Genomic DNA, 110,568 nt, shown 5'->3' on the forward strand with positions numbered 1-110,568 from the left:
CCCCCCCCCCCCCCCCCCCCCCCCCCCCCGGGCAACGTGGGGCTTGAACTCACAACCCTGAGATCAAGAGTCACATGCTCTACCAACTGAGCCAGCCAGGTGCCCTAGGGCTTAGAGGTTTTGAAAGACTTTGGGACTAGAGGGAGCTGGGACACCACTGGAGGGTCTGAGTGGAGGAGCCATGGAGTGGCTTTTGTGCTCATAGGACCACCTGACTGCTGGGTTGGGAAGAGAGTGTAGGGGCAAGGTCACAGGAGGGCCTTTGCAGAGGCCACTGCTCCAGTCAAGGCGAGAGCAATTAAGCTTGTAGCAGGTGGACAGCGCTGGAAGTGGGAGAAGCAGTCAGGGCCTGGTGTGTATCGAAGGTAGAACCAATAGGCCTTGCTGGTGGACTGGGTGTAGGATGTGAGGGAAAGAGAAGAGTAAAATACCTTTCAAGGTTTTTTGTTTGTTTTTTAAAGATTTTATTTATAGGGGCGCCTGGGTGGCTCAGATGGTTGGGCGTCTGCCTTTGGCTCGGGTCGTGATCCCAGGGTCCTGGGATTGAGCCCCATATCAGGCTCCTGGCTCGGCGGGGAGCCTGCTTCTCCCTCTCCCTCTGCCTCTCCCCCTGCTCGTGCTCTCTCTCTCTCTCTCTCTCGGTGTCTCAAGTGAATAAATAAAATCTTAAAAAAAAAAAAGATTTTATTTATTTATTTGAGAGCGAGAGAGAGAGCATGAGGTGGGGGGGTAGGGTGGGCAGAGGAAGAGGGAGAAGCAGTCTTCCCACTGAGTAAGGAGCCCAACCTGGGGCTGGATCCCAGGACCCTGGGATCATGACCTGAGTCGAAGGCAGACGCTTAACCAACTGAGCCACACAGGTGCCCCCCTTTCAAGGTTTTTAGCTTGTGCTACGGGAAAAGTGGAGAGTCTTCAACGGAGACACAGGCAACTTTGGAAGGCGCAAGATGAGGGCGGGGCTGGGGAAGATCAGGAATTCGGTTTTGACTATGTCAGGTTTAAGATGTCTTTTGTACGTTCACATAGAGATGTGGAGTGATCAGAGTCTGGAACTCAGCAGGGAGAAGTCCAGGCAGGAGACACAAATTTCAGCGCAGCCAGCGTGTGATGGTATTTCAAGCTGGACGATACTGCAGAGGAATGTAGGTAGACTGGCATGAATGAATCTTTCAGCTGGCACCCTATTCCTCGGTCAGAAAATCTGCTTGCTAGGGGCGCCTGGCTGGCTCTCTGAAAAGCATGTGACTCTTGATCTCAGGGTCATGAGTTCCAGCCCCACATTGGGTGTAGAGATTACTAAAAACTAGAAAGAAAGAGAAAGGAAGAAAAAAAGAAAGAGAAAGGGAGAGAGGGAAGGAAGGAAAGGAAAGGAAAAGGAAAAGGAAAAACCTGCTTGCTAGTAGTCTGGGGACCAGAAGAGGGAGCTAAGGGTGGGAGGAGGGTGGAAAAGGTGGGAAGAGGGGGACGTGTGAACTTGCCCTTGAAGGAGGAGGAGGCAAGGAGATTCCAGGGGGAGGGAACAGTATTTGCAGAGCCAGGGAAGCATGAAGGAGTGGGCCAGGGTGTTTACAGAGGGAGGAGGGGCAAGGTGGGAATCGGGCTCAACCCCCACTCCAGAGCAGTCCCCACCCTGTTTCGGCTTCCCTTGTCTCCTTACCCACTTTGAACTTCAAGGTCAGCTGTTTTGGGGAACAGATACCTGCCATCACGATTGCCTTGTGCCCTGTCTCTTCTACCACTCCTCACTCTTGGGTCTGCCCTCTCCCTGGCTGCTGGAATTTGCTGGACACCTGACAAAGCCTGGGAGGTGAGCCCAGAAGTCCCTTGGGCAGGTGACATCATCTGGGCCCCTGAGAGGCCTGAGAAGGGCCAATGCCCTATCCCTGCCCTACATCAGTATCCTTCCCCCTGATTATGGGCTCTTCTTTGCTAGGGGCTTCCTTGGTTCCCTTTGGGGGTGGACTGAGCCTGCTTTGGAGTCAGACCAGCCTGGGTTTAAACTCTCTCTTGGCTACATAGGAGCTTTGTGACTTTAGGTCAAGTGCCTCAAGAATAAGAGACTCAGGTTCCTTATTTCTACAGTGAGACGACCCACAGCAATCATTTTCCTCACAGTCTCATGTTCTCCCAGGCAGGTTGGGAGAATTATAGGAGATCAAATGAGATGGGCTGCAGGAAGGCACCTGGCATGGCCTGGGGCAGGAGAAAGGAATTCCCTCGCGAGGTACAGAAGTTCATCTCCCCACCCCATTTCTACCCCTTCCTGCCTCCCCTCCCTGACAAACCTCTGCCCCTTTAGACCAGGATGTCTACACAGTCTCATAAGCCACTCCCGGGCAACTTTCCCGCTCTCCTCTCACACGCCTCTGCACAGGGCCACTGTCTGCTCCCCTCTCCCAGGCCCTGCACCCCTCCTGCCTGCGTCCAGGACCCTTCTTTCTCCAGGTCCTCCCAAGACAGCCACTCCCCGAAACACTGTGCTTTGCCCTCCCCTTGCCCTATGGCCCTCAACTGCTCCCAACTAATTAATTATTCGTTTGCCCAATGGAGGCAAGGAGATTGCATGTGCTCTGTGTTGCCTTCTGTACTAGGGAACAGTCTCTCGGGAGACAACACCAGGGGCCGCTGGGTCACAGCACAGCTGGGCGAGGCCAACTTTATAGAGTGTCATCAGCTGGTAGGGGAGAGTCCCTGGATTTCCCAAAAAGAATCTGAATGTGCCTCCACCCTCCCCTTCCTGCCACCTGGGGAGCTGAGCCTCCTGCAGGGCCAGACCTCCCTGGGCCTCATCCCCTCAGGGTCCCTCCCTTCCCTCCCCCAGCCTTCCTCATCCAGCTCTCTCCTGCCTTCAGGATGCTCTCCCTACTCAAAAACCTTTGGAAAAAATGTCCTCCCTTATCTCTATCTTCTTGCTTCTCACACTGCTCCCTCCTCAAGGCCCTTCCTTAGCAGGTAGCCTTCTATTCCTGCTGCCCCCCAGAAGCCTCTCCCCGATGCTTCCAGCAGTTTGCCAATGGACAGGCCTCGGTCCCTATCTTTCTGGACCTCCCTGCAACATCTGTTATTCCCTTCTTCTTCCTTGAAATACCGTTCTTTCCTTGGCCTTTGTGATACCACGCAGCCCCCCGTTTCTAAAATGGACATCTGGGGGCGCCTGGGTGGTTCAGTGGTTAGGTGTCTGCCTTCGGCTCAGGTCATGGTCCCAGGGTCCTGGGATCGAGCCCCACATTGGGCTACCTGCTCCGCGGGAGGCCTGCTTCTCCCTCTCCCACTCCCCCTGCTTGTGTTCCTTCTCTCGCTGTGTCTCTCTCTCTGTCAAATAAATAAATAAAATCTTTAAAAAAATAAAATAAAATAAAATGCACACCTGGTCAGGCCAGTGAAGCATTCTGAGGTCCCAGCCTCCATTAGGGGTTTCAGGGGGCTGCATGTTTGGCCCCTGCCCACCTGGCCGGGGTCCCCTCTCCTTGCCAAGACTCTGGCCCTGCTGTTCCCTTCACCAGAAACCATCTTTGGTCCTCACCCCTAGGGTCCTAGCTTAGCTATTGGAAGCCTTCTCTCACTCTTACTGGCATAGCCTGGGCACCCTTCCTTGGGGGTCTCCCCACGCCTGTTCTCCTTCTCACAGCATCGGGGCCCCTCGCGGTCACCAGCTCCCCCCTAAGACCGTGGGTTTCCTGTAGCTAGGGGCTGCGCTTCTCTCTTCCACCCCATTACGGTTGCCAAACACAATATGGGGGATAAACTTCAACTCACTATCTGAGATTCAGATTTCCCTGGGTGGCCCGTATTTTTGTATACTGCATTTGGCAACCCTAACTGCTGTACCCCTAGGGCCCAGCTTGGTGCTCAGGGGTAACGGCGGCAGTGAACGTAGTGGGCTCAGGTGACGGGGGGCACAAAGGAAAGGCAGCAGGCTCCCTGGGGTGACACCCGAGCCAAAGCACATGGCAACAGTAGGTCATGGCCTCAACCAGCCCCTCCACAGAGATGCCTCCTGTAATGGGTTGAATAGTGTCCCCCAAAATACATGGTTTTTTTAAAGATTTTATTTATCTGAGAGAGAGAGAGAGAGCACGAGGGGGGGAGGGTTAGAGGGAGAAGCAGACTCCCCAGTGAGCAGGGGAGCCCGATGCGGGACTCGATCCCAGGACCCTGGGATCATGACCTGAGCCGAAGGCAGACGCTTAACAGACTGAGTTACACAGGCACCCCCAAAAGATATGTTTAAGCCAACGCCTGGTACCTGTGCATGTGACCTTATTTGGAAATAGGGTCGTTGCAGATGTAATTAGGTTAGGGGCCTCAGAATGAGGTCATCCTGGATTTAGGGTTGGCTCTAAATCCAATGACTGGTATCCTTTTTTTTTTAAAGATTGTATTTATTTATTTGAGAGAGAGAGAGAGAACACTAGAGAGAGTAAGCACAAGTAGGGGACAGAGGGAGAGGGAGAAGCAGGCTCCCCGCTGAGCAGGGAGCCCGATGCGGGGCTCAATCCCAGGACCCTGGGATCATGACCTGAGTCGAAGGTAGATGCTCAACTGACTGGGCCACCCAGGTGCCCAAATGACTGGATCCTTATATGAGGAAGGAGAGAGAGGTTTGAGACACACACCGGGTAGGTGGTCATATGAAGATAGGCAGGCAGAGATTGTAATGATGTGGCTACAAGCCAAGGAATGCCCAGGATTTCCAGGAGCCATCATGGAAAGGATGCAACCTCATAGCCTCTAAAAGGAATCATCCCTCCCAACACCTTGTCTTTGGACTTCCGGCCTCCAGAGCTGTGAGAAAATTAATTTGCTATTATTTTAAGCCATCCAGTTTGGGGTACTTTGTTCGAACAATCCTGGGAAACGAATATGCTCCTTGGACTCCATCTTTCCCGAGCTCCCTCTGTCAGACTTTTCATGACTCTTGCCCCCAGAACCCTCTACGATACCAGAGTTCTTGTCCAGCCCGTGGCAGCCCGCTAGCAAAATGGCCCCAGTGATCCTTACCTCCTGGCCTTTATGCCCTTATCCAGTCCCTTCCCACAGTAACGAAGGCTGACTTATGTGACAATAAAATACTGTAGAAGTGACGGCGTGGAATTCCCAAGACTAGGTGATGAAACTTGAGACCAAACTTCTGCGGGAGTCTCTAGGATTGCTCCCTCAGGGCAGGGGCTGGGCACAGGGTTGGGGAGGATGGGGTGGGAAGCCAGCTGCCATGCTTTCACGAGGCACAGGCAGCACCATGGAGAAGTCCCTATGGGGGAGAACTGGGGTTTTTCACCAACAGCTGGCCCCAACTTGCTAACCAAGTGAGTGAGCCATTTTGGAAGATGGTTGTCCCACACTAGTCAAGACTTCAGATGACTGAAGCCCCCACCAACATCTTGATGGCAAACCCATGAGAGACGCCAAGGCAGAATCACCCAATGAAATCACTCCTGAGATTCTGACTCACAGAAGCTTTGGCATTCCTCATGTTCACATGGCATTCTCCTTATATGGCTTTCTGTGTCCAGATGTCCCCTTCTTACAAGAACATCAGTCATATTGAACTAAGACCCACCCTAAGGACCACACTTTAATTTGATTGCTTCTGTAAAGACCCTATCTCCAAATAAGGTCGCATTCTGAGGTACTAGGGATTAGGACTTCAACACATGAATTTTTGGGAAGGCACAATTCAGTCTATAACACACCAGGACCCTGTATTTAGGGCCAAGGTCTTTCTGCCCGTAATTCACTCTGTTTCCTAGCATCTTTCCTTCTCTCTGCCTCCCCCCACCCCCCACCCATTTTGTGCTCAAGGCAGACATTACTAATCCCTCTTGGCATCCTTTCTGCTGAAGCACAGGATGCCGAGTCTCCTCATCAGCCATCTCCAGGCAGCCTGCCCACCAATACAGACTTCGAGGAGGAGGAGACAATGGCCAATAAACACTTGTTGAATGAATGACTGGATACATCTAACTACAACAGTTCATAAACCACCACTTGTCTGCCTGTTCCAGGCTATCTGTCCCCGCAGACTCACCATTGGGCCCCATGAGCCTGCTTTCCCTCAGGAGCCACAGCCCTCTTTGGTGGTTCTCATCTTAGGAAAGGTGGGTACCTGGGGGCCATGACTTCAGGTCCAGAGGCCATGTTTGCCAGGACAGAAAATCTGCCCCCCTTCCTTTTGCTTGGAGTTCAGCCAACATATTTGAACGCTGTAATAGAGAGGGTGATGTGTCAGGGGGACGGGGTAGGCAGCAGGCGTAGGATGGGGTGGAGATTGCCTCTCTACTCAACAGCCACGCCGCCTCCTCCCTTGTTAACAGAGCCCCAACTCTGCTCAGGTAATGGGTGGAGACCCCTGGATGTCATGGCATTTTTGCTGGAGCACAAACATGATCGGTCTAATCCAAGCATTGGAATCCTTTGCCAGGGATTGGTTTAAGAAGCATGGGCCTGCTCAGGGATCCCTGGAAAAGGGTTTTCTCCCTGATAAAGATGCCAAGGAGAAAACGCTGGCCCTGTGACCGTCCTACTCTGGAAATTGTCCTCCAAGGGTGGGATGCTCGGAGCAACTGCAGCTGCCAGTGATCATGAGGGGAAACCTGATGCATGGACGAGGCAGAGCCGAGAGATGAGAAGCACCTGGGGCTTGATGACCATGAAGCTGTTAGTGGCGACCACCAACCTCCACACCACCATTAAAAGGCTATTCCTCCTTTACAGGAGAAACAGGCACACGCATCTTAACTGAAAGGATGTGGACACAGGGATATGAAAACAGGGCCCTGGCACCCGCTGGCTTGAGGTCAGTCCCAGCTCTGGGACTTGCAAGTTTCGTGATCTTAGGCAGGGCGTCTTCGGAAGCCTCAGTTCCTCACCTGTAAAATGAAGATTTCTAGGGGTGCCTGGGTGGCTCAGTCGGTTGGGCATCTGCCTTTGGCTCGGGTCATGATCCCAGGGTCCTGGGATTAAGCCCCCACTCGGGGTCCTTGCTTAGTGGGGAGCCTGCTTCTCCTTCTCCCTCTGCCTGCCGCTCACCCTGCTTGTGCTCTCTCTGTGTCAAATAAATAAATAAAGTCTTTAAAAAAAAATGAGGATTACTAGAATACCTACCTCATGGGGCTACTGTGGGGGAACGTGAGAAAAACTAGGTAAGGCATTTCGCACACAGGGGCTGGTACCTATAAGCATCCATTTGTTTATTCATTTGCTAATTTATTCAACCAATAGTTGTCGAGCATCTACTACGCACTTTTTTTTTTTTTTTTTTAAGATTCTATCCATTTATTTGACAGAGAGACACAGCGAGAGAGGGAACACAAGCAGGGGGAGTGGGAGAGGGAGAAGCAGGCTTCCTGCTGAGCAGGCAGCCCGATGCGGGGCTCCATTCCAGGACCCTGGGACCATGACCTGAGCCGAAGGCAGACGCCCGACGACTGAGCCACCCGGGCGTCCTACGCACTTGTATTAATCTAGGATCTGGGCACGTAGCTGTGAACAAATAACGGGTAATCAAAGAAGTTGGCTGTTGTATTATTATAAGAAGTTGGCTCTTGCTCCTATTGCTTTGTAAGTCTTTGCCTACGAGGAGCTCCCAACACAGCAGCAAAATCAGGGGAGATTTGGCAGAAGTGATTTCCCAGGACCTGTGGAGTGAGAGGGGCTGCGGCAGTCAGGAGGGCTCCCCTGAGGAAGCAGTGCTTGGGAGACCTGAGCTGGTTCCCTGAGCAGCTTTTGGCAGTGTGCTGGCTGGCGTGGAGCTGTGTGAGGAGCTGGGGATGCGCGGGTGAGTAAGACAGATGCCCCGTCCTCTCTGAGCTCACAGCCTCGGGGAGAGAACAGACAGGTAAGCGGGTAGGTGGTGACATTAGCGAGCTATCAGTATTGAGATGGGGAGGAGGCAGATGTCCTTGACAAGGTGATATCTGAACTTCACTTTGCTCAAACTGAGAGAATTGGTCAACAAGGAAAAGGAGAGCTGCATGTCAGGTATGAGGAACCACATGTATGAAGACTCCAAAAGAATTGCAGGTCGTTGAACACGACTAAAGCATAAGTTCCAGTGGGCTAGTGTTGACAGATGTGCTGTTTCAGAGGCTCTGGATGCAAGTGACAGAAAACTGAAACCAGCCAGGCTCGATCAAGAGAATGTATTGACTCGTATGACTAAAACTTCAGAGGTTCGGTGGCTTCAGGTGAGTTGATCCAGCAGCTCAACGATGTCACTGAGAAATCAGGTTTTTTCCCCCTCTCTTCGTGGTGGCTTCCCTCCACAGTGTTGGCTTCCCTTGGTGATCAAAGATGGCAGCCAACACTCCTGGCTCAGCTTCCTGGCCTTTGTCCCATATTTGCAATGTGCTAATTGGGCTGCTAGTCCCCTTTCTCAATCAATCATGGTGTCCAGGGCCTTGGGAAAGGCTGACATTGGGGATCAACAGCACCGTATGGATCCTCAAAAGAGAAAGGCAAAGTGGGAATGGATGTCAGCAGGTCAGATTTTTCTTTTTTTAATATTTTATCTTTAAGTAATCTCTACACCCAACGTGGGACTCGAACTTACAACCCCGAGATTAAGAGTTGCACGCTCCACCGACTGAGCCAGCCAGGGGCCCCAGGAGGTCAGATTTTGAAGGAGATACATCATGCTCAGGAGCTGGAACTTAAGCCAAGGGTAACGGAGAGGCAGAGGACTGACTTGATAAGATTGGATTTGAGAAAGATCACCTTGGCTGTTGAATAAAGAGTAGATTAGAGGGGAGCAGGAGAGGAGGCAAGGAGGCCAGCTGGGAGGCTGGTTCAGTGACGGGGTGGGGGCGTGGCCGTGGGGGAGGGGATTGAGAGAAATTGGAGCCGGTTGGACTTGGAAGTGAAGCAGAGAGAGGCTTGCAGGGCAACTTCTCTGTTTCTACTTTGGGTAAGGGTGGGAAAGGGAAGTGGGAGGGGGCCGACAATGCAAATGGCTGGTCAAGAGGGTGAGATCTGTTTTGGACAGGATGAGCACGAGGTGCGTGAGATAACTGACGGCAGATGTCCAGAAGGCAGTTGGTTGGATACGGCAGTCCAGAGCCTGGGAAGGGGGTCTGGGCTAGAGATGGAGGCTGGAGAGTCCATAGCCCGGAAGTTAAGGATGTGGACTGCGCCTGAAGCATCAACAGTGAGGGTTAGGAGGCAGGCAGGAGGGGAGCCCGCGGGGAGCTCATGTCCAGAGTGGGATGGCCCTCTCTGTCCAGTCCTGCTTAGACAGGGAGGGAGACCGTGCCTGCCAAAGGTCCTTTGCGTTTAGAGATAACAGCCCTGGTGACCTTGGCAAGAACAGTCTCTGCAGAGTGGCGGGGGGTGAATCGGCACTGCAGTGGGTTGGGGAGTGAGTGGGAGGTGAAGACAAGGATAAAGGCTGTGAACAACTCTTTTAAGATGCCCAGCTTTAAGAGAGAGAGAGAGAGAGAAGGCAGCGGTGGCTTAGCTGAAAGGGGCAGCCGAAGGTAAACATGAGATGGAGGGGTGCGTGTTGTTGGTGTGCTGGTGTATGTGGGGGGTGGGAGGTCTTAGGAATGAAGGACTTAAGTAGGTTGACATTCAGAGGGACAAGACAGTAGTGAGGGAGGAGAGGTACCTGAGGATCAAGGACTCAGGAGGGCCTGTGCGCACATTAGTGGAGGGGGAGTGGCCGGAGCCTGGGAGTGAGTTGGCCTTGAAGAGAGAAGGTGCAGGTACATCTGGGAGAGGGAAAGAACTGAAGCTCTGGGTGTGGGGGCAGGCCTTGGAGAGGGCTCCTCCCAGGTGGCCTTAATTCTTTCTGGAAGTGGGAGGCGAGGTCGTGTGCTAAGAGCCATGCAGCAGATGGGGTGGTGGAGGAGGAGCATGATGGAGGGGCAGGAAGGGTGCTGGCTGCCAGGTCAGGGGCCCTACATGTGCCGGGTCAGAGCCAACTTGCTTGCAGGAGCCAGCGGTCTCAAGGGAAGGGCCGGGCTTAGGGCATGCAAATAGGTGGGCTGGGCCAGCATTTGCAAGGTGGATGGGGCACCTGGGGCACCAGATAGGGCTCAGCAGATGGTGAGCAGACCTGCTTGGCTGGATCAGAAACAAGCTAGAAGGCTCTTGAGTCCTGGACTGGGAGAGAGGTTCCAACTTTGCCTGGAAGGCAACTGGGAACCATGGAAGGTTATTGAGCAGGAGTGGGCCATGATGCGAACAGAAGTTAAGAATCTGTATCCAGAGGGGTACCTGGCCAGCTCAGTTGGAAGAGCATGGGACTCTTGATCTTGGGGTTGTGGGTTCGAGCCCCACTTTGGGTGTAGAGATTACTTAAAAATAAAAAAAATCTTGGGGCGCCTGGGTGGCTCAGTCGGTTAAGCATCCCACTCTTGATTTTGGCTTGGGTCACTATCTTGGGGTTGTGAGATTGAGCCCCGTGTCGGGCTCCACTCTGGCTATGGCGCCTGCGTAAGATTCTCTCTCTCCCTCTGCCCCTCACCCCACTCTTTCTAAAAAAAATAAAATAAAATAAAAATAATTTAAAATCTTAAAAATAAAATCTGTATCCAGCTGTGTGTGCATGAATTAGATCAGACTGAAGGCAGGAATCTGGAGTGGTTGGTGGAGGAGTCTGAAGGGAGGATGTCAGGTGTCAGAGGTCACAGAGGAAGAGTTTTTAGCTCTAGAGGTCAGATCCAGGAGCCCTGGGGGGCAATGGCCTTCAGGCAGTCCACAGAGCAGGGGCCCCTTCAGAGAGCAGAGTGGGGATTTCCAGTCCTGCTGGAGGGGTGCTCGAGAGGACCCTTACTTCCGAGGGAAACCAGCATTGATGGAGGCTCTAATTACAGTCCGTCTGTAATCATCTGAGATGATGTTAGATCCTCCCAATAATCAGATACCAGAATTATTGTTCTCTTTGAGAGATGGACGTGTGGTGCCTGGGGGCTCAGAGGGGCCAATCATCTCCCCTCAGGCCACACAGCAAGTGAGAAGCAGAGCCAGGGCTCACCCCAGATCTGCACTGGGTAGCCTGCACTGCTCCTGCACTTTGCCTGTCCTTTTTTTTTTTGAAGATTTTATTTATTCATTTGAAACAGAGATTCAAAGAGAAAGAGACATGAGCAGGGGAGAGGCAGAGGGAGAGGGAGAAGCAGACCGATGTGGGGCTCGGTCCCAGGACCCCAGGTTCATGACCTGAGCCGAAGGCATATGAGCCACCCAGGTGCCCCACTTTCCCTGTTCTTGTCTCCTCTGCCATTTCTCTAAGGGTTTCTGCTCCACCTGACTGTTCTGGGAGATTGTGGTGGCTCTGGGCCAAGGAGCCTTGCTGGGGATTGGATCTAAAGCTCAGTAACTCCAAATGGCCCGCAGCGGGGGTGGGGGGGCTTGATCCCATACACTTAGCCCAGGAGAATGGGCTTCTCGGGGTGCCTTCCTGGGGGGACATTTGTGGCCAGGCTGAGGTGGGACCCCTTGGTCCATGCTGTCACCGCCAGAGGGCGCCGGCTGTTGCCCAGGTGAGGGCAAGGGGAGGCCCCCTTCCTGGCTTCCGGAGAAACGGAGCTGGCTCCCGGGTCTGGAAGCCGCCCCCTTGAGGGTCCAGGGAGCTCCTGTCGCCTTCTCGTGTCTCTCTGAATGAAGGTCTTGCTGACCCTTCCTCCCTAGTTCCTGCTTTGCTCAGGGCGTCAGATTTCCTCGGCGTGGGTGTCAGGAAGCCTGGGGTCTCCTTGCTGACCTCCTGCCTCGTTGCACTCTGCCCTCCCCCAGCGCCACTCCAGATGCGTCGGCCTCACCTCCTTTACCTGCCTCCTCTCGCGGCCACGGTGCAAAGACGGTGCCAAGCACCAGATTGTCACCTCTGTCACCTTCTCTCAGCTCTTCACAACCCTGGGTGGGAGTGTGTGGGCCAGACTCCCAGAGTGAACTGGGCCCAGACAGGGGGAGGCCAGCACCCTGGGCCCCAGGGGGCTTAGGGAGCCAGAGGAATGGGATTCCTGTCTGGGCAGGATTGAGGGGAAGGAGCCCCCCAAGCTCCTTCCATGCTGTAGGCCATCTTTTCCATTTCCCCAACTCCATCTCCCCCTCTCCGCCCCCCCCCCACCCCCCAGGCCTCCAGTCCAGGGAAGCCCCTCCCCCTCAGCTCCCCCAACACCTCAGCCAGGTTTCAGCTTAGATTCTGCCAACCTCCCTCCCCCACCCCAGGGCCCGCCCGCCTGCCTTCCTCCTTCCCCGAGCTTAGCCCCTTGGCTGTGGCCACCGAGGGCCTGGCCAGGGTCCCAGGCACCACACCACAGCGGCCAGCCTTGCTGGGCCAGGGCTCGGGACAGTCCCAGTCTGTCTGGCAGGGCGGCGGGTTCAGGATTGGCTGGAGCTGCCCCCGCCTTTGGGAGGAGGGAGACGCGAGAGGAGGCCTGGTGGCTCTCTCAAGGTCACCCTCCTTTTCTCTCCCAGCATCCCTGTTCAACCTTTGTCCCTTCTGCCTCACCTTGAGGAGGGAGGGGGCAAGATGCCCAACCGGCAGAGGACCGAGGAGCCCAGGGAAGAGGACGCTTTTGGGGGGCTCCTGGCACTTATTCATTCAGCAAATATTGAGTGCCTACTGTATGCGAGGCGCTGAGGACACAGTGAGCACAGTGGACAGAATCCCTGCCCACAGCCCAGCAGGGAGACAGACAGGAAATAAACAATCACACAAATAATGTAAACTTGTGTCCCTCAGCAGTGTGGCAGAAGCACCAAGCTGGGATTCAGTCTGGCTTCCCTGCGGATCTCAGGGGTGAGGAGTCTTATCTGGCCTAGGAGTGGAAGGCAGGCTTCAGACAGGGCGGATGGCTTTTCGGAGGCCCGTGGGGCGGGGGTGGGGGGGCCGGGGCTGAGCGAGGCCTCAGTTTCTCCAACTGGGAAATGCAGGAAATAAAGGTGCCCCGATCATGGGGTCGCTGCGCGGCAATGGGCTGCGTCCTGGCCTTCAGCCCTCAAAAAGAGGCGCTGTCCTCCTTCCCGAGGAAGGGTGAGTGGGAGCTCATCAGTGAAGATGGCGGGGAGGTGATTCCCACAGACCAGCGGCTCTCACGAAGCTCAGAGGTGGCCTCAGGGAGGTGAGGGACCCCAGTTCTAGGGCCGCGCTACCGAGCTTTGCCTGCCCCTCCGCCGCCTAAGGGCTGGAGGAGAGGAGGGGCTGGTCCCCCGGCTGCCTCTCCGTCCCTCCCCTCCCACACCCCCAGGTTCCGGGCCACGTGGCACCTCTGCGGCCTGGGCCTGGGGTGGGGGGAGGATGATTCCTGACCTGGAGGCTGGGGGAGCGGGGGGCGGGGGGAAGCGGGTGGGATTTGGGGTTCCACGGAGATCAGGTCCTGTGGAGCAGCGGCTCCAGCCCGCCCCGCAGCCCCCAGGCGGCAGGGAGGGGGTGCTGTCTCTTTAAGAGCCCTCAGGCGGCTGGGAGCAGATGGCCAGGCCGGCCGGGGCCCCTTGTCCTTTGTGTGGCTTTGCACAAAAGAGGGGGCCAGCTGGGGAGGGGGCAGAGGCAGCAGGTGGGAGGGTGGGGCCTTGCCCCTCCCCCTCTTAACCCTGCGCCATTGCCCCTTGGGGAGGGAGGTGCTCACTAGGACCACGCCTCCTCTCTGGACGCTGTGGTCCCCACAGTTGCCCCCAAACTCCTCGGATACCTCTCCCTTGTCATGTCCCACCTCCTAGGCGGAGGCTTCATCGCACCAGGGCCTAGAGACTTCCCCCCCCTCCAAACTCCACGGAATAAACCTCCCCTCCTTGCCCCTAACCTCCAGAGCAGAATCTTTCTCTGGTCATGAGCTCCAGGCTCTAGGGAGAAGTGGGAGCAGAGATTCTTACAGGGGTGGGGGCGGGGAGGGGGGCTTGAGAGGAGGGACGCCAGTGGCTGGGGGTACCTGGGGCAACCCTAGAGGAAGGAGGCCAAAATAAGCATGATGCTGAGGCCTGGGGGTGAGGGCCTGGGCCCTGTACCCTAGCTAGGTATTAGCCCATAAGGAAGGCAAACGTTGGGGGGGTGCGGATAGGGGGCCCAACTGAGGCCCTGCCTAACTGGGGGTCCGGTGTGGGCAAGATGGAAGACTCCATCATATGAGAGGGCTGTGCACAGGGCTGGCTGCCTGCCAGCCAGGAGAGTGGAGGTGCTAGGCACTGCGAGGTGGCACCTTGCCACTCAGGAGGGGTCAGGCTGGGAGCCTCTTTTCATCTTGTAGCAGACCCCCTTAGGTCAGACCTGCCCTTGGCCCATTCATTCTCCTCCTTTGTCCAGAGCTCCCCACCCTGGGGCTTGGTGCCCAATCCATGATTTAAGAGGAGGAAAACGGCTCCGTAGGTCTGGCCCGAGGTGTGGCGGGCAACGTGGCCGCGGGCTGGGTGGCCCCATGTGGCCCGACAGCACCGCAGTCGGGTGGGGTCGTGCCTGACTTGCCCGGCCGCCCACAGGAGCCCCCAGGACCAGGCGGCCCCCAGCCGGGTCGTGGCCCGACCGCAGGACCCCGGCCGGCTGGCCGCAGGCAGCGGGTGGGGGCGGGGATCCCTGGCTGGGCCCCGGGTTGCTTCTAAATTTAGGAATCTGATTACAGAGTGGCCGAGGAAGGGAAGGGAGAGGAGGGTGCTAGCGCAGGCTCGGCTCGGTCTGGGCACAGCGGGGTGTGCCCGGGTGGAGGTGTGTCTAGGAATCTGGGGCTCCGGGTGGGAGGGGCGGCGGGCGGGGGCTCCGGCCTGTGTGCGCCGCAGCACGTGCCCCGGGCGGCGGGGACCGGCACGGGCGCAGCTCGCAGGCTCAGAGCCGCCGCCGGTGTGTGCGCTGGCTCTTTGTGTGCCTGGCAGGGTGGCTGGGTCTGGCTTTGAAAGTCTCTGCCCACCCCCTCCCCCATCTCCGTCTGTGCCGCTCTACCCGCTTCCCGGTCTGTCACTCTGCCCGCGCTTGTCCTGGGGGAGGGGGATGCTGCTCCCAGCTGGGGTGACAGTGAACCCAGTGGGGAGGAGACCCGGCTCCTCCCACTCCCTGCAGTCCAGACCTTCCCCTACACCTCCCACTCCCCAACCCTCAGCCCCTTATGCTACTGTTTTGGGGTGCATTCTGCAGCAGTTAAAGGGAACTGAGGTGACCCCTGGGAACCCACAGATGCAGCAGAAGCTAGGCTTGGGCCCAGTAGCTAGCTCTTGGAGGAATTCATTCCTCGCCTGTCCGGCCTCCCATCCGCTCTGGCCCCCAAGGGCGCAAGAGGGAGGGGGTCCCCCTTGCGGAAGGGGGGGCGGGGAGTTCCTTGGCAGGAAGGGAAATGGAAGGAAAAGCTGGGCTCCACCCGGGCGGGCGGGCAGGCGGCCTCAGGGCCCCCGGGGCAGGCGGCAGTAACCCGAGCCCACTGGTGTGCGAGGCTGGTGTGCGCGTGGGTGGAGCTGACCCCCGACTACTCCTTGGGGGCAGCGGGGGTCTCCCCCCGGGGGCAAGTCACGGAGCCCCGGGGGCCCGCAGAGGGAAGCGCTCTCCACCCTGGTCCTGACCCCACCCCCTGGAGGTCTAGCCCCGGCCCCCAGGCCCCGCCCCCCGGGCCCTCCCTCCCACCCCAGGGCCAGATGTTCAGCTGGCGGAGGCATCGGCTGGGGGAGGGGTGCTGAGGCCGCAGCCGGCACTACTTCCCTGCCAGCAGCTTCATTGTGTGCGCGAGGAGCGAGCGGCGGCGGAGAGCGGGCGAGCGAGCAGCAGCCCGAGCGCGGCGGGGAGAGCGAGCGCGCCGGGGAGGGTGCGAGGCGGCGCCCGCGGCTGCGCTCCGCCCGCCTCCCGGCAACTCTGCCCTGCGCGACGCGCCGTGCGCGCCGTCCCGCCGCCGCCGCCGCCGCCGCCACCGCCGGGGCCCCCGCCTGCCGTCGCAGGCAGGGGTCTGGTCGGGACAGGGGTCCCCGCCCGGGGACTGGGGCATCCCGGTGCAGCCGAGAGGCGTGCAGCCCGCGGGGGGCGCCATTTGCGCCGCAGCGCCCGCCCGCTCAACTGCGTGGGCGGGAGGGCGTTGGGGCTCCGGGGCGCCCCGAAGGCAGGGTGCCCCGACTTCTCCGGGGGAGCCCCAATCCCGTGGAGCGTCCAGAGCGAGCGCGCCCCAGCCGCACCGGACCTTGCGCTCATCCCCCGCGTACCCCACTTCTGCACAAACTTTTCTGACGCCCTCACCCGTGGGGGTCGCGGAGAGCGCTGAGCTGTCCGCAGGGCTCCCGCCCCGCCGGACCCTGGCCACGCTGACCTCCTGCCTCTCGTAGCCTCAGTGGCGACCTCTCCAGGCCGGGCCGGGCACGGCACCCGAGGCGAGCGCGGCAATCACCGCGGCTCTCCGAAGGCTCCCGCGCCCCCCGGGGCAGCTGGGCGGGGTAATGCCCTCGGTGATGGAGAAGCCGAGCGCGGGCTCCGGGATCCTGTCCCGCAGCCGGGCCAAGACGGCGCCCAACGGCGGACAGCCCCACTCGGAGGATGACAGCAGCGAGGAGGAGCACTCGCACGGTGAGCCCGGCGGCCTAGGGTTAAAGGTGCACCGGCAGCGGGGACGCGAGTGGGGCGGGGGGGAGAGTAGCCGACTACGGGCGTTTTAGACTCGTGGTTCCTGCCCCCTAGGACTGGAGCCTCTGGCTTGTTTCTTCCCCAAGCTTGGGGGCTGCCGGCACGGGGAATCTGGAACCTGGGCCCCTAGCTGCCGAGGAGGCGGTCCTGCCCACCCCCGCCCTGCCCTGCCCTGCCCTGCCCTGCCCTCAGTCTCTGAGGGACTCAGGCGGCCCTCCTTGCCACAGTTTGGGCTCCATACCTTGCCACCTTGCAGGGGACTGAGGTCTGGCTGGGGCAGGGGCTGGAAAGACACTTCCACACCGAGCTGTGAGGCTCATGTGGTGGGGAGGAGCCTTGGATTCCCTGCAGGGCTATGGTCCAGGTCTAGGGGCAGCACCCCCCTCCCCCCAGCCAGAACAAAGGGCTCTGCTTGGCCTGGGCTCTAAACTGGCCCCTTGTCCTTGCCATCACCCCGCCCCCCCCCCACCCCCTCCACTATGGGCTATGACTAGGCAGGGTCTCATCTTCCAGTTTCTTCTGTGGCTGAGGGTAACTGAGGGGAAGATCAGGGAAAAGTGAGCCTTCTGGAAGGTGAGGGCGCTGGGTGGTCAGGAAGGAGAACCCCAGGCCAGCCACCTCCCCCGCCACATCCTCCTATCCACCCCCCCCTCCCCCCCGAGCCCTGACTGCCTCCCCTGGCTCCACAGACAGCATGATCCGCGTTGGAACCAATTACCAGGCCGTCATTCCGGAGTGCAAGCCTGGTGAGTGGCAGGACAGGCTGCGAAGGGAGGGGAGCGGAGGGCCCATGGCTTGGCCCTGAGCCCCACCTGGGGGAGCCCTGGGCGGGCGGGGGTGGGTGGCCCGTGGCATTGGTTAGCTTTCCTGCTCTGCCTTCCTGTCTGGGTCTCTGCCCCTCCTTCCCTTCTGGGCCTCACCTCACAAGCCCCACTTCTCTGCCACCCGCTGGCCATGAGTCCACGCCAGCGCCACCAGGCTGATCTGAATGTCTTCCCTTTTCTGCTCTTGTCTTTCAGAGAGTCCTGCCCGCTACAGTAACAAGGAGCTGAAGGGGATGCTGGTGTGGTCGCCCAACCACTGTGTGTCAGATGCCAAGCGTGAGTGGGGCAGGATCCCGGTTTGGTCACATCCCTGGGAGCTGGGGGTTTGGGTTCATGCCACTTGGTGACCAGCTCTTCTCAGAAGTGGGCTGGAGGCTGAGGTGTGTGGGTTTAGCCCCTGCGCTGGGGCTCAGGCTTGGGGTGGGGGGTGGGGTGGGCGCTAGCCCCTGGGGGCCTACTTCTGTCTGGGCAGGCTCGGGTCAGGGGTCGTAACCCCTTCTCCAATACCGGCCCCCTCCCATTCCCGCAGTTGACAAGTACATTGCGATGGCCAAGGAGAAGCATGGCTACAACATTGAGCAGGTGAGCCTTGGCCCCGTAGGGATTTGGGATGGGGACAGGACAGTGCTGGGGGCAGCTGAGCCCGAGTTGTTCTCTCTCTCGGGCCAGGCGCTGGGCATGCTTTTGTGGCATAAGCATGATGTGGAGAAGTCCTTGGCCGACTTGGCCAACTTCACCCCGTTCCCCGACGAGTGGACCGTGGAGGACAAGGTGCTGTTTGAACAGGCTTTTGGCTTCCATGGCAAATGCTTCCAGCGGATCCAGCAGATGGTAAAGCCTCTTCATCCCTGCCAGCGCTCCTGAGCCCCTCCCATTCTGATGAGCCTGCCCGGGGGCGGAGGGTCTTGGGTGGGCCCCAGCCTCTGGCATTGCCCTTCCAGCTGCCTGACAAGCTGATCCCCAGCCTGGTAAAGTATTACTACTCGTGGAAGAAGACCCGCAGCCGAACCAGCGTGATGGACAGACAGGCTCGGCGGCTGGGGGGCCGAAAGGACAAAGAAGACAGGTAGGGGCCTTGGGGGCCCAGGGGCAGGGCACGCTGAGCTCTGGGGGGCCCTGGCCTCTGCCTCACTGCCTTCCTGGCCCCTGTGTCAACAGCGATGAGCTTGAAGAGGGCCGGGGAGCCGTGAGTGAGGGAGAGCCGGATGCTGGAGACCCCAAGAGAGAGGTGAGGTCTGGCCCTGCCTACCCGCCTGCCCTGGCCCTGGGCTCCGCACCACCCACCCCTCTCCTTTCCCTGGCAGCCTCTGCCCTCTCGGCCCCTGAATACCCGGCCAGGCCCCGGGAAGAAGGAGGCCCAGGGGTCTCAGTACCGCCACCACCCGCTGCGAACCCGGCGTCGCCCACCCAAGGGCATGTACCTGAGCCCTGAGGGCCTCACGGCTGTGTCAGGAAGCCCGGACCTTGCCAACCTCACGCTTCGAGGCCTTGACTCGCAGCTCATCTCCCTCAAGCGCCAGGTGGGGGCCTGAGAAAAGGGGCCGTGTGGGAGGGGGCAGCGGGCAGCCCAGGAACTACATTTCGGGGACAGCCGAGGTATAAGGGGAGTGGTGCAGGTGCCCAAACTGCTTCTGCCTCATCCTTTAGGCTTCTGGGTAACTTGGTCTTCTTTTCTGGGCCTTTTGAAGAAACCCGTCTGGCCTGCAAGATGGGGAGAAGCCCAGTTGGGAGGGAGGAGTGAGCTGGGTGGTGGGTGGCCACAAGCCGTGTTGGTGGTGAGAGTTGGTCTTGGTGGCCTCTCTGGCAGGAGAGTTTGATGGGTCGTTTCTCTGGCCTTTTCAGGTGCAAAGCATGAAGCAGACCAATAGCAGCCTCCGCCAGGCGCTGGAGGGGGGCATCGATCCACTGCGTCCCCCTGAGGTAAGGTGGCTTCAGGTGTGGGTGCAGGAGGGGCTTCCCCCCTCCCCCCTGCCAGGGGAGCCAAAAGGGTAGTTCTGCTTGGGGGGAGGGGCAAGGCCCTCCATTTCCGAATTTTTGAGTCTAAAAGGATAAATTCTCTGCTCTCCAGGCCAACACCAAGTTCAACTCCCGCTGGACCACGGATGAGCAGCTTTTGGCCGTACAAGGTGGGTTAGACTGGGGGGGAGCATGGAGAGCCCCAGGAATCTTTCCCCACTCTCCAAGGAGCTGGGGCAGAAGGGAAGGGCCAGGGAAGGAACTAGTTCTAAGGGGTATTCACATTTTGCTGCCCTTTTGATCCTTGCAGCCATCCGTAGGTATGGCAAAGACTTTGGGGCTATTGCAGAGGTGATTGGGAACAAGACTCTGACCCAGGTGAAGACCTTCTTTGTGAGCTACCGGCGCCGCTTCAATCTGGAGGAGGTGCTGCAGGAATGGGAGGCCGAGCAGGATGGGGCCCCCGGAGCCCCGGTCCCCATGGAGGAGGCCAGGAGAGGGGCCGCCTTGCCAGCCCCGGCCCTAGAGGAAGACGATGAGGTGAGAAGGGGTGAGAGAAGCCCTTCTGAGAAGTGAGGAGCTGAGCCGCCTCCATTCTTCGGTGGGGGCGCGGATGGGCTTGAGCCTGGTTTCCCTCCTCTCTCCTGTCAGGTACAGATCACCTCCGTCTCGACATCTGTGCCCCGATCGCTACCCCCTGTGCCGCCGCCGCCTCCGCCTCCCACCTCGCTGTCCCAGCCACCCCCGCTGCTGAGGCCACCTCTGCCCACCGCGCCCACCCTGCTCCGCCAGCCGCCCCCACTCCAGCAGGGCCGCTTCCTCCAGCCCCGGCTGGCCCCCAACCAGCCCCCACCACCTCTCATCCGCCCCGCCCTGGCTGCCTCCCGCCACAGTGCCCGCCCTGGCCCTCAGCCCCCACCCACCCTGATTGGGGCCCCTCTGGAGCCTCCAGCACCTTCACTCTGAGCCCTGAGGCCCTCCACCAACCGGAGGCTGCAGAACCACGTTGCTGGCCGTCCGTGGACACCTCTGGCTTCACCGAGGACAGAAGGGACTAGAGCTCTTGGCCAGGTCTTTCGAAAACCCGGAGCTGCCAGTGGGCAGTCTGGACCTATGGGCTCTGCACATTTCTGGCAGCTGAGTCTCTCGGCCCCCACCCCAGCCAGGGGCTGGGGCTCAGGGGCCTTCTGAGCTGACCTGAGGGTACTTTCTCTTCCTGGCTGGGGCTGGAATGGCTGCCTCCTGGTCTGCTGGGGCTTGGCCTTTGGGTCTGGCCCTTTGTGTAGAGGGGGTAGTGACCTTAGCTCGGGGGATGGGGGAGAGGACAGCCTTGGTTGTTCTTCCTCTTTCCTTTCTTTTAGCAATAAGTTGGGGTGAGGTGGGGAGGGGGCTGGAGGGGGGAGGTGGGCAGAGAGGTTCCTTCGGGGCCTGAGTGGCAGAACTGGATGGGCAGCTCTCCTGTCTTCTGGAGCCTGCTGTGAAGTGCTGAGGAGTTCTGGGGGTGCCCACTGTACCCACGGCCCGAAAGCTTAGAGAAAGGAGGGCTGGGAACATATGCAGACATGGGTTTATTTTTCAATGTTTTTAAAAAATAAAATCTTCCACGTTCGCTGAGTGTTCTCTCTTTTGGTGTGGAGGGCCCTGGGCTTGGCTTCCTGTCTGTGCCCTGAGGATGGGAGGGAGCAGCCACCCAGTACTGGCCTCCCCCAGGCCCCAGACAGGAATCCATTCTCTCCTGCAAGGCTGGCGGGCTGAGCCACATCTTGCCCACGGGGGACTGGGTCCCTGCCCGGCTGGGAGAAGAAACAGGAGGAGGCAGCTCAGATTCCAAACATTCTCTTTATTACGTGTTTGATCCAGAGGAGAAACTAAGTGCGGGTGTGGGGGGGAGGGGGGTGGGTGGGGAGGGGCCACCTTGCCTGGGAGCCCCCCCAAGAGCCACCACCCCCTCTGGGAGCCAAGCCATGCCCTCCTGGCCCCTCAGAGCACCCGGGCTGTTCCACTGGGCAGGAGGGGTGGGGAGGGAGGAGGAGAGAAAGGGAGGGAGGGAGGAAGAGCCCTTGGTCGGAGCCGAGCCCAGAGCCTGGAGCCCTGCAGTTGGGGCTTGGGGCAGGAGGGCTGAGGTTGGCTAGGCCCCTTCCTGGGACCCAAGGGATCGACTTGCCACGGAGCCTGGGCTGGGAGTGGGGGGTGATGAGTAGGGGTGGAGTCATCATAAATCAAAAAAAAAAAAAATAAAATAATAAAATAAAAAATAAAACCCATCACAAAAAAATGTACAACTCGGGTGAGGGCAGGGGCAGCCTCTGTGCAGGGCCCCCCTCCCCCAACTTCTCAGGAACAGAAACAGCAGAGAAATAAATTAAGGGATGCAGCGGCCGCCACCAGCCAAGCGCCCATAACCAGCCACTCCCACACTGGCCGAGGAGGTTAGCAAGCCGGGAGTCACTAGGCCTTATCTGTCCCCCCACCCCCTGGGAGGGCAGACGCTCCCGGCCCCCTGCTGCCCTATCCAGCCTCCCGCCAGGCGGCCCGTGGAGGCCCTGGGCAGTGTCTCCTGAGAGGAGGGGCGACAGTGTCAGGAAGAAAAGGCAAGGCCGGGAGATGAGTGGTGAGGGGAGTCACTGCTATGGAACTAGCTGGTGCCCAGATTAATGCCAATGAAGGGGGCAGGGGAGAGGAATGGCGAGGGGCTGTGCTTTCAGACAAAGGCTCTCCCATAACGGAGAGTGCCCAGCATCCCTGTTCCGGAGACTAGCAGCCCAGGCGGCCCCCTGGGGGCCGAGGAGCCTATCTGCCCTGCAGTCCCCTCCCCTCTCCCAGCCCGGGGGTCAGCCCCGCCTTCTCCCCAGGAGGGGTGGGAGAAGATGGCACAGACTTTTGAGGAGGGGAACAAAAGTTCCCACAGCAGCTTGTGGAAGGAAATGCCCAGCTCTGGGGAAGGAGGGGCAGAGGATACAGTGTGGAGGGGGCCGGAGCCCCGAGCCTCGCCTGCCAGCCCGGGGCAGCCGCCAGCGCCCCCCTTCCCCCCCACCCCCCACCCAGGGCTGCGCAGCGCCCTGCCCCCAGCCCCTGGCCCGGCCATCCAGGCCTCCAACCCCGGGGCCTGAGGTCAGGGCAAGGCCACCTCTGGTGGTTTGCTTGGAGGGGAGGGAGGGAAGGAGAGGGGAGAAGCCCAAAGTGGGCCTGGCGGAGGGCCTGACAGGGAACTCCACCACTCTTGCCTGAGAGTGTTCCAGCCCTGAGCCACCCTCCCGGGAAACCCCACAGATCCAGTCTTGACTGTCCCAATGGGGCAGGGAGGAAAGGTGGCCGCTGGGATTTTTTTTTTCTTTTTTCTTTTTGGTAATAAAAAATTTCTTGGTTTAGGCGAAATACTCTGTGCAACCGCAGTACCGAGGGGGAGCCCTGCCCCCCCACCCCTCCCTCCCCTTCCTTTGCCTCCTGTAGGGGAGAGGGGGGAAGGGGGACTTTCTGGGCAGGGGTAAATGTCGGGGGAGGGGGAAGAACCATCTCCCATCCCCCCCAAACTTGGAAGAAAAAACCGAGAAGGGCGGGAGGGGAGAAGTGCCAGCAGGGGGAGACACACCAATCCATCTCCGCAGTCTCGCCCAGGTGGCTTGGAGCCCGGCCCCAGCAGCTAAGTCCAGCTGGCCCGCCTCCGTCGCCCCCCCGCTCCTGGCAGCCTGTTAAAGCTTGAGCTCGTTGGCTATTTTGGAGGCAATGTTTTTGAAGGCCATGGAGGTGCCCGATATCCGCTTAAATCGGACACCGTTGAGGGACAGCCGCGGCAGCTTGCACACCTCCATCTCCCACTGCACGAAGTTCTCGTGGCCCGGTGTGCCGTGCATGCACAGCAGCATGTACTTCTCGTGCAGCTCGCTCTGGCAGCTGTTCGCGTCCAGCACCTTGCGGATCTCCCGCATCATCTCGTTGGGCTCCATGGAGCTGGTGGTCTTCATACTCCACGTGAAGCGTAGGGAGCGCGGCTTGGCCTCCCGAAACTCCTCCTTGTCCTTGTCGTTGCCTCCACCGCCCACCACGTGAGGTCTGCGGAGAGGGCAGAGTCCGGGGGGGGGGGGGGGTGTCAGGGCGGGGCCTGGGGCACCCCACCCCCGGGAGAGCCACCCTGGCAGAGGGCCCCCCCGGAGACCAGAGAGGAGAGCGGGAGGGTGCCCCGGAGGCAACAGTGCTGGAGGAGGGAGCAGAGGGAGGGTGAGAGGGGCGGGCAGTTTTGTGACCTCCCTCAGGGAGGGCAAAGGGGAGGAGAAGCCAGGCCCTGGCAGGGGGCGGGAGGGTGACAGTTCCATGCTTCTCTTTGACGAGGGGAGGGTCAGGGAGAAAAGGGGAGCACGTGCTCAACAGCCCTGAGCAGTTCACAGACTGGACGAAAAGCAGTGGCTGAGGTACAGAAAGGTGGGCTGGGCGGTGGGTAGGAATCTGTAGCCCCAACCGCCCAGCCTAGGGCTCCTGCTTCCCGAAGGCACTCGAGCTGAGGAGAAGGGCCCACACCTACTGCAGCTGGGGCGTGGGGCTTCTCTGAGGAAAGGGAGGCCCCGAGTGGGTGGGGACAGGGCCGAACCACCGGAGGAGGAGCCAGCTGGCAGAAGGAAGAGAGCAGGAGGCTCGTGGCGAGCCCGGTGGCCTGGGCAGGGCCGATGCTGGCTCCAGCCCTCTCACCTGAGCGTCTCCACTCGGTCTTTGCTTTCGGGTTCATTCAGGTTCCTCAAAAAACAGAGCGAGGGAGAGTTTAGTGCTGGGACCTCTCGCTCCGTCCACCGCCGCAGACCCAGGTGAGGGTGGGTCTGGTGAGGCGCCCCTGGCGGGTGAGCAGGACCCAAGCTCTAAGGCCCCATGCTCGGCACCTGGCAGGCCAACACGGCTCTGCGGCGCCTCACACTGGCCCCTGGCAGCGGGGAGCCCAGCACATGGGGCCGTCCCTCGCCCCGCTCCCCAAGATGTGTGCGGGGGAGAAGGAGCCTCTGGCGTGGGGGCGGGGGGGGGGGGGGGGATGTGTGGATGTGCAGGCACGCGCATGGAGCACACAGCCACAGCATGAGGCAGCTCCCCCCCCAGCCCCCAGCCAGGGCCTCATGCTGTGAATGGGTCTTCCACACCAGCATCCCGGGCCCCAGAGCCGCAGTCCTCTTGAAGGGAAGGGGCTGGGCTGGGGGGCGCGGTGTGTGTGTGTGCGGGGGGCAGACAGAAGCCTCTCTCACGAGGCTCAAAGGGCCAAGAGCTGGAACTGTGAGCACCTGGGGATGGGTGCCTGGAGATGGGGGGGGAACCTGAGAAGGGACCTGAGGCTGTCCATGGACAAGCCCGCCTCCCCCATTCTTTTAGAACTCCCCTGCCTGCCAGGCTGCTAGGCCATCTGCTTGTACAGAAGGGAGGACAGAGGGCAGGGCAGGGCCAGCACCTTGGGAGGGTGGGTGGGGAAGAGGTCTGGCCCCGCTGAGCGGCTTCTCCAGCTCCTGGCTGGAAGATGGGTGCCTGGAGCCGGGGAACTGGGGACTACAGAGGAGGGCAGGGACGTGAGGAGGACAAAGAGCGGCAGCAGCACGTGGAAAAGGAACACGAAGACACAACAGACACACGAATGCACACAAGCGCACTGCGAGCAGGGAGCCCGGGCTGTGCAGGGGAGGGAGCCTGCTGCTCTCCCCAGCCCCACCTGGTCCCTGCCCTGTGGGTGGAGGCGCCCTGTCGGGCAGGCCCCCACCAGGGCCTGTGAGTCAACAGCCAGCCATGCAGTGAAGAGCTGGGTGGGGAGCAGTGGGTGGAAAGGGGAAAGCCTAAGGACCCTGGCTTGGCCATTAGTCAGCTGGGTCACCGTGTCCGCCAGGTGTCCTAGCCCCAGCACAAGGCCTGGGCTGACCGCCCTGGGGAAGCAGTGCTCCCAACCCGGCCCTTGGTCTTCAGCTTGGCATACGGCCCACCCAGCCTTCCAGAGAGGATGAGGATAGAGCCAGGGGGTGGATCTGGCCTAGGAAGGGAGATGCCTGTGTGTGTGTGTGTGTGGGGGGGGGATCTTCCACTGTTCTGCCAGGGCAAAGAGGTAGATGGCCCCAGCCTTAGAACATCCCGGCCCCTTGCCCTTTGGAAGCCACAGTCCCCATCCAGAGAACACGGGCCCAGAGAAGAGGCGTGGCTTAATTCGTCCAGATCCCGCTGGAGGCAGGAGGTGTGCTGGGTGGGGGTGCAGTGGGCCTAGTTCTGCAGGAGCTGCCAGAAGGGGATGCTGTGCCCACTTGTGAGGCAAAGGCTCCTTGGGCCTGGAAGCGTCAGACTGAAGCCTTGGGACCCCATCGTCCCTGTGGTACCCCCAAAGTCCTGCTATCCACAGGACAGGGGCAAGAGGTCACATGGCCCTGAAGTTCAGGGGACCAGAGAAGGGAAAGACCCAGAGATCCAGAATGAGATCCCATCCCAGATGCACTTGCAACCCTCATGGAGCTTCTTCACAGCGCATGCACAGACAGGGGAAAGGGCCAGGGAAGGAACCCAGTGCTTGCAACCAAAACCCAAACCTGGGGTAGGGGTGAGGAGACAATCTTAAAGGGAGAATTCCCTGAGAAGATCCCCCGTGCCTGGGGACAAGCCGTCTGCCCTGAGTGGCCGTCCAGTCAAAGGCAGTCTTCATCCCTTTAAGATGGCAGAGGGGCCACACAGACGTGGTTAGCAGACGGAGGCGGTAGCAAGAGCCAGAAAAGGGGAGTTAATGATGGAGGCAGGACACAGGACACAGACACACACACACAGACACACACACACACACACACACAGAGCGGGCTGAACGCCTACCTTCTGGCAAACCTGAAAGACAGATTTCTAAAAAAACAAACAAAAAAAGACAAAATAAAAAAAGAAATAAAAAAAACCCAACAAGACAGTATGTGGATAAGCAGGTGGGGAGTGGGCTTTACAGGTTCAAGGGTCACCCCATGTGTGGAAGAGCCGCTCAGCGAGACTAGAGTCCCAGACATCCTGACCTGCCCCTGCCCCGCCCCGCCCCACAGCCCCGTACTCCGGGCCTGGAAAGGGGCATGGCTCTCGGCTCCTCCAGCTGAGTGAAGTGCAGCAGGAAGGGCGGCAAGCCTGCTGCTGCTTCCCGAGCTACGCCGAGGCAGGAGAGGAAACCGTGGGATGGAGACACGGAGCATCCCACCAGGCACGATGGCTTAGGTGCACTGTAAGCTGTCTCTTTGGGGTGGCCAGGGGCCAGGTGTGAGAAACCTCATGAAGAGAATCCCCACCCTGCTTGCCACCTCGGAAAGCATCAACCCACTGGGCTGCGAGGGAGGAGGCCAGCTCGGCCCCCACCAGCTACTTAATTTATGGCCTTCATCAAAGCGAGCCCCGGGTAGGAGGACGCGGCTGAGGCCGAGGGAGCGACTGCAGCCGGACCCAACCAACTGGGTGGGGGGAAAGGAGGTCAGAGGGGGCGAGACAGAGGACCAGGAAAAACTCTCCTTGCCGGCCCAGCCTGGCTCAGGCCTCATGACTTTGCAGCTGCGTCACCAAATATAAGTTTCCATGGGAACCCAGGAGAGAAGAGGGGGGCTTTTATTTTAGCATCTGAGTTCACACTCTCCTAGAGAGGAGGCGGCATTGGCCATCTGCTCTCGGGGCCAGAGAACGAGGGCTGTGTACAGGAGCTGGGGAGAGCCTGGGAGGGACGGACAGGTCTGGGATCGTGAGGTGCTGACAAAGACCCAATTCCTTAGGCTTCCCAAGGCCTCTTCTAACCCCAAGACCCAAGCCTAGTGCCGGGAGTCCTCATCCCCCGCCACCCAGGCAGGTAGGAATGCCGGGCCTCATTCTCTCTGCCACCCTAAGCCCCCTACTCACCTGCGTACAAACTTGGAAGTGAATTTGCTGAAGATGCTCCCTGAGGCCCCCCGCCGGCCCTGGCTGTTGCCAGAGGGAGAGGCTGGGGTCACACCGTAGGGCAAATTCTGCTGGTCCCGCACCTGCCGGAGCTGTCCAGCGTGGAAGGTGCTTCGACTGGACACACCCCGGGGGAAATTAGTTCGGTCTGGGGCTCCACCACTGCTGCTGATGTTGTGGGCGGAGGGGGAGGCGACAGGGACACGCTGGGGGGCTGTGCTGTGGGAGAAGAGGTGGGGCGGAGGAAACGCATCAGGGCATAAGCACGCCATCAGCACCAAGCACCTGCAGCACCCCGGGCTGGGAAGAGGGAAGGGGATGCTAGGGCAGAGGCAGCCATCACAGAGGACACAGAAGGAAGGGGTGTGACCACTGAGGACACGGGAAAGGAGAACATCTAGGTGGAGGTGGAAGGAGATGGTCTGGGGGAGGGGGGGAGGCGAGGGAGGACACGTGTGTGGCCAGCAGTACAGGCCGGAGAGAAGTGGCTCCTTGGAGCTAGGCACACTGGAACCTCAAGGGGACAATGTTGACCAACCCTCAAGGATTGAGTCCCTTTGGTGCTGACTGTCCCTGGGGTCCTAAGGAAGTCCAGGAAGGCTCAGAACAAAAAGGCTTCCTTCTGGAGCCTCGGGATGGCTTCTGAGAGGGAGAACTGGAGGAAAAGAGGGGCATTAAGCTATTTTTCTGTTCTCTCTACTTCCTGACTATAGGGGACAGAGCCATTTCTTGTGGCTAAGATGCCAAGAACAGAGCAGGACCCCCGGGTCGGGGGGGGGGGGAGCGGGGGGGGCGGGGGGGGGGGCAGGCTGAGGGCACCCGGTGCGCCAGCTGCCCCAGCACACTTGCCTGGGCCGCGGCACCTCACAGTTACTGTCCGTGGGGGGCAGCCCAGTGGCCTTGTTGGGGTGCACGGAGGCCGACATGGATTTCTGGTGCTGGCGGGGCCGGGCCGCAGAGACCGCGGCGGAAGCAGAAGCCGTGGAGGCCCGGGACCCTGGCATGGTTAGGCTAGGAGACAAAAGCAGCGAAGAGGCCTGGGTTAGGGGTGGGTGGGGGCAGGAGGCTCAGGTTAGGAAGCAAGGGCAGGGCAGAAGGGCCAGAGACGGGCGGGGGGGGGGGGATGCGGGGCGGGGGAAGCCTTGGCAGGATGCAGGTCAGGTCGGGGGAGCAGTGATGGGACTCCAGTCAGAGCCGAGGAAGGCGGGGCTGGGAAGTGGAGGGTGGGTGAGGAAAGTGAGGCAGGCCAAAACCTGGGGGAGGAAACCAAAAGTGCAGGAAAGCCGACAGGAGGTAACTGCCTCCGGGTAGCGCTGGTCTCCTAGGAATTCTAAGAACAAGGATGTTTTGTCGACAGAAAGAGCAGGGTGTTGCTAAGGGGAATTTTCATTAAGCTCAGAAGAGGAGGAGCTAGGAAGGCAACACACCAAGAGATGCTGGCGGTCAAGGCTAAGGGGGGATCTGTTCTCCCAGGCACAGCTGGGGTCACCCTCAACATGTACACCCCTCCGGTGGGCAGCTCTGGGCTCTGCTCTGAGCTGGGGTCCCCCAAATAAAGCCTCAGGCGCTGATGCCGAGAGGAGCATGGTTGCCATGCCCTGGCTGCAGTCAAGAAGCAAGAAGGCAGGGGCGCCGGGCTGGCTCAGTCAGAAGAGGTGTGACTCTTGATCTTGGGGTCGTGAGTTTTTTTTTTTTGTTTTTTTTTTTTAAGATTTATTTATTTATTTGAGAGAGCGAGAATGAGAGAATGAGAGAGAGAGAGAGTACATGAGAGGGGGGAGGGTTAGAGGGAGAAGCAGGCTCCTCGCCAAGCAGGGACCCCGATGAGGGACTCGATCCCGGGACTCCAGGATCATGACCTGAGCCGAAGGCAGTTGCTCAACCAACTGAGCCACCCAGGCGCCCCTTGGGGTCGTGAGTTTGAGCCCCACATTGGGTGTGGACATTGTTTAAATAAATAAATAACTAAAAAAAAAAGAAGAAGAAGAAGCCAGAAGGCAGCTGAGATGACCCTGGAGTCTCCCTCGGTCTGCCCACTGCAAGGAGCAGTCCCAGGAGCACAGGGGAGAGGAGACTGGGGGTGGGGGGGTGAGCAGGGGGAGGTGCTGGTGTGTGGACAAGCTGGACCGGACAGAGCCAGGACGGAACTCCAGGGAGCAGGGAGGGGAGGTGGGGCTGCCGACAGACGTCACTGCTGTGAGAGATGGTTCTGGGGCAGCGTGGTGGGCAGGGCCTGGGTCGGCTCACCTGTCTTTGCCGTTTTGGATGGAGGCCTGGCCAAGGCTGGCCCTCTCCAAAAGTGGGGAATTCCTGCTTCGATTTGTGCTGGTGGAGAGGACGCTGTTCTGTGGGGAATAAAGGGCAGAGCTGTATCACAGAAAACCAAAGAGTTCTTCTGTTCACAGAACTGGCTTTCCCTCTGCCTTCCGGCAGGAGCAGACAGGGGTAGAGAAAAGAAAGGATTCTGCTTTTCCTCTTGGGGGGAGGCTTTCTACAGTAAGCCAAAGTGGCCTGGGAGGTAAGATACAGTGGGCGGTGGGTGGCCAGAGGGAGCTGCCTGGAGGGGGCTGGCTCCACTGCAGAAGGGGAGCTAGGTGGTGGGGAAGTAGGAGTGGGGCTGGCTGGTGGGGGACCCGGAGGGATGCTCACCGTGGAGGGGGTGGGGGTGGTCTTCTTCCTCTCCAGCCCGGGCAGGGGGCTGGCAGGCACTTTGGCTGTGCTGCTGGCCTTCCGCCCTGACTCCCGGTCTTCCTCAGGCCGCTTATTCTCTGCGTTGTTACTCTGCGTCTTCTTAGAGTAGGAATTAGACGTGGGAATGGCAGGACCAGCTGCTGGGCCAGAGGGACGGTGGGAATGGGTAAGGGTGAGGGGCCCACCGAGTGCCTGAGACACACACACACACACACACACACACACTCTCTCTCTCTCTCTCTCTCTCTCTCTCTCTGCTCTCCTACAGTCTTGCCAGCAACTTGGCAAACCCCATGTCACAGAGGGTGAAGGGAGTTAAGTGGCTTGGCCTAAGGCTAGTAAGTGGCTGAACTGGGACTGAAACTCGGCAGTGTCATCCTAAGCCCCCAGAACCTGTGTCCTTTCAGGAGAGGAGTGAGTCCCCACCTGCAACCCCCACCCCCCAAGCACTCACCTTGGTCACTGAAGCGTCGCTGCTTGGGGTTGGCCGAGACACTGCGCTGTACCTTGTGGGAGGGGGAGGGGGCACTGCTATTGGTCAGATCAGCTGAAGGCCGGGGCTTCAAGGTGATGGTGTCGCCCTCCAGCTGCAAGCAGAGAAAAACCGGGGCAGAAGTCATTGGAGATGTGTACAGATGGACCCACGTAATTACACACAGTCCCGCCTGACAGGAAGCCACCCCAGACTCACATGAGACATACTCCTGCAGGATCCAGGTGTACCTAAACACTCCTTGAGACACACATGCCCCAGCAAAGATCCTGACAGAGCCAAAGACACCCCCCGCCCCGGCCCCCAGCACACCAAAGACTCCCTGCCCCCAGAGAGGGATATACATGCCCTGAAGAACACACATTCAGACTGAGAGACCACACCCTCCTGCTCCCAACTAGATATACTTCCTGAGCAGGCTAAGGTGAGAACCGAGAGAGGGAGCCCAACACTACCAGGGGGAGAGCAGGGAGGCCAGGAGTGCATGTAGGGACATGCAGATGGTGAGCAAGACCCCACTCCCACACAAACCCACGGACTCACACACAGACATGGTTACCCAGACGGGGACAAGAACAAACACGAGAACTCCAGATGAATAGACAGGAGGATGGACATAACACGCACACAGATACCCACAGCCAGACATAAGCACTAGGCAGAAACAACACAAAGACTCAAGACTCCTACTAGAAAGGCACAGAGACCCACATACCCAAACACCCAGAGGTGGACACTTCCAGATGCAGAGGGACACAAACACATGGAAACAGACACAAAGATTTCTAGATCAACAAAGAACTGATCCTGGGACGCCTGAGTGGCTTAGTCAGTTAGGTGTCTGCCTTCAGCTCAGGTCATGATCCCAAGGTCCTGGGATTGAGCCCCATGTCTGGTTCCCTGCTCAGCGGGGAGTCTGCTTCTCCCTCTCCCTCTGCCCCTCTCTCCCCACACTCGTGCTCTCTCTAATAAAATCTTTAAAAACAAAACAAAACCAAAAAAAGACAAAGAACTGATCCAGCCTTATCAGCACAGAAGGGACCAGATCTACTCACCCACATGGAAACCCAGGCCCAGGCCTAGACCCCACTAGCTTTCCTATCCATTCCATGAAAGAGACCAGTGAAAGCAAAGGCCAGAGAGCCTTACCCACCAGTGCTGAGGCTTAAAATTTGTCAGCAGAGAGCATACCTACTCAGAGAGGAGCTTCTGCCCTCAACTGGTACCAGAACGGGGGTGCTAGGGACAGCAAAGCTGGCTGGCAGGGGAAAGAGGAGGGGGCACACACCTCAGAGCTCTTGTAGCCCAGGAGCAGATAGGTGGCCATCACCTCGTTGTACCTCTGGCCCACCAGTGAGTCCTGGATCTCTTCCCGTGTGTAACCCATGGACACCATCAATTCTGCACAGGGGGGACATATAGTTAAGGCTGGTCCTGAGTCCTAGGGAGTTCAAGCTCATAACTCAGCAGAGCCTCACCTGTCCGCCGGGGGTCCTTGTAGTCAGGGAGTGGCTCCACATAAGGCTTTAATTCATCATCTTCGTGACCCACATTCATCCATCGATCTTTCATGATTTGCTGGGGAGCAAAAGGAAGGGTATGGGCAGGGAGGAAGGAGACTCAGCTTGGAGGTGTCCCTGGGAACCCTGGACTTTCCAGCCAGCTGGGCTCCAGGCTGCTCACCTCTAAAGTGCCTCTCTTGCTGGGGTTGAGAATGAGAAATTTCTTAAGCAGGTTTTCACAGTCCGTGGACATGTAGAACGGAATGCGGTATTTTCCCCTCAGTACCCGTTCCCGTAGCTCCTGAGGTAGGAGGCAAATTTATTTTATTATTATTTTTTTTTAAGTAAGCTCTACGCCCAACGTGGGTCCTGAACTCACGACCCTGAGACCAATGGTCGCCTGCTCTACCAACTGAGCCAGCCAGGTGCCCCAGTAGGAGGGAAATTTAAATCACCCCAAGGCCCAGGGAAGAAACCTAATACAAAACCTTCAGCTCCTGAGAGCGAAAGACTGACCAGGCAGACACACATGAAACATGGCAGGAGGAAGAGAGCCTGAGACAAGGCACCCCACTAGAGAGGCACTGAGGTCAACACCCTATGCCCATTAGCTTGACCAGCCTGAGGCCTGCCATCCCAAGCACCTTGGAGGGGTGAACGGATATACAATCTATCCTATCCCTTGAGGAAAGAATGGAGGTCATTACACTGGGCACAGAAGACCCCGTGTCCGCTGCTACCCTTAGCAAGCCCGTCTCCGAATCTCTGGCTTGGGGAAAATGTAGAGGTGGCAAGTGTGAGAGAGGTCAGGGGTAAGACCAGAAGCCAAGAGTGGAAAGGAGAGGCAATAAAAATGATCTAAGCCTCAGGCGCCTGGCTACCTCAGTCGGCAGTGTGCGATTCTTGATCTTGGGGTTGTGAGTTTAAGGCCCATGTTCGATGTAGAGATTACTTCAAAATAAAATTTGAAAAAAACAAACAACTAAGTCTTCGATTCACTCCACCTTGAGGTTCTGTCCATCAAAAGGCAGGGATCCACTGACCAGTGTATACAGGATAACTCCCAGGCTCCATACATCCACCTCGGGTCCATCGTATTTTTTGCCCTGGAAGAGCTCTGGGGCAGCATAGGGGGGACTGCCACAGAAGGTATCCAGCTTGTTCCCAAAGGTGAATTCGTTGCTGAAGCCAAAGTCTGCAATCTTAATGTTCATATCAGCATCCAAGAGCAGGTTTTCTGCCTGGGAGGTAAGATGGAAAATGTCAGGACCACGCGGACCAGAGTAAGCCACTGAACAGGAAGGAGCTGGGGGGGATGGGAGCACAGACAGGAAGCCATCCTCAGTCTCAGGACTTTCTCCACCAACGCCAGGACAGGCCTTCAGTCAGTGTGAAGAGGCTGGGCTGGAGGAGGGCAGCGCAGGTCCCCTCACACAGGCAGCCACAGGCGGGGGGCGGGGAAGGGGGTTCTGGGGGCTCTGCCATGTCAGGCTCGGGTTAATCGCAGTCATGTCTGCCAGGACTCGGGGGCCAGGAACCTCCGAGGTAGTCTACTCTCTAACATCTCAGGGAAAGAGCTGAGCGAGTGCGCACCCGCGAAGAGCTGTGGGTCAGTCAACATTCTGCCCTCGGTCAGCGGCCAGGCTGCCTGAAGGTGCAGAACCTGCAGTGCTCCCGCCACGCCTGGCAGCCCTGGAAGACGATGTGCCCAGTGACGAGACCCTCTGTTCGCTGGCTGGAATGAGATCTAAGTCCAGTCGTGAGGCCTGTGTCAGAAGCAGCCCTAGGGGCTTCCTCATCATCTCCAAAAAATTAAAAACTGGAGTTTCCTTGAACACTCAGGGCCTGATGGTTATGGCATTGGTGACAGAGGGTGAACGACCCAGCCCCAACTCAGACACAGGGCACAAGAGCGTGCCTTACCTTTAAGTCTCTATGAACAATAAACTTCTGGTGGCAGTACTGCACAGCAGACACTATCTGAAAGGAAGGAAGAAGGGTTAGCCCAGTGGCATCTGAAGGTGGGCCATGGGGCTCGCGGACCTGTGATCCCGTGACCTAGTTCTAAGCTGCCACAGCGACAGGCAAAGCCCAAAGGACCCTCCACAGGCCACTTAGAGAGAGGCAGCTCCTTCTTATATGCCAAATCCCAAGAGGCAGAGGTTGGGCCCATACTCTGCAAAGGGAGCCACACCCACCTGGCGGAATTTGGCTCGAGCCTCTTTTTCTTTCATCCTGCCATGAGCCACCAGGTAGTCAAACACCTCTCCTGCAAGACACAGGGGTGGGGTCTAGGTCGGAGCTTACTGGGGCTGGGGGACAGGGGGGCACACAGAAGAGGCAGTCCCACACCTACCTCCACTGGCGTACTCCATGACAAGGTACAGAGTTTTCTCAGTCTCGATCACTTCAAATAACTTAACTACAAAAGAAAAGGCCAAGTCACCAGTCAGAGAAGTAGTAGAGGCCACACTCTGAGGCCCAACCTGAGCAGAGGCATCCTGGGGACAAAAGCCCCCTCCCCTCCTCCACGAGGGCGAGTTCCTCTCATGACAGCCACACTACTCAGGATAGCCCAGTGTGCCAGAGGCAGAGGTGGATTTTGAGCTGGGCTTCCCCAGAGGCATTCTCAAGGACTCCAGACTCTAGCAAACAGCATGCCTCGGGGAGGAATACAGGCTGGGAAGTGGAGCCGTGCTGTGGGGGAAGAAGGAAGGAACGACATCTGGTTCTCACCTATGTTGGGATGATTCAAAACCTTCATTATTCTTACTTCGCGGAATAGCTAGAAAAGAAAATACCAAGGGTCATGGTTGCTTAACTTGCTCCCCTCAGGTCCCCTCCAAACAGAGCCACTGCTTGGATTCTTCTCCCCAGAGAGAAAACAGGCAAAGAAATAGGGCAGCTGTCCAGGTCACCCAGACCTGTCACTGATGGCTTAGAAGTGGGTGAGGGGGAATGAGAGCAGAAGCATCAGCAGGAGGAAAGCTGGGTTCCAGCGACTTGTACCCTTGGGTTCAGCATCTGGATAGACCAGCCACGTGCCCTCTGTTGCAGTGTCCCCAAATCCAAGCCCCAAACAGCAGACGGGTTTGGCTGGGTGCCTCTGAAGGCGGGAGTGTGAGCCCATGTACATGAATATTCAGAACCAGGGCTGCTGCTAAAGTTCAGTGACAAAACAGACTCCAGCTTGGTGTGTGTGTGTGTGTGTGCTGGGTGGGGCAGATCTGAAGGGGGCCCCCATCATCTTCTGGTATATAGTGTGTGTGTGTGTGTGCGCGCGCGCGCACTGGGGGGGATCTGAAGGGGGCCCCCATCATCTTCTGGTTTACAGAAGTTAGAGGGCTCTGCACTAGTGGGCAGGCCCTTCTCTCCTGGGCCTCTGGGGCGGTGACAGAAGAAGCCGCTCCTATATATAGTTGATGCCAATTTTAATCAAACCCACCTCCACACACTCACGCTCTCTTTGTGAAACAAAATCAGGGACTCCAAACCATGGATTTCCATAAAGAAAGATGACAGAAATGAACTCCATCCCCTCTGCGGGGGCCAGAGAACTGGAGGTGGGGTTTTGGTAACTTCCAGGCCTCACCATTTGCACAAAGAGCAGAACTAGTTGTTTATGTTTTTTTTTTTTTTTTTTTGCGGGGGGCGGCACGGAGGAGAGGTCTTAAGACCTAATTCAGGATAGAGTTTATGGAATCAAGTGAGCACGGTTTTTCCCCTTAATGAGATCCGAGAGCTTCTGTGAGCTGGAAAGGAAAAGAAGAGACAGGCTTTCCAATCTTCGGGAATCTGATTCTGAACTTGGCTCCCTTTTCTTGTTAGAGCCCAGGTTTCTCTTGCCTTCTTCCCTGGTCCAGCAGTTGTCTTGGATGAAGAGGCAAAAAATCCTGGACACCACCTCAGGGGTGGTAAGCAACCGGGAAGTAACACTGAAATGGGGCCGGAGGCAGTAGCCAGGGTCCCCTCCACCACACACACACATCCCCCTGGGCACCCGCTGGCCTGGAAGAGGCATTCTCCTGGGAGAACAGTGGAGTTTTCTGGGCTCAGCTGAGAACCCTGAGGGCGATAGATTCTTCCCTATTGTCCTTTTTTACGGATCACTGCTGGGATCAAATTTAACCAGAGCGATTTGGCCAGAATCAGATTGGCCTTGGTAACAGTGTGTGTTAAAAGGCTTTTAAAATGGCTACATTTGTCTGGCACTGGTGCCTTCCAGCCGGCTGGTCAGGAAGAGGCAAAGAGAAAAAAGAGGTGGGAAATAAGACGGCCTGGCTGACTGTGGCAATCACCATATGGTAGGCTGGACTGCACCAAAGACCAAATGGCCCACACCAAGCTGGCTTCCACCCTGCAGAGTCTAGCCAACATATCAAGAGTAGCCCTCTTTCCCTTCCTTCCGGAAAGCTCTAAGCAGGAAAGCCCTGGTGATGACAGTAGTGTTTCCTTTGAACCAAAGAACCTTGAGGGGATCCCAGGGCTAACAAAAAATAGGAAACACCTTGGTTTTGGCTGCCAGCGTGTCACGGCACCTCAACCTCCACACAGCTAGTCCGTGAGTGCCTCTCTCAACACCAGCCCCCAACCCTAGTCCCAAGCTTCCCAATCCCACTGTAGCTGACTATCAGCATGAGGTCATGCCCTCTCCTGACTCAACTAACACAATGTGCTCATGGAAAAAAAAAAAATCCAGTCTACCTCATGATAGAAAGAACTAGGTGCATCAAGGTCAGGAAATCTGAACCAGGATCAGGGGAGTATGAGGGCACAAGGAAATCTGACTGACCTAAACAGGGGCAGCTTTTTGGGAGCCAGAGGGAGACTTCCTCCTTCCCCTAACTGCCAGAGCCCAGGATGAGGAGAGAGGGCAGAGTTTCCAGTTCAACATCAACCCGTCCCTGGCAAGCTGTCCCATTATGCAAATCGAAGCCTCCTTTTCATGTCCCCACCAGCTCTTCATAGTTTCTCAACCAGGGGGCATGTGTTCCCACCCGACCAGCTAGCTAAGACAGACTCAGTTTCCCACTGTAAGTCAAGGAGGGAAGGAAAAGTTCAACTTCACCTAGCGAACAGTACATGCAAATGACTGACGTTTAGCCAAGAGGAGCCTAGAAGTGAGAAGGCAAATTGGGAGTACCTGTCCTTAATCTGCACAAACTGGCAGGGCCTCGAGACTGTGGAGTTTAGCTTCTAAAAACCACAGTCTTCCATACCCACATCCCCTAAAAATGTAGCTGGCACAAATGTGGTGGCAGGCCTCCCTGCCTCCTCTTATCCCTGTATGTCTAGAGCCACTCCTTTGGATCATTCCAGATCTTGGAGTCACCAAACGCATGTTTCTAGTAATGGCTACGAACGTGTGTTTTTGCATAGGGCTGGCCACGGGCCAGAAGATAACAAGATGCAGGAAGTAGGTCAGATAGATAGGCCAAATGGTGGGGAAGGGCAGAAAGACTTCGAAAGAGCCAGTGCCTGTGGCCAGGAAGCCCACCCAGGAGGGGTCAACGTGGTGGATCCGATCAGAGCCCCATAGGTAGCAGAGCCATGGAGCAGCAGGGACAGTGAAATGACCGGAGATTTTTAAGTTAAGGATTTAAGCGGAGGCCCACCTGGGGTGAAGTAGATCACTGACCCCTGAAGAGAGGTTTAGAAAGGAACAGAAGGTGCTGTGTGCTTACCTTCTGGAGGCTGGAGGAGTTCAGTTGAGTCTTGTCAATGATCTTCACAGCTACCTGCACAGGAGACAAAAAGCCCCGGATTCCCTCTCTGAGCAGGCTGAACCCAGGACTCAACTCTCCCTCCTCCTCTATATTTCCACCTCCTTTTGCCTCCTCCCTCTCAACACTTCCATTCGACTCGATGGCATTTCCACCTGACAACAAGAGGGTGGCTGCGGCAGTTGTCCCACCGCGCCCAGCCCCCGGAGCTCACCTCTTTCCCGGTCAGGATGTGCCGGGCCAGCTTCACCTTGGCGAAGTTACCCTTGCCGATGGTCTTAAGGAGTCGGTAGTTACCAATGTGGGGCTGCTCGTCAGCAGAGGCGGCTGAGTTGCGGCCCCGCAGCATGTTGGACTTACTGCTGGGCTTGGGGTCGAGGTGTCCCAGGGTGGGCTGCAGGGTGGAGACAGGCACACCTTTCCGGACGCCGCCCTCTCAGTTCCCCGTTCCCTTGCCCTTAGCTCTCCACAAGAAACCCAAGAGGCTGGGGGAGTAGGGGTGGACTGCAGGGGGCTGGCAGGCAGGCAGAGGATCGGAAGGCGTGGGGGAGGAGAGGAGAAACGAGCCGGTCTTCACCCCAAGAGAGCAGAGCATACAATCCAGTCCAGCGTGCTGTTGGTGTGGGAGCTCGGGATCTGTGCTGTCCCACCCGCCGCTCGCGGCAATAACCCAGCAGCCCCTCTGCCTCCTGTGGGCGAGCGCCTCCTGCTGGCCTCCCTGCCGCCTGTTCACGCCAGGACAAGGAGGCGCGGCAAAGTCCCAGGAGCCCAACAGTCAGGATTACTTTAAAGCACTCATCACCACCCAACACTTCACCTTTACTTTTATTATCTATTACTTTACATTCATTTGTCGTCGATCCCAATGAGAATGGAAGCTCATGAAGGCAGGCGTAAGTCATTTATTCACTGACACATCCCAGCACCTACACGATCGGAGTTAGGACAGATGCTCAATGAAACTTGTGCTGAGAACAAACTGAACGACAGGGTCCGAGCAAGGTGACCGTCTGCCCTCAGATATCCCGTCGCTTGAACAAGGGTGTGACAAAGCAGCAATCATGGCAATGGCACTGAACAGCTACAGAAACAGAACACAAAAACCGTACGACCCAGACGAAAACACACGTTTACATGAAGACATGTGTGTTCCTCAGAGGACTACACAGAGTTGCTAGTGAGCCAGTGGTTCTGCTCCTCGGTGCACACCTAAGAGGAATGGAATGGACATCCCACCGATGTTCGTTCGTAACATCCACGCTCGCAAAAGCCCCAGAGTAGAAACCACTCACATGTCCATTAATTGACAAATGGAGAAACACACTGTGGAAAAGGCACATAGCGGACTCTGTCTGCAATAAAAAGCAGCGACACCTGCTACGATATGGAACAATCTTGAAAACAGGATGCTAAATGAACAAAGATGGTCACAAAGGACCACATATTGTATGATTCCATTTATTTGAAATGTTCAGAATAGGCAAATCCAGAGACAGATTAGTCTAGGACTGAGGAGGGTGGGGATTTAGGGGTGACAACTAAGGGGTGTGGAGTTTCTTTCTGTGCTAATGAATGTGTCCTAATGAACTGCTGATTGTGGTGATGGCTACATCACTCTGTGAATTTACTCAAAGCCACTTAATCGTACACTTTACATGGGTGAATTGTGTGGCATATGAATTACATTTGAATAAAAGTGTTAAGAGTCTGACCTAAGTCTCGTTTGGAGGCCTGATTTACCTCTCAAAGGGAAATGATGCCTGATGCCATCGCTCTCACATACTGGGACAAAGTGCTGCCAGAGCCTCATCCCAGAACCATCCAGAGCTACCTTGGAAACTTCAAGGACACACTGTGGAGGAGAGCAGGGTGACCAGAAGTGTGAGTCCAAGTTCTTCCTCTCACGGCCCCTTCGGGCGGGGCTGTCGTGAAGCCCTCCACAACCACAGGGAAAAGAAAGGACTTGCCACGCCACCCAAGGAACTGTCCGGGGTTCCTTGCGAGAAGCTAGCTTCCCTCATCAGATGCTTTCCAGGCAGAAAAACAAGAACACAAAGCAAATAGCCTGCTACTGACGTTTCCCCCTTCTTACTTGTGTCAACGGAGGGCCTTTCTTTCTCTCTGCATAGTAGCTGCTGGCTGGTTTGGGGTAAGCGGTCTGATTCAGATCCCAAAAGCTCACGGATTTAGGCGTTTGAGGGAAAAAAAAAAAAGATCCCATGCATATGGTCGATTTTGAAGGGAGAGCTTCCTGACATCTCAGCAGAGTCCCTTTTAACCTCTTTCGCTCTTTAGGGCGTGTTCTCTCTCTCCTGTGAGTCCTCACCACCTCTCCCATGTCCACCAAGTCCCAGGGCCTTTGCTGTCTGCCCACTGGAGCCCACAAAGCTCTCTTGCCCTCTGTGCTTCAGACACCCTGATGCTCACTTACCTCTGGTTGGTCCTCAGTGTTTGCTAGACCAGTAGATTTTCAAACACCTGCTTTTTACCCTTCCAAAGCAACCCTAGGATTCACATCCTTTGGAGAGAAGGGCATTCCTAGGTACCTGCCTTGGGCTCAGTCTACCAAAGGGTACCCTGACCCCCCTCCATCAGGGTCCTGAAGGCCGGGCCTCCATGGCCTACCTCTTCTCAGCCCCATCCTCCCAGCAAGTGCTGCTAGACTGCCTACCACCCTACCTGGTCTGCCTCAGGGGCCATGAACAGGGAAAATCTTCCCTCTGCCCCAGCTCTCACGAGAGGAAGATGGGTGGCAAAGTGTCCTTGGCAACCTCCAATTCATCCCCTAGGTTTCTTGTCACTCCCCTCTTTTCTGAGGATACGAATCAAAGGCAGCAAGAGCTTGGCAGTCTCCAAGCCCTCAAAATTGTTAATAGGAATTTAGAGTTGACTTGAAGATTTGGGCCCTCTGCCCCTCTGAAGCCAAATCTGGGAATCCTACTGTCCTTCCCGACCTCTGCTCTGTGCCTCACTCTTGGTGCTTCTGGCCCTCAGGGCGGGTCTGTGTGGCCCAGCAGGACAGCATCGCCCACCAGGATCAGCGGACTTCAAGCACATCAATAACCACAAGAGCGGCTCTGCCATCCACCTCCCTCCTTACAGGGGTACAGAGGTGTGGTTAAGAGTGCAAATGCCAGAGACAAACTGCTAGTGTCCAAAACCTAAATCTGTCAATGACTCAACACATGCTAACTCTATTATTACCAACACCATCCTTAAGAGGGAGATGAGATTAGTACAAAGGGGGAAGGAAACCATCCAAGAGAGGACCAGTGCAGCGTGACCCCAGGCACCTGTGTCAGGAGATGGTCTAGTGGGTGCCAGGGAGCTCTGTCCAGCAGAACCAGGTTCGAGTCCTGGCTCCCCCACTTATTAGCATTAGTTTCCCCATCTGTAAAGTGGTGATAAAATATTGCCTACTTCACGTTAGGTGAGAGAACACATGTAAAATGCTTTATCCAGTGCTAAATGAAGAGCAACCATTATTATTTTTAGTTCCCAAATACTACTGTCTGCAAAGTCAAAGGTCCCTTTGTCAACAAGACTTCCACCTGAGTGGAGCCCTCCTAAGCCAGCGGTCGCCCAGTGGGGGCCAAGGCCATAAGATGTTCTGGCCCTCCCCACTAGAGAGGGGTCCAGGCTGAGCTGTGGACGCCCTCCCCTCTGGCCCACGTTGCTAGCCTGCACCAGCACTTCTAGCCTCCAGAGGAGGCGACCAGACAGGGCAGCTGTGAAGGGCTGGTCCCCAGCCAGGCATCTAGAACAGAGAGAGAGAAGGTTCGGCTTGTCCAGGACCCAGAGAAGCAGGGAACACTGGCCTGTGATCCTTGATCCTCCGGCTCCCCTTTCAGGACTGAAATCACCCAACTGTCAGGACTCAAAGACCAAAGACTGTAGCCCTCCTCTCCCTCCTTTTCACCTCTCCTCTGAGACATTTCCCATAGCAGGCATGTGGGCCAAGGTGAGAAGAGCCCAGGGAAGCAAGCAGAAAAAGGGAGTGAAGAAAGGAAAAAGTCTCCAGCAGAGAATGTTTCTTGGACCATGGCCCCACAGGAGGTGGCTGCCCTGAAGGCTGAAGTGGAGGTAAGGGTGCGGAGACCATCTCTTCTGTGGTCCTGACTAGGTCCACTCAGCCTGGATCCAGATCTCACCACCAGGTTGGGGGCTGAGGACTGGCTGCCCTTCTGGGCCAACGAAACAGGCTCTGGCTAAAGCCACATTCTTCCCTCTACCTCTGTCCTCCCTGCTCACAGTAAGATAGGAACACCAGACATTCCCAAAGCCCTGGCCCACAGCACACCACAGTCAGACCCTACAGATCTGAGGAAGTCTGTTGCAAGTTGCCAGCACGAGTCTCAGGTTGCCTTCAGAAAGAACAGGGGGTCACCCTGCGAGGCCATATTTGGAACCGATGGCAGACCACACAGGTGACTTAGCAGGCCTGACTCAGAAGCGGGACGTGAACAGCTTTGGAGGCTCAACAGAGAGGTGGAATATAGGACCCGGGGAGAAAAGAAAGAGGCTTCTATCTAGCAGGCCCTTCAACCTGGGATCTCCAAACTCAGCCTTAGGCGTGTTGCCAGGTTCACCCGGAAGACAGCCTCCACCCGAGGCCCAGCGCTGACTCAGGTAGGCAGGGCCCCTTCCCTAACGCTGGGGGCACCTACCAACAGTTCTCCCCTAGAAAAGCCCGTGCTGCGGGGCTCTGCATTCAGGCCTGGCCTCAAGTGTCCTGAGACTTCCCCAGGGCTGGGAGGGGTGATAGGCAGGTACTCCCCGGCCAGAGGCAAAGTAAGCCTGGGCACTGTGGGAAGAAAAGGGTCCCTTGGGCGCCGGCCCAGTGCACCCGCCCCAGATCTCAGTCTCCCCTCGCTGGAACACCTGAGCACCTCCCCGCTCTGGGCCTCCACCTGTCACCTGCCCCCTCCTCTCACTCTGGGTGCGCCTGCTGACTCAACCTATGGAGACTCTCCTTCCGGTATTTGCCCCCTCTTCCTTTCCCAGCCAGTGCCTCTTTCCATGAATTTTACTACCTGTGCTAGCGCCTGGCTCCATTTAGCAATTCTTTAAAGATCCTGTGTTTGCGGTGGGAGGGAGGAGAGAGGAAGGGGGCAATCCCACAGCAGAAAAGGGGAAAACATACCCGGCTGGAGAAAGGGACAAGGACTACCAGCAACTTCCATTCAGCAGAGCCCACAGCAGAACCTGTCAGGCAGCGAGGGCAAAGTACAGAGGCCGGGAAGAGCCAGGCCCAGGGCGGGGGCTGCCGGCTCTGCCAGCCACCCTTACTCAGCCGAAGCAGGCGACACCTTCCACCACCTCCTCAGTGAAAAACAGTGAGGCAGCCAGGCCTGAGCGGCTCCTGCCTGGAAACCTGGACTGTGTCGCAACCGAAACCACCACTAGCAGAGAGAGACCGGGCTTGGCAAGGAGAGCAACTGGGACAAAAAGCCCCACAGCTTCCCGCAGGCCGGGGTCTGGTGGCCAGAAAATGCATGCAGTCCCAGGACACAACACCGACACCGGGAGCAAGGTGGGAAGAAAGGGGCAGGCAGGCAACGGGAAGGAAGGGAGACAGAGAGAGAGAGGCGGGTTTAGATCAACTTCCTTCTCCCTCCCCCTCCCCGGAAGTGGGCTGCCCCACCCTCCCCAAGGTGCTTTGCTGGGTAACAGCTGGGAGAGGGTGAAGAGGCTCTGCTCCGGCCAGGGCTGTCATAAAGTCCTTATCTCACCTTCTCCCGCAGCAGGTGGGACCTGGGGAGGGGCTCCAACTGGCGGGGAGGAGTATGTGTGAATCAGGCTGGCTGACCTGGAGGAGCAGCCTTACCAAAGACCAGCAAGCCACCCATGGGAGAACAAGAAGGGGGTTAAGCAGAAACCAGCAATCTAACAGTGGCAGATGGACCTCCTGCTTCACAAAATGCAGTGTTTAACTCAGAAAAATGCATATTCCACTTATACACAAAATATTTTGGATGTAATTTCAGGGAGTTCAGGGACCCGGTAAAGCCCCTTTAGAGGTCGATGGGTTCCAGACTAAAAACCTTTGTCACTGATTGAATAAGACATTTAATTCTAAAACTTGCCCCAAAGATGGGGAACCAACCAAATGTCCCTCTAAGTCCCTTCCAGCCCTGATTCTGGGAGTCCAACCCTAGGTTCCTGCCCAACCTCCGACGAGTCTCCATCACCCCCCCTCCCACCCCAACAACACTGCTTTACGAACTTCGACGGCCAGGGACAGCAGGGACGTTGGTCTTCACACCTTCCTCCTGCAAAGCTCTCCTGTCTGGGCATCTGCTAACTCGGGGCGATGGCGCTCTCCCTTGTCTGAGTTCTGCGTTCAGGTCACGCCTTTCTTCTGGCTCCCAGATCTACTTCGAATTCATTCCATATCTCTAGGCTAGGCTCTTTCCCATTAAGCAACTCTTGAAAGATCTCATGCTGGTAGGCCATAAACCCCTCTAGGGAAGGGCAAAGCCTCCTCTGTGCCCTCCCAGCACCTGAGCAGATACCAGGGAGACCACGCCACTCAGTGTTCGCCTTACACAGGAGCCCTGATCAACACACTCGACATTCCTGACACTGTCTTCTGCTGCCACATATTCCCTACGTTCTCCACACCTATAGGTAGCATCCTCACGTTACAGATGAGAAATTAAAGCACAGAGGTTACGAGACTGGCCCAAGATCCCACAGCCTCCCAGCACAGAGCTGGGACTGGGGCCCAGGGCTTTCATGCCCAGGTCAGCACTCCGCTGTTCCTCACGGTCCCCTTTGCTGGCTTCCCCCAAAAGAAGATAAGGAAGTGGGGCGGGAGGTGGGGGGTGGGGAAGATGCCTAGGCCAACAGGAATGCCAGTGTCTGGCTCAGGCCGGTGTGTAGGGCTGCTGTGAGGACGTACCCAGGGGGTCCCACAGTCACCCCTCTCCGAAGTGGGCCCTGATCTCAGGGCAAGAGCTTCGGGTTTATTCTGGACCCTGGGCTCAGGCTTGCCTGCAACCACCTGCCCCTTCACTCAGAGGCCAGAACAGGATCAAACGGCTTCATTTTTCCAGTCCCTAGGGTTCTGCAATGTGACAGAAAGATTGTTTCCTCAATCCTGTTTGTGGGAAGCAGTAAGGGGTTTTGTAAACTGAGGAAGTACCGAGCACTGACCTCAGACAGAGAGGCTGGGGAGAAATGGGTATGACTGAGCTGACAAGTCACGTGGCTGTGGTGAATGGCTAGTTCTTTAACCCTTCCTTCCTTCACTGCATCCAGGAACCCTCTTTGCATCCTTCAATCCTGAGCAACTGTCACTCTCAACTGCCGAGTCAAGAAACCCAAGGAGCATTGTGGGTAGGAGAGATCTCGTAAGGGTGGGGGAAGAACTGACCAGTGGAAATGTAACCCCCAAAATTAACTGTGATGGCTCCCCCCGGGGGACCCTCACCTTCCCTTAATACCCTGGTGCAGAAGGGAGGTGGGGCTGTGTCAGAGCGTCAGAGGGCTGCTCCCTCTTTCTGGCTGGGGCAGGTGCCCCCTGACAGAGGAGACCTGCAGAGCCAGCAACTGAAGCCTGAAGTCCAAAGCAGGTGGGTCACTTCATGCTAGCTTTTTGAGCTGCAAGCCTTACCCCAAGGCAGGGGGACCAGCACTGCAGCCTGGGCCAGGAGGGGAGCAGCCTGCAGGCCTCAAAGCAGCCATGGCAGGAGCCAGCACATGCCTGGGAGGACCAGCAGGCAAGAACTGACCTGGAGTGTGACCAGAACGGATCCAGCACCTCCAGCTCACTCCCCTGCATGCATGGACGCCGCAATACAATGCTCACCCCTCATCTCCTGCCTTCAAAGCCACTTGAAATGATGGGCTCTCCCTCAAACAGGGTAGATTCTACTGAGCAACCAGAGCTTTACCAGGTTCCAGTACCGAACTTCATCCCTGAGAATCTGCTCACTGGGGTCTGGTCTCTATGTCAATCCCCAATTACTGTTGCTAATTCAGCAAACCTTTGTTGAGTGCCTACCTCTGGAGCCAGGGCTAGTTGCAAAGTTCAGAAAGATCTGGTTCTTGCCTTCTAGAAACTCAGAGGAGGGAACTGTATATTATATTAGACTCACCACAGTATCTCTCCTTACTTAGTAAGGGAGGCAGGATAGCATGACAGAGCTCTGGAGGCTAATGGGCCTGGGGTGGGAGCCTTGCCTTTGCTCTTTACTAGTTCACGGAGCATGACTAAGATTCCTTGACTTCTCTAGATCTCAGTTTCCTCATTTGGGACATGTGGACACCACCTGTACCAACTTCACAAGATCGGCATGAAGACAAAACGAAAAACGCACGCCAGCGTGGACCGCATTGCCCAGGGCGCAGTAAGGTCTTGACAGTGTTTCCTGTGATCTCGCTTCTCTTTCGGATAGGAACCTGCTTCCCATCTCAAGGGGTCCTCTGAGCCCAGAGAAGAGCTATCATCTCTAAGAACTTGACGACAAGCACCAGTGGAGTAAAGCTGGTATTGCTTCTGGAACAGGGAAAAGTCAAATTTCTAGCATGGCTGGGCTGTCAGGCAAAAAGGACCCTCTTTCCTAACTTAAAACCGCTCTTGCCAAGAGGAGCGGGTGAATAAGAAGGCGCCACGACTCTGGCTTCTAAGTAGCCCAGAGGAGGAGGAAGGTGTGCCTGCTTTTCCTTTCCTCATGGGCCCCTTAACTCCTTCCTCCCAGAAGAGGTCCAAGAAACAGCCGACATACCAGTACCACATGGTGCCAAGGGCTGGGGGAAGCTCACACTGCCAGCCTCGCACTCTATCCGGCGCCGCCCGTACCAGTGGGTTACTGTAACCATGGAGACCAACAAGTTCCTCCATATCACAGGAGAGAGTCAGCCTGCCAGCAGCCCAGGGCTCTGGGGGAGGCAGAAGGCAGCCTGCAGCAGAAAGGTCTGGCTCACTTTACAGAGGACTGTGGGGAGCTGATGGGAGCCTAACCAGTACAGCTGAGGTGCCTGGGCCTCCCTCTTCCTTCCTTTGTAGTGTATGTTTTTATTCAGCACATTGGCTGGCTGTATACCGTGCAGGAGCAAAGGGCTGGAGTCACAGACCTGCAGTGGGATCCCAGCTGCGCCACTCTGGCTGCTGGGTGGGGAACAGCTCAGAAGTGTGGTATGAAGAGTCACACAGATGCACACGCACTAAAAGCAAGGCTCCAGCTATCATGTAACATCTTCTTTTAAGGGATCCAGGTCAGTAAACACTCTTAGCCCTAGTTTATCCCAAATCCTTTTGTTCGAGGCATTATCCAGACACCTTCTTAGCAGAGAGTGATCTCTCCCTTCTCTGGATCTCACAGCACCCTGTCTGTACCCGTTCATGTCTTCCGACTCTGTGTCGCCACGCCTTAGACTCCTCAAGCCCTGAGAGGTCAGAGACGGTGTCTTGCTCACCCTCATATGCCCTCAGTGCCCAACATTTAGTACCTGCACCCAGCTGGCCCATGGTAAAACACTTGAGGAATAAAAATGGTATAAGTTTTTGATCCTTACAGGCACCCTCCTGGAAGGAGAGACAAGGGCAGAAGGAAGATCAAAACCTCTTGCCACAAGACCCTTTTCTCCTCTTTCAAGACAGTTGTTGGTTCCCTGTCTGGCCTTCCCCCTAGACAGTGCTTTAGGGAGGGACCCGGGTCTGTGATTCATGGCCCACAACAATCCTCTAGCGCAGAGCAGGAGTCTGCAATCAGTACTGAATGAATAAATGTGTACGAAGGAATAAGTAAGAAAACGTGCAAGGGCATCTTCATGACAGTCTCTGGGCCCCACACCAATAACCCGCATCTGTGCCCTCTGCAGGCAACATCCAAGCGGGCAGGAAGCCACAAGATCCCCTCGCCCAAGGATAGAGGGCTCCTATGGAGCATTAGCTCCACAAACTTCCTCAGGTGGTGAAGAGGCCCTTGGTGCTCTCTCCCAACACAATGCTGGAAGCAAAGGTAGTCACCAAGGTGGACTGGAGATGGACTCAGAACACAGGCACAGCCAGGGATGGGAGGGCCTATGCCCCCACACTCCCGTCCCTGACCCCCTCAAACAAGCCCAAGCCCCCTCCTTTCATCACGGGGTGGGGGATCCTCTTCTCTGAACTTCCTGATGCCCAACAACCACTGGGCCCTCCCACTTGAGACCGCTCTCTGCCTCTCCACATTCAATCTCACAACTGCTTTGCTATCGAAACCACTGTGTCTTGCTGTGACAACGCAAGGCAGCTCGGGCCATTCTAAGAGCTACTGATTTGGGAAAGTGACAGTGACTTGTAGGAGACATTTATGCTTTGCCACCCTAAGAGCTCGGCTTTCATATTTCCTCCTTGAACCAATGTAATGACTGTAAGACCCTGTCACCCCTAGAACGCCAACAAAATTCACCCATACACACCTGCCTCCTGTCCTGCTGCACAAATTGGCATTCCCACCCTGCCCCCCACCCCTCCCCAAGCTGCCTCCTGTTACAGAAAAGCAAAGGAACTAAAAACAGCAGCTGGGGAGCTCAGTTGACTCACCCAGCATAATCATCTCCTCCCAGAATCTCCCATCTTCTCCTGGGGTTTTTGCCAACACAAAGTAAAAAAGAAGCACGAGATCTTTAAAAACAACAACAACAAAAAAACCCCACAAAAAACCTCTCTCAGCATTTATGCAACAGCCTTTCTACCTGAGTGCAGATTTAGCCCTTTGTATTTGCCCTTTCCAACGAGGTTTCCTTAGAACGTCTTCATGCCGAGGAGCAGATCCAGCTCCAGGCTGGGAAACAGGCCTTCTGGGTCCTCTCCAGTTCCAGCTCCACACTGGAAGGTGCTGAATAAGACATGTGCCTCCTTCCACTGCATCCTCCTCTGGAAGTGGAAAAAAAGACTGCCTCCCTAGTCCTCCAGCCTCAAAGCGGGTATTGGAGGAGGAGGAGGAAATATCAGAAACACATTGGGACAGCGCTTGCTGCCCCAGGAGTCACTGTGGCCAGAGCTCAAGCAGGGGAATGAGTGAGGGAAACCGCCTAAGGTCATCACTGTCCTCTCACCTCAGAACGGTCCCCACCTGGCCGGGCTGCAATGTGGCTGCCCCACTTATGTGACCATTACAAATCCAACTGGCCACTCTCTGCCTGAGCAAACCGCCCTTGGGGCTGCGCCTGCTCATAGGCGGAGGTGACATCTTCCTCCGAGTGGGTGAGTGCACCTGAGTGGTGGCACTGGCGGGGGAGGGAGGGGCTGTTTCCACTGTCTCCTGACAATAAGTCCAATCAGCTAAAATTGAGAATCTGGTCTCATCCATCCCTTAGAGGGATCGCAGGAGTGAGTGTAGCTCTCAGACAACCTTTCCGGGTGGGAAGTGGTACCTCTGTGTGTTTCTTTTTGTCTTTGTCATTTGGTACCCAGAAGGATAACTTACTTTTTGTAAGAGATGCTACGACTACAAACTAATGAGAACACTTCCACAAAGCACACGCAAATGTGCCATGGCACATTGGTCAAGAAATCCCCAACTTACCAGAAGTTCCACTCGGAGAAGAACAAATGGTGGCTGTGTCTTAGACCCGCTCACGATGGCCCACCATTGTATCTGAACTAGTATGTTAACCACACTTAAGATTTAAATCATAGCCCAGAATGGAAAAACTAACTCAAGAGTTCTGCCTTGGGACATGTCTTTGCTCCCTAAGCAGCACGGGCAGTAGTAACTGAGGCTCTGTAACCTTCAAACCCTGGGTGAGGGCCTAAAACAAGAGGACTGGAGCTGGGGGAGGGGGCTTCAAAGCATTTCGGGTGGTCGGGCAGGAGGCAGGGTCTGCGGAGAAATGAACCCAGGCAGAGGTGAGAAATGAGGCTGGAGTTTCAAAGGAATTCCGAATGGGTACTGCCTTACAGGAAAGAAGGGCTAATTCTGGAAGACCGCTCTAGCTCTCTCTCTTCCAGCTAGAGAGAGAAAAGGGAGCCTGGGACAGTTCCCTGACTTACCAGGGGCAAATGCTCCTTAGAATGGTCTCCCTGCTTGGCACCTGAAGCCGGGGATGTGCTTCCCATCTACCTCACTGGGCCCACTGGGCCTCAACCCTGGGCCGAGGACGGAGACTGCAGGACCCTGTTATTAAGTGGCCATGGTCTGGGCAGGTGCCTTGGCTAGCTGGTCAGACACGTGGAAGAGGACTCATTCGTCAGAAGTTAGGTGGAGAAGACTGGAAAGCTTCTCAGTGAGACTATGTATATGTCATCTTCTGCTTGTAGGCCTCGGTGTCCCCTAAAGCCAAACACTGCTCATTTTCTGGTGGCAATGGCAGCTCTACTCAGGACGCCCTAGTTGTTCGAGCAGCTGACCTAGGGAGCAGAGAGGATGGTAAATGACAAGACATTATCCATTACAAGTGCCTTCTTAACAAGCACTTTTTCATAGTTAATCTTTTCATAGAAAGTCCTAGGAAGAGTCTGAGCTTTTTTTTTTTTTTAAAGATTTATTTCTTTATTTGAGAGAGAGACAGCACGAGCAGGAGGGGCACAGGGGGAAGGGAATCTCAAGCAGGCTTGATCTCAGGACCCTGAGATCTCAACGTGAGCCGAAACCAAAAGTTGGACGCTCAACCAACTTAGCCACCCCGGTGCCCCTGAGAGTCTGAGCTTTCTGACCTCTGACATGAACCTGGGGACAGGGGTCTTTTTTTTTTTTTTAAGATTTTATTTATTTGAGAGAGAGGATGAGAGGAGAGAGAGAGCACATGAGGGGGGGAGGGTCAGAGGGAGAAGCAGACTCCCTGCTGAGCAGGGAGCCTGATGCGGGACTCGGTCCTGGGACTCCAGGATCATGACCTGAGCTGAAGGCAGTTGCTCAACCAACTGAACCACCCAGGCGCCTGGGGACAGGGGTCTTTGGTACGGATTAGCTCAGTGCTGGTGGAAGCCCTCCAGAACTAGAACCACCAATTAACAGGTGGTGCTGGGGAAGAAGGGGGCCATTGCTGGGCATGGTTAAATGTACTATTACACAGACTGCAGACAAGAGAATGCTGGTTACTTTGACAGAGACAAGCAGCCAAGTCTCTAGCTCATCACCTCCAAATTCACCTAGAGAGGGCAGGGAAGAAAGGGTGCCTACAGAAGCAAACAGATCCTCCCCAACACATCCCAAAGGGCAGCTCTGATTACCAATAGGCATGGTGGCTTAAATAAAGATCTGAAGACTGAGAGAAAAAACCCACCCAGGATACCTCTGATCAGAGGAATCTAGCTGGGTAGCAGGAGGCCACTGCTACCCATTCTGCTGTTCTATCTAGTCCAAGCAACCACCACAAAGACCCCACAGGCAAAGAAGGGTTCCTACTGAGAGAAAACAAAAGGTATCAAGTCAGAATTTACCAAGTATCAAACCCCGTCCAAAATACTTAGAACAATGCCTGGAACATACTAAATGCTCATGACATGCTGGCTAGTATTACTCTAATTCCATATGCTTTCCCAGCTTATTCTGTAGGTTACCAGAAAAAGATAAGATTTTTGGCTTTAACTTCTTTACCTAATGCTCACCACAAATGCTCCACAAATGTTCTCTATCTCCAAAAAGAGATGGATCTTTTCGAACCGGCCCAGGAGAGCTCTCGAGATGAAGAGCAAGTTCTGCTCATCTGTTGGCAAGGCCTGGACTTGGACTTGGGTTTCTGGCAGAGCCAGCAAAGGCTCCAGCGGCTCAACTGTTTTATCCCTTCCATAAAAGGCCACTCTACTCTGCTCTGATAAAAAGCACATTAAACCTACACATCCCACCCTAGGAAAATTCAGAGTACACTGCACAGCTCCCGTGATATACAATGTCAGCAATATTGCTGATACTTTCTAGACATATGGACCTGGAAGCTTACAAATCAGCAGTCGCAATGGGACATGTGACTAGCACTTAGGAAACAGACATACACAACTCACACACAGTGTGGCTAGAGTCCCTGGCGTGTCCTGAAGAGGGCTGCCTCTTCAGCTGTGAGACAGGGAAGCCTGCGTGAGGGGAAGGGGGGAGGGTGGTGGTGGAAACTTAGCTGCACTCCCAGCTCCGGGGCGGCTCTGGCTCAGAGACTCAGCAGCCTTCCATGGCAGCCAGGCTCCCAGCACCAGCTGTCCTTCACACAACACAACAAGATCACTGTTTGGGAAGACGGGATTTTCGGTGTTGGGTTTTGTATCCATGAACTAGCATGCATCTGTCTCAGGGGCAGTTTCCCGAAACAGCTGCATGTCCTGGGCCCCGCAGCCAGGATTTGAGATACAGGAGAAAGAGAAATGAGACACCAGAAGTAGGAATTCAGGAAAAGTAAAAGCAGGAAGGAATGAAACTGCCTTCTTCTCACCCCTGTCCCATGGGAGCTGACTCTCCCTACCTGGTCCCCACTAAGGAGTCACATACACCCCCACTTACAGCAGTCCCTGCTTATCCATGGGGGATATTCTCCAGCAACCCGCCCCACCCCCCGCCTCCGTGGATGCCTGAAGCCACTGACGGTACCAAACCCTAAATACAGCTGACCCTCGAGCAACACGGGTTTGAACCGTGCGAGTCCACTTATACACAGATTTGTTTCCACACAGAACAGTACGGTAAATGTATTTTCTCTTCCTTACGACTTTCTTAGCAACAATTCTTTTCTCCAGCTTATTTTGAGAATATAGTATGTAACGCACATAACATACAAAATATGGGTTAATCAACTGTTCAAACGATTGGCAAGGTGAACAGGAGGCTACAGGTAGTTAAGTTTGGGGGAGTCAAAAGTTATACGTGGATTTTCAACTGTGTGGGGGTTGGCACCTTGAACCCCTACGTTGTTGAAGGGTCAACTATATACTATGTATTTTCCTATAGATACATACCAATGATAAAGTTTAATTTACAAATTAGGCGCAGTAAGAGACTGACAACAAAACTACTAATAAAATGGAACAATTTTAGGGGCGCCTGGGTGGCTCAGTTGGTTAAGCGACTGCCTTCGGCTCAGGTCATGATCCTGGAGTCCCGGGATCGGGTCCCGCATCGGGCTCCCTGCTCGGCAGGGAGTCTGCTTCTCCCTCTGACCCTCCTCCCTCTCATGCTCTCTGTCTCTCATTCTCTCTGTCTCAAATAAATAAATAAAATCTTTAAAAAAAAAAAAAAAACAATTTTAATAGTATACTGTAATAAAAGTTATGTTAATGTGCTCTCTCAAAATATCTTCCCGTACTGTACTCCCCACTTCTTGTCAGCACGTGAGTGACGTAGTGTTAGGCTACTCCTGACCTTCTGACAGTATGTCAGAAAGAGGACCATCTGCTTCTGGCCTGCAGGTGCCCATGGGTAACTGAAGCTGCAGAAAGCTTAACTGGGTAAGGGGGGACCACGGTACCTTCCTTGGCCGACCCAGGCTTCCTCCTGGCGTCTCCACCTCTTTACCCTGACAACTCTGCCACGTCAAGTGACCGTGGTATCTAAAGCTGATGCTGGTTACCCCATGAAGAGATAACCAAGGTCATGTGAGCTGGCCTGACACGTTTCTGCTGCACTTGTTTATAGGCAAGAGGATTAAAACAACCTGTCAGGGGAGGGAAGGGGGCAAACCCTGTACACAGGGCAAGCACTGGCAACACGGCCCAGAGGCCTCCTGCCAAGAAATCTTTCGCTCAAATATAAAGCAGAGATCTCTCACCAAACGCCAAACCAGCTAACTATGCCAAATACACTTATGATCCAGTGACCTTGAGGCACTGCTCAATTCTTCCAATGTTCTTTGTATGAAAGGTTAATATTAGGGTTTTTTTTGGGGGGGGCAGGATAGACTTGAGGGACGGGCAACATAGTACCCCATGAAGAGCCCCAAACTTAATTCATACCCAAGCAAAGCCTTTCTGGCCCACCAAGAAATGTCTGAGGTGTAGGGTTTACACAAAAAGGGAGGTTCCGAGGGGGTCTTTGGATAAAGCAAGCACTCAGTTCTCAGATGCCTACAGGCCCAACCAGAAGTCAAACTATCCAAACAGAACTTCCTACAACCATTTCTTGCCTACTAAAAGTCAGAACTGGGAGGCAAATTAGGAACTCCAGGGCAGAGGGGCTCAGGCAGCAGAGAGTCTGGGGACCTGATGAGGATCAACCTCTCTAACCAGGGGGTCAACCTGACAATGTCCGCACCAGCCACAAGCACAGAAAGGAGAGGGGAGAGGCCAGCACCTGAGCCTGTGGCTCCAGGCAGCCTAAACTCTGGAGAGCAATGTGGCAGAGAAGCTGGCCCCTGGCTCTGCAAAATGAGATTCTCTCTCCCATACTCCTCTGCAAAGCCATTTGTCACAGCCCCTAATTAACCAATCCTCCCCTCTCAGCAAGCTTGGGCTACTCTGGTCTGGTCTCTGCCTCAGGCACTTGAGCCTTAGCAGCAAGGTGTTTCCACTTGGGTGTTCCTTTGGCTGGCTGGAGAGGTGGGCAGAAGAGGGCTAAGGTGGGGCCCCCTGTCTGGCCATCCAGAGGGGAAAAGTGAAACACCTGCTGGCAACCTGCGCTCCCTCCCCCAATTTCCCCTTCTAGCAAAGGGGAGTAGCTACCACTTTCCTAACCCTTTACTCACAGTTTAGGCTGAGGCCAGGGAAGATACACCCCTACTATGAAAACGGAAGGTAGCAGTTTGGCTTAGGAACTAAGGAACCTGGCTTAGGGAAAAGAGGGGTATTGTGCTACAAGGGATTCCAAGAATAACCTCCCCAAACCATCCACCAAGCTCTTCTGAAGAGCAGGGGTGTTTAGAAGCGCTTTCCATTTCCCCATGCATCAGAGAAGAGGGTGGCCTTGGGCAGACACACACCTGGCTGGGTCACCATCTCCTCTAAGGAGCCATGGTCTCCCTAACACCAAGTGAGTCCACACCTGCCACAGAGAACCAGCCCGATACGGTTAATGTGCTCCGGAGTTCACATACTCACGCGTGCATTAATCTTCCTCCAGACAGCTGCTGTCATGCAGGGCACTGAGGCGGGCTGAGTCCCCGCTTGGAGCCTCTGAGCCGGTCACTCCAGTTTGCTTGGTAGTTTTGGGGGTGGGACGGGGGAGGAGGGGGAGGAGGAGGAGGAGGAGGAAGGGAGATTATGATTCTCTATTTTCAAGCCCCGCCCCTAAAACCAGGGAGGGAAGCAGCTGAGCTCCCTTGGTGGCGGGCGCACTCCATTCTCTGGGCACTACAGAGCCAACCAGCTGCGTAAGGAACTCTGGGGAACGGGCACATCAAACACACTGGGAAAAGGAGGGGAAACCAACATGGGTAGAAGTGAGCTGGTCTCCTGCCAAGAACTCTGAATGGTACTCCTATCAGAACTAGAACATAACAGGAGGTGGGCAGGTTTATGGTCCCTGGGGAAAGGCAGGAGGGGAAACAGTAAAAGCCAGGCCAGCATGGGAACAAAACTCACTCCCTTGCAGGAGAGGGGAGAGCCCAGCCATCTGCAGGGCAGTATCTATACGCGGTCAGAAGCGAAACACTGTCCCATGACGCCCTTCTGGGGCAGACAGTCCACGCTCTAACCTTAGGTCAATTCACACGCTTTGCCAGCTGTGCCCTGAACCCTGCAGTTTGGAGCGCGGTCATTTCTCCAACCTTGTAAGTTAAGGTCCGCCACTCGTGGCTGATGACAGGCCGGAAGGGGGACTCTCACTGGCTGGCTAGTGCAAGCTACTCTGTGACCAAGGGCAGAGCAGAAGCCACAGATGACGGCCCCTCCCAGGGGGAGGAGAGAGCTCCTCCTTTGCCAGAGCAGAGCCCAAGGCTGCCACAGAGAGGTGCTGTTTAGCGACAGAAAGGTCTGTCCGGAGTGTAGGGAGGGACAGCCACCAGGTACTTCCTCCTATTTCTCACCAAATGCTACCACCGGCCTCCACAGGCTGCCTTTGAAAAGCCAGCAAGAACCTCGGGCTGTAGCCAAGGCCTCTGAGTCCCCCGCCACGAGAAGAGGGAAATCGGGCCTGCCGCCTGGGCCTGAAGCAGCTCCCCAGCGTCCTCAGCGTCCTCAGCCAGCCTGCTCCAAAGCTAAAGCCGGAGTCGCCCCACCACGACTGTGGCCTCAGCTTCCTCTCCACCCAAACTAGCACGTAAAAAACCCACCCAGTCCCTCACTCTACACATGGGGTGGGGCGCACCAACAGTCATGTCAGCGGGGCCCTCGGCACTGGCAACAGGAAGTGACGGCTTCATAGTCAAAGTGTGCCTCCGACACGCACACCTCATTCATATCTATCTGTGCGCACAGGTACCGGTGTGTACACGTGTGTGTGTAAATGTCTACATGTGTATACATACGTACACACGTAAAATGGATTTTCAGTCCAGACCCACATGGCTTCTGGATTTTTCCTTCAGCTGCATAATGAGCTGGCTGGCTCCCTTTCCCTGCCTGCAGCTCCAGCCTGGCCCTTGTCCCTTCCTAGAGTCTCACTCTGGGCTCCAGCCAACTGTCCTCAAATGTAGAAGGTTCTCTCAGACCTCCAGGCCTTTGCTACAGCCTCCCACTGCCTGGAACACTTCCCCTCCATTATCCACTCCCATTCTTCTTCCTGATTAGCCTCTGCTCAGACATCGCTTCCAGGAAGCTTTCCCTGCTCCATCCCTCTGACTTCACAAGGTCCCTGACACACATCACTTCGAGCCTCTTATACAAGGACGTTGTGGCTTGCGGAAGGGCCTACTCCACAGCTCCTGGTGGCTGCCCTGTTCACTGTTACACAAGACTGAGAGCAGCCTGAGGGAAATTTCCAGGACTTAGGTCATCTCTGTGTCCTCAGTGTCTAGTACAGTACTTGGCACCCGGTACAGTAACAGGCGCTCCATAAATGCCTTCCTAATTCATGAGGGAAAGTCAGGGTCAGGGTCTTCCTGCTTTTCCCGGAGTCTCCTCACCTGATAGCTCTCAGCACAACTCTGCCCCATGTGAGCCCTCCAACCTGGGTCAGGGCTAGAATGCTTTCAATCCATTCCCCAAGGCCTCCTGACACCTCTATGGACGGAGTGTCTGGCAGGATTTCAGAACTCATCTCCAGTGTGTGGAGCTGGGGCCTGCTGCCCTTCCACTTGTCCTTTCCCAGCCTCCCTTCTGCCACAAGGTCTGCAGGCCAGCCCTTACGAAGTCCCTCCAAGCAGCAGGACTGCCTCTGAAGTGGAAGCGATGGGGGTATAGTGCCAAAGTCCCTGGGAGAGAGTGATTCTAGACCCGGTCTCATCAAAGTTATATGACCTTGAGCAAGTCATTCACCCTCTTGGGCCCTGTGTTTCCCCACTTGTTAAATGAAGGTCTGTCCTGTGTGGGTGTGAGGGTTTTCAGTGCCTCTGTGCTTACAGGCCTTCCAGCCCTGTCCCTGAGACGGTAGCAGGAAGTGGGCATGGTCTGCACATCCTAAAGACCACATCCTGACCTTGGTTTACTTTGGGTCAACCTGCCTAAAAGTCTGGTTCCATACGTAATATGCCTTGGACACCAGGCTCACACACTAGAAAATCTCCTCTGCCTATGGCTGAAAAAATTAAAGTTAACTCAGGTGACTACCCCAGACTTAGAAACATTACAACCCTGAACTCAGGGTGCCCTAGGGAAGGATCTTCTCCTTCCCTAGACTTCATTTACCCACAATTTATAAGCTCCTCAACCCTCCCAGCCTCTCTGCCTACCATCAGTGTGGCTCCAAGGCACAAGGGAAAGGCACTGGGACACAGAGTCTATTTCCAGCGGGCCCCGGGGCTCTGCACACTGAGTGTGAGCCCTGCTGAGGAGGTGCAGCCCCGGCAGAGTATGTGGCACACCTAGCACCTAGCCCCACCCGCAGCAGGATTCCCCAGCAGCCTGGCTCCTCCAAGAGCTCCTGGGTGGGGAGCTGCCCACCTGACTGCCCTGGGGAGGTGACCCACGAGGAGAGACTGGCTTGGCAGAGCCCCAAGCAGCAGTTTCAGTCTCCCTGCCCCGTGTAAGGGGGGTGGGGGGTGGGTCCCAGCAGACCAGTCCAACAGGTCCTGTTGCCACCACCCTACACAGCTAGTGCCTTCTGCGCCAGTTCAAAAGCAAGAGAATCAAAAGTCAGGTGGAGCTTTCATACCCTGAGTCACAAAGACCAGGGAATTGAGAAGGAGAAAATGGTCATCCTCTCATTCTTGCCCTACCCACAATGGTCCTGGAAGACATGGTCTCTGATCTCATAGTTCTTGGGTCAATTCAGAAAAGCAACTGATCTCCCCCCGAGGTGCTCAAAGAAAAATCTGGGTTCTCATCATCACCCGGCACAGAGGTGGTGTGAAATTAGTTCTTCCTGTGCCATGCTCCTGAGCTTTTCTCCCACTATAAATAACTCCAGCTTTCTGATACAGACCACATGATCTCTCTAACTCTGGACAAGATCCCCAACACTCAGTGTACCTCTGTTCACCCATCCAAAAGAGAGAAGGCTGAGGCCAACTAAACCAGGAGCAACAACGTAGCCAGAGATGCTGTGTGTCAGAGGCAAGAACAGAACTCAGCAAAACCAGGAGGGCTTGCTTTCTGGCTCTGGTCCCTACTTCAGGAAGCCAGTTGGGCTTCCTCAGCTGTGTGTTCTCCCTGTATGGTTTCCTCTCTGGGTTCTTAACCCAGTAACAGCGTTAACCTTTCTCCTTGTCCTCTCATCCTGAAAAAGCTGTCTCTTTAGTCATTATTATACTTATTAAGACATAAATTAAGACTTGTATGTCTAAAAACTGGATGGAGAGGTGTCTGATTTACAAATCAATATGGACACACTCCCTTAAGGGTGGCTATAAGAATGCCTATTTTAGAATTTTTCTGACTTTTAATTTCACAAATAATTGAGAGATGACCATGCACAAAAGACTCTCAGGGAGGAAGGGATACAGAAAAAGATAAAAACAGCCCAGACTTCAAAGGAGCTGATTATCTAGTAGGAGAGATAAATAAGCACAAATCACACAGTCCAATACAGGACCAAATCCAGGAACCAAAGTTAACAGTCCACCTATTCCCCCCAATTTACTAGAAGTCTATGGCTTTTGTTCTTTTTCAGAAGAACCATGGGCGAAGAGATCTGAAGATCGCAGGTCTCGCTTCTAGCTAGGACCACGAGTTCTGCCAGGATCTATCTAAACCCTGGGGCTTCAGTGAATGGGGATGCCCACCCACTGAGTCAACCGTGGTGAGTCGTGGATGCTGGCATAAGAGGAAGCCAACCCAGGGAGACTCACTGAAGAGTCAATCATTTAGCCTTCCTGGTCTCCTCCCCATCTGGAGACTAGGGACAGGCCTAACAGACAAGCAAAGATGGTAAGGGAAGAGCTTAAACACAAAGTCAAAAAAGTTGCTCAGGACTCAGGTCATGGAAATGAAGTCAGAATAAACCCCTAGCAAGAGAACAAAAGAGGGTGCTCTTGGGGAAGTCTGCAAGGGATTCCTAAAGCTCTACATCTAGAACCCCCATCACAGTGCTGTGAAGAGGGAGGCACATTTATATATTTTTCCTTTTATTTCTCAGTTGTTGGCTGTCAAGCCCGATCTCCCCCCTTAACTCCCACTCAATCAGTGCCAGAGCTCAGTCCACACTGATCCCGGTTTTTAAACAAGACCCTCACCTATCAGGCTACCAGCAGCGGCACAGCTCTTCTGGAAGGTAGTGGGGAGGAACAGATACTCACCCCTGAAAGTACCTGGAAAGAAATAAAATTCCCTAGACAAACAGAGAGGATTCTATGCCATTAAAAAAAAAAAAAGTCAGTCATTTCAGGGCCTGGGGATAAAGATCAAGGCCCAAGTCCTCCTCCACTGTGGAGGAAAACAATTCTGAAGCCAGTTCTAACTCAAAATGGGAAAAGCTGGTAAGAGGCTTGGTCCAAATCACCTCAAAAGAAAATCACTTCCTGAAATTAAAAAAAGAAAGAAAGAAACAGGCGAGGGGAAATGGGAATTGGGTCTGTTTAAAACCTTTCCTGTACAGTAGATAGCAGATTAGCTACACAAGACCCTTCCAGAATGGTTTACCGTGAAGAATGTTCTAATGTGGGCATTCTGGAGGTGCAGCCAGGAGCTCAGCACCTACACACGTATTACTGAGAAAATCCTCACACCACAATCATGACTACGGTGTGCCGTCAGTGTCTGACATTTGTCACCGGGGTGGGTTAACAGTGCAGGTTTGGCAGCCTGCCCTGGCAGCTGTTTCACAAGCAGTTTCTGTGGTTTCAAGAAAGGCAGGGTGTTTGCTTTTAAACACTATCTTAAAAATATATTTTACAATAGAGTTCAACCATCCCAAGAGAGGAGGGAATGAAGAGCAAACCAAATAAAGGAATCTGGTTCTACCAAACAGAGAGGGAGCACACATTGGGGCAGGGGAGGGAAAGACATATTCACCACGTGCACCAGAATGGCAAGGAAAGCTGACGCCACCAAGCTAGAAAATAAGGACACAGAAATGGCACTAAAGACAGGAGATTAATCCCTACTCAGCTCTTCAGCTCTCCAAAATAAACTTACCTGGCTCAAATCTATTTGTTTATTTAAAAACAAAATGAAATAAAACCACCCCAACAGTTCCGCATCAATGCAAAGGACTGTCATCTAATCAATTAGCAGCCACACCTCTCTGCCAGTGTGATGTGGTAATTAAGGTAGAGATTTTTCTCCCTGGGAATACAAGTACAGAAGGGCCGAGCCCCTATGGGCCTAACCCATTATGACAGCCTTTTTATTAGCAAGAAAACACTGCCATGCACTCTCCAAGGAAGCGGTGGCCTGCAAAACTAAAGAACACCTGTGTGTGAACAGCGGCTACCTCCGCTAAGAGATAAAAATGTGCTGGAGGTGGGTGTGGGGAGGGGAGACCACTCCTAAGGAGGCCCACAGGCTATGCTTCTCCAGGTAATTTATGTGGACCTTGGTTTCACCCCCGGAACAAAAAGATGGGTTCTACAGTAATTCAGAAATAGCATATAACCGTGATCTTGGAGAAGCGAAATCAGGTTTGAACACAAGTACAATTCTTCTAGCTGGACTCCCTCTTTCTCTGCAAGGGAAACAAGAGGGGCACAGGTGGGTAAATGAGGCTTGAATTAAGGGCAGCAGTTCACCACTTTACTCTAACTCCATGCTGGCATCTTAAAATAGCCTTACAATTTCAGAACTTTGCTAATGAAACTCAAAACGCCTAACAGGATAAAAGAAAAGGCACTATTGCCCAGGTGAGACCAGCAAGTAAATCAAACCATAAACTCCTAAACTCAGGTTAATTAAGATCCCATAGAGGGGCACAGAACAATGACTCTAAGACACAACCGCAGAGGTCTGGGAGAACCATAAGCAGAGCTATGGGGACTAATTTCAGGAGAGAGCAGGGAGCCAAAAGAAAGACCGAACAAAAGAAAACAGGAAGTAGCGGCACATAAAACAAGCAATGGGATAAAGAGGCGCAGCAGGACGGCCAGAGCTCAGCTCCCAGGACTGAACTGGCAAGTGCCAAATGCACACAGCGGCCTGGCACTACCAGCTACAGTGCTCCACGCCCTTGGCAGTCAAGGCTAAAAGCAAGTAGCTCTGGGTCTTGGTGTAAGTGGCACGTAGAGCGTTGTAAAGGGAGAACATTATTTTTGTGATAAAATGTACACAGTTAAGATCCACACACAAAAGCTTTTTTTTTTTCTTTTTGGGGGGGAATGGGGGTATGGGGGAGTGCCTACAAAAAGAGTTCTAGAATCCCAGCAATTCGTGGGTGCTACAGAGCAAGACAGTCAAATCTAGGAATCTAAGCTGTCTCATGCTATGAGGTATTTACTTGTTGGTTACCAATTTTAGGTCTCAGGACTCTAGCTTTTCTGAAACAGTCCCTGAAATTCCAGAAGATGAGAAGACATAGAGAGGACAATCAGAAGCCAGGATTAAATAATAAAGTTTAAAAAGAAGTTTCCCATGGCTCTTACATGGAGCAGTCAAGACCAGGGAGGTAAGCCCAGAGAGCTGCATCTCACCCTGGGGCCACAAAGGGAGAAGCAATCTGGGGCAGAGGAGGCCATGCACCACTCTGAAGGCGACCTGGGAGGCAGGTTTTACCCCACATTGACTAGGAGTGAATCCTAAGGGATCTCTCTACTTCCTACTGCGCGGACACAACTGAAGCAGAACCACAGTCGAGAAAGTTTTGTTGTTTTTTTTTTTTTAAGATTTTATTTATTTGACAGAGAGATAGCAAGAGCAAGAACACAAGCAGGGGGAGCGGGAGAGGGAGAAGCAGGCTTCCTGCTGAGCAGGGAGCCTGACTCAGGGCTCCATGGCAGGACCCTGGGATCATGACCTGAGCTGAAGGCAGACGCTTAACGACCGAGCCACCCAGGCGCCCAAGAAAGTTCTGTTCTGACACCGACACACACCGGACCGCTCGGGTTTGTAACCTTGAACAAGTTACTCAACATTTCTGGACCTCTTGTTTCCTCATCCGTAAAATAGTAAGACCTACCAACTCACAAAGATTAAATGGGTTAATCAACGTAAGACAGCTAAACAAGTGTCTGGCACAAACTAAGTGTTCAATACATATTGGCTATTATGATGTCTACAGCTAAAGCCAGTAGCCTCAGCGCGAACTATGCCCTGTGAGTGAGAATGGGCAGGGGTGGTTGACCCTTCAGGTACTCAGTCCGTTCCCTTTTAGAGTTCCCCAACCACTTGGAAAAATAATGTACTAGAGGGCCATCCAGGAGGCACCGTTACTGAGTCATCGCGTTAGCTAATAGAATGAACAAATCTCCTTTGAAAGCAAAAGTCTATCTTCCATACAGACCAGCGGCCGAAGAGAGAGAGAAAAGCACATCAAGTTCAATTCTGGAATTGAAATGAAAGCCACATGTGAATCTGAAAAGAAATAAGCTTTGTGTAAAAAGCAGAGGATTATGGGACTGCTGAGTGATGGGAAATGGAGCTATAATCCTGCAAGTCTATATGTAGACTCAAACTGATATAAGTTAAGCACTTGATTAAACACTGTTTTTTAATGACCCGATGAGAAGTGATTCTGAGCAAATGAGACGAATTTAAAAAGATTTGCTTCAAGCTGGTGCAAGTGACTATTAGAGGAGGCCCCAAGGTCTACCACTAGCTGCCCCAAGGGAAGCCTTCCAAAGTCAGAGAGGCCATGGAAACTGGAGGATAAGTACAAGCAAAAGAACAAGGCCCAGAATGCTAAGATACTATGTTACTGCTATTTTACCTGTCCCTTAAAGACTCATCAAGCACAGATAAAGTTTACACCCTGTCACACACCAAATCTGCTTACCTCTTACAGGAGAAAATAAAGTGTATCTCCATTAAGTGTGGGATTTGGCAGGCATGTTTCATTAAGAAACAGGGCCAACAGAGTTAAGCACAGAAGAAACAGGAACAAAGTGTGTGGGCTCTGCAGCCACCCAGGGAACAGACTACGGGGGTGTTCTGGCCGTAGTGAGCGACTGGAGCCTACCGGCCTTCAACTATTACAGACACCAAGGTTCTTCAAGGATAGAAGCTAAGCAAGCTTTGCAGTTTTCAAATTTGGAATTGACCAATAGCCAATGCATAAGCTTATAAAAAAAATCTGTGAAAATGAAATCCAAGTAAGCCAAATGATCTTTTTAATGGGAAAAGGAAAAAAAAGGCCAATGCTCCGTATTAGGAGGAAAAGAGCCAACTTGTCAAAGTCCCTTGGGTCACTGAGAACCAGCTTCCTCAGCTAGAATGACTGCAAACCCAGGCAGCAAGTACCTTCCTGCAGCCCAGCCAGCACTCAGGGAATTGCACAACAAAGGCTCAGTATGAGGTCATATCAAGTAACCAACCGATTGAGGACAGGGATGATCAACCCCATGCTTGTCTATAAAAGATAGTCTCACACTTCTGTCTAGAAACCCTTTACACTCTCTTTACACTCTCAATTACTAAGGACCTCAAATGGCTTTTGCTTATGTGGGTTATAATGACTATTATAATTAAAACTGAGAAGATACTAAACTATTAATTCATTTAAAATATTACTAAGCCCATTACAACTACACGTCTTAATAATTACACTAACATCAACTAAATACTTATCATCAGAGTAAAACCCGCGTGAACATTTTTTTAAAAATTTATGTATTTGAGAGCACGCACGCACACAGTGGGGGGGGCGGAGGGAGGAGGAGAGAATCTCAAGGAGACTCCCTGCTCAGTACATGGGGCTCAATCTCATGAGATCATGAACTGAGCCAAAACCAAGACTCTGAACTGACTGAGCCACCCAGGCAACTCCTGAGTTAACTTTTAAAATGGAATTAAAGCTACAACACGGATGAACCTTAAAAACATTATGCTAAGTGTAAGGAGTCAGACACAAAAACACAAATACTGTATGATTCCACTTACATGAGGTCCCTAGAGTAGTCAAATTCATAGAAGGTAAAATAAAGGTTGCAAGAAGCTGGGGGAGGGGGAGATGAGAGTTCTTTTTTAATTGATATAGAATTTGTTTGAGAGCTTGTTTGGAGGTTCTAGCAGGGGAGCGCAGCTACTCGTATACCCTTGACCGAAGAACGGTCCTCCTCTATCGGGTAAGGTCGTCCTCTTCGACCGAGCGCGCAGCTTCGGGAGGGACGCACATGGAGCGGTGAGGGAGGAAGGGGACACCCGCCTAGCCAGCCAGATCAGCCGAATCAACCCTGGCGATCAATGGGGTGACAGATGTCGCAGCCAGATCGCCCTCACATCTGATATAGAATTTGTTTGAGATGACAAAAAATTTCTAGAAATAGTAGACGGTTATATAACATTGTGGATGTACTTAATGCCACTCGACTTAAAAATGATTAAAATGGTAAATTTTATGTGTATTTTACCACAATGAAAAAACGGAATTAGAGCATAAGGCCATGGGAAAATTTCAGGTTACCATATTTGGGGAACATTCTATAAACTAACCAGTATTCTTCAAAATTGTCAATGTCATAAAAGACTTGGCAAGACTAAGAAATGGTCACAGATCTGAGGAGACTATGGAGATGTGACAATTAAATGCAATGTGGGAGTCTGGAGTGGGTCCTGGAACAGAAAAAGCACATCAGTGGAAAAACTGATGAAATCTGAACAAGTTCTGTACTGTGGTTAATAGTATTATACCAAGGTTAATTCTTAGTTTTGATACACGGTCTGTGGTTATATACGATGTTAACACAAGGGGAAGCTGAGTGAAGAATGTACAGGAACTCTTCGGGTTAGTTTTGCAACTTTTCTAAATTTAAGATTATCTCAAAAATTTTTAAAAAAATTAACTGTTTAAAAAAACCTCACAAGGCCAATGCTCTGTATTTAAAGGAGAAAATGAGCCAACTTTGGTCAAAGTCCTTCAGGTCACTGAGAACCAGCTTCCTCAGCTAGAATGACAGCAAAGGCGGCAAGTGCCTTTTTGAGGCACAGCCAGGACTAAACAGGGGCTGGGAATTGCAAAATGGTTTTTTATGAAATTACCAAGAAATCGACCAACCAAAGCCAGGGAGAATTAATCCAAGTTTTGTCTACATCTGTGATTCTTACACTTTTTGGTTTCAGAAATTCTCTGCAACTATGAAAAATAACGGAGTCCTCCCAAAAGCTTTTGTTTATATGGACGGTATCTATTAACATTTACTGTATTAGAAATGAGAAAAGACTTAAATATGTATCCATCCATTTAAAAGAACATAATAAACCCATTACATGTAAACATGAGTTACTTATTATTTTTTAAGATTTATTAATTGATTTGAGAGAGCATGCACATGCAGAGGGGGAGAGGGAGAGAGAGAATCTCAAGCAGACTCCACACTGAGCGCGGACCCCCATGTGGGGCTTGATCTCATGACCCCGAGATCATGACCTGAGTTGAAACCAAAAGTGAGATGCTTAACTGACTGAGCCACCCAGGTGCCCCATGAGTTACTTATTCTTAATGAAAACAAACAAAAAAACCCAAAAAACTGTATTTGCCAAACCATAATTTCACAAGTACCAAAGGAAGTCCACCCCATCAACTAATCTCATAATCCAATCAAAACACAAAATACCAAAAACTCAAAAAACCCCACACTAAAAAACTAAAGAAAAAAATGAGGAAAACTTGAAAGAATAAAGAGAAAGGGAAAACGGGAAAAATAAAATTTAAGGAAAAAGAGGGAGGGTGAATAAACAAGCCACAGATAAAACAACAATGAAAAACCTCAAGGGGCCAGTGCTGTATGTATTAGAAGGAAATAAGTTAGCTTGGGTCAAAGTCTCTGGGGCCCAGACAGGACTATATAGCAGCTGGAATTGTAAACAAGGGCTCCTTATGAAGTCATCACAAGTAACCAACCCAAGACAGACGATCAACTCAAGTTTTGTCTACAAAGGTTCTTCTCATTTTTTGGTCTCCAGAACTCTCTACACTCTTAAATAAATTACCGAGGACCGCAGAAATCTTTTGTTTATGGGGGTTATAGCAATCGCGACAGCTACCTTATTAGAAACTGAAACGGTAATTTAAAAAATATTTTTATTAATTCATTCAAAATAATAAGCCCACTACATGTTTATATGGAAAACCTATATCTTTGTGTGAAAAAACTATTTTCTAAAACAAAATTAAATTCATGGCAAAAATTGCATTGTTTTACATTGTTGTACATCTCTTTAGTGTCTGGCTTAATGGACGAAAGCTGACTTCTGCTTCTGCATTCGATGTGCTTCAATCTGTTGTTCTGGTTGTAAGATATAAAGAAAATCTCATTTCATACAGACCTGTAGTTGGAAAATGGAGTTTAATAGCCTTTCAGATACTGAGAATTTTTCTTCTTCACCACCAGACCAAAACTCAAAAGTAGTAGTTTTTAAAAGTTAGTTGCAATGTGCAATCTGAGATTTTATCAATGAATTTTTTTTGTGTACTTTAACGTTAAAATCCATTGGTCATCTTGTACTTTTTGAGTGGCTCTTTTACCTACTAACAATCTGGGAAATGTTCCTTCGTTGAATTATACAGTATTTCCAAATACTGACATTTCATACAATATCAAAAAATCACATTCCATTAATTTTACAACTGGTCTCATCAAAAAAGTCTTTGACAAATATTAGTTTTCGAAAATTCTCATTTTCACCTGAAAGCTTGAATTTTATCACTGGCAATGGTGACAGACTCAATTTGTTCCATTTCGAGGAAATGTCCACTAAACACTCAAGTATGAATAACTACAGTTTATCCATCAGTTGTTCTTTCAAGTAAAAACGATGATCCATGCAGCTGGTTCAGCTCCCACACACTAGTGCATTTTCTCAAGACAGTCATTGTACTATGGTATCCAGCAGCAAGGCTCCATGGATCCTTGGCATTTCATCACTCAAAATATTAAAGAGACTTTTATTAGAGGGTTGAGATTTAATAAAAATTAATAATTTTTAGTGCTTCATCCAAGACATTCTTAAGTGAAAATGGCTTCTTCTTCTTTTTTTTAACTGCACACGCAGAGCGGGAAAGAAGTCCATGACTACCACCACTGGTAGAGTCTGGTGCCACTCACTGCCTTGATTCATGTTATGATGCCGGCAATATTCTCTGCCATTGCTTCTGCACCAGTCGTGCAAATGCATGAACCATGAGAGTCAAAGGAGTTATTCAACCCCTTGCATACTTATCACTACTTGTGTTCACTGCTGAGCATTGACATAAAAGAAAATTCTCTGAGGCGTAGTTGGTGCAGACACAGGTTGAGCCATGTCTGTAAATCTGCTCATTTGTAAGGCAAAAGCATGATTCTGCAAACAAGATAGGAACTCAGTCTTTGTATTTGTAGCTAGACCTTTAATTCGACGAGTCATGGTAACACATGAAGTGCCCCTGCCCTGGATTTTACTGACTTTTCATCCAGTGGGCATTCAGCAATGTCTGCTGCTCAAGACTTTATTAGTCTCTCGGCTATTGGGTGGGCTTTTCCAGCCAAAGCAATGTCAAAACTTATCTGGTAAGATTCAGTGACTTTTTCATTTCTAGGTTGGAAAGCTGGAGCAAATTCTGGCTCTTATTTAAGGAGCTCATGGTGTGTACACTTAAAATACTCAATTCCTTTTTCTTTAAGCTCTGAATGATTGGTCTTGACAGGATGTTGCAACTTAACTGGCACTATAATACTACACAGACGTGTTCTGTTGCATAAGATAAGATAAAACAGCTTTCCTTATAATATTGACTCTTTCAGTAACTTTTCATTTCTTATTAACAGTTTTGCCTAGATTCTTCAGATTCCTCCCATTCACTTGTTGATGTGTCCGTTTCAGTAAACAGAGATTGCCAAGTCTTCTAATCTCCCTTTTTAAAGCCAACAATCCATCCTTAAATATAAGAGAAATATGATAAATTTTCCTGTTTTAGAATAAAGTGCTAAAATAAGTTGTAACTGAAATTTTTAAAATTAGAAGCTTTCCCCAAAGCTTTTACAAGTAAGTTTTACAAGTTGTACTTACTTCTTGTTGTGTTTCCTCGAAGGTGCCAGGAAAATGCTGGGATTTCAAAATAATGATTTATAGGACAACAATGAGGTTTACAGGGATTACAGCAGGCACAACTGAAGACAGCTAGTAAGAGTACAGTAGAAGTACTGAGAACAAACCAAGTCCATCATTGCAAACTTCCATATTTATACCTTAAAGGACTACCTTAAACATTCCAGAAAACACAAGAATACAGAAGCACACATTTCATTAGTCAAGAGTGATGATGTCAGCACACATCATTCAGCCTCTGGAAAACTCCACTGTACATCGAGAGAACGAGAGTGAAAAAAGGCAAATAATGCATTAATGTGATGAAACTCATTCTGATTTCATGTACCGTCGAATGGGTCTTAGGGAGCCCCAGGGTCCTCAAACCACACTTCGGGAGCTACATTCAGTATCGCATTACCAGAATTAACAAGCGCCTCCTCAGATCTCTCTCAAGACAGGGTCCAGCGTTGGAGCATTCCGGACAGGCCACAGGAAAACAGCCCAGAACTAGCTTAGACCCTGTCACCAGGGAAACTGGGATGCCGACCCTAGTAAGTTGTCAGATTGCCAAGCCTGGCTTTACTAAGGAAGGTGGCTCCAGAGACATAAAAAGAAAATGTTTTCTAAAGCAGCAAATCCTTAACTTTATAGAAATCAGAGGAATAGGAGAAAGGACTGGGTGGTTCTGGGATTCTATACATGAAGGAGATCTCAGACTATCAGAATTCCTCTCCTGAGCCCTGCCACAAAAGAGGCATAAAACGGGTCAGGCAGAGTGGGATATGGAGATGAAAGCCCGAGATGGACAGTGATAATGAAGGAACAGAGTTCAAAGAAATCAAACAGAAAAAAAGGAAGTGAGAGAAGTCAGCAGAGGGGTCAAAAGGAAGAGGAAAATACGGTGAAAGAAATATTCCCTGACGAGCTCTGAGGCGACACTGTTACCTTTCTCCTTGGCAGCAGTTGCAATGTGAAAAAACGAAGCAACTTACTTGCTGTTCTGACCAGGCATTCAGGCTCTAGAAGCCCCAAGAGATGAAGATAAACAAGGAACCAACTGAGACCAAAATCTCAGCCCAAGATTCAAAGTCCGCAAACTCCTAGGAGCAGCTGAGAAATGGCTGCGACCCTTCCAGGCCTCACAAAGGGGGCGGGGGGGGGGGGCTTTCTTCTCACTTCAGGGAAGCCAACAGAGATAACAAGGACCTGCCCCTGAAGGCCCCTTTGCTAGTGAAAAAGGAACCTAAAATCATTAGCTGCTAAGTTCCCATGTGGTCTTTAAGAGAAACAGGGAACTTTCTCCTGTTGCCAAAGGGTAAATACTGCACTTGAAGAAAGGAACGTGAAAGAAATCCCATGGGCTTGCTCAGCAGGCCTCTTGTAATACCGGATCCCAACACTCAGAAAAACCCATGCTCTGGTGACTTTGGACTTGGCCTTCCAGGCACCGATGAGGCTGCACATACACCACCACCACCACCACTCACAATACAGAAATATGGGTGAGCAGAAGGCAATGTTTTGGGGTGTTTCTTTCTTTCTTTTTTTAATCATATTGATATCCTGTAAATAAATGCATCCCCATTTTTTAAAGTAATCTCAATAGTACCTAAACCTCTCCAACAGCATTCTATTCAGATAGCTGGTTGGCTCAAAAACAAAAACAAACAAAAAAACACACACAAAAAAACCAAAAAAACAGTGAACTAAAACAATTTTTTAAAAAAAGATTTTATTCATTTCTTTGAAAGAGTGAGAGAGCACATGCAGGGGGAGAGGCAGAGGGAGAGGGAAAAGCAAGCAGGCTCCCCACTGAGCAAGGAGCCTGATGCGGGGTGGTGGTGGTGGGGGAACAGACGACACCCCAGGACCCTGGGATCATGACCTGAACCGAAGGCAGATGCTTAACCAACTGAGCCACCCAGGCACCCAAAATAAACAATTTTTTTTAAAAATTGCTGGAAAGAGCACCTAAGGGACCCTAATGACTAAAAGAAACCAAGATTCTTTGAATCAGTTCAGAGAAATTCCAACATATCTTGACCTGGAGTTGTGTGGTGCTCAGAGAAAACCCACTGAGTCGCTCAACTAGAATGGTGACAACAATGATTATTATGTCCTGCCAGGCATTATTCTAAGTGCTTTATATTCATTACCCCTTTTAATGCTCACAATAACTATACCTACAAGATGGGTACTATCATTACTCCTTTTTTACAGATGAGCAAACAGGCATGGAGCAATTAAGTAAGCCCAAGGTCATAGTAGGGACTGACCAAGATTCCAGTACAGGGAATCAAAATGTAGAGCCTGCTGTAACCACAACACATCTCTTATTGGATGTCCCCAAGTGCTGGGATCTCTTTTCAACTCTGCCATAGGCTCAACTCAATTAGAATGCTATTGCTAGACCAAGCAGGCCTAAGGGGCCCCACTTCCTGTGACTAGAGAACCAGTAATTCAAACTCTTGTGGGCAAAAACAAAGCAACAAGCCACAAGTGCATCCAACACCACATGCAAAGACACTCAGATGATGGCCATCTGTGGAGGGGAAGTGGGGAAGTGATGGCGGGTAGGGGAAGGCCAGCAGACCCTCGGGTCTAAAGAAGGTGCAGGAAAAGGGGGCCACCCTCCATACAGGGTATCCGTAACCAAAACAAAACCCTCAGTGAAATGGTGCTCAGGAGAAGCAATGAGTAGATCACTGTAGTAGCGACAGGAGCAGCCCGTCGCCAAGGGCAGGGGCAAGGGCTGGAACTATGTTTGCAGGTGGTTTCACTCATTAATCACCAAACTTTCGGACGTGGGAGTTTTCCGTTTAGTGGGGGACTGGGAAAACAATCCTGCTGTATTAGTAGCGCTAATGGTCATAGGAGCCTCAGAATCCTATGTCCTTTCCCGGAGAAAGGTTTCCTGCCACTGTTCAGGAAGTGCCAGCACATGGTGACTGATGACTCCCACCTTTCGTACAGGTGCGGATCAGGAACAAACTCACACTGTTCGCCGTGGCTGAAGTACCTGCTGAGCTGCCAAAGACCAAAAACTATCCTCTCCTTTTTTCTTCCCCAGCAGGCCTGGACAGACAGTCCCACTGCATCAAGCCAAAAGGTGTGGGGTCTTACTGGATTTAGCTGCCAGATCACAACAGCCAGGAGTCTGTTCCCCATCCACAAACCACAGACCCAGTCCCTTCTCCCTGGCCAGGCTGGAGGGCCTTCTGCCAAGCCGTGACCTGCGAAGGGGGCTCAAGAACAAGAGCTGTATCTTACAGAGTCCGGTGAAAAGTGTGTAAGACAAAGTTGCCCTGAATAGCCCTAGGTGTAGAGAGAGCCCGCTCATGTAGAGAGGCCTGGCTCAGAGACCATTCAGTATTGGGAGGGGCTGGGGGAGTTTACAGACCTCATCTAAACTCATACCTCAATGAGCAGAGCCCCAGAGGAGGCAGACCTTGGTATGGCCAACTTCCCAAAGAGCACACAGGAAAACAGGCCGAGGCTGCTCAAAACCAGCTTGACTGGTTCTACCGAGAAGCCTCTGGTCTGCTCCGCCTTCCTTATGTTAAAAGGAAAAAGGTGGCTTGGAGACAATCATTGAACACACCCCTCCTTTTCTCCTCTCTCCCTGCCCCCCTCCTTCCCCCCTCCTATCTGCTGTCCCTCAGGACTCACCTAGCCATCAATATCAGTGTCCATCCTGCCCTCGCCTACCAAACCTGTGCTTACCCCGCTTCATAAGCCTAACATTAACCATCTGATGAGCAAAAGGAAATGCATTTGTTTTTGCCCCTTCTGCCCTCATTTTCTAATGAGAAATGTAGGGATAAATGGAAGTAGGGTGAAAGAGTGCCTAGGGACCAAGAAACTTAAAACCCTCTAGCAAAAGCAGACAGACAGGTGAAGGGATCTGGCCTATTTCTACTTCCTAAAGGATGAGCAGGCCTAGTGGGCAAGAGAAGGAACTGGGATCCCTCCTTCACTGAAGGATCACTGGAAACCAAGAGGTCAGGTTCTCTCGTGGTGTTGTTTCAGAATCAGATGCACCATGGCAGCCCAAAGGACAGCAAAGGCACTCAGCGGCCAACACCAAAAGGGCTGTGGTGGGGTGGTGATTTCTGCTCCGAGAGCTAGAGCTTTCAGAGTTAACGTCGGGAGAGATGGCCTCTTCCCATGCCAGAAGTGGAAATGGGTGGTTTCCTCCCCCACAAAGTTTGTAAAGGCTTACTCTTCCCTCTGCTGAGACAGAAGGGGAAAATGCACAGATAACACTGCAGTGACTCACTTGTGTTTGATGAAGGCTGCGAGGAAGCCTGGAGAATCCAAACTAGAAGTGCAAAAAGGTACAAATGCTGGCACCTCCCATCAAAAGAAGGAAACTCAGCCACCTATCTGGTTTGTCACTTTGCTGAACTTCCGCTGGAGGAGGAAGGCCTAGGCTTAAACTCCACCCACCCTTTCCCCATCCCTCTGTTTTTGCTTTGCTAGGCAAGCGGCAAAACTGGCAGCACCACCGGCTCCGAGAGAATCGAACCCTTTCTCCATCTCCTCTCACCGCAGCGGCCTCTAGGAGCCCCAGTCTACAGCTTAACCAGGCAGCAGGGGCTGGGGGGGTACCTGGTGACTGCAGGAAAGCCTCATCAGGCAGTCTTGGGGAAGGAAGGACAACCACCCTCCTCGCCCTTTCCATCTGCTGAGGTTACTTCATCCCGATCCATTAATGGGCTTCAAAGTGCTGCTGGGGGGCGGGGAGGGGGGGGCGGGGAGGGGGGTGGCGGAGAGTCCATTTAGCAGAACTATCATGGGGCCAAAGGTGACGCCCAGCCCCCACCCCGCTTGTCGATAATGGGCCACAAAGTCTGAGGCTTGGCTGCACTCTAAGCATAAAATATTCATTTCAGTTGACATAATACATATGTAGGAAAGTCATGGAAGCTCCTGGGAGAAGAGAAAGGCCAGCCAGGTGGCTAAGTGCACAATGGGAAAGAGTTCACGGAGGCACAGGTTAGTCCTGGTGAAATGCCCACGGAGAATTGGGTTGTTCTGTCCAAAGGGGAAAGTGTCTAGTCGGAGAAGTTTCTGACTTCCAAGAGATCTAACCATGCAAACCTCTCAGGCAAATTCTCAATTTTTTCCTATCTCACAGGCATCAGTTAAGACACTGACTTATCTTTGGTCACCATCTGAAAGATGCAGTCATTCCCTGGGCAAACTTGATTTTAATCTAAAGCAGTCCAAGTTTCAAGGACTGTCCTGTATCCATCTGTTTAGCTACTTCCCAAAGCCACAGATTAGAGAAATTATTACAAGTTACTAGTTAGTTACCTTTACTGGGTTCAAAGACTATGGTATGGTGAGCAACTCTGTGAACTCCTGACTCCTAAAGCCCTTGCTCTAACAAGGCCTCATTCTAATTTCTAGGGCCATGCAGGAAGTGAGAATGTCATCCACCCACACCTCTGACCAGAAGGCAGCACCACTAAGGAGCCCTTGGCCAGAGTCAAAGGGCAGAAGTCAGGAGTCTGTACCCAGAGCACAGTGCCGCATAGCTCCCGGGACATGGAGGGAAATGAGAGCTCTCTACTAGAGTCAACACTAAAACCAAATTATTCAATGCAACATTCAGCCAGAATCAACACTGGCATCCAAGGGATACGTGTTTGGAGCGGCTCAGTTGCTCTTTACAGGATTCTATAAGTTAGATTTGCTCACTTCAGCCAGACTTCCACACTCTTCTTCCCAGAACCACCCAAAAGAATAAACAATGCCACTCACTCCCCAGAATGACAGCAACCCCCTCCCTTGCCCACTGCAGCTGAAGTGGGGCTGGTAGTGAAAGGCTCCTGCTTTCCGTCAGAAGCCCTCCGTCGTGGTTCCTGAGGCCCAAGGGTGGGGCAGGTCTGAAGCCACATAGGCCCTCTACCAGGTGCTACAGGAAGCTCTGGCCAAGCAGCAGAACTCTGGAAGTTGGACCCCTCTCCGCACTTGCCTATTACTGCTGCCCCTGGCTGGAAGACAAACAGTCATCTTGCTGATTGCTTTCACCACAGCCAAGACTCCAGGCCAGCAGAGCCATTTGGAAACGAAGTGGACAGAAAGCTCAGCTTGCAGACTGAGAATCCCCAAAACTACCAGCCGAGGTCACAACCCTCCTGCAAATGAAAGAAGAGTCTATGGCTGTTGAGAAAGCACACCTGCAACCAGGTGTCACAAAAACCATCTTAGAGACAGAGCTTGACTTTCTTTTATCTCCCACTTTCACTGTGAGGAGCAGAGTTGACAGCAAACAGGCACTCTTCCTGCAACACAAGGTTTATTTTTATGCTTCCACATTTTCTGTTTGTGTATTTGTTATGTGTGTTTAATTCAGATGTGATCAAAGAGCTCCTGGAAACAGCTTCTCATCAGCCACATTTTTTAATAAAGAAAGGGGAAGAGGAATGGCAAAAAAGAAGTCGGAGCTTGAAGACAACGAGGAGAGTTTGCTTACGTATTTCCCGGTGAAACCAGTTTAAATAATTTAAACCTAAATACAGTGATAGAGCATCTTTGGGGGGAAGGAATCAGCCCAACCAAATCCCTTGCTTTTTATTTCATAACATTACGGCTTACTGCAATGACTGAACTTCCAGGACTACTTCGACTAGAATCACAACAGAACCAAGAGCTTTCTTGGCCTTACCTGGTGGCATCATCTACTCTTTAAAGGAGGCCGATGCTTCTGGCATCCCTGGCCTTGTGACCAGAAGGGCTGCGACTTGTCTTTTCCCTTGTTTTGAAAAATACAGGCATCTGCCTGTGGTAGGTGTATCCAAGCTTTTCCAATGGCTGTGCTTTTACTGGGACCAGACTTAGCATCAAGTAAATAGCATGACTGGCTACCTTGAAAACACCAGCAGAAGCGATGAAGTGGCTCAGGGGAACCTAAGTCCATAAAGAGTGCAAACGGGATGAGTAATTCATAATTTGGAACAGGATGACAAAATATGCAGCCACTGCTCCAGACAAAGTTATCAAAGCGCAGCTTGCATTCCCAAATGGTTCACCCGATTACTGCGCTCATAAAATCAATGGGTGTGCACCGACTTCCTACTACGCGCTCAGCAGTCCGCGAGGCATGGAGGGAAGAGAAATCAATGCACACATCACAAGAAAAAGACCATGGCGAGAACACATTTACATTTAGTAACCAGCACAAAGAAACCACATTGAGGCAGTCTGTTACCCTACTCGCCTGAACACAATGCCCCCCCCCCCCCCCCCCCCCAGCCTCGGGGAAGAGAGTAGGCACTCCACCACCACGCCCCACATGCCTGAGGATGTCAGTCAGTCACTTGGCCTCCTCCTACCAGCTCATAATCAACAGTCTGGGAAAGTTCTCCCGTTAAGCAGGGTTTACCTGCTAAGACAAAGGCCGTGATGGGAAAAGGAATGGAAGAGGCCACCTCAGGAGGGCCTAGGAAAAGCGGTTCCCAGGAAGGAGAGAAACAGCTGGCAAGTGAGGGCAAGACTGGGACATGCAGACCACGCTCCGGTTTCCAAAGACCTCAGGCCCATCCAGAGCCAGCTGCAAAACCCAGTGATGAAACAGACATCCACCGGCCCTCTCTCCCAACTCGTTTCACCCCCAGAAGCAATCAATCCATCAGCAACAAAAGGGTCAACCGGTGCAGAGAAAAACTCGGGCCAGAACTCCTCCTGAGTTCCTGACTGCCCAGGTGACAGAGAGTGAGGGCGGGTGACACAAGAGAAAAATGCAGGAAAACTCAACGAGGGCAGATTTTCCAGGGAAGGATGTGAACATGCAAGAGAGTAGAACAACGGTTCTACTGAGCTACGAAGAAAGAGTGGAATGAGAGGAAAACATAAAGGATGTCGTAAGGGAGAGGATGCAGAAAGGCGCTGCAGCCCCAGGGGTGAAGAGCTCCTTTTTCAAGTCAAGTTTTTTTGGCCTAGGAAAGTTCTCCACCGACAAGTGTGTGCCAGGCAGGCGACTCTCCCCAGAGCGGTCAGCAGTCAGCGATGGACTCGGGACGTGGTGAAAGATAGGGGAGGGGTGGAAAGTGGACGCCTCTCAGCTCACAGGTGAGGTGACAGAAAACGCTAAAGCCTGGGTGACAGATGATAGCAGTGATTGCCAGGACAGGGCGAGGTGGGGGGGGGGGGGGTGTGGCTCAAGAAACTAGTGCGCCGAGTGTCTGGACGGGGAGTTACAACACAAGCCAATCGGGGAGGGAACGGACAGGGGCATGTGTGGAGCAAAGAAATATGATGTGAAGAAGGCAAGAAGACACTAATCCGGAGGCAAAAGACAACCCTGGTTAAGAGGTAGAGCAAGGAAGACTGGGTGAGGGTAGAGAAACCGGAAGGCACCAAGCAAGGAGGAAGAAACTATGAAAAGTGACAGAGCCAGGAGTGAAGACACAGGAAGGCATCATGGTTTGTGTTGCAGTGTGAGAAGACAGAAAGGCAAGGATGGCGAGGGAGCGTGATGAGGGGGGTGGGGAAGGACTCAGCAACAGGTGGTACGGACAGAATGGGGCTGGGAGAATGTTCTCCCTCGGTAGGGAGAGTCCAGGGAGCAGGCTGGTAAAGCACTCAGTGAGAAAACAGAAAGCCCGGAGACTTAAACCAAACCTGAGGGGAACAGAACGTGAGGGATCCGGACTCTGAAGGGAATCCTTCAGACTGGAACCCCAAAGACAACCTGTGGGAAACTCTGCGCATGACAGCAGGATGGGAAACACGGAAGCAACAAATGCCAGCGCGAGGCACCAGGGAGCTCCTGGAGAAAAGCAGGGAAAGTGACGAGCAAAGAGTAGGCGAACCATTTGGAGAGGTGATGAGGGTGGAGCTGGTGGGTTGCAAGCATGAGGGAGAGCACAATTTGGAAAAGAGGGTTAAAAAAAAAAAAAAAAAAAAAAGCTGGGTTACTGGAAGGGGATAGGGATCGAGAACACACTCCGGGGCAAGGACCCTGAGGGTGATAACCAGGGACTGGGAGAATCCGTGCGGGAGGAGGAGAAGCAAGGCTAGAGAGATGGAGGAAGAGGTGGACAACGATCTGGGGCAAATCGCGGGGTGCTATTCGAGGAGCAGGAGGGTGGCGGCTTTAAGCGTGGGTGGAGGAAGAACAGAAAGGCCCCTGAGAGAAAAAGGGAAGAGAAGGAGAAGCTAGGGAGGTAACACGGAAGAGCGCAAGAGGGCGGTGAGGGGAGGGGGGGCTGTCAGCAGAAAAGACAAGTGTGCAGCTTGGAGTCAGGACGAGGTGGGTCCCAGGACAGGACTCAGAGGGAGATGTGCGAGGCCGAGAGCCAGATGACAGGGCAGCCGAGGCTTGCAGGGTGGCAGCAGGGACACGAGGAGAGCAGAGGAGGGAAGAGGCTCTGCAAGGTGCAGGGGCCCAGCCAGAGAATTCGGGGAGCCCTCGGGGCTCCTTACCTGCTCCGTGTCCCTCTCGTTCAGCGTGGGTAGGGGGGTCCGGGCACTGGACATGGCGCCGGTATCTCAGGGGAGGGAACCGAGAAGCTTGGAGGAAGGGAGGGAAGGGAAGGCGCGGAGCCCGGCCGGGCGGGGCTTCTCACAGCAGGGGCACCCGCCGCATGGGCCCCGGCCGGGGGTGCGGGGAGGCCGGGCAGCCGTTCACGCCAGCCCGGGGATGCGCCGCTCGGGCTAGGCCGCGCCGGCTCCGAGCGGCTCCGGACCGCACCCCCCCGACCCCCGGCTGGGCTGTGCCGCCTTTCGGCCGGGCCGCGCCGCTCCGCCTACTCTCTGCCGCCGCAGCCGGCCGCCTGCCTCGCTCCTCCCCTGCCCTCAGCGGCACTGCTCCGCGCCCGGCACACAGGCAGCCGCCGCCGGACCTGCTGCTCCCAACATGGCCGCCACCACCGCCGGCCCTCGGCTCTTTCCGCCGGCACCAGCCGGAAACCTCCGAAGCGGCGAGGAACGGGAGGGGGGCGCGCCTCCTCCTCTCGGCCGCGGATTACGGGTGAATTCCGGAAACAGCCGAAGAAGGTAAACCCCGCGGACGCGCGCGCCGCCTCGATTCCGAAGCCCAAGCTTCGGCTCTGCTTACGGAAATCTACGAAGCTACTCGGGAGACTCCAGCCACGCCCATAGGCCTTTCCCCGCCCACTTCAAGCTGGCTCGCCGCGGTTTCCGGAAACACCCGAAGTGGCACCGCGTGCAGTGAGCCGGCCACGCCCCCGTCCCGCCCCGCAGCTCACGGCGGTCGTCGGCCATTTCCGGCAACACCCGAGGCCCGGCGAGTTATTCCCTCGGGTAGTACCCAGAGTCTGACTCCTCGTGTCTTTCCGTCAGTTTCCGGGCATTTTCAAACCTTGAACAGGGAGCGCGGATCACCTGCGCACGTTATTATTTGACTAAATAGAAAATAAGGCTGTGAGCCGTCCCAACGATTGGCATCCTTTGGTTCTAAGGCAACTTCCCCGTCTGCGTGTCTGCTCCTCAGTCTGTCAGCTCATAAAATCCATCTCGTTTATCAGCCAGCCTATCAACATGTGTGTCACCTGTCAAATGCAGCCTTAGTCTATGACCTGTCTCCTTAGCATTCTTCACCTGCCATCGTCTATCTGGGCTTCTATTTATCCATACACCCCACGTCTAGTCTGCAGTGTTCCCTAAGGTCCGGGGCAAGCACCAGGTCAGCGTCCTGGGCTCCCGGCTGCGGGAGGCTACGGGGGTCCCCCCCAGCCCTGCATTCCAGCCCCAGCTCGGTGGAATGAAAATGCGATGTGATCTTGGAAAGATTACATAACATCTCTGAGTTTAGGCTCCTTGACGTCCTTATATTAAGAGAATTCATGCCTTTGTTCCAGTGATGACATTCTAAATAACGTCTTTGAATTCCACTTAACCTCTCTTTTTAAATTGTTCAAAATAGCACAAAACGACATTACACTGTGGTAATATTGAGTCACGCTGGTTTACCTTTTAAAAATACCCCTGTAAGGTAAGGCAGGGAAGACATTCTCATCTTAATTCATTTTTCATTTGTCCCTTCTAAGACAAGAAAGCTCACAGAAAAGAGAAACCGGTTGAAAATGAGGATTCCTCAGGATGGAGAAGTTCCCTTCCTTTCCTGGACTTCAGTGTCATCAGTAAAGTGAGGTCCCTCTCATCTTTTGAGAGCCCCCAACTCCAACAGGAAGTTCACTTTCACTTCCCCCTAGACTTGTCTCACCAGGGAGAGGCAGTAGGCTGGTTTCAGTCCTCCGGCTCTAAGCTGCCCCCACCCACTGTACCCTGGACGTGTTGGAACTCGCCCCACCCCCACCCCAGGGCTCAACAGCAGCTTAAGGTGGGCAGAAGCCAGAGTCCCCACAGGAGCCAGAGACCAGGCTCAAGCAGCAAGTCCCTGAAGGTACAGGAGCAGAGAGGCCCCAGGAATTGTGGGGGAAAGTGCTGGATGGACCTCTGACACTTGACTTTCAACTCCCATCTTGAGCAGAGCCCTTGGCCAAGTCGCCCAGAGAAACAGGCAGCTGGACCAATGCAACGAAGGACGGTATGGAGTACTTCCTGAGGCAACAGGTGCCACCTACAGTCCTCCAGGACACCTCCCCATGGCCCGTTCTGGCTCCAGTCAGGCGCCCGGTCATTGAGGAAGAAGCTGATGAAGGAGCACAGAAGGAGGTGAGAGGAAAAGCGAGGAAGAGGTGAGAACCAAGGATAGTCTACTCCCCCACCCCAAATTCATCTGGGAAAATCCATGAGAATGATCTGCCCTCTGGTGGCCAAAGGGAGACACACCACAGATTCCTGTGCCCCATACCACTCCCAGGCTTGGGTCTGGAGAGAAGGGAAAGAAGGGAAAAGGGTTGGAGGAGCTAAGGAAGGTGCCCTGGGGGTCTTTCCTGGCCATGTTCTTGTCTGAGCAAACTCCACCTCCTCCATGCTTCTAACTCACTCCAGTTCTCACCCCTGCCTTGTGTCCCTTAGCACCCACCCCCAGCTCACCTGTCCCCTCCTCTTCCTCACAAGGCTGCCTAACTGGTCTCCCTGCCTAGACTCCCTCCAACCTAATCCCACCAGACATACCAGAATAATCTGCCTAAAGTCCGGCTCCAATTACATCTCTGCCCTGCTAGAAGGTTCTCACCAGCTCCCATGCGGGATAGGCAGAGCTGGCTTCCTGGGCCTGGGCCCCATGCAGTCACACAGAGCTCTACTCTTAAAAGGGCCTTGAGCTTGATTCAATACTCTGTTGTTATCCTCTTGAAATTTTTACCAAGGGGGCCCTGCATTTTCATTTTGCATCAGGCCCCACAAATCTGGGAGCCAGTCCTGGTGGTAAGAAAAGTGTTAGCCTGGGCGCCTGGGTGGCTCAGTTGGTTAAGCGACTGCCTTCGGCTCGGGTCGTGATCCTGGAGTCCCGGGATCGAGTCCCGCATCGGGCTCCCTGCTCGGCGGGGGGTCTGCTTCTCCCTCTGCCCTCTTCCCTCTCGTGCTCTCTGTCTCTCATTCTCTCTCTCTCAAATAAATAAATAAAATCTTAAAAAAAAAAAAAAAGAAGAAAAGTGTTAGCCTGCATTCAAAGCTTTGCACAGTCTAGCCTCAACTTACCTTGCTAATATCTTCTCCAGCTTGGTATCACTGGTTCACACCTCCCCCTAATTTCTTCCCTGCCACCAAGCTCTCTCACCTCCGTGTTCTGCGCCAACCTCGGCTTCCAGATGGACTTCAAGATTCAGTTCAAACATCACTTTCTCAAATCCCCTAACCTACCTACTTCTCCTCAAAGATTAGTTATTGCCACACAGTTACCCCTCTTCAATCTGCAAACTCATCCATTCACAAATCTCCATGGAGCCCCTACTATGTGCAAGACATTATTCTAGGTTCCTCAAGTAGGTCAGTGAACAAAATCGACAAAGATCTCTGCCCTTAGGGAACTTATGTCTCAATTAGAGGATGACAGACACCAAGCATAACAGTAAGGATTAAGGGCCACGGGAAATAAAAGCAGTCAGCTAAGGACAATTAGGATTGCAGGGGTGAGTGGGAGGAATATGAGTTGTGGTCGTCAGTGTAGGCCTCACCCAGAAGGTGACACTTAAAGACTTACAGGAGGTGAGGGAGTGAGCTCTGTGGATATCTGGGGGACGAGCTTTCTAGGCAGAGGGGACAGCCAGTGCAAAGGCCTTGGGGCAGGAGAACAAGAAGGCCACTGGGACTGGAGCAGAGAGGGGGTAGGCAGTAGGAGAAAAGGGCAGAAAGGTGTCATAAAAAGCCAGGCCTGGTGGGCCACTGCTCTGGCTTTTCCTTGGAATGGATGAGGAGCCGCCGCAGGGACAGGATCAGACCCGTTGCTGAGTTGAGGAGAGAGTAACGAGGCAGGGCAGAAGTGGCAGCCTGGAGACCAAGAAGGAGACTTTTAGGAAAATTCGAGGGTGAGATGATGACTGGACAGAGCAGCAGCAGTGGACGTGGGGAGAAGTGGTTGGCTTTTGGATATATTTGGAAGACAGGCCTGACAGGATTTTTCTTTCTCTTTCTTTCTTTCTTTCTTTCTTTCTTTCTTTCTTTCTTTCTTTCTTTCTTTCTTTCTTTCTTTCTTTCTTCTTTTAAGATTTTATTTATTTATTTGACAGAGAGAGTGAGAGAACATAAGTAGGGGGAACAGTAGAGGGAGAGGGAGAAACAGGCTCCCCGCCAAGCAAGGAGCCTGATGCGGGGCTCGATCCCAGGACTCTGGGATCATGATCTGTGCTGAAGGCAGATGCTTAAACATCTGAGCCACCCAGGTCCCCCCACTGACAGGATTTCTTGATGGATTGGCTTAGGGGGCATGTGAGAGAGGAATTAAGGGTACTTCCAAGATTTCTCACCTGAACAAAACAAAACAAACCCAAAAAAGACATCGACCACAGGCCTCAGACCAGGTAGAAACCAACCAACAGGACCAGGGTTCCAGAGCAGTCATGATGTCCCCTGGAATCAGGGAAGGCAGGGGTTGTGGGGTTCCCAGCCCCGGCAGGCACAGAGGGGTTAGGGTAGCTCTCCCATTGTGGGCAGGCAGTGAGGACAGAAGTCAAGGGGAGGTAAGGGTGCTCAAATGGAAGACATCCTTATTCTCACCCCTCTGAAACAACGCAACTCTTCAACTTTCTCCTCCCAAGCAGGGGAGCCAGAGAGCACGCTCATTCCCGGCAGGCCACTCTCCAGGGTGGGAGACAGGGTCCAGAATTACTCTCTGATCAAGAGTCAGATGTCTGGCCCTCTGACTCACCACAGACCCTCCCATCTCACAGAGCTTTATCCTATTTTTCTTGGTGTCTCTAAATTTCCATCATGCGCTTTATCACCACTCCCAGACACCATACTGAAGTCAGGGCATTTCAGAGATGTTGGAGTGTGAAAAAAATGTGCATCTTAGCACACTCATGGACTTGAATGCTCATGCCCTGCCCAACCACCTCCTGGGCCGGCACTACTATTCGCATTCCCCTTTCTTGGTTTTGTTAACACGCATCGAGAGCTGTGTACCGTGTGGACGCTATCACAGTTACGAGGAGCCGGAGGCACCGTTATTTCCCTCGGCTTACAATATTAGGAAGTCCAAGTGTAGAGAAGCTCAGTTCCTTGCTGCGGGAGTGGGACTGGCGAGTCAAGCCCAGGCTTCCGTGAGAGGCGAATAGGGTAGTGAGTGAACACACACGTCCTGCCGCCAAGGTGCTCCTTAGTAGCTCTGTGATCTTAGGCAAGCCTCTTAAACTCTCTCTACCTTAATTTTCCCATCTTTTAAATGGGGAGAATAAACGTACCTAGTTCATAAGGTTGATAGGTGAGGATATGAGTTAATATACGGAACAGGCTTAGACAGAGCCCGGGGGACAGCCAGCGCTTTGTGTGAGCTGCTGTTATTATAAGGCATATTCTCGCCAGCCTCCCTGAACCTTCTTTTAATTCTCTCTGCTATAACCTCCCCGCTTCCCTGGAGAACAACACTGGACCAGAAGTAAGAGAGCCCATTCTGGTCGCAGCTCTGTCACTAATGGATCACGTGAGCCATTAGGTAACTCCCTTCCCCCTTCGGGGTCTCAGGCTCCTTGTCTGAATGATGAGGGGGAGCTGGATTCGCTGCTCTCTACGGGGTCGTCTATAATGGTATCGTCTGAATGTTTGTGTCCCCCCCCAGGTTTCCTATGCTGCAGTCCTAACCCTCAAGGTGATGGTGATGGCCTTGGGAGGTGATGAGGTCTGGAGGGCCCTGCATGGCCTACTGGGCAGAATGAGATTGGTGCCTTCATAAAAGGGGCCCCACAGGTCTCCCCAGTCCCTTCCTCCACGTGAGGACACAGCAAGAAGACTGCCGTCTGTGAGCTGGGAAGCAGGCTCTGAACCTGCCAGAGCCTTGATCTTGGACTTCCAGCTTCCAGAATTGTGAGTAATAGGTTTGCGGTTTATAAGCCACGAGTCTATGGTATTCTCTTACAGCAGCTTGAGGTCCGAGACAGTCTCCAAAACCCAAACCCAGCAACCATATCCCTCTCACCCTTTCTCAGCCATGGCCTGGGACCACCTCGCCTGGGATGGAGGGGACGGTGTCCCTACCAGCCTCGCTCATGTGTGCTCACAGTGCGGCAGGATGACCAGTGCACACCACCCTGGGGGAGGGGGGGAAGGGGCATCAGGCAGAGAAGCCACCTTCAGTCTTTTCTCCTGGGAGGAGGCGCCCTTTGGACCAACCCATGCTCCCACACTGGGTCACTGTCCCCGGGCAGGGTTCTGCTGCCACTGTCACTGAATAAGGCTGGGCATCCTGGATGGGGAGCTGGGCCGCCACGTTGGTAGAGGTCCTGGGAGAAGCCAAGGGGAAAGCGGAAGTGGGTGGTTTTTCATGGGGCTCAGAGGGATCATGGGACCCGGAGGGAATGGCATGGAAGGCTTCTGAGAGGAGGTGATGCTGAGTCTGACTCCAAGGATAAGCAAGCACTGCAAGGAAGGACTGGCAGAGATCGGAGCAACCTGTGGGGGCATGAAGAAGACGGGCCCTCAAGGAGTTCCCATCTCAGGAGGATGTCGGATGGGCCTTGGACTTGCCGACCTGGAGCTGGCAGAGACAGCTGGTACCAGCTGGTGTTCAGGGCTCTAACTGGCTTTCTGGCGGGGGCGGGGCAGGCTAGGCCGGACTCACCAGTGTGCCAAGATGATGTCCCCATGTACCCACTGCTGTACAGTCACAGCTGGAGCTGTCAGGGTGTCTGGAGATGAAATTACCACTTTCCTCCCCTGCCGCCCTCCCTGGGAAGAAGAGCCCGAGCCCCAAGGAGAGTAGGGATATTTTGTGGTTCCTGGGAGTGTCCTTGGTGCCTCCTGTGGGGCCTGGGATGTAGCAGGCTGTCTGTGAATCCCCTGGGAATGAAAGCCACAGAGCTTTGGCTCACCTCGTCCCCTCTGCCTGGAATTCCCTTTCCCCATTTAACTGCATGACATACTTAAATGTCCCCTCCCGAGGAAGCCCTCTGCAGCCCCCACCTCAAAACCACATCCCTTCATGGATGAACATGCCAAATGGTGTCACACGGGTGCAATCAGCCAAATCCTGAATGGAGGAAATTCTATTCACGGAACAAGCCACCATGTTCTTAAACAAGAGGGAAAAAAAAGGAAAGAAAGGCTGTCACAAGTTGAAATACAATGTGTGAACCTCACTTAGCTCCTGATTCAAAGATCAGCTGGGAAAAGAGACTCATGGAAGACTTCTGGAGATAGGCTGCACACCAATGAGAGCGTACTTACTACTGCTACACTTGCAGATGGTTCAGATGGCAAATTTTATGGCATATGCGTATTTTCACTGCAGTTAGAAAATTTAAAACAAAAAGACATACATGGACCGACTGGGAAATATGAATACTGACTGGATATTAGATGACATTAAGGGATTATTAATTTTTTTTGAGATTTTATTTATTCATTTGAGAGAGAGAGAGAGAGGGCATGAGTGAGGGGAGGGGCAGAGGGAGAGGGAGAAGCAGGCTTCCTGCTGAGTAGGGAGCCTGATTCGGGGCTCGATCCCAGGTCCCCGAGATCATGACCTGAGCCGAAGGCAGATGGTTAACCATCTGAGCCACCCAGGCGCTCTGGGATTATGATTTTTGAAAAGATTTATTTATTTGAGAGAGAGAAAGAGAGAGTGGGGGGGGGCAGAGAGAGAGAGAAATCTCCAACAGACTCCCTGCTGAGCACAGAGCCTGACTTGGGACTTGATCCCAGGACCCTGAAATCATGACCTGAGCTGAAATCAAAAGTCGATGCTCAACCAACTGAGCCACTCATGGGCCCCATTTTTTTTTTTTTTTTTAAGTAGGCTCCATGCCCAACTGGAGCATGAACTCACGACCATATTCTACCGACTGAGCCAGTCAGGTGCCTTAAGGGATTATTAATTTTTATTTTTTATCTTATTTTTTTAAAAAAGATTTTATTTATTTGCCAGAGAGAGAGAGAGACAGAGCGAAGAGCATGACAGTACAAGCAAGAGTGGCAGGCAGAGAGAGAAGCAGACTCCCTGCTGAGCAGGGAGCCCAACTCGGGACTTGATCCCAGGACCCTGGGATCATGACCTGAGCCAAAGGCAGACGCTTAACCAATGAGCCACCCAGGCGTCCAGGGATTATAAATTTTTAAAGTATGATATTGATGTGTTTCACTGAAGACTGTCTCTTAGAGATACAAACAAACCTATTAACAGATGAAATGACACCCTGTCTGGGATTTTCTTTAAGATAATTCAGAAGGGGGGCATCTGGGTGGCTCGGTTGATTGTCTGACTCTTGAGCTCAGCTCAGGTCTTGATCTCAGGGTTATGAGTTCAAGCCCTGAGTTGGGCTCTATGCTGGGTGTGGAGCCTACTTAAAAAATTTTTTTAAAAATTACAAAATCAAAAAAAAAAAAAGAATCTTAAAAAAAAAGAAAATCCAGAAGAGAGGAGGATGTGGGGAGATAAACCCAAATTGGCCATATTTGTTGAAGCTGGGTCAAAGACATATCAGGGTTCATTATGCCATTTTCTCTTTCTTTTTTTTTTTTTAAGATTTTATTTATTTATTTGAGAGAGAGAGAGAGAGCACAAGCAGGGGGAGCGGCAGGCAGAGGGAGAAGCAGTCTCCCCACTGAGCAGGAAGCCCAATGCGGGACTTGATCCCAGGACCCTGGGATCATGACCTGAGCTGAAGGTAGACGCTTAACCTACTGAGCCACCCAGTACCCCTTCTCTACTTTTGGGTGTGTTTGAAAATGTCTATGATCAGAAAATAAATTAAGAAGAAAAAAAAGAAAAAATAGTGCCCCTCTACCATGCCCTGTTTTTCTTCCACGCACTCATCCTGGCCGGACATACTGAGAACCTCCCCGTTTACTGTCCATCTCACCCAGAATGGCCCTTGGTTCTCTTGTCCACATCGGTGTCCCGAGTGCCTGGAACTCACAGCGCATGCCTCTCACCCAGCTCACAGCCTGGGCTGGGGCTCCAGGACCTCTTGAGCTTAGCATTGAACCCCTGTACAGGTTTGGTTATCTCGACCCCAGCCATGACTTCAGAGGGCTGTGGGTGAGTGTCTCAGAGGCAAACTGCTCATCCAGGAAGATGTGGGTGCCACAGGCAAGAAGACTTGCTCTAGGTCAGGGAGGGGTGGAGGGGAAAGGGCAGGTTCTGGGATAGGAGAAGCTCCCCCTGCCCTGCCCCCTAGAGCCCCCCAAGCTCACGTGGACACTCTTGTACCTGTCCCTGCTTTTGTAGCTCCCAAGTACCAAGCCCAGCCTGATTCAGGGTCAGAGGTTGCTGAGTGAGGCCAGGACCAGCAAGCAGGGCCCTCCCAAGGGGCCAGGAGGCATTTTCTGGAAAAGGAACAGGGGAGGAGCAGGACTCCCTCCACCTCAAAGCCCTCAGCTTGGTTCCCAGACATTGTCACCTGGGATGGTGAGATGAGCGCCCTTCTGCATCTGCTGTGAGTCCCTTCAGCTGGCACTGCCAGGAGCAAGCTATGATCCCAGCAGGTGCTGGGACCTCGGTGGGGGCTCTGGAAATCGGCATGGCGAGGGCACTGAGCACCACCACTTGAGTGGAGCAAAGCCTCGAGGTGCTGAGCGGTTGTCATCGTGAATGACCTTCCCCACTCCCACCTGACTCCATTCCTGCCTCACACCCCGAACCTACTGCAGGTCCCCAGGCCCTCAAGGGAAGATGTCTCAGTCCTCCTGAAGCCGAAACAGGCCACGTAGCACAGGAGACAAGAGCTCGGGGGTCCGACAGATCCAGGCTCGGCCTGGCTCTGCTCCTTCACCAGCTCTGGAATGGTGGGTAAGTCGTTCGTCTTGCTGAGCCCGATCCCTCACCTGTGTGACGGGCCCAGTGTGGGGTGACCCACAGTGGAGACAGGCCGGGTGTCCTGTCTGTGCTCTGCGATTCCCAGCACGGTGCCTGCCCCCGGGGGGCCTTCAGTCATGTTTGTGGAATCTGCAGGAGCGGCAGAGTCTGGACCAGACCAGCGATGCAGCTAGGGTGCCACACAGGGCCCAGCCAGTGTCTCCCCTTCCCAACCACACCCGTACACACACCAGTTTCTCTTCGGGGAGGGAAGGGGCTGCTTCTTCCTTTGTCTTGGACCAGCTTGAACTATACAGCTATTGCTGGTATCCAGAAAGATCTCCCCATCCTGGACCCCGAGGGGGCAGCTGGGGAGAGCAGGAGGTGGCCCGGTTCAGAGAGCAAAGGGGACTAGAGGCAAAGGTATCAGGAGCTGGGGGCAGTGGCCCCTTCTTCCCCCACCCTCCACTCAACGTGTGATTGGGCCTCCGCATCACACCTGGAGAGTTGCCACCACCAGCCCCGAGGCACCGATGGCGGGGGAGGCTTCCTTGGTGTTTGGGCAAACGGCTGCAGCAGCACCTGGTCTGGGGCTGGGGGAGATGGCGGGGGCACACACACATGCCCCCCAAGCACTGAGTCACCGACGCTCGGAAACTTCTGCACTCGGGGTGGAGTCGTGCCCTGGCTCCTCTCCCCACCTCTCCCTGGAAGCCCTCTGGGAGCTCCCAGCCCCACACACTCATATCGTCCCAAGGGTCTTGGCCGAGGCTGGGCAGACCCCTGTCGACCAAGATGTGGGGATGAGGTCAGGGGGCAGCCATGCCACCCACAGCCACTGTGGCCGCCAACCCTGTGCGGGGAGCTGCGCGCACTCTAGGGACCGGCTTGCCCTGGGAAAATGTCACACAGGAAGACACACCAAGAGGGCACTTGACAAACATTTATTGAGCACCTACGATGTGCCAGGCCCCAAGCAGGGCCCTAGGAAAATGAGGTCAATGCAGCCCAGTCCTTGCCCGAAAGGAGCTCACAGTCTAGTGGGCCGGCCACCAATCACATCAACAGCAGAGAAGGTGCATTGAACTTCACGATTTTACAGCGCGCTTTAGATGTTTTCTCAATTGTAAACACCCAGCAACACAGCCACGTTGATTTAAAAGCACATTGGCATAATTGTAAACACAGTCACACGATTGGAAGGATGGAAAGAAATCACCGGCAGTGATTCACATCCATGTTTCAAAGCCCGATTTGCAGCCTTATTTACTCCTTCCTGTTAAGTGGGACGGAAGTTTTACAAGTTTGCAGAAACAGGGGTGGAGACCCAGGGGAGTTCCATGGCCCACCTGTCACACACTGGGGAAGCCACCCTAACACAGGATCTACTGACTTTTCTCCACAACGTGCCACACCCATGCATTCTAATTCCCCGACTAGGGCCCCACAGACTTGCACTCCTCCCAAGCTTGTCAGACAGGGAGACAGGACCACATCCCAGGAAGCAACCATGCGGAGATCACCCACAGTGGGCCCACACCGGCTCAGAGAAACACATGGCCCGGTGTCATGTGCTCATACCCAGATCCTTCCTGAGTTAAAGAGGAGCTTTCTGGTTAGTTCAAAACCTGGCTGGGTCAGTGCTGTAGGCGAGCGCCCCCTCTAGAGTCCTCTGGAGGCCTCACCTCTCCCCAGGTACACAGGACTTAACAGGAGCAGGGAAGCAGTCCTGGAGCGGGGGCTGGACTGTCCCAATGCTCCACGTGCTTCTGGATTCTAAAGGCGACAGTGGGGTTTGGGGTCTGACAGGCAGCTCCCCGTGCCCCTCTTCAGTGCCCCTCTCACCCATGGGAGAGAAACAAAATGCCACAGAGAATTGGCTTGTGATGTTGGTTTAGGAGGATAAAGAAGCTGGTGAAGAAACCCAAAGTGGGCCATCTCTTGGCCCAGGAAACGGGGAAACCGGACAAAGGAAGGAGTTTAATGAAGCCAAGGAGAGGGTGGGTTGGAGTAAGGCGCCACATGGCCACTGCCTCATCCTGGGGCAGGGGAGGGGAGGCAGGTCTCCCCCGCCGACCCCGTAGGCTGGCCACAACCATTTCAATTTAGAAAGATCAGTGACTAGGGTGGAAGCGCCCCTGTCCCCCCACCATGGCCTCTCTTGGACAGAGGCTTACCAAAGGAATCAGAAAGTACAAAATGTCAAAGAAAAGGTGTTTCTGACCCCATTTCAAGGGCACAGGGAAGGGGCAAGGTATCCCTCTGTGACTGGCACCAAGGCAGCCCCAGTCGTCCAGCCAATGATGCCCTGTCCTGGCCCTGCTCTGCCCTCCCTCCCAGGACCATCGGTCAGCCCACCTGCCCCTCAAGGTCGCTCCAGGAGCCTGGATATCCTGCTAGCCAATCCCGTCCCCCAATGATGGCCCAGACGGAACTCTCTTAATAAAAAAAAATAATTTATTGTCAACAAAGGAGATATATACAACAGGAAAATAGGTGAAAAGGAGGGAGGGAGTGAACAAAGCCCCCAGGTGGGCTGTTTGGGCCTCCTGCAGGGATGGAGCGGGAAGAGGTAATGGAGGCCTCCTGGTTTAGGGGCCTGAACAGGTGGGGGAGGAGAGGCGTCCCCCGAGGTAGTGGGACTCAGTTCAAACCCCATCGTGACCACCTCTTGTGTAAGGCACTGTGCCAAGGGAGAATGGGGGTGGGGCTAAGAGGGGGAACGGAGCGGGGACAGAGAGGTCTGGGTCAGTGAAAGGATCAGGGTAGGTGTTCTCCACGGCTCAATGCCCTACCACACGACAGCCCTGAGGCCAGCCTTGCCCATCTCAGGGCCTGGCCTTGTGCCTTGCCAGGGGAAGACACCTTCCAGTGCCCCCAAGTAGCAGTGGATGCTGCCCCCCTTCCTCTCCTCCATCCTGCCTTGGCACCTGGTTTTCCTCTCTCCATCAGGTGGTCGAGCCGGGCAGCTCTGAGTGATAAGCCAAAGGGGGACCCTGCCTCCTCCCTCCCTCCCTCCCCAGGAAAGCGAGAACCTACACACCACTCCCTGCCTCTGGCTGCCCCCCCACAGTGGTGCTGGAGTCTGACAGAACTGCAGGCCAGTTTGGGGTGTCACCTGCTCCCACACTCTTGGTGCCCTGGGGATGCTTAGACCAGTCTTGCAGGAGGCTGACTGCCGGGGGCTCCTCCATCCGGACGCGGATAACCTGGAGATCCAGTGTCCCGCGAAGCCCCGGAGGGGGAGCTGGGCAGGGATGGGAGTAGAGAGCAGAAGTCAGGGCCCTCTGGACCCCCACCACAATGGTGCCCCCCAAAGGCCTCTGCAAACCGCACCTCCACTCCCAAGCCTTCACTTCCACAGTCCAAGGCCTGGTATGAGGGGGGAGCCCAAGGGACAGCGGGAAGCTCCACTCTTGGTTCATCAGAGGACCATGACCAACCAGAAAATGAGGTCACAGCCCCGGAGGCATAAGTCAGACTTCCTCCCCCACGTATTTTGGTACACAGATGCTCAGTGCTGTCTACCTCCCTCGGCTCTTCCCTTCAGCTCACTCTGCTTCATCTAAAACTTCCTGGGATCCCTAGCCTGAGGGCTTCTGCCTTGTGTGGACACAGGTGGTGGGAGTGGGGAACCCCCGCCAACCAAGTAAGACACAGCTTTGCCCACCAAGGGGCTCACAGACGGATCCGGAGGCTAAGGCGAGAGCCCCGCACAGCCAGTCCTGGGTTAGCATCCCAGCTCTGCCCTGCGAGCTTCACGGGGCTCTTCCGCTCCGGTCAGGACCTACCCCTCGGGGATCAGATGTCCACCTCAGCAGTGGGGAGCAGCTGCTCAGAATAGGCAAAACCGGGCCCTAAGAGAGGGGCGAGCAGACTCCACACGGCCTTCCTGGAACTCCCGATCCGGTGGCAGGAGCCGAAAGGATGAACGGACACAAGATGTGATGTGTTGCGTATGGATGGAAACAAAGTGAAATAAGAAAACACACCAGGGAAGGGGACAGATAGCACGGAGGGCCTCGTGGAGCGGGTATGTGAGCAAAGACGTACAGAAAGTGAGAGTCCGCTATGCGGGTGGCTGGGGAACAGCACCAGGCAGAAGGAAGGGCGAACACGGACGCCCGGGGGGGCGCCTGCCTGTGTTTGCAGGAACAGCAGGCCAGTGCCTGTGCAGAGCCGGTGGGCTGGGCTAGGAGAGTCAGGATCCTGGGGTGACCATCCCCGGTCGCCGTGAGGACTCTCTGGCTTTTTATCTGGAGTGTGACAGGAACAGCAGGGACAGCATCCAACTTGGTTTGCACTGGGGACCCTGGCTACCGTAAGAGAGGAGACCAGAGTGGGCAAAGACAAGAAGCCAGGATGCCAGGGAGATGGCCATTAAGGAACCAGGCAAGAGATGGCTTGGACCAGGGTAGCCGCCATGGAGGGGGTGAAAGAAGGGTGAATTCTGAACCAATCTTGGAGGTGGGGCTAACACGATTTGCCGAGGGCTTGATGTGGAGTCTGGAAAACGAGAAGAGGATGACTCTTGAAGGTTTAGCCTGAGCAAAGTGCACAATGGAAAAGGGGAGAGGAGGATAGGGAGGAGGAGAGTGGCTTGGGGTGGGTGGGGGGACGTGGGGGTTCAGTTCGGATAAGCCAGTTTGACAGATCTTATGGACAACCACAGATATGTCACATGGGCATCTGGAAGAGAGGCTGGAACCAGGGGGAATCTGGGTGGGAGCTGGGAGCACATGAACTTGGACTGGATCGCTCCGGGAGTGAGGAAGGTCTTGCCCCGGGGTTGAGGCATCCAGTCCCTCACTTAACCACTCCCTCACTGAACACGTAAGCAGCACCTGGACCCTATGCCAGGTGCTGGGGAGATCACAGGAAATGAAACAGATGCACATCCTGACCTGAAGCAGCTTATATTCAAGAAAGAGGAGAGAGAACTGTCCCATCTGATTCAGGGAGTCGTGTATGAAAGGACAGGCTGGAGAAACAGAACAACCAGTGAAGCTGGAGGGAGACCCGGCCAGTGGCCCGAGGAGCCCCAAGATCAAGAGTGATTCCAGAAAGGAGGGAGGGGCGATGTCACAGTTATGGTCACATTGGGGAAAGTCAAGCACTGAGAATTGACTGTTGGATTTTCATTTTAGGCAAGTCAAAGGTGACCTTGCCAAAAAAGCAATTTTAGCATGAGATGGGAGGATGGGAATAGGACTGAAGTGGCTCCCAGAGAGGGGAGGGCCAGTTAGTGTAGAAAATGCTCCCCAGCTTCGCTGAAAAGGCTTGGGGACACATGGGACAGTGGCTAGGGAGGCATGAGGGGTCAAGAAGGGAGAAATCACAGCTTTGCATAGGCTGCCGGGTAAGATCTGGAGGAGAGGGAAATACGGACGGTGGACAAAGAGGAGAGCACAGAGAGAAGAGTGGCCTGCAGGGTGCGGGATGGGCTCCAGCGAGGAGTGGGGGGCGGGGAGGGGGGCGGGACGACAGGCTTTGCCAGCAGCAGTTCAGCCCCAGCAGCAGAGAGAAGGCAGAGGATGCGGCTTGGATGCTGGAGGGGGATGGGCACAGGTGGAGACGCACACAGGCTGTTGCTTACTAGGCAAGGGGCCCTGAGAGAGGTGCCTTACCTCTCCGAGGCTGTGTCCTCTTCTCCAAAATGGAAATCCTAATATTGTGTATGGTGGTTGTGGGGATTTAAGGAGACCGATGACATGCTAAGACATTAAAAGAGTTCAGCAGGTGGTAAGAGCTCATGGACTTCGGGACTGCTCAAAGCAACAGAATTATGTACCAATTCTTTCTGGTAGCACGGAGGGCAGAGGTGAGGGTGGGTGGGGAGAGAAGCATCAGGACAGTGAAGCCTGACATGTGAGGCCCTTCCAGAAAGCAGGCACGATCAGAGCCCCAGGGCCGTGAAAAAGCAGGCCAGGAGGATTTATCAGTCTGGGGACAAGCTGAGCCCCTTTTGCACTCCAAACCCAGGGCTGGCCCCCCTCCCTCCTGGGAAGCCCAAGCCCCTCTGCTTCCCCAGCAACATTCCCCCCTTCCTCTATATCTGTGCGTGTGTGGGTACAAGCACACACCGCCAGAGAGTGGGCCCAAGTCTTTTTCTCTTTCTCATTAAGGCTTGTTTCTGATTGGCGACTGAAAATGTCACCACCACGTGACAAGTGAAGGCAGCCACTATCCACCCTTCTTTCAATAAATCTTTACAGAGGGCTTTCTTTGTGGCAGGCACGGTACTGGGTGCTGAGGATACAGGAGTCAACAAAACAAAGACCCTGTCCCTTGCAAAGCTCACACATGCACACACACACTTTTTCCTTGGTCCAGCCTGGAAACATACTGAGCCTGGCTGAGGTATCCTAAGAGCCGGCTCTCTAGGTCTCACTCAAATTAAACAGTAGCAAGACCAAGAGACTCTCTGTGTCATGATTTGTGAGTGGGGTCCTCAAGGCTCACCTTCTCTCCTGGCTTGGACGCCTCCCCACCCTCGTTCTGCAAGGCCCTTGGAAAGTTCCAGAAAGTCTTCTCAGCTTCACACTCATATCCATCAGCTCAGCTGACCTCACCACGGTGACCTTCCCCAACTTCTAAATCCTTGACTTTTAAACTTTTTTAAAGCAATAGAATCTTTACTCAAAACCTTCCAAGAACCTCAATACATAAAGCAACCCAACATGAAGACATTCTGGTTGAAGCCTCACAGGGTCTTGAGGAATCTGTCCGAACTCTGGGATCCTGAAACAGTCTGTGACCACGCTCCAGAGCCTTTGCCCTGCATAGAACTAGGGTGGCTGCGTCACTGCCCCTGACCTGTACCCCCAAACAGACAGTAAGTTTCTTGGGGACAAAGAAACTCTACTCTGTCCTCACTCATGTCATTTTCCAGAGGGCTTCCTTCAGGGCTGAGCTGCTGTGGGTTCCGGCCACCTCCAAGCTCCCTAGATCCTGCCCCCTGCTGAGAGAAAACCCTCTCACATCAATCAGATTGGTGAACCCCAAGGCCTCAGACTTTGCCCATGCACCCCAAAGGAACCTGAGATCTCAGGGACTACCCTTCTCAGCTACTCACCACTCCAGATAGGTGGAATTTGGGCACAGGGTATCCCAGGACTCAAAATGAAGGCTCCCTTTCGAGAATGAAACCAGAAGACCCATTAAACAGTGGAAGCGCTTAGCCCTTTAGAGCAGTGAGATACCGAAGACAACGAGGAAGCTTGGGGAACGCTCAAGTCCAAGCAGAGCGCACTGTTCTGAGAGAGGCAGGACTGGAATGTGGCTCAAGCTGAAACTTGAGACAGCTAAAACCGTGATCTACGTGAAGGGCTGACGCCTGCCTCAAGAGGAGAAAAAGTGGAGCCCGTTTTGGTAAAATATGATCAAGCGAAAGTGCACGTGTGTACGTACACACGCACACACCGAGCTTTGTAGAAGGTCTCCAGGATACAAACTGAACTATTAACAGCGCTCACCACTGGTGGAAGGGGGCAGGAGACGGCGCACATTTGCTTTTTTCTTTATGCAAAAAGCCTACCTCCTTTTTGAGAGCCCTGCTCTGGGGAGCCCCTGGGACCTCCCGTGCTATCTTTCCCTGGGCTCTAACTCTGAATGCACATTTCAGACAGGCCGGGACAAGGTGCTGTGTGTCACTCGGTCGCTCCTTCAAGAGCCATTTCCCGAGCCCAAGATGCCTGGCATGGAGAGATGAAGAGGAACCAGGCTCAGCCTCTGCCCTCCCAGAATGCATTCTGGTCTAATCTGAATTCTGCCACTGCTTGGCTATGTGACTGTTGCCTAAAGACGTCCACACCCTCCTCCCCAGGATCTGTGACTATGGTCATGTTACATGACAAGGAGGAATTAAGGCTACAGATGGAATTAATGTTGCTGATTAATCAGCTAACTTCAAACTAAAGAGATTGTCCTGGATGATCTGGGTGGGCTCCATGTAATCCCAAGGGTCCCAGTGGGGAAGAGGGAGGCAGAAGAGTCAGGTCAAAGATAGCATCCTCAGAAGGACTCTCCTGGAGGCTGCTGGCTTTGAAGATGGAAGGAGACCAAAACCCAAGGAATGCACGCAGCTTCTAAGAAGCTGGCAGGACAAGAAAATGGACACCCTTCACCCCTGCCCCCGGAGCCTTCAGAAAGGAACATGACCCTGCCGACATCCGGATTTTAGCTCAGTGAGGCTCATTCCTGACCTCTGACCTCTGGAACCGAGAAGGGATAAAGCGTGTTCTTGAAGCCACGAACTTGTTATTGCAGCCACAGGAAACGAATACAAGGATCAAGGGAAGGAGGAATCAGCTCTGAGACTCAACCTTCCCAATTCCTTCTCCCCCGCAGAAAACAGACTTTTCTAAAGGCCAGATGAACCACGTATAGAAGTTTCTGGAAATCGGTTAAACACGATACAAACACAAGCGCTTACTGCTATCATTAGACAAGTCACTGGACTGCTTTCTTCACGGAGGTGCCTGTTGAGTTCACCACGGGTCTGCTAAGGCCCTTGCTCCAAAAGGGTGAACTGGGCACCTCAGGTATCAGGTGGAATCAGCCTGAAGTGTGGTGCTGAGTGTCTGGCTTTGGGGAGCACTGGCCTAGCCCAACCTAACGACCAATCCGTTAGCAGCTCAGCTTTCTGGCCAGTCCGTGTCATTCAAGTCTGCCTGTCCTTGGCCCCGTCTCTCAGGGGACCCGAGTGCTAACCACCTCTGCCCTGGGCTCTGCTGCAGAGCAGCCTCGAGGAGGCCAGACCCCAGGGATGCAGCCTGCCTGACCCTCCCTTGTCGTCCCCTCTCAGGAGCTCACCTGGAGAGGGGCTTTCCGGCTGGGGAAGGCCTCCTTCTGCAGCTCTCCCCTCTTTGGGTGAGTCCTTGCTGTCTGAGGCCCTGAGCTGGGTGTGGGAGAAGAGCTGGAGGACGAAGCCTGGGGGGAAGCTGCCGTCAGTGAAGTGTCGGACCTCAGCAGGAGCAGCAAAAGTCTCTGTGGGTGAGTCAGGTGACGGGGGGTCTGGAAGGAAGGACAGGATGGACCTGTGAGTCTGGGAGGCTGAGCTGTCTATCCTCACTGAAGCCAGAATCCAAAGGCCTGGACCAACCGCCCTCCCCTGCTTGGCTTTCCTCTAGGAGCACTGCGGCTGGAGCCCATGCCCACACCTGCATGGGCCTCCCTCTCACCTGGGTCAGGGTCTGGGTCCAGGTCCAAGTTTTTGGTCATGGGTCTGCCTCTTTTCTTTCTGACCGGCTCTTCCCCAGGGGGTTCCTTCCATCTCTGACCACGGGGCTTCCTATTTCCTGGCTCCGAGACAGGAGCAGCTGCAGAATGAGAAGACCCCAGACCTTTTAAAGGGTCCACGCCTGAGCCCCACAGCCTCTCTCCACACAGAACACAGGGCGCATGTTCCCCTCTCCCCAGCTCAGCCTCAAGTGCTTCCAGAAGACTGACCAGGAAGCTCGAGGGGGCGGAGTCCCCTGGGCCGGCTCCTTTTCGGGAGAGATGGGTTGTCCTCAGAGTCAAGGAGAACGACAATCTCTGCTGGCATTTTGGCAGGGTCTGGGTCGGAGTCCGGGTCAGCTTCGACATCCTGGCCTGAGTCTGAAGAGGGCAAACACCCAGTGAGCTCCAAGTCCTCTGAGAGGCCGACTTTTCCCTCCATCCTCCACCCCTACCGCCCCCCGCCCCATCCCTACCTGAGGTGGGTGAAGAAGTCTGCTCAGCTCTGATGTCTTGCAAAAGGGCCACCCCCTCACTCCAGGCCTCCAGGATGTTGCTTTTCTCTGAAGGGCTCAGGTCCAGGGTGTGAGGATGCTGTTCCAGGATGTGCATGCGCGCCGTGTCTGCAGAGGGGGACCGGATTTCGGCCCCACACACCATGCACAGTGCCCGCCCGCTGCCTCCTGGGCTGTTTCCCACCAGGAACTCCTGCTCCCAAGACACCTGCTGCTTGGGCTCCTCGCAGCCATCGCCACCCGCCTCCAGCAGGTTGGGCCTAGGCGGTGGGGTCTTCTCCTGTTGGGCCACTACAGAGGGAGAGGTGCAGGACATGTTAGTGGTAAAGGTGCCCACGGCCTAGAATACTTACAACTTGATTCCCCAAACTGGGTGGAGTGCTGGGGGGCAGAGGGAGGAACATTGCCCCCCAAAGTCTTTCTCTCCCTTCCCCTGCAGCCCAGGAGACGCTGTGTGCCTGGGCATCCCGCTATCTCCCTGCCTATCTCCTCTCAATCTGGGCTCGGACCACAGGTCCACGTGCTTTTCCGACAAGCTGTGTTCTTGCAGGTCTTCAGTCCTGGCACATCCGTCCAGACCGTCCTGATCAGTTCGATAAATTCCTATACTTCCTTCACGGCCCCGCTCACATTGTCACTCCTGGGAAGCCTTCCTGACCTCCCACCCCTGGCGGGGGATTATATCCACGTCTGACTTCCAGGCCACACTGCATACCTTCTTGAGAACAAGAATGCTACGTGTGATCATCTATTGTCCCCACAGGGCCTGGCACGCAGGAGATGCTCAGTGAGCCTTTAGTCAGCGAATGACGGGCATGTCTGCTTCTCCATCCGGCGAGGCCCCCTTAACAGGCCACCACACCCCGTCACAATCCCTTTCCCATCTCCCAGAGCAACTGCAGGTGTGATCTCATGCCCAAGGGTCTGCCTGGCATCTGCTTTGGGCACCTGGACCACAAACTCTGGCAGGGCAGGAATCCTTTCCAGCTCGACAAAGAAGGCAGGCTGAGACCCACATAGCCTGGCAGCTCAGTGTTTCTGTGGAGTCTCCTGACCTCTGATGGCCACCCCTCTCTCCCACCTGAGAAGATGAAATAAAATATGGGGGGGCCCCTAACACCTAGGAACCGATGGGGAGGTGGCATTTAAAATGGGCCTGAGAGGGCGCCTGGGTGGCTCAGTTGGTTAAGCGACTGCCTTCGGCTCAGGTCACGATCCTGGAGTCCCGGGATCGAGTCCCGCATCGGGCTCCCTGCTCGGCAGGGAGTCTGCTTCTCCCTCTGACCCTCCTCCCTCTCGTGCTCTCTCTCATTCTCTCTCTCGCAAATAAAAAAAAAAAAAATTAAAAATAAATAAATAAATAAATAAAATGGGCCTGAGAATTTGTCAGGACTCAGAAGATCCAGGTCCCAGGCTGCACTGTACCTATCTCCCACATGACCGGGCACAAGACCCTTGACCTCTTGGTTGCCGTTGGGCTTTCTTTCCCACCATTCTTCCAAAACAGCTCTCGCCAGGGTCACCGATGCCAAACCCAGTGGTCAGTTCTTAAACGTCATCATTTGACTCATCACTTCTTCCATCTTGATTTTTGTCACTTGGCTCCTAGGCACCACCTCCCGTTGGTTCGTCTCCTACTTCCTGGGGCTCTCTTGGGGTCACGCGTGCTGGTTCCTCTCATCTCTTCTCATGGCTCTCTCACTTCTTTCAGGGCGTAGCTGAAGAACCATCTTCTTGCAATGGCTTTCTCTGCCCCTCTGCAGAAAGCGGGGCACCCCATTCCCCTTCCCCGCTCGTGTCCTCCTTAGCCCACACCGCCACCGGGCCTAACATGGTGTCACTTGCGCTCCATGTCTCCCCACTGCATGGCAGGCTCCGGGACAGCATGACTTTTGACCGTCCACACCTAGACCCCCAGCCTCAAGAACAGCACCTGGCAGGTAGTGGCATTCAGAAATCTCTGATGGGGACCGACTCCATCTCCAACCCACAGTCACCGGAGAGAGTTCCACAGCTCCGTTCTTAGACCCCTTCTGTCTGTCTCCTTCCTCTGACAGTCTCCTCCCATTGCCTGCCTGCTGATGACTCCCGTATTTCTACCTCCAGCCAGACTCTCCCCTGCATCTAAACGCACGTGTCTGATGCCTATCTGGTCATGGCACTTGAATGTGTCACAGGCATGTCAAACTCACCCTGTTCAAACCTTAACTCCCTATCTGCACATGCCAGCATCCTAGCCCTCTTGTCTTTTTCGTGGGAGGCCTGTCCTTCTGGATGCTCAGGCCAAAGACCTTGAATTTATCCTTTCCCCACTTACCCCAAATCTTTCAAAAAGCTTCTGCTTCAAGACATTTATACTTGCTATTCTCTCTGCCTAAAATGCTTTCCCTCCCATTACCCACAAGTTTCGTTCTCTCGCGTCCTTTGGGTCTGTGCTCAAAATTCACATTAGAGAAGGCTTTCCTGACCACTTGATATTCCAAATAAAACACCCCCACTCTCTTTTCTCCTCCCTTTGCTCTGGTGTTCTCTGAACCACATATCGGCACCTGACACCCTATGCATTTGATTTTGTCTTTGGTCATTCATTTATATATATATATTTCAGAAGGGATGTTTCATCTTTGTTTATAGCCATTAGCATGCCCAGCCTAAAACTGCTTGGCTTATGGTAGGTGCCTAATGAAGACCTGTTGAATGATTTAACTTCTCTTGGACTTCTACTTCCTCATCCCTAACTGGGGAATAGGGCCTCTCTTGCAGGGTTGTTGAGAGGATTAACTGAGACAGCCTGGCATCCAGCATTCAGTAAATACTAGCACAAGTAGGGAAAGAACTTCTGTTGGATGCAAAGCTCTGAGAAGGGTAGCAGCCTTTATTTACCGGACTTGTTTTATAACTCTCCAGATTCCAAAAAGGATGAGAGGCAGTGCAGGGAGACAGCGGGTGCTGCTGAGGTTAAATAAATGGACTTGCTCTCAACCTCTTTGGGGTACAATCCCCCCTACGGGAAGAGGTATTTGAGAATAAAAAGATATTTGCACTTCCATGAAAATTTTTCTGGCATTTTCATGAGTATTAAGTTTTCCACTAAGAAGGCCCTTTGTTTTCTAATGGTCTGCAAGATCCTGCGGACTAAAGAAATTGGTAAAGGGGGAGGGGAAATCAAGTGTTCCCAGATTGTTCCTCGAATCCCTTCCCAAGGCCAATCTCCTTCCAGCGTGGCAGAGGATACCCCTAGCAAACACTTCTCTTCCGAAACTGAGTATGCTGTATGCCATCCCAGTCACCCCTGAAGCGCTAGAATCTGACACCTGTGGCTTACGCAAGTGGAAGGCCGGGGATGCAAGGGGAGTTGGGGGACAGCAAAGCTTTCTGCGTAGAGGGCCCTGAAAATCCTCCTCTTGGCGGGCGGCATCCTCGGATCTCTCCGGACACCAGGCTGCCGCGCCCAGCCTCGGGCCCGGAGGCCTTGCTGCCCCTCGGCCTAAAACACAGCTTGGCCCCTGCGCCGGCCTCTGCCTCCGTGGGGCGGGAGACCGCGGCCGCCGGTGCGGGGCCCGGGAGAGGGGGCGCTCGGGCACCGGAAGATCCGGAGCGCGCGGGGTGTGGATCGAAGGCTCCAGACCCCGGACGGGGGCGGGGGAGAGGGAATTCGGGGAGGCCCCAGATTCCAAACCCTGGAGGGGGCGGAGCGAGAGCGCGCCCGGGCCCCAGGCCGGAGGGGGAGGGGGCGCCCGAGTCCCAGGCCGGAGGGGGAGGGGGCGCTGGAGCCCCTGACTGCGGAGGGGGAGGGGGCGCCCGGGCCCGGACCGTGACGCGGAAGTGGGGTCCCCTTCCCTCCTCACCTCTGAGCATCGGCTCGGGCCGCGGAATTACAGCCACCACCATGGCCTCCTCCTCGTCCTCCCCTTCCTCGCATTTGAGCGTCACCTCGAAGCAGTCGAGCGCGGCGCCCTCGGCCTTTAGGGCCATGGTGCGGCCGGTGTGTATGCGGGGGGGGTATCGCGGTGACCCGACGCTGGAGGCCGGGCGCGCAGCCAGGGGCCGCCTCCCGCCCCGCGCAGCCCCTTCCCCGCCGCCCGCCGCTCACCGCCCGGCCTGCGACGGGCGCGTCCGGGCCTCCCCGAGACCGAACGCGTCGGGACCCCGGGTGGGGAGGGCTCAATCCGGGGCCCCAGGCCCCCGCCGCTCCCTTTTATGGAGGCTCATTGTCGGCGCCCGCCCGGCCGGCCCGCCGCCGGCCCGCCCCCGACCCCGCGCGGCCAATCGCGCGTGGCCCCGCCCCGGGCACGCGGCTCCGTTAGCCTCCCGGGGACCCGCAGGGCGGCGGGGAGGGCCGCGGCCTCCCGGCCGGCCTCCGGCGCGGAGGCGGGCATTGCCGGCCGGCGGAGAGGCCCCCAGGCCTGGCGGGCTGCCGATCGGGCCCGTTGGCGGGCGTCGAGAGCGCTACCAGGTGCCCCGGGGTTTTGCTGGGGGTCGCCTTTGCCTTTTCTGAACGAGCCTTCCTCCACCAGGAGATGCCCCGGGCGGGAACAGAACTCGCTGGGCAGCGAGAAGGGCCTTGGCGTGGGAAGCGGGGAGACGGAATTCCTTCTGATATTTCGCAGCTCTGTGACCTTGGGCACGTTATCTGTTTTCTCAGACGACCTCATCCTTTCTCAGAAAACACTGTGGAGCCTTCTGGATAAGGGGATGCGAAGATGGAAGAGCCAAGTGGAGTGTGACACAAGCAAACCACCCCCGATGGTTTTGATTTCCATTTTTTTTAAAACGTGAGTCTAGAGATTTTGAGCCTCCCCAAGGGCACACAAATCCTTGAGAGCGCCAAGACCAGACTCCGGTTACCATGACACTGCTGCATCCTAATCCTGCTCCGGGTGAGCTTTTACCTCCGTGACATAGAATGGGCATCTCCCTCTGCTGTAGAAGCTCTCCTGAGGTTTCGGTTGAGAAAATGTCTGACATTGGAAATCCATCTCAAAATGCTACCCTATCAGACCAGACACAGGAGTAATTCAGAATAATGCATGTAGTGGGTTGGGGGCTGGAGAGCAGAAAGACCTATGGTATCTGGATTGCCATAGGTCTTTAAGTGAATAATCTTGTTACTTTCAAGTGTATCCAGTACGTTAAAGGTTTTACAGATAAAGGTATTACCAAGCGGGTTTCAATCATTTCTATCTCAGGATCACCTGGTAACCTTTGCAGAGATCCCTTCCTTGACCTTCTGCTCTCTCTCTACTGCCCTGCACGGTGCAGATCCTCAGGCTCCCAGGACTGCGGCCTTCAGGTCTGGGTTTGGCCAATGGGAGACAGTGGCAGGAGACTGGAAGATAGGAGGAAGGATAAAGCCAGTGTGTTTCTTCTCTTTCTCTCGCTTGCTCGGGCTTGGGCAGGTCTCCAGCCATAGATAAAGCTCCTCTTTGGTTCCAGCTCTTACTGGGTAGGCTGCCTTGGTTCCAACTTCTGGGGGATGATCCTCACTTCCAGGCTACATTAATTCCAACTCCTCCATTTGTCCCTCCGGTTTAGGAGTGGCAGGGAGTGTCCTGTGTTTGCTAATCTCTGGCTTACCTCTCTGTCCCCGGTTGGGACTACTCAGCCCTTCCAGCACCCTTGTCACTGGTGTCACCAATACCTTGCATTAAATTCTTTGTTTTACGGGCGCCTGGGTGGCTCAGTTGGTTGGGCGGCTGCCTTCAGCTCAGGTCATGATCCTGGAGTCCCGGGATGGAGTCCCGGGATCGAGTCCCGCATCGGGCTCCCTGCTCAGCAGGGAGTCTGCTTCTCCCTCTGACCCTCCCCGCTCTCATGTGCTCGCTCTCTCTCATTCTTTCTCTCTCAAATAAATAAAACCTTTAAAATAAAAATTCTTTGTTTTACATACTTAGAATGGTTCTTATTTCCCCCCTTGGACTCTGAGTGATACACCCAATATTATGCCAGGCACTGTGTCCTCATAAGTCTTAATGTGGTAGACTGTATTGTTCCCATTTTACAGAGCAGGAAGTTGAGGCTTAAAGGGGTAAATTACTTGCCCAAAGTAATACAGCAAGAATCCTATTTCATCAAATCCAAGATGAGCGTTTTCTCTACATTTTAACATCCTTGGAATGGGGATACTTTCTATAATGGACATCACTGTGAAGTTTTAGGAATATCAAGAGTGTTCAAGATTGCCCTTCTGATATTCAGACCATGATGTTACCAGCAGAAATAAGTCACGCTCAGAATGAGACATAGGTGAGGCCCCTTGGTGACCACAAAGATGACTCTGAGTGGTTGCTGCTTCCTTACCATAGATAACTCCAGCCCTGCTTGCATCCTCCTGCCTCCTAGATGAACGTTATAAAGATACCCGGTCTTGGGGCACCTGGGTGGCTCAGTCGTTAATTGTCTGCCTTCAGCTCAGGTCGTGATCCCAGGGTTCTGGGATCGAGCCCCGCATCGAGCTGCCTGCTCCGCGGGAAGACTGCTTCTCCCTCTCCCACTCCCCCTGCTTGTGTTCCCTCTCTCGCTGTGTCTCTCTCTGTCATATAAATAAATAAAATCTTAAAAAAAAAAAAGATACCCAATCTCTAAGTTGCCCCTGCTTTTTGACAACATTCAATCCAGAACTGGCCCCCCACTTCCCTAATCCCTCCACAGAACCATGGAATGCAAGCCCGAATTTAAAGAGACTCACATGAGGGTTTTCCCTAGGGTACATTCTCCTTTACGGAAGCAAGTTAAATAAACCTAACTTTTTTTGACAACAGCAGTGTTCCTGGTGGTCTTCGGTCAGAGGGCTTTGACAACTTTAGCCAATTTACTTTGCATACATTTCATCTTTATGTATATGAAGAGTGATATACAGGAATAGACATTTTTCCAAAGAAGACATCCCAGATGGCCAACAGACACATGAAGAGACATTCAACATCCTCATCATCAGGGAAATACAAATCAAAACCATGATGAGATAGCACCTCACACCTGTCAGAATGGCTAAAATCAACACAGGAAACAGCAGATGTTGTGGAGGATGCAGAGAAAGGGGAACCCTCCTACACTGTTGGTGGGAATGCAAACTGGTGCAGCCACCCTGGAAAACAGGATGGAGTTTCCTCAAAAAGTTAAAAATAGACTACCCTACAACCCAGCGATTGCAATTCTAGGTATTTACCCAAAGGGTATAAAAATACAGGTTCAAAGGAGCACATGAACTCCAATGTTTATAAGCAGCATTATCAACAATAATCGAATAATGTAAAGAGCCCAAATGTCCGTCGACTGATGAATGGATAAAGAAGATGTAGTATGGGGCGCCTGGGTGGCTCAATCGTTAAACTTCTGCCTTTGACTCAGGTCATGGTCCCAGGGTCCTGGGATCGAGCCCCGCATCGGGCTCCCTGCTCAGCGGGGACCCTGCCTCTCCCTCTCCCAATCCCCTTGCTTGTGTTCCCTCTCTCTCTGTGTCTCTCTGTGAAATAAATAAAATCTTTAAAAAAAAATTTTAAAAAATGATGTGGTATGTGTGTATATATGTATGTAGGTGTGTGTGTATATATATATAATGGAATGTTACTCAGCCATCAAAAAGAATGAAATTTTGCCACTTGCAACAACATGGATAGAGCTAGAATGTATTATGCTAAGTGAAGTAAGTCAGAGAGAGACAAATACCGTATGATTTCACTTATATGTGGAATTTAAGGAACAAAACAGATGAACATCGGGAAAGGGGAAAAAAAAAGAGGGACGCAAACCATAAGACACTCTTAACTATAGGGAAACAAACAGGGTTGAGGGATGGGAGTCGGGGGAATGGGCTAAATGGGTGAAGGTCATTAAGGAAGGCACTTGTTGTGATGAGCACTGGGTGTTCTATGTAAGTGACGAATCACTAAATTCTACTCCCGAAACCAGTATCGCGCTATATGCTAACTAACTAGAATTTAATAAAAATTTGAAAAAAAATTAAAAAATTAAAAATTCAATCTTGAATTAGAAAAAAAAAAGAGTGATATAATAAAAGTCTATGTCAAGGAGCGCCTGGGTTGCTCAGTCGGTTAAGCATCTGCCTTTGGCTCAGATCATGATACCAGGGTCCTGGGATCGAGCCCCACATTGGGCTCCCTGCTCAGCGGGGAGCCTGCTTCTCCCTCTCCCTCTGCTGCTCCCTCTGCTTGTGCGTGCTCTCTCTCTGTCAAATAAGTAAATAAAATCTTTAAAAAAATAAAAAATAAGTCTGTCAAAATATCAGTAAGTCTGGAAGAGATTTTTTTTTTAAAGATTTTATTTATTTATTTGAGAGAGAGAGAATGAGAAAGAGAGCACATGAGAGGGGGGAGGGTCCGAGGGAGAAGCAGACTCCCCGCCGAGCAGGGAGCCCGACGCGGGACTCGATCCCGGGACTCCAGGATCATGACCTGAGCCGAAGGCAGTCGCCCAACCAACTGAGCCACCCAGGCACCCCAAGTCTGGAAGAGATCTTTAACTATAAAATACAATGCAAAGAGATAAGAAATTGTGTCAGAATTTGGCAGTTTTTTTTTTTTTTAAATAGGCTTCACACAAATGTGGGCTTGAACTCATGACCCTGAGATCAAGAGTCACATACTCTGCTGAGTCTGCGTCAGGTAGGTGCCCCTTGGCAGTGCTGTTTCTTAAGGGTACATAAGATGATGGCTTCTCTTGCAATCTGTGACATCTCAGATTTAATGAAAAACGGTTAGTTGCAAAAGCAGGACTCTGCTCTGGCTCTGCCTGTCCCCTGTCCTTGCTCTTTCCATTACAGTTCTGCTCTGCTTCTCAGTGAACTCAAAGTCCTCGTTAAATGCACGAAAGGGTAGATACTATTAGCTCCAATATATACATGAAGAAATCCAATCTGAGAGAAATCAGTCCTCAGAAATCGAACAACTTGCAAGTCACAGAGCAATTCCAGCCCGCTGCAAAACCTGGGCTCTTTCCCATCACACCCGCTACTGAGCCAGCCCTCTCTGCCACGAGGACCTGAGGGGGAGCTCCAGACCATCTTAGGTGGAGTTCCCACCCACTGGCTACATACATAGTCAGTGCGTTGCTGAAGGAAGTGGAATCTTTTTTCTTTTTCTTTTCTTTTCTTTTCTTTTCTTTTTTTTTTAAGTTTTATTTACTTGAGAGACAGAGAGAAGGGGCAGGGGAGGGGCAGAGGGAGAGGGAGAAATAAACTCCGGGCAGAGCACGGAGCCCGATGTGGGGCTCGATCCCGGGACTCTGGGATCATGACCTGAGCAGAAGGCAGACGCTTAACCGACCGAGCCACCGGGGCACCTAGAAGGAAGTGGAATCTTAGTTGTCGAGCTAGCCCCCTGTGGAGGAGAGAGGGTAGGTTTCCTCGACAAGTACGTCTGTAACTCGTCTTTTGACTTTGTAAATTTGGCTTTAGAGTATGAGATTCCTAAAACAGGAAGGACAGCCTGGAGATGAGAGAGATGGCAACGGATGGCCTGTTCTAGCAATCAGCTGCTCCAGGCTGCTCTCCATAGTGTCCCCTGGGCTGGAGGCCCAAGCTGGGATGAAGCATTTCCTTTTAGTACAGCTTTTACTATTGGTGGCGTTTTAGGGCCTCAGCGATGATGCAGACAGTGAGCAGAGTGCTGCAGGAAATAAAGCTGTCTGAAGCTCTAAATGTGGAGAGGGCTGTTGAAGGCTAAGTAAGAGGGTGGATGCGTGGCTTCACTTCTAACTTGCGTGGCATTTTGTAGCGATCTTCAGCAAAAGCCATAATAAATATCTGTCCATGCTCTTTGGCTCAATAATCCTATTGCCAACAGGGTACCTGGGTGGCTCAGTCAGTTAAGTGTCCGACTCTTGATCTCAGCTCAGGTTTTGATCTCAGGGTCGTGAGGTCAAACCCCATATTGGGCTCCCAGTGTGGAGCCTGCTTAAAAAAAAAAAAAAAAAAAAAAAGTTACCCTGAAGTCACCCAAAAGAAGAAAAATAATGACCCAACACAGATATCATAGCAGTGTCTGCCCCTTAAACTACTCATTCCCTGAAACTTAGTATACTCTCACTCCTAGGTGCTGGTGAAATGTTACTCAGTTCTTGCATGTAGTCAGAGGTCCCCTTCTCTTGGCTCTTGACTCGGTCGGGACAGCTCTCCTATGAAACCAGGCATAGCACACTGATGATTTGTTTGCATGTCACAGTCCCCCGTGGTCTCCGGGCTCCTGGAGGGCAGGCCCATTTTTCCGTCCATCTTTCTAGTTCCAGCACTGGCCCAGGGGCTGGGGTGTCAGCTCCGGCTTGGAGCTGGCACTTCAGGGCTCTCGTTGCAAAAATGTCAACTCAAAGTAGCTCAGAAAAAATGCGCGATTTGTTGACTCGTGGATTTCAAGGAAGTGCTAAGCGCCCAATCCTGGGAAGGGCAGGGACATAGGCAGGCTTTGGGAATAACAGGACCCAGGACACGAATGCCATGAGGACATTCTTTTCATCTCTGGTCTCTGCCTCTTTCTGTAGAGAAGCCTTATTTTCTCCATGTCGATGGGCTTTTCCCACATAGCAGGCGGTGTGGCCGCTCTTTCCCTGGACTGGCTTCTAGCTCTGTACATTTCAAACCTCGTTTCTCCTCCACTGCCCGAGTGAGCTTCCGGGGCTGGGCTCTGTATGACACACTCATATCACCAGATGACATCTGGCCCTATGCTTTGGTGCCAGGAAATGAGCCGAATCAGCTTAGTGGGCAGCAGGAGAATCTCTGGAAACCATTCCTACTGAGGACAACTATCAACCACTGTGTAGGAAAGTGGCTCCAAACTATGTAAATCTAGGGCAGTGAACTTCTCTTACTGACCTGCTAAACTACTACTGAACTCAACAGTTGGAAAATGCCAGCAACTGGCCCACCTCTGCTCCATAGGAAGGGAAGAATGGTGGAAAAGAAGGCAAAACCGGAAAACAATCATAACCCCCAGCCAATCAATGCCGTAAAAATTTCTGGGATGAGTGAATATAACAGTAAAATACTAACAATAACCACAACGCCTAACAACAGGAACTGGCTGACAGATGATGGTGTGTTAGCACCAAAAAGAATATCCAGATTGTAACAACATGGAAAAGCCTTCATGAAATAATGTCAAGCGTGCAAACCCACAAACACGTATGCGATGATTATGTTGAAGCAAAAAATGGAATAACATTGCTACAGATCGTTAAGTAAACATGAGAAATGGAAATAAATGTGTCATGATAACAGAATTATTGATGAAAAATGTTTATAAACACATGAAAGATGTGGTAACTACCGTAAGATTCATATGAACGTTAGAAATAATGATCTAGGGCGCCTGGGTGGCTCAGTTGGCTAAGCGCCCAACTCTTGATTTCAACTCAGGTCATGATCTCAGGGTCATGAGATCGAGCCCCACGTTGGGCTCTGTCCTGGGTGTGGAGCTTGCTTAAGATTCTCTCTCTCCCTGTCCCTCTGCCCTTCTCCACCCCTGTTCACTTGCTCTCTCTCTCTCTAAAAAAATAATCATGATGATGATTTATTTATTTATTTGTTTTTAAGATTTTATTTATTTATTTGACAGAGAGAGGCACGGCGAGAGAGGGAACACAAGCAGGGGGAGTGGGAGAGGGAGAAGCTGGCTTCCTCGTGAGCAGGGAGCCTGATGTGGGGCTCGATCCCAGGACCCTGGGATCATGACCTGAGCTGAAGGCAGATGCTTAACTACTGAGCCACCCAGGCACCCCGATCTATTTTTTAAAAAATTTTATTTATTTATTTATTTAACAGAGAGAGAGAGAGTACAAGCAAGGGGATTGGGAGAGGGAGAAGCAGGCTTCCTCGTGAGCAGGGAGCCTGACGTGGGGCTTGATCCCAGGACCCTGAGATCAGGACCTGAGCTGAAGGCAGATGCTTAATGACTGAACCACCCAGGTGCCCCATGATCTATGTTTTTGTATAGAAAGGTATTCTTGAAATTTTAACTGACAATGGAGATTACAAAACAATACATAGGGCGCCTGGGTGGCTCAGTTGGTTAAGCAACTGCCTTCGGCTCAGGTCATGATCCTGGAGTCCCTGGATCGAGTCCCACATCGGGCTCCCTGCTCGGCAGGGAGTCTGCTTCTCCCTCTGACCCTCCCCCCTCTCATGTGCTCTCTCTCATTCTCTCTCTCTCAAATAAATAAATAAAATCTTAAAAAAAAACAATACATATATCATGATCCTGATTATGTTAAACATAGCGTCAGTGTGATTATATATATATATATAATTTTTTATATAAGAAATTATATAAGAATGAACACGAAGCTATTAACATTGTCTAACCCTGAATGGTGGGATTCTGGCTAATTTTTACATTTGAACATTTTCTGTATTGTCTGATATTTTTACTTTTATAATAATAATTTTATTTTATTTTTAAGATTTTATTTATTTATTTGACAGAGAGAGAATAGAGAGAGAGGGAACACAAGCAGGGGGAGTGGGAGAGGGAGAAGCAGGCTCGATGCGGGGCTCGATCCCAGGACCCTGAGATCATGACCTGAGCTGAAGGCAGACACTTAACGACTGAGCCACCCAGGCACCCAATCATAATTTTAAGTATAGTAATTTTTATTAAAGAAAAAAAGATCCCCATGCAGTAGACATTAGACAAATGTCTCATAAGGCAGGAATGACAAGTATGTGGTCCAGTAGTTGTGGTAGATTGGCTTGTTTTCAACTATTCCACTCCCCCTGTAATAAGATTACACACCCAGTCCCATTACCTTGAGAATTTTCAGTGCCTCTTACTAGGCAGTGAATATTTTCCCATTCCACTGACTTTGGGCTTGGCAACGTGACTTGTCTTGGCCAATAGAGCGTGAGCAGGCGTGAAGTAAGCTATATCCTGGCTGAGGCTTTATGGATATTCGCGTGGTGTGGCTTGGCCTCTCTTAGAGTGCCGTCCACCTTGAGAAGAGCGTGCCCCAGGGTGATGCTGCTCCTGCAGCCTGGGTCCTCCGATGGGAGACACCCAAGTCCACCTGAGTCCAGCTGGCCCGCAAGAGGCTCAGTTCACCCACAGATCTGTGAGTGAGAAATAAAGGTTTGCCTTTGTACACAGCATTGCCACAACAAGCTTATACTCCAGGCCCTGCGTTCTCTCCCCAACCTCCTCGTTATTATTTTTTATAATGTTATATGGCTGCGGGTGTTGCGAGGGGGATCAACCCTCCTGGTTTGCCCGAGTGACAGAGGGGTTTCCTGGGACACAGGACTTTAAGGCTATTTATTTATTTTTTTAAGATTTATTTATTAGGGGAGCCAGACCTGGGCCTGATCCTAGGACCCCAGGATCATGACCCCAGCCAAAATCAGGAGTCCGTTGCTCAACCGACTGA

The 110,568-nt window shown here is 53.3% G+C and overlaps 3 protein-coding genes across 12 annotated transcripts; 1 reads left to right on the plus strand and 2 right to left on the minus strand.

Moving 5' to 3' along the window:
- The first annotated feature begins 16,282 nt into the window (after nucleotides 1–16,282).
- Nucleotides 16,283–20,470, plus strand: RCOR2 (REST corepressor 2). Of its 2 annotated transcripts, XM_021684963.2 has the most exons (12): nucleotides 16,283–16,462; nucleotides 17,209–17,265; nucleotides 17,539–17,619; nucleotides 17,873–17,925; nucleotides 18,013–18,174; nucleotides 18,285–18,409; nucleotides 18,502–18,571; nucleotides 18,648–18,863; nucleotides 19,186–19,263; nucleotides 19,412–19,469; nucleotides 19,610–19,839; nucleotides 19,951–20,348. In XM_021684963.2, exons 1-12 carry the CDS (start codon nucleotides 16,336–16,338, stop codon nucleotides 20,263–20,265), a joined length of 1,572 nt encoding a protein of 523 aa, XP_021540638.1. In that variant the 5' UTR covers nucleotides 16,283–16,335; the 3' UTR covers nucleotides 20,266–20,348. The 2 variants fall into 2 exon arrangements, with proteins under 2 accessions (XP_021540638.1, XP_044775394.1); XM_044919459.1 differs by lacking the exon at nucleotides 19,610–19,839 and having other exon boundaries at nucleotides 16,293–16,462; nucleotides 19,951–20,470.
- A 1,838-nt stretch (nucleotides 20,471–22,308) lies between these two features.
- On the minus strand, nucleotides 22,309–78,012 carry MARK2 (microtubule affinity regulating kinase 2). 9 transcript variants are annotated; one of them, XM_021685501.1, is made up of 20 exons: nucleotides 42,742–42,808; nucleotides 38,443–38,524; nucleotides 37,813–37,992; nucleotides 37,560–37,613; nucleotides 34,612–34,660; nucleotides 34,232–34,297; nucleotides 34,074–34,144; nucleotides 33,799–33,855; nucleotides 32,880–33,116; nucleotides 32,057–32,176; nucleotides 31,852–31,951; nucleotides 31,662–31,774; nucleotides 30,335–30,467; nucleotides 29,839–30,020; nucleotides 29,437–29,534; nucleotides 28,039–28,200; nucleotides 27,151–27,408; nucleotides 26,104–26,130; nucleotides 23,980–24,024; nucleotides 22,309–23,349 (listed from the first exon to the last, which is right to left on the minus strand). In XM_021685501.1, exons 2-20 carry the CDS (start codon nucleotides 38,479–38,481, stop codon nucleotides 22,989–22,991), a joined length of 2,352 nt encoding a protein of 783 aa, XP_021541176.1. In that variant the 5' UTR covers nucleotides 38,482–38,524; nucleotides 42,742–42,808; the 3' UTR covers nucleotides 22,309–22,988. The 9 variants fall into 9 exon arrangements, with proteins under 9 accessions (XP_021541176.1, XP_021541173.1, XP_021541179.1 ...); XM_021685498.2 differs by lacking the exons at nucleotides 38,443–38,524; nucleotides 42,742–42,808 and adding an exon at nucleotides 77,569–78,012; XM_021685504.1 differs by lacking the exons at nucleotides 38,443–38,524; nucleotides 42,742–42,808 and adding an exon at nucleotides 49,585–49,617.
- An 11,891-nt stretch (nucleotides 78,013–89,903) lies between these two features.
- Nucleotides 89,904–101,405, minus strand: SPINDOC (spindlin interactor and repressor of chromatin binding). Its single transcript, XM_021684962.1, has 6 exons — nucleotides 101,043–101,405; nucleotides 97,156–97,485; nucleotides 96,911–97,060; nucleotides 96,643–96,780; nucleotides 96,275–96,475; nucleotides 89,904–90,707 (listed from the first exon to the last, which is right to left on the minus strand). The coding sequence occupies exons 1-6, from the start codon at nucleotides 101,167–101,169 to the stop codon at nucleotides 90,496–90,498; spliced, it is 1,158 nt and encodes a 385-aa protein (XP_021540637.1). The 5' UTR covers nucleotides 101,170–101,405; the 3' UTR covers nucleotides 89,904–90,495.
- Nucleotides 101,406–110,568: the final 9,163 nt, after the last annotated feature.

Source organism: Neomonachus schauinslandi, chromosome 11 (assembly GCF_002201575.2).
Source record: "Neomonachus schauinslandi chromosome 11, ASM220157v2, whole genome shotgun sequence".
Lineage (NCBI taxonomy): Eukaryota > Metazoa > Chordata > Mammalia > Carnivora > Phocidae > Neomonachus > Neomonachus schauinslandi.

Excerpts from the sequence above, each read along its gene's own strand:
- RCOR2 (XM_021684963.2), top strand. The coding sequence starts at position 16,336 with ATGCCCTCGGTGATGGAGAAGCCGAGCGCGGGCTCCGGGATCCTGTCC. Across the intron at positions 17,926-18,012 it reads ATGGCTACAACATTGAGCAG|GCGCTGGGCATGCTTTTGTG; the intron begins GTGAGCCTTGGC and ends CTCTCGGGCCAG. Across the intron at positions 19,264-19,411 it reads ATCCACTGCGTCCCCCTGAG|GCCAACACCAAGTTCAACTC; the intron begins GTAAGGTGGCTT and ends TCTGCTCTCCAG.
- MARK2 (XM_021685498.2), bottom strand. The coding sequence starts at position 77,622 with ATGTCCAGTGCCCGGACCCCCCTACCCACGCTGAACGAGAGGGACACG. Across the intron at positions 33,856-34,073 it reads CTCGAGCCAAATTCCGCCAG|ATAGTGTCTGCTGTGCAGTA; the intron begins GTGGGTGTGGCT and ends CCTTCCTTTCAG. Across the intron at positions 30,021-30,334 it reads GCGACGCTTCAGTGACCAAG|CAGCTGGTCCTGCCATTCCC; the intron begins GTGAGTGCTTGG and ends CCTCTGGCCCAG.
- SPINDOC (XM_021684962.1), bottom strand. The coding sequence starts at position 101,169 with ATGGCCCTAAAGGCCGAGGGCGCCGCGCTCGACTGCTTCGAGGTGACG. Across the intron at positions 97,061-97,155 it reads GACTTCTTCACCCACCTCAG|ACTCAGGCCAGGATGTCGAA; the intron begins GTAGGGATGGGG and ends TGCCCTCTTCAG. Across the intron at positions 96,476-96,642 it reads GGACCCAGACCCTGACCCAG|ACCCCCCGTCACCTGACTCA; the intron begins GTGAGAGGGAGG and ends CCTTCCTTCCAG.